The sequence below is a fragment of the Mesoplodon densirostris genome, chromosome 16 (genome assembly GCF_025265405.1).
Source record: "Mesoplodon densirostris isolate mMesDen1 chromosome 16, mMesDen1 primary haplotype, whole genome shotgun sequence".
NCBI lineage: Eukaryota > Metazoa > Chordata > Mammalia > Artiodactyla > Ziphiidae > Mesoplodon > Mesoplodon densirostris.
In genome coordinates this window covers 16,917,068-17,040,968 of record NC_082676.1, presented here as the reverse complement: position 1 = coordinate 17,040,968, position 123,901 = coordinate 16,917,068, and the positions used below count along the sequence as shown (strand labels likewise).

General features: G+C 48.0%; 4 protein-coding genes across 5 annotated transcripts; 3 read left to right on the top strand and 1 right to left on the bottom strand.

Moving 5' to 3' along the window:
* Window positions 1-14,570: 14,570 nt before the first annotated feature.
* SGK2 (serum/glucocorticoid regulated kinase 2) lies at window positions 14,571-27,694 on the top strand. The gene is made up of 12 exons (XM_060120566.1): window positions 14,571-14,618; window positions 15,421-15,470; window positions 15,977-16,034; window positions 16,242-16,325; window positions 17,227-17,358; window positions 18,639-18,751; window positions 19,047-19,083; window positions 20,112-20,198; window positions 22,832-22,927; window positions 23,624-23,779; window positions 25,826-25,915; window positions 27,530-27,694. Exons 1-12 carry the CDS (start codon window positions 14,583-14,585, stop codon window positions 27,692-27,694), a joined length of 1,104 nt encoding a protein of 367 aa, XP_059976549.1. The 5' UTR covers window positions 14,571-14,582.
* Window positions 27,695-31,373: 3,679 nt separating this feature from the next.
* IFT52 (intraflagellar transport 52) lies at window positions 31,374-65,423 on the top strand. The gene is made up of 14 exons (XM_060120474.1): window positions 31,374-31,537; window positions 34,770-34,894; window positions 35,538-35,625; window positions 39,862-39,991; window positions 40,285-40,360; window positions 41,417-41,488; window positions 46,290-46,416; window positions 49,758-49,844; window positions 51,143-51,211; window positions 55,537-55,691; window positions 59,593-59,680; window positions 60,662-60,770; window positions 63,086-63,231; window positions 65,162-65,423. Exons 1-14 carry the CDS (start codon window positions 31,517-31,519, stop codon window positions 65,207-65,209), a joined length of 1,341 nt encoding a protein of 446 aa, XP_059976457.1. The 5' UTR covers window positions 31,374-31,516; the 3' UTR covers window positions 65,210-65,423.
* An 11,402-nt stretch (window positions 65,424-76,825) lies between these two features.
* Window positions 76,826-106,959, top strand: MYBL2 (MYB proto-oncogene like 2). 2 transcript variants are annotated; one of them, XM_060120555.1, is made up of 14 exons: window positions 76,826-77,052; window positions 81,145-81,238; window positions 86,548-86,619; window positions 87,497-87,589; window positions 87,776-87,996; window positions 90,179-90,338; window positions 93,476-93,763; window positions 96,674-97,090; window positions 99,198-99,337; window positions 100,796-100,898; window positions 102,927-103,040; window positions 104,297-104,401; window positions 105,697-105,843; window positions 106,425-106,959. In XM_060120555.1, exons 1-14 carry the CDS (start codon window positions 77,033-77,035, stop codon window positions 106,551-106,553), a joined length of 2,103 nt encoding a protein of 700 aa, XP_059976538.1. In that variant the 5' UTR covers window positions 76,826-77,032; the 3' UTR covers window positions 106,554-106,959. The 2 variants fall into 2 exon arrangements, with proteins under 2 accessions (XP_059976538.1, XP_059976539.1); XM_060120556.1 differs by having other exon boundaries at window positions 76,827-77,052; window positions 100,799-100,898.
* An 8,767-nt stretch (window positions 106,960-115,726) lies between these two features.
* GTSF1L (gametocyte specific factor 1 like) lies at window positions 115,727-116,618 on the bottom strand. Its single transcript, XM_060079172.1, is given in 2 exon segments — window positions 115,727-116,201; window positions 116,569-116,618. Coding segments are annotated over 2 exon segments (525 nt in total).
* Between the last annotated feature and the right edge of the window lie 7,283 nt (window positions 116,619-123,901).

Here is a 123,901-nt window from a genome sequence, read left to right as displayed (position 1 = left end):
ACCAAGTCGATTGGTGCCATGGTTGACTGATGATCTCTGGCTTCAATGTCAACCCTTAGGGCTGCCCAGGAAGCAGCTGGAATTGGGGGGGGGGGCGGGTGGTGGATTAGGTTTGACTTCCCTTTTCATGCTCCTCAAACCTACCCCATCACCTTCCTAGTTGTCTCAATAGATGTCCTCACCATCTATGTCACAGAGAAAATGGGGGTCCTCAGAAGGAATACCCCACCTTCCAGCCACCTCATCGTCCAGCCCCCTCCTACCTACATCCATCCCTACTTCTTTTCTACTATCATAGTGGAATAATTGATCCTTCCATTTGTCCAAAGTTAATCGTCTACCAGCCATGGCTGCTATAAAAGGAAAAGAAACATTGAGTGACAAGTAGGGACCTTTGGAAATTTCAAATGTGATTGCAGAGATACTTCAATACAAGGGTTGAAAGATAAAGTTGATATTGCTGCAAAAGTGGAATAAAAAAAGAGATGAGGGGCTTCCCTGGTGGCACAGTTGTTGAGAGTCTGCCTGCCGATGCAGGGGACACGGGTTTGTGCCCTGGTCTGAGAGGATCCCACATGCCGCAGAGCGGCTGGGCGGGCCCATGAGCCATGGCCGCTGAGCCTGCGCGTCCGGAGCCTGTGCTCCGCAACGGGAGAGGCCACAACAGTGAGAGGCCCGCGTACCGCAAAAAAAAAAAAAAAAAAAAAAAAAAAGGAAATTTCACAGAGAGACAAATTAAAAAACCACACTGAATGCCCAGCACAATGGATGTAAAAGGAATGACACCAATCCTCATTACGGTGAGATGTCAGAATAATGAGAACAAAGAGAAGATCTAAAAGCTTCCAGAGGGAGTAAGACAGGTCACATACAAAGGAACAAGAATTACAGTAGCACTGAACATCTCAATAGCTATGCTGGAAACAAGAGAAAGGAGTAATGTCTTCACAACTCCAAAGGCAAATTATTTCTACCCTAGAATTCTGTACCCAGCCAAGCTATCGGTCAAATATGAAAGCAGAACATTTTCAAACGTACAAGGTTTCAAACTTTTACCTCCTATGCACCTTTCCTCGGGAAGCCACTGGAGGGTGTGTTCCATCAAAATGAGAGAGTATATAAAAAAGGAGGAAGATCCCAGGAATGCAAGGATATGTCTTTTCAACATGAGAAAACCAACCTATATAATATGCCACGTTACTAGAATGAAGGGGGAAAACATATGATCATCTCAATTGATGCAGAAAAGGCATTTGACAAAAACCCAACACCTTTTCACAATAAAAACTGTCAGAAAACTAGGAATAGAAGGGAACTTCCTCAACATGACAAATGGAAAGAATTAATATTCGTGGGTAGGAAGACTTAATATTGTTAAGATGTCAATACTACCCAAAGTGATCTATAGGGTCAGTGCAAACCCTATCAAAATTCCAATGGCCTTTTTTGCAGGAATGTAAAATCTGATTCTCATGTTTGTATGGAATTGCAAGGGGCTCGCAAAAGCCAAAACAATCTTGAAAAGGAACAAAGTTGGAGGACTCAGACTTTGTGATTTCAAAACTGACTGCAAAGATAATGTAATCAAAATGTATGATACTGACATAAGGGCAGACCTAAAGACCAATTGAATAGAACTGTGAGTCCAGAAATAAACCCATACATTTATGGCCAATTGATTTTTTTTTTTTTTTTTTTTTTTGCGGTATGCGGGCCTCTCACTGTCGTGGCCTCCCCCGTTGCGGAGCACAGGCTCCGGACGCGCAGGCTCCGGACGCGCAGGCCCAGCGGCCATGGCTCACGGGCCCAGCCGCTCCGTGGCATATGGGATCCTCCCAGACCGGGGCACGAACCCATATCCCCTGCATCGGCAGGCGGACTCCCAACCACTTGCGCCACCAGGGAGGCCCCAATTGATATTTTTAATAAATTTATTTATTTTTATTTTTGGCTGTGTTGGGTCTTCGTTGCTGCATGTGGGCTTTCTCTAGTTGCAGCGTGCAGGCTTTCTCTACTTGCGGCACGCGGGGGCTACTCTTCGTTGCAGTGCGCGGGCTTCTCATTGCAGTGGCTTCTCTTGTTGCAGAGCATGGGCTCTAGGCGCGCAGGCTCAGTAGTTGTGGCGCACGGGCTTAGTTCCTCCACAGTATGTGGGATCTTCCCGGACCACTGCTCAAACCCATGTCCCCTGCATTGGCAGGCGGATTCTTAACCACAGTGCCACCACGGAAGCCCCAGCCAATTGAGTTTTGATAAGAGTGGCAGGTCCATTCAATAGGGATAAGAACAGGACAATAGGATTTCCACGTGTGAAAAAAGTGAAGTTGGATGCCTACCTTACACTATATAAAAAAATGAACTCAAAATGGATCGATGACCCAAATGTAAGAGCTAAAACCATAAAACCCTTAGAAGAAAACATAGAGGCAAATCTTTATGACCTTGGAATTGACAATGGATTCTAGATGTGACACCAAAAGTACGAGCAACAAAAGAAAAAATATAGATAAGTTGAACTTCATCAAAATTAAAAACTTTGGGGACTTCCCTGGTGGTGCAGTGGTTAAGAATCCTCCTGCCAACGCAGGAGACAGGTTCGAGCCCTGGTCCAGGAAGATCCCACATGCTGCGGAGCAACTAAGCCTGTGTGCCACAACTACTGAGCCTGTGCTCCAGAGCCCACGAGTCACAACTACTGAAGCCCGCGTGCCTAGAGCCCATGCTCCGCAACAAAGTAAGCCACCGCAATAAACCCGCACAGCACAACAAAGAGTAACCCCCGCTCGCCGCAACTAGAGGAAGCCCGTGCACAGTAACGAAGACCCAACACAGCCAAAAATAAATAAATAAACAAATTTATTTTTAAAAATTAAAAACTTTTGTCTATCAAAGGACATTATCAAAAAAGTAAGAAGAAAACCTGTAGGGAGAGAATAGGTGCAAATTTTATATCTGACAATAGTTTAATATCCAGAATATAAAAAGAATTCCTAAAACTAAACAACAAAAGACAAGCAACCCAAATAAAAAGTGGCAGAGGACTTGACTAGACATTTCTCCAAAGAAGATACATTGACACAGATGGCTAATAAACACATGGGAAGATGTTCAACATTATTAGTCATTGGAAAAATGCAAATCAAAACCACAATGAGAGGGCTTCCCTGGTGGCACAGTGGTTGAGAGTCCGCCTGCCGATGCAGGGGATGCGGGTTCGTGCCCAGGAAGATCCCACATGCCGCAGAGCAGCTAGGCCCGTGAGCCATGGCCGCTGAGCCTGCGCGTCCAGAGCCTGTGCTCTGCAATGGGAGAGGCCACAACAGTGAAAGGCCCACGTACCGGGGGAAAAAAGAAAAAAAGAAAAAAAACCCACAATGAGATACCATGTCACATTCACTAGGATGCCTTAATCGAAAAAAAAAAAAAGAAAAATAATAATTGTTGGCAAGGATGTGGAGAAACTGCTGGTTGGAATGTAAAATGGTGCAGCCACCATGAAATCTTTGGCTCTTCAAGGAGAAGTTTGGTTCCTCAAAAAGCTAGATATATAATTACCATATTACCCAGCAATTTCACTCCTAAGTATACACATAAAAGATTTGAAAACGGATTATTTGTATGCCAGTGTTCATTGAAGCATTATTCACAATGGCCAAAAGGTAGAAACAACCCAAGTGTCCACTGATGGATGAATAGGTAGACAAAAAGTGGTATAACCATCCTTACAATGGAATATTATTCAACCATAAAATGGACTAAGCAACGTGGATGAACATTTTACTAAGTGATATAAGCCAGGTACAAAAGGACAAATATTGTATGATTCCACTTATATGAGGTATCTAGAATAGGCAATAGAGACAGAAAGTAGATTAGAGGTTACCAGGGGCTGTGGTGAAGGGGGGAATTGGGAGTTACTGCTTAATAACTACAGAGTTTCTCTTTGGGGTGATGAAAAAGTTTTGGAAATAGATAATGATGGTGGTTGTACAACGCTGTGAAAGGACTTAATGGTACTGAATTGTCCACTTCATAATGGTTAAAATGGCGAATTTTATTTATATAGATTTGACCACAATTTTAAAGATTAAAAAAAAAAGAGGACACAGAGAGAGAAAAATAAATACCATATGTTAACACATATATATGGAATCTAAAAAAAAAAAAAGTGGTTCTGAAGAACCTAGGGGCAGGACAGGAATAAAGACGCAGACGTAGAGAATGGATTTGAGGACACGGAGGGGGGGGAAGGGTAAGCTGGGACAAAGTGAGAGTGTGGCATGGACATATATATACACTACCAAGTGTAAAATAGATAGCTAGTGGGAAGCAGCCGCATAGCACAGGGAGATCAGCTTGGTGCTTTGTGACCACCTAGAGCGGTGGGATAGGGAGGGTGGGAGGGAGACGCAAGAGGGAGGAGATATGGGGATATAGGTATACGTATAGCTGATTCACTTTGTTATAAAGCAGAAACTAACACACCATTGTAAAGCAATTATACTCCAATAAAGATGTTAAAAAAAAAAAAAAAAGAGGACAACATAGGATCCAGGAAATAGGACCTCCAACAAGGATAGGGACAAAAAGGAGACTTCCTTGGTGGTCCAGTGGTTAAGACTCTGTGCTTCCACTGCAGGGGGCGCAGGTTCAATCCCTGGTCAGGAAACTAAGATCTTGCATGTCACGTGGCATGGCCAAAAAAATTTAATTTAATTTAATTTAAAATAAAACGAGAGGGACAAAGGGAATTTCTAGAGTGATGGGAAAGGAAGGGCTAAGTTGACAACTGAGCAGCTGCCCAGATGAGAACAGAAGGATGAAAGTCTCCAGGAAGGATGAGAATAAAACAACCAAACAAACTGAAATCGATATATTATTGTATTAGGAGGCTATTTTCAACTCTATCAGAGTGTTTGAGAGAGAATTTATATACGTGTGTGTATGTATACAGAGGTATATGTTCAATATTTCAAGCCATCAACTGAGGCAATTACTAATTAACTTTAGGAAAAGCAGAAGTGTGTATTTGGATGAGCGAGATCTAAATATTGTAAGAAGGAAGTGAGAGAGTGGCATGGACTTATATACACTACCAAATGTAAAATAGATGGCTAGTGGGAAGCAGCCTCATAGCACAGAGAAATCAGCTCAGTGCTGTGTGACCACCCAGAGGGGTGGGATAGTGAGGGTGGGAGGGAGACGCAAGAGGGAGGAGATCCGGGGATATATGTAAATGTATAGCTGGTTCACTATGTTATAAAGCAGAAACTAACACAGCATTGTAAAGCAATTATACTCCAATAAAGGTGTTTAAAAAAAGAAAAAGAAGGAAGCCACTTGAGAATTTCTAAAAATGACAGATGGAGGAATCGCAGTATAATCATGCTATTTAGACACGTGGAGGTAATTACCAAAGGAAACAGCTAAAGTGCGTTCCTTGTCGATGAGGAATGAGACAAGGAACTGAAGTTTTTCATTATCCACCTCATAGTCCAGCTTGATTTTTAAAATTTTCTACATTTATCACTTTCTAAAAATCTTTCTAAAATCTTTTTTCCTAAGAGAAAACTGGGGGGCTCATCTCTGGCCTGTGTGTGAATGATGTTGGCCCAAGCTTCCTGCGCCCAGCCCACGTGGGTAACAGATTTTTCAGTCCAATGCCTGTTATTCCCTCTGCCTATGGATGAATCTGCAGGTGTGAGAGGGTGTGTGCAAGTGGGGGGTATTGGTGGGAGTAGGAACAGGAGGCCAGATAAAGCACAGAAAAGTGGGCTGAGGAATGTCAAGGTGGAGGGAATATTTACGGAGGTGGGTTCCTATTGGTTCAGGCTCTCGTCCCTGAGAACAAATCTTTGACCTTCGCACCCCAACTACAGAATCCAGCCAGCTGAGAGAGAAGAGACAGGGAGATTGGAAGGGGAAAGAAGAAGGAAGATGAAGATGGAGAGGGATTGCATTACTGCAGTGGCATCAGGGCAGGGGTGGCCTTGGCTATTTTCTGCAGCATTTTGAGGGGAAAGGGCAAGTTTAAGCACTGCCGATAGCCATGTCAGTTGGTACAGCTCGTTACAGTAATTTGGTAGATAGGTCAAAATTAACCCAGCACTCCCACTTGCAGGAGTTTATCAGACAGAAACACTTGCCCAAGGTCACAGGATATTAACACAAAGATATGCTCTGCGGCCTCACTTAGAATTACTGCGATTTTGGTAACAGTTTGAGTGTCCATCAGCAAAGGAACAGTGAATAGGAAATAGGAATGGGAAATTAATCCCACAATATACAATGTGATACAGATGTTTTTTAAAATGTTGTATGTGTTGACATGGAAAGCTGTGTGTGAGGGGAAGAAAGTGAGTTGCTGAACAATATGTATAGTACGGCCCATTTTTCTGGGGGGATAATGGATGCGATATGTAGATGAGGGCGCAGACAAAAGTCTGGAAGGAGAATCACCATTTTGTTAACAGCAGTTACCCCTGGCAATGAGATTGAAGGTGGGCTGGAGGAGAAGCTTTCACTGTTTATTTCAAAGTCTTGGGTATGTTGGAATTCTTCCCTACAGTTTATGCAACACCATTATGTGGGTTGTTTTTTTTTTTAAACTGGCTTTGTGAGTGTGTGGGAGGAGGGATGTAGGGGAGGAGGAGCTTGGCAGCGCAGGGGCAGCTCTGTCCGGAAAGAGGCAGGACCCGGGGCTCCGCCCTGGTTTGCTTGGTGCCCTTGGCCAGCCACCACTTCTCTCGGGGCAGGAGCCAGACACCTGCCGCTGTGTGTTGGCGGAGGCTGGGAATGAGGTGTGCAGGTTTCCTCCAGAGCGCATTAGAGCAGCCAGTTTCTAAGGCACTAGAATGACTGGGAAGTTGTTGACATTTTAATAAAAAGGCAGCGAAGGAGGCAGCATGGCAGTCAGACTCTTGAGCTGCCTGCTAAGAAGGGGGCACTGGGCGGAGCTTTTCTCACCTGTCCAGCAGGCCAGGCCCTACCCCTGCCCTGAGTTAGAACCCTTGGTCTGGGCAGCTTCAGATCAAGCAGGAGAAAACCTGGGGCGAGCTGAGCCCTGGTGCCTGAGCCTCAGTTCTCCAAAAAGCAGAGTCGGGCATGGGTCTCAGCTCAGCCGTGGTTCTCCTCCCAGGACGGTGCCCAGGCAGTGCAAGACAAGGTGAGCTCTGTGCCCTGGCTTTGGCTCAACACAAGAGAGTGCCAGAGGTATCAGGTGATGAGGCTGGCTCCGGAGGGAATGAGCTGCCCCTCCCTGGATGGATCCACGATTGGGCTAATCCCAGAGGCGGGTGGTCCCCATCAGGGAGAGCTGTGCAAGACAAGCCCTCTCCACGATCAGTTCTCCAGGCTCTAAGAGAAAGGGAAAGTGACTCCGCTGTTGGAATCAGGGAAGGCTATATGGGAGAGTCAGCATTTGAGCTGGAATTGGAGGTGGGGAGCGGTGGAGGGGGGCCGAGGGAAGATTTCAGAGAGTGAAATATGACAGTGTTAAAGGGACTTCAGAGCTCCTCCCTGTATGGCAGAACACACACCGAGGCTCAGGGAGCTGGAGTCGTTTGCCCAAGGTCACACAACTTAAGCTGTGCTGTACCTTTTTCAAAAGGGTCCCCAGGGCAGGGCCCCGTGAAGGAGCCAGTATCGTGATTCAGGTCCAGCGGTTAATTAGTAACTGGAAAGCCCTGCAGCCGGTTCCCAGCCAGCAGGGCTGGGAGGTTGAACTTCAGCTGGTTTGGGAGCCTGAGCAGTTGGGTGACAGGTCGCTCCTGACCCGGGAAGGTTGTTCGGCAAGTCAGGGTTGGGTTTCAGGTCAGAGGGACCATGCAGAGAGGCCGGAAGGCAGAGCTGGGCACGGGACTGCTGCCCAGGACCTGAGCTGGGATCCAGCCTTCTCAGGTGAGCAGCTCAGCCGTGAGCAGGGCACCTGCCTGCCGGCCTGTTGGTCTACCAAACTGGGGAACTAGTTACCTAGCTAATTTCCTTTCTAACTACCCTACGGACTTCTTTCCTTCCTAACTCCCTTCCTTCATTTTTTCTATCATTTCCCTCCTCCCTTCCTTCTTCTTCTTCTTTTTTCCTTTCCTTTTTTTTTTTTTTTTTTTTTTTATGGGATCTTTAGTTCCCCGACCAGAGATCGAACCCGCACCCCCTGCAGTGGAAGCGCGGAGTCTTAACCACTGGGCCGCCGGGGAAGTCCCCCTCCAAACCTTCTTCGCTCCTTTCCTTCCTTCCCTCTCAACTAATTCTCTGCCTTCTCAGCTGCCTAATTTTCTTCCTTCCTAACTAACCCATTTAATCCTAACTTCCTTCCCACTAACTTCATTCCTTTCTTTTCTAAATTCCTCACTTCTTCCTGAAATTCCAGGCCATGGGCTTTGGAGTCAGACTGCCTGGGTTCAAAACCCAGTTATATCATTTACTACCTAAATGTCTCAGTCAAGTCACTTGGCCTCTCCATGCCTGTTTCCTCCTCTTTAAAACAGCAATGATGATAGTTCCTAACCCATGGCACTGCAGGAACAAAATAAGACCCAGGTGGTATGCACTGTCATTGGTATGTCATTGCTAGGCAGTGGGCAGGCAGGCTTGTCAAGGAATAAATGACAGTAGAGTGAAGACAGTGTAATAACAGAAGTGGGCCCAAAGAAGGGAGCTAGGGTTCATGGCACTGGGGGTGGTCTGGCGGGGCTTCTGGGGAAGGCGAGCGAGGACAGATGCAAAGGTTATAGCTGAGCAGACCAGATTGGTCAGGGGAGTGTTCCCAGAAGAGGGAGCTGTGTGACACCACCCACACTCCCACCGCATTCAGCAGGTCCAAGGAGATGGGGGCAGGTCAGTGTAGTGATGGGGCAAAGGGGTGCAAGTCTCGGCTGGGGCGAGTTAGGGGAGGAACAGGCTGGAGGGTTCACGGAGGAGCTTGGACTACCCACCCCGCACCCGCCGGGAGTTTGCAGGGGTCTCTGTAGGTCTGAAGAGTCAGGGAAAAAATATGGATGTTCATTCAGCCTCTGGCCAGAAAAATCAGAGGGCAGTGGTACCAGGAGAGAAAGATGCTGAGAGTTTGCTCAGGTGTAGGAGTCACAGTCAAGTGGATGGGAGAGTGTGTTTGGGGGCAGCAAGCATGTCAAAGCTCCCACCAGGACTTAGTACCTAAGTATTAAGCGAACGGCAACACTTTGAGAATTTTTACACAGTGGTACAAAGATAAAAAGGAACCTAACCCACTGTCACCTTGGGTCATGTCCCTCCAGCCGTTTTTTTGATGGTTATGTGCATGTCTTTACTTTCTTTACAAAGATGGTATTCCTGGTCACCTACCATTTGGAAACCTGCTTTTTGCCTTGACATTGTATCACATGTATGTTCCCGTTTTGATTCACATAAGCTTGTATACCATTTTTAAAATAAATTTATTTGTTTTATTTATTTATTTTTGGCTGCGTTGGGTCTTCGTTGCTGCGGGCTTTCTCTAGTTGTAGTGAGCAGGGGCGACTCTTCATTGCAGTGCGCAGGCTTCTCATTGCAGTGGCTTCTCTTGTTGCAGAGCACGGGCTCCAGGCACACAGGCTTCAGTAGTTGTGGCTCGCAGGCTCTAGAGCACAGGCTCAGTAGCTGTGGCGCATAGGCTTAGCTGCTCCACAGCATGTGGGATCTTCCCGGACCACGGCTCGAACCTGTGTCCCCTGCATTGGCAGGAGGATTCTTAACCACTGTACCACCAAGGAAGCCCTTGTATACCATTTTTTAGCTGGGTAATTTTCCATTTTATGTATGTACTATAATTTATCTTATCAGTTCATCCCTTGATTCATTAGTCAAATAGGTACTGAGCACCAACTATATTCCAGGTTCTGATCTAGATGCTGGAGATTCAACGGTGAACAAAAAAAGTCTTTGCCCTTGCAGAGCCGATGTTCTATTTCAAGACAGAAAATAAACAAAGAGTTGCAGGATAAGGCGTCAGAGAGTGATGTGTTACAGAGTAAAATATAAAGCAGAAAATGTGGATGGGGAACCAGTGGGACTTGTATTGTGGTGTGGCCAGCCATCCTGGTTTGCCCAGGACTGTACTGGTTTAAGCACTGAAAGTCTCACATCCCAGGAAACCCCTAGATCTGAGACAAACCGGGACAATCAGTTATGTGCAATCAGAAAAGTCCTCTCTGAGAGATGACATTTGAGCAGAGACCTCTGTGATTTTAGTGGAAGCCAACCATGCAGACATCGGGGGGTGGGGTGGGGGTGGGGGAGAATATTCTAAGCAGAGGGAAACATAAGTGCAAGGGACAGGAGGCTAGAGGGTGCTCTGTGTGTTTGAGGAACAGCAAAAAGACCAGACAGGTTCTAGCGTAGTGAGAGGGAGGGCCTGGAGACCCAGGTGGAGATGGAGATGTGAGCCGGGTCACGTGGAATCTTGTTGACCATGGTAAAGACTTTGGATCTGAATCCTAAGTGTGGTGGGAAGAACAATGGAGTTTTTGAGCAAAAAAGTCACATGATCTGATTTCCAGTTTTAAACAGTCACTCTGGCTTTGGTGAAGAAAGATTGTAGAGGCTCAAGATAGAAATAGGGACGCAGGCATATATACAATGGAATATTACTCAGCCATAAAAAGGAACGATATAGTATCATTTGCAGAGATGTGGATGGACCTAGAGAGTGTCATACAGAGTGAGGTAAGTCAGAAAGAGAAAAACAAACATTGTGTAAGATCGCTTATATGCTGAATCTAGAAAAATAGTACAGATGAACTTATTGGCAAAGCGGAAATAGAATTACGGGTGTAGAGAACAAACTTATGGATACCAAGGAGGGAAGAGAGGGGTGGGATGAACTGGGAGATTGGGATTGACATATATATACTCCTATGTATAAAATAAATAAGTAACGAGAACCTACTGTTTAGCACAGGGAACTTTACTCAATGATCTGTGCTGACCTAAATGGGAAGGAAATCCAAAAAGGAGGGGATATATGTATACATATAACTGATTCACGTTGCTGTAGAGCAGAAATTAACCCAACATTGTAAAGCAGTTCTACTCCAATAAAAATTAATTTAAAAAAAAAGAAATAGGGACACAGTAGGGATGCTAAGGCAATAATCCATGCAAGTGATGATGGTGACTCAGGACAGGGTGATTGCAGTAGTTTCTGGATATATTTTGAAGGTGGAGTCTAATGAAATTTCATGGTGGAACGGAGGAGGAATGAGGATGCAGAGTTTCTAGAATGAATTCCGAGTTGGTGGCTTGGACTTTTGAGTAGGTGGCAGTACCGTGACTGAGATGGATGTCCGAGGGAGGAGTAGTCTGGGGCAGAGTGGAAGGAATAAGGGTCAAGACTTTCCTTTTGGACGTGTTAAGAGTGAAGCGCCTCTGGGCATCTAACTAGTGAAGTGTCGGAGAAACCAGAGTCAGGAGAGAAGCAGAGCTAGAGAGATGAGTTTGGAAATTGTGGCGTTTAGTCGACACTTAAAACCATTAAACGGGTTGTGGTCAACTGGGGAACAAGTATAGATAGAGGCCGGGCCAGCGTTTCAGGGTAAAAAAAGAGGGGAAAACAGTGGAAGATCTGAAGAAAGAACAATCCACGAGGCAGGAGGGAAACTGGGAGATCCTAAAGCCAGCTGCGAAAAGCAGGTTATGCCCTCAGAGACACTGACTTAGGTGAGGACAAAGAATCCATCGCCGGCTCTGGCACAGGAGGTCATTGGTCCAGTCTCTTGGAGGCATGTTGGGATGACAGCCTCTTTGGAATGGGTTCAAGAGAGAAAAGGAGGGGGAGTGGGGACTAAGTCCAGACAACTCTTTCAAGGACTTTAACTGAGAAGGGAACATAGCAGTGGGACAGTCTCTCAAGAGGGATGTAAGTTCCAGAGAGGGAGCTATTACAGCTGGCGGGTATTCTGAAGTGCCCTACAGTGGGACACTGAGGTTATTATTATTTTTATTATTGTTTTCCTGTTCTAAGCAGTGCTCCTAAATGAAGGCTGCATCAGCGTCTTGTCATTGAAAAGAAATGTCCTTGTTCTGGGCATTTGTTTTGCCAACATGATATCCTGTCCATCTGTGTATTGGTTCAACATTTCTGTTCTTAAAAAATGGAGAGCTCTGATACTGGTCTTGGGTTTTCCTTGTATGACACCCCCGCTTCAGAGCCTACAGAGAACTCCCAAGGCCACTGGGCTTAGGTCCCTCCCTGACCAACCCCTCAGCCCCAGCTGCACAGATACCCACCCTGTGGTGAACTACAGAGGTCTGGGTGTGGCATGTGGTAACCACACAGAAAGTTCCAGAAGGGCAGGAGCTGAGTCAGGCCCTGTCAACTCCTTCATTCCCCAGAACACCCCATATAACCTCCGCGAGAGAGAGGAAGGGACCCTGTGAGTACCTGATTATCGCACCAGGCAGCAAGGCCTTCATGCACCAGGGTGCCACCGGGACCCTGCTTCCTGGCTCTTACACAGCCAACCAGCCCTGCCGTGGAGACAGCGGCCAGAGCCCCGGAGCGCTGGCAGGGAAAGGCCCAAAGGGCCAGGTGTTCAGCAAAGACCAAGGCCACGCTGACTGAACCAGACACCCGGGCTCTGAAACACCTGCAGGTTCTTGGGAGGCAAAGGGCTCTTGGCTGCCACGGTGAGGTCTCTAGAACCTCATCTTCAGCCCTAGATGGTCTGCACCAGGCCTTGGTAGGCCCCGGGGAACATGTATCCTCACAGACAGGCCCCCTACACACACACACACACATACAACACACACACAATTTACTGATATACACCAATATGAACACAGACACACAATGACGACTGTCACACACAGGTATCACACAGACTCACACTTACACACATACACACAGCACGTTAACATATATAGAGGTACACACTGCCATGTCCACACACTACACTACACAGAGACTCATTGAAGCACATCTCCACACAGTGAGAACAGAGAGTCACAGATGTACAGACACACCGACAAAATTATACAAACATGGTCACACTGATGCACAAATACCCTGACATACAGGGACACACTGATACACCAGACAGACACACTGACACACATTTCTGCACGAAACACCTGCACACACACTCCTTGCCCCACACTCTCACACGCATTCTAACAAGCCCCAGCGTCGCCCAGGCTCTCCGGCAGCTGTCGCTCACCGCCTTCCACCCACACCCCCCAGGGGGAGGCGATGTCCCCGAGGGAACAGAGGTCTTCGGTCCCTTCTTAAGCCCCGCTGGCATCCGCGTGACATCAACAGCCCCCTTGCTGCGGCCGGGAGTTCCGAGCTGGGTGCCGGGGCCGGGCCGGCGCCAGGCACAGACACTTCGGCCCTTGTTGGGAGAACACAGAGAGGCTCTCTTGTCCACTGCCCATCCTCCGGCTCCAACCACTGGTTCTCCCAGCGGCCTCTCCTCAGGCTGTGCAGGTACGTGGGGCTGGGGAGGCCGGGGCCTGGCAGAGGGGCTGTCAGGGCCAGGCCAGGAGGGGGTGTGAGCTGTCTGCGGGAGCACAGACATGGGGCACTGGCTGAAGCCAGGCCGCACTCCCTATCTGGCCAGTTCTGTGGCTCACTCTCTCAGGGCTCCACAGGGCTGGGCCATTCCCTCGCTTCCCCTGTGGTCACTTTCTCAGCTCCCAAGAAGGCCAGGGGGTGATTGCTCCAGGGATCCCCTTGTAAAGACAGGTGGTCTCTACGGCAGCCCAGGTCCCACATTAGGCCAAAGCTGTGGTCCTGGCATGCACAGTGCCCAGCAGCCCACACGAGCAACTGGGTTCTCAGGTGAGATCTCGGTTCTTGGCCTTGATCTTCCAAGCAGGGATAGGACTATGGGTTACTGGGCATGCTGAGCCAGGGCCTGGACATACCGGCCTCCTCCACCCTGCAGGCTGGGCGCAGGGAAGACATATGCTCCTGGCCACATAGACCGCTGGTCACACTCTCCACTGTTTCATCTCAAATAGACATAGGTCAGTGGGTCTGTCCATGGCTCTGGCCCAAGGTCCCCAGGGCAGCTGCCCTTCCAGGGACATTAGGCGGAAGTCTCTGTGGCAGAGAGATAATAGCCAGCACAGAGCCCAGCCCGGGGCTGTCCCCAGGGATCCAGGGGAGCCCAGGCTGCCCCTCACAAGCTGTGGGACCCTAGGCAAGTCCCTTTCTGGGCCTCAGACTCCCCACCAGTGAAATGGGGGGAAGGGCTCAGACTTCATGCTCTGCAAGACTCCTTCCAGCCTTGGCCACCCCAGATATCCAGAGTTGCCCTGGCTCCCAGGGATCTTGCTGCCCTGGCCGTCCTCAACCCTTGAAAAGACTCAGCCTAGGAGGGGCCACCCCTGACCATCCTCCCTCTCTCCCTCCTGAGACGTTTGATGGGAGAGGCTGGGTCCAGGGGATATCATTTCTTGTCCCATGCGGGGGTTGCTGACCTTGGGCAGGTGTCTGGGTTGGGGAAGGGTGGAGAGGGCAGAGGTGCCTAAGGCCCCAGACAGGTGACACTAATTCCCCAACATCAGCTCTCTCATCCTGTTTCTCCTTGTGTCCCCAGAGCCCACCTGATCACTGTTACAAGATGGACTCTAGCCCGGCTGGGACCCCCAGTCTGCAGGTGAGTGGGTCTTGGTTCTCCCACCCACCAACAGGGGGCTCACTTCCTCCCAAGGCTGAGGAAAGCCCTGGAAGTCCCAGTCGGCCAGGTGGGCGGTCCCAGGACTGGGGGTGCCCACAGGGATCCCTGTGAGCCCCCAGAACAGGGCCGTTTGCAGGGTAAAGAGAGAAGGGACTTGGGCAAGGGCTTCAAGAAGTAAATGGGGGGCTTCCCTGGTGGCGCAGTGGTTGAGAGTCCGCCTGCCGATGCAGGGGACACGGGTTCGTGCCCCAGTCCGGGAAGATCCCACATGTCGCGGAGCGGCTGGGCCCGTGAGCCATGGCCGCAGAGCCTGTGCGTCCGGAGCCTGTGCTCCGCAACGGGAGAGGCCACAACAGTGAGAGGCCCGCGTGCCGCAAAAAAAAAAAAAAAAAAAAAAAAAGAAGTAAATGGGGTGGAAAATCATGGGATTGGCCCTGAGGACACCTGCGTTCTCATGCCAGTGGGGCATCCTGGATGGCTCTTCTCTGGGCTTCAGTTTCTTCACGCTCACATGTGGTACCACGGCCAGCAGCCTCCCAAGGCTGTTGTGTGAAGCAGGTGAGATAGTGGGTGGGGTGGCAGGTGGATGGAAAGAAGGAAGGAAGGGAGGGAGGGAGGAGGGAGAAGGGAGGGAGGAGGGAGGAGGGAGGGAGGAGGGAGGGAGGGAGGAAGCCTAGTAGAGATATTGGAAAAGGAGCAGGGCTTGGACCAGGGGAAAGAGAGGGGGCTAAGGACTAGGGACCCTCTGATTTTAATCACTTATTTCTTTAAATGTCTTTAGCCCCCAAGGGCCAATGGGAATATCAACCTGGGGCCTTCCGCCAACCCAAAGTGAGTTCTCATCTCTCATATAAGTTTCCGCCCCAGCTGCCCTCATACCTGGCTCCCCTCTCACCTTGGGAATATAATCCAATTCTCTGGTCCAGCGTCAAGATCCTCTGCCATCTGGGCCTAGGACCGGCCCCTAGCTTCATCTCCCACTAATTCCCCAGCCTCTGCCCATGCTGAGCCCTGTGGCTGAAGTATCCCCCCAAAGTCTGCATTACTAGCAACTCCCCACCCTCCAGGCCCTTCTCAGTCTTTGGAGGTCAGATTCCTTTGCCTTCTATGCTGTTGCGTCTGGTTTTCTCCGGATCTTGTCTGTTTTTACATGATTGTGAGATCCCCAGGGGCAGGGGCCAGTCTTATAAGACCCTCTTGGCTGGGAGAACATGGCGTTCTTAGAAAGCTCCCTGCCTTCTCCAGCTTCAAAGTTAAAAAGAAGCTCTGATTTGAACTAAAGCATCAAGTTTCCCAAGCTTGCAAATGATGACCCATGTTCCTCCCTCGTCCCGCAGTGCCCGGCCCACCGACTTCGACTTCCTCAAAGTCATTGGCAAAGGAAACTACGGGAAGGTGAGTGACCCGTGAGCATGGAAGGCCTGGGTCTCCCCTTCTCCGGCCTCTTCTGCCCCCTGCTGTTACTTGCACATGCAGAGAGGGAGCTTACAACCTGCAGAATCATGGGCACAGGGCAGGGGCTGGAGGCCTGCACTGCCATCGAGAAATACAAAGCCTGGAGGAGTAGTCACCATGGATTCTGCACTTTGTCTTTCTGCTCAGGTCCTACTGGCCAAGCACAAGTCCGACGGGATGTTCTATGCAGTGAAGGTGCTACAGAAAAAGTCCATCTTAAAGAAGAAAGAGGTACCAGGGCTTGGGCCCAGGCATCTCCTCTCCTGCTTCTTGACGGCCCCCCGCCCCCAGCCTCAGGTGGCTTCCTAAGATGCGTCCCAACTCTGGGCACAGAGGTGGCCCAGTAGGGGGGTCAGGTGGTGCCCGGGATGCTGACCCTTCTCCAGGAAGGCAGGCTAACCGCCTTACCCCAAGGGCCTGCAGGTGACCCGGCCTGGCTCTCTGCTTTCCCCTAAAGATTCAGGGCTCCATGGTGGACCAGTCCTCTGCTCTGTCAGGTGCCGGCCTCCCCATCTGTGCAACGTGGGGGTCACACTTCAGGCTCTCCAAAGGCCCTTCAAGCTACAGCCAATGGGGAGTTCTAGATACTTTGGCTGACTTGAGTCTCTCAACACCAACTCCATGAGAAGGATAGAGCGGGCCCTGAGAGAGAACTGAATGTCAAGTTGGAGGACTCAGGGGAGGGAATTAATGTGAAAAAGGACATCGAAGGGAAGGTGTCCTTCAGAAAGCTGAAGGAGGTGGCCTTGCCGCTGGCCTTGAAGATAGGATTTTGATGGTCTGAAAACGGCATCCAGGCAGGGGAACAGCAACCAAGGCTGAATGTGGATAGTGCTAAGCTTCTTCCCTCTGCAAGATTGTCCTTGGGACTCATTTACGCGGTATTAACATAGCTTTGCTTACTGTCCCAGGGAAGGGGGCGGGGCATTTGGATCCAGGGCTGGAGGTGCACCCACGTGGACTGGTCGGGGATGAGGTGGACCACACAGAGTCCTGGATGCTAAGCAAGGAGGCTGGGCTTGGCTCTGAGGGCAGTGAGGAGTCACGGTGGGTGTTTGAGCAGGGGCACGAGAAGGTCCTGGGTGAGGTGGCTGTGTAGGCGGTGACACGGCCTGTCTGTGTGACTCTGCAGCAGAGCCACATCATGGCGGAGCGCAGCGTCCTCCTGAAGAACATGTGCCACCCCTTCCTCGTGGGCCTGCGTTACTCCTTCCAGACGCCGGAGAAGCTCTACTTTGTGCTGGACTATGTCAATGGGGGAGAGGTGGGTATAGGTCCACCTGGCGCCTTCCCTGCCCGGCTCTCAGCAGGAGCTTTCCATCCCACATGCTCATGGTGCCCCAGGATCTGGAACCATCTCCCCTCATCCTTACAACAGACCCATTCTGCAGCTGAAAAAAACCGAGGCTCGGGCAGGTAACTCACTTGCTCAAGGCCACTCAGCCTGTACCCGGCAGAGCCAGGATTTGAAGGCGGGTCTATCTAACTCCCAGCCAAGCAGAGCTGCCCAGAATCCCTTCAGTGGACCTGGGAAAAGTCACTGTTAGAGGAGCTCTGTGGTCAGTATTTCTAATGCCCCCATCTTACACCAAAGACCACTGCATGGGAGTGACCAGTCCCTGTGGGAATGATCTGAGGCCACCTGGTGACCCAGAAGCACAGCTGGGATAAGCTGGGCTCCCTCTTCTGCCACTCTGAGCAAGATGACAAGATGGCCCTTCTCAGTGACCCCAGATGTAACCTGTGTGACCTCATGCTCTTTAGCCTGATGCCAAGAGGGAAGTTTTTGTCCTGCATCCCTAAATTCCCTGCTGGAGGTAAAGGGCTTTCTTTGCCAGCCAAATAGACCAAAGCAACTGGCCCGGGAGCAGATCTAACCCAGGCTCAGTTTGACCATCATAATCATTTTATCACCTGGGCTGGAGGAAAAGCACATCTTTTTTTTTTTTTTTTGCGGTATGCGGGCATCTCACTGTTGTGGCCTCTCCCGTTGCGGAGCACAGGCTCCAGACGCGCAGGCTCAGCGGCCATGGCTCATGGGCCCAGCTGCTCTGCGGCATGTGAGATCTTCCCAGACCGGGGCACGAACCCATGTCCCCTGCATCAGCAGGCGGACTCTCAACCACTGCACCACCAGGGAAGCCCGAAAAACACATCTTTGACGCACCCGGGTTCACATCACAGCTCTGCCAATTACAGTACGTGACCTTGGGCAAGTCACCTGACTGCTCTGACTCTGCCAGTTTCCTTTTCTGTGAAACTGACCTCCTACTTGATACCTGGAAGGTAGTCAGGAAGATTAAAGGAGATTAGAGACGTGAAAGGGTCTGGCTGGAGACTGAAACTCAATAGGTGCTCCATCCCTGCTAATTCATCTTTCCTGCTGACACTTTGCCCGCTCTGTGGGGCAGGGGCCAGCATGCCCTTCCTTGTATGAGGACATTGCAGCTTAGAGAGTGGGTTACTTGGCCAGCTGCCCCCCACCCCACACTCGAGGAGCTGGAGCCCCCCAGGAACCCGCTCACATGTCTCCTCCCCCTCCAGCTCTTCTTCCACCTGCAGCGGGAGCGCCGGTTCCTGGAGCCCCGGGCCCGGTTTTACGCCGCCGAGGTGGCCAGCGCCATTGGCTACCTGCACTCCCTCAACATCATTTACAGGTGAGGCCTGCCTGTGGCTCAGAGCTAGGCCTGGCCCTTCTGCCCCAACAGCCAGGCGTCGTATGGACCCCCAGATCCTGCTGAAATCCTGGTGAACTTGGTCCTCTGTCTGAGGAGGAGGGCCCGCCAGCAAGTGGGAGCCTCTTCCGTCCTGGGATTGAGTGCCCATCCTCCTCGGGCTCTCCCTGTGCATCTCTGCATCTCCATGAATAGTCCTCTTGCAGGACCCCGGTCCCCAGCTCACGTCACTAAGCAGCTGTGACATCACAGCGCCCTTTTCTCTCGTTTTCTGCAGGGACCTGAAACCAGAGAACATTCTTTTGGACTGCCAGGTTGGTGGGTATGTGTGTGTGCGTGTGCACGTGTGTGCTGTGTGCCCTTGAGTGTGTGTGCACGCATTGTGCATTCGTGCATGTGGCTAAGGACACATTCAAGTATGTGTGCGCATGTGTGCCTATGCCTGTATACACGCATATATGTACACGCATGTGCGTTATGTGTACACGTGGCTACGTATCCATGTGCATGTACGTGTATACGGGGTGGGGGTCAGGGATGGAGCCATGTGGAGGCTCGAGGATTTTGTAGTCCTTCCATGGCATAGACTGTGTTCCCTGGAAAGAGACTCTGAGATGGAGCACTGGGTGCAGAAGCTTCCTGGAGAACACTCTCAAGAGATTCACGTTTAAGGGGGTGAGGAGGCAGGACTGGGCAGAGGAAGCAGCTCGTCTGCCTTGTGGTTGTAAGTGAGGCCTCCTCAGCTGATCTTACAGGGGTGGGGTGGGCCTGAGCTGGGATGGCTTTTTAGAACTGTTCCAAACTGAGGCAAGGAGGCTGGGCATCTGTGCGCCTACACTGACCAGTCACTGGATGGGGATTGCCCCTTGAGAGGGGGCATGACTTTGGATGAGGGCAATGGCCCAGCATGGGGGGATGGGCGGGACGGCTCCTAAAGAGGGATCTGGACAGAGCCCTGCAGCATCCACACTGCTCTACCAACCACCCTCTCTGCCACAAGGCGTGCTTTCTGGGTCCCCAACCCTCTGTTAAGGGGGCTGCTGCCACTAGGCCCCTCCGGCGAGAACCTTCTGGAACTGCTGCTGTTGTAGGTTGTCGATCTGAGTTTGTGATGAGTGGGGGTAGACAGTGCAGTGCCATCTCCCCACCTGGCCCCTGTGCTGCTCTTAGCATCCAGGTTAGAAGCACTGAGTCTCTGAGTGGAGCGGCCAGCCCGTGCCTTTGCCAGGGACATCAGACCCCACAGCTGCTGCCCCAGATGTGGCATCTGGGTTTTGGGGATAGACCTGGGTATACCTTTGGCTCAGACCACCCTCCCACCCCTGCCCTCTCTCCTCGATAGGGACACGTGGTGCTGACGGATTTTGGCCTCTGCAAGGAAGGTATAGAGCCTGAGGAGACCACGTCCACGTTCTGTGGCACCCCTGAGGTGAGCTAAACCTCCTGGGAGGGGCAAGGCTGGGAGTGGACGAGGCCACAGCTCCTGATTAGGGCCACCAGGTTATACCAGAGGGACCCACTTCTTCCACCCAAGCACTTCCCCGAGCTGGCTGTACACTCAGCCTTGGTTCCCTCCTCCGTGTCATGGGGGCACCAGCTCTAGGGGCTGCTGGGACCCGGCTGGAGAAACTCTGCAGTACTGCTGTCCGATAGAAATAGAAACAGAAATGCAAACCATATATGCAATTTAAAAATTTCCAGCAAGCACATTTAAAAAGAAAAAAGAGGGCTTCTCTGGTGGCACAGTGGTTGAGAGTCCGCCTGCCGATGCAGGGGACATGGGTTCGTGCCCCAGTCTGGGAGGATCCCATGTGCCGCGGAGCGGCTAGGCCCGTGAGCCATGGCCGCTGAGCCTGCGCGTCCGGAGCTTGTGCTCTGCAACGAGAGAGGCCACAGCAGTGAGAGGCCCGCATACCGCAAAAAAACAAAACAAAACAAAAAAAAAAAAAAGAAAGAGGAGAAATCAACTTTAGTAATATATTTTATTTAACCCAACACAGGCAAAATAGTATCATGTCAACATACAATCATCATAAAATTGTTGAAATATTTTATTCTTTTTTTTCTAACTAAGTCTTTGATCTGGTGTGCCTTTTATACTTATGGTCCCTCTCAGCTCAGATCAGCCACATTTCAAATGTTCGGCAGTCACGCGTGGCTAGTGGCTACTGTATTGGACAGCACTGCCCTACAGGGTGAAGTCCATGTGCCACAGGAGGCCCTGGCCTGACAGTTAAGATCAAGGTTTGCAAGGGTAAAGACACTGGTCTACCTCCTTCCTCCAGCCACCAAGATCCTGGAGGGTTAAAATTTGCAAGTTTCAGCAGTAATTCACATACATCTCTCTGTCCTGCCAAGGCCTCCCTGCAGCTTTGGAGTTAAAAACCTTTCCTTAAACTCCTTGGACCTTGGGCCCAAAGGGTTTCCCAGCTGCTTGGACAGATGTCTGGATTGGGGGTAGGGGACTGGGGCTGCAGAGCTGGCAAGCCCTCCCGAACTGGCATTGGGACAGGAATTTAGCTTTTGTTTTTCTCCATGTGCTTGAGAATCTGGGTCTCAGATTTCAGCTGTCTCCTCAAGTTGGTTTTAGGGGAGCTGACGGACAGACGGCCTCTCTAAGCAGGAGCTATTGTCTGTGTTTGGGTATGGCAGGGTGTCCACAGACAGAACTGGCCTCCCAAAGCCTAAAAGCCCAGCCGTCCCTTCCTTGGACGCTGCTGAGGCAAGGAGCAGGGGGTATGGCACCTTGGATCGTGTCGGAGACATGTGGCCCTGACAAGTCTCTTCCATGACTCAGCCACTGCCATGGTGCTGGGAGCACAGACAGGAGTAACCACAGTTGCTCCCGTTGGTCAAGGGGTAACACATATGTTAGCATGTGTCCTTAACACAGCCCATAGGGAGGGATTCTGTGGTCCCATTATGTGGATGAGGAAACCAAGGTTCTAGGAGGTTCAATGACCTGCTTGTGACCACACACCCAGTAGAGCTCAGGTCTGCGTAATTCCCTGCCCCTCTCCGCACGCACAGTCTCTCGAAGTGGCTTTGTCTGTTGCTGAGACCCCTTTCCCCAGTGGCAGAGACACCAGGCTAAGAGGCCACTAAGCCCTCGGGTGTGGCAGGAAGCACAGCTCAAAGGCACAGATACAAGGCACGCATTCAGCTGTCAGGAGGAATGCAAGTACCACCTCCTCTTTCCTGACTCCTTTCCATTCATCTGTTACTAAGACTTCCAGAGCGAGTATGTGCCACACTGACTTACACTTCATCCGTTAGTCTTCCCACTGCCCCGTGAGTATTCCCAGGGCTTTCCTAGTCCCAAGACACTGATTGGATGCTTTTGAGCAAATTCGATAAAGGCACCTACTTTGTGCAGACTAATTAGAAAAAGTTTCCCCTTTAAATATATGTCAGTTGGGACTTCCCTGGTGGCACAGTGGTTAAGAATCCACCTGCCATTGCAGGGGACATGGGTTCGAGCCCTGGTCTGGGAAGATCCCACACGCCGCGTAACAACAAAGCCCACGTGCCACAACTACTGAAGCCCGTGCATCTAGAGTCCGTGCTCCACAACAGGAGAAGCCACCACAATGAGAAGCCCGTGCACCACAGCAAAGAGTAGCCCCCACTTACTGCAGCTAGAGAAAGCCTGAGCAGCAACAAAGACCCAACATGGCCATACATAAATAAATAAATAAATATTTAAAATAAGTATATGTCAGTTGTCAGATGCACCCCTATACTAGGGTTATGGCTTGGTAAGTTGATCATAGCCAGGCTTGCAGCCCCCTTTACCCCTTTGGCTGGTACTTTTGTGTGATGCACAACACATACAACTGTACAGGGCAGTCCTGCCTGATCTCCTCTATGTCCCTAGCACACTGGCAAAGAGCCCCATGCAAATCAGGTCTTCGACAAATGGATGCTGAATAAACATAGGCACAGACAAGTAAATATCACAGCAGGATCAACCCCTGTTGAGCTTTTCCTCCAAGTGCCTTGCTTACAAATGGGGAGACGGAGGCTGAGTGTCTTTCAGATAAATGTATTTCCCCTCAACAGTACCTGGCTCCAGAAGTGCTTCGTAAAGAGCCTTATGATCGGGCAGTGGATTGGTGGTCCTTGGGGGCCGTTCTCTACGAGATGCTGCAAGGCCTGGTGAGTGGGGTATAGTGGACTCTGGAAGAGATGGGGGTGGATCTGTCCCTTGTGTGGCCTCCTCAGGCTCCTTGAGGAACTGAATGAGCCATCACTGGTCTCCGAGCTGAAAAGAGATGATGCCAAAGTGAATACAAGGATTAGATATATTTTTTCAATAAAGTCAGTTCCGCACTTTACAATATACCGTCTCACATGTTACTCCTGTGGTGCCTCATGACAAGGAAACTGAGACTCAGAAAGGTCACAGTGCTGGGAGGTTGTGGAACCAGCCCCTGGACCCAATCCTAGGCTGCCTACTCTTCTCATCTGAAAAATTACAACCTGTCTCAAAGGATGCTTGTGAGGCTGGGATGAAATGATGACAGGAAACTGTTAACTTTGCAAAGTGCGAAGTCGTGGCACAAGCTGGATTAAGAGACATGGGATAGAGGAGGCACCTGGGGGATCCACAAGCCTCACACTGGTCGGGAGAGACTTCTCGGCCTTCCCAACAGCCTGTCCACTGTGCTGGATGCCCTTAGGTCTCTGTCTCTCTCCAATCTGCCACGTGAGCCATCGTACAGACACAGGTCTGGCTGAATCCTTCCAGCTGCCCACTTTGCTCCAAGTGTCCCTGAGAACTGTGCCCACTTTAGCGTGGATGATCCTCCCATCTCTCTCTCTCTCTCTCTCTCTCTCTCTCTCTCTCACCAGCCACCCTTCTACAGCCAAGATTTGTCCCAGATGTATGAGAACATTCTGAACCAGCCGCTACGGATCACTGGGGGCCTGACAGTGGCCGCCTGCGACCTCCTGCAAGCCCTTCTTCACAAGGACCAGAGGCAGCGGCTGGGCTCCAAAACAGACTTTGTAAGTGACCTGCTAGCGGAGCACTGGCCCCTCGTGGGGCTCTCAGCTTCCTGCAGAGGCAACCCAGAAGCAGTGACATACATCCAGCTATTTTGTAAAACCAGGCACTGCTAATTCACGCATTTGGAGATTCACAGCTGCTGCTGCCGACTTATTTCCTTCATTCTAACACTTTTATTCAACCAGTATTTATGGAGCACCTACTATGTGCCAGGCATTGAGCTAACTGCTAGGGATTCGTTAGACTGGGTCTCTGCCCTTATTAAGTTTATGAGGGGAAGGCAGACAAACAAACACAAATTATTACAGAGTGTGACAATACAATAAGAGGCCAGACAGGAATTCAGGCGAGGCTTTGCTGGGACTTGTGCTATATAGCACGAGGGGGCAAAAGAAAGTAACAGGTGCCCTTGCTTGCTCTCTGAGGAGGGTGGACTCGTTCTTTAAATGGGGTGAGAGTAGGGGCAGATCTGTGGGTTGGGCAGGAGGGGTGGCTTAGGTTGTCTGCCCAGCTCCTTGGTGGTGCTGTATGCAGGGCTCATGCCCAGTACCCTGCTTTTGTGTGTGTGTGTGTGGTATGTGGGCCTCTCACTGTTGTGGCCTCTCCCGTTGTGGAGCACAGGCTCCGGACGCGCAGGCTCAGTGGCCATGGCTCACGGGCACAGCTGCTCCGCGGCATGTGGGATCTTCCCGGACCGGGGCACGAACCCGTGTCCCCTGCATCGGCAGGCGGACTCTCAACCACTGCGCCACCAGGGAAGCCCTGGTATCCTGCTTTTGCCCCCAGCACCTCAGAAGTGACAGTTGGTCTTTGGCCTTTTTGTATCTTATGGTTCATAATTTGTCCCAACTGTGCATGCTCCCTAGAAGTTTGCTCTTCTAGCGTAGAAGTTGAGATGCATGGATTGTGAGACAAACTACGTGGGCTCAGATCCCTCCTCTACCAATTACTAGGTGCAAGACGCTGGGCACATGGCTAACCTCTCTCTGTGCACCTGTTTTCCCGTCTGTAATAACAGCACCGAGTTCATAGCTCTTATGAAGATTAAATAATATATACAAACACTTAGGCCAGTGTCTGGCACGTAGTGCTTTTTAAGTGTTTGTACAAACTTCCCTATATGCCAGATACTGTGAAGTGTAATAACATTTAGGGCATTTGCCTACCCATCCCTGGACAGCTTAAAGAACAGGGCTTTCATGAAGACAGGTCCCCTCCTTCCCAGAGGAAATTTTCATCTTAAAAAATATGTATGATTTTTAAAATAAGGTATACATTCCCATAGATCAAAATCCAAAGGATATTCAGAAAAAGTCCCTCCAGCCACTGAGTTTTTTAAATTTGGGGGCAATGAGTGTTACCAGTTTCTTGGGTGTGCGTCTGGAAATAGTTTGGATCTGGCTTTTTAGCAACCCCCCAGGGGGGTTTGATATGGAGCCAGAGAATCATTCTTTGAGAAACACAGGTAAAGAGAGGGTCCTGCTGGAACAGGTGGAAGTTCGTGCCAGCACTGGTTTGGATTAGGAAAGAAATGGTGAGTCACGCCCAGGGCTGAATCCTAAATTCTGGATCTTTGGGAAACTGCAGCTTTTCTTGGGGCTTTATTTCCCAAATCTTCCTTAGTGAGTCGATTTGCTCTATTTCTCTGGTTAGAATTCTGGAAGAGTCAGGATGCACTGAAGCAGAATGGGGGACAGGGGGTCCCCAAGATCCCCCGGCACCCGCAAGAGCAGGTTCTGCTGTCTTGTTCACTGACATACCTCTACAGCCTAGTATGGTACAGAGTAGATGCTCACTAAATAGCTGTGGAATAAACAACTGCTACGAGGAGAAGGCTGGAGTTCGAGATAATGGCGAAGGGGAGAAGTCTAACTGCAGACACTCCTTTGTCCCAGGAAACCAGCCAGAATGGCAAGTTGCCTTCCTAGTGAAGAGTTTAGGGCTTGACAACCAGCTGCCAATAGAGCTGGAGCTCCGAGGCATGTGAGGTGGGGTGGGAACGCCAATGGAAAGGGCTACTTCTGATCAGCACCTTCTTCCTGCAGCTTGAGATAAAGAACCATGTATTCTTCAGCCCCATAAACTGGGACGACTTGTACCACAAGAGGCTGACTCCACCCTTCAACCCTAATGTGGTAAGAGGTCTTCACATTCTAGATTCTGGATTCCCAGGGCTAATGAAAGTTTGGAGGGTATCTGGGGAGGGTATCTGAGCCTGCTCTCTTTCTACAGATGGGAGAACCAAGGGTCCAAGAGGCTCAGTGATTTGTCCAAGGCCACCCCATAAGTTAGAGGCAGAATTGGGTCTAGAGCCCAGAAGTCCTGACCGCCAGTTCAGCTCTGTGTGAGGAGCCAGGCTGCACTTCTTTTTGTGTGTGTGTGTGTGGTACGCGGGCCTCTCACTGTTGTGGCCTCTCCCGTTGCGGAGCACAGGCTCCGGACGCGCAGGCTCAGTGGCCACGGCTCACGGGCCCAGCCGCTCCGCGGCATGTGGGATCTTCCCGGGCCGGGGCACGAACCTGCGTCCCCTGCATCGGCAGGCGGACTCTCAACCACTGCGCCACCAGGGAAGCCCCAGGCTGCACTTCTTTACTTTTAGCACCAATAACCCTCATCGCAGAGCTCTTTACAGTTTTTAAAGCGCTGTGTCATGGAGCACACCCAGACAGAGCCAAGCCCTGTAAAGATTTTCTTTCTATGTTTAGCTTTTTTCCTGATAATAAAAATGGCATGTATTCTTTCTAGAAAGTGTGTAAAATAGATGTTTAAAGCATCAAGGAGAAAAAGCTTATTATCTCACTACCCAAGAGAAAGCACCACTGGCATGTTTCCTTCAAGTCTTTTCTATGTTTTTTACATAGGTCACACTTCATACGTATAAATATCATCTCTTCCCTCTTTCTTTTTGCTAAAAACGATGTCATTATTTCCCTGTCATATAAGACATTATAAGTATGATTTTAAGTGGCTGTATAATATTTCAGCCCTATGTGGGCAACATAATTTATTCTACCACATTCCTAATGGTGAACTTTAGGTTATTACCATTTTTTCTTTATCATAATGGACTGATGAATAGCTTTAAGTGTACATCTATGCCCACAGTTGTGATTATTTCCTTAAGATGGATTCCAATTGGGGAATTACCAAGTCAAAGAATGTGAATGTATTTTTAAAATTTATTTATTATTGAGATATAGTTGACTTACAGTATTACATTAGTTTCAGGTGTACGACATAGTAATTTGATATTTTTATACATTATACTCCATATGAAGTTATTATAAAGTATTACTATATTCCCTGTGCTGTCCATTACATCCTTGTAAGTTATTTATTTTATACCTAGTAGTTTGTACCTCTTAATCCCCTTCACCTATTTTGCCCTTCCTCCCATCCCTCTCCCCTCTGGGAACCACTAGTTTGTTCTCTGTACTGTATCTGTTGTGCACATTTTTTATGTCCTTGATTCATACTGCATTCATGTCACAATCTACTTCCTACCGGCAGCGTCTGGAGGGTTGGTGTGGAGCAGGTAGGGTGCTGGGGTGGGGGATGGAGGAATTGATAGATTGTTATTGGACCTCATGGAGTACAATGACCAATGTAAATGCGTGAATAAGTGACAATTAAGTAAGGATACCCCTGGGGCACTCAGAGGGGAGCACTAACATCTCTCTCGTGGCTGTGGGCTCCTTTGGCAGCTCTGACTCCAGTGTTCCCTTCTTATCATTGACTTATATTCACAGGCAGGACCTGCTGACTTGAAACACTTTGACCCAGAGTTCACCCAAGAAGCTGTGTCAAAGTCCATTGGCTGCACTCCCGACACTATGGCCAGCAGTTCTGGGGCCTCAAGTGCCTTCCTGGGATTTTCCTATGCACCGGAGGATGATGCCGTCTTAGATTGCTAGAAGAGAAGCACCTGTGAAACCACTGAAGCCAGCTTGTATCTGTAAGAATTACCTTCAGCTGCTATTCACAGTGACCCAGAGTAACAATGGCTTAAATAAGATTTTTTTTTCCCAGCCCTTAAAAGAAGGGTGATGTTAGGTGGTCCAGGGCTGGTATGACAGGTCATCAGAGGCTTTCTGTATTTCTGCTCTGCCATCCTTGGCAAGTGGCTTCTACTGTTAGGATTATTATATTATCATAAGATGGTGCTGGAGCTCTAACCACTGCTTCTGTGTCCTGGGCAGGGAAAAAGGAGGAAACGGCAAAAGGGCACCTTTATAGAGCTTCCCCAGAAGCCCCACCCAATGACTTCTGCTTGCATCTCAGTGGCCGTCCACCCTACCTGTAATGGAGGTTGGGATATATGTCTGATTAACTGGGCACATTACTCCCTACAATAACACAGGGGTTCCAACACTAAGAGAGAAGGGGGAAATGTTGGGTAGGCAACCAGTGTCTCTTTACCAGAGGGTCTCTTGGTGTTTGGAGTTTGATCTCAATGTGTAAAATGACGGAGATGTAACAAGCCTATAGGGTATCACCCAACACCCCCTTATTTTTCTATGTCGATGATGTCTTTCTTTGGGTGGGTGGATTGCACATTTGTTAGGTTTGTCTGCCTGGCATCTGAACCTCTTGCTGTATTCAGGGAATCTCCTGTTTTATGAGCCATAATGAGAGGCAATAACTACCTCCACTTACAGTAGCTGAAAATACTAGATACTAACTTTCCCAGCCCACCCTGTGACTCGGGCCAGGCATGTGGCCTCAGGATGCACCTGTGCCAGATTTTTGACTCAAGGAAGAACTGGGAGCTCTCTTTCATGTGGTAGCTGCGGTAACAACACCCACAAAACTGAGTTCCTGGTGTAGAAGTGGCAACGATATAGCAATTAGTACTTATGGCAGCATCAGTTTCCTCAACAGATCAGTACTGCAGCATCATTCCTGTCATTCCTGGGAATCCTTTAGTCTTATTCTCTAGTTTTCCCAATGATTTTGAGAGATTCTGATCCTGTTAACCACTCCTTTTTTGCTTAACTGGTCAAAGTCAGCTTGAGAACATCTGCCTATGCTGAACCAGTTTCTGTGCTAGACTTTTTCAAGTCTCAGTTTTCATCAAAACAACCCCAAGGTAGGAACTATCCCCTTTTTACCGATGAAGAAACAGAGTCAGAGAAGTTGTACCTTGCCTGGAGGTCACATAGCTAATAAGGGCCAGAGCTGGGACTTGGAGCCATATAAGCTGACTCTGGGGCTCTCACAGGTAACCTTTGCACTGGTCTGCCTCTCACTCTGTTAGATCCAAGCAGAATGACTTTCAAAATCTCTAAGGAGAGCAAAGCCGGGTTATGGGAAATGGGGTCTTGAGGAGGAGGCATTCAACTGGATGCTCATCGTCTGAGCCTGGCTGCCAAGTTCATGCTATGCTCTACCTCACATACCTCTGTATGTTTGGCAGGTCTAGGGCCATAGGGAGCCCAGGCTGGGGCTGGTACAGTCCTGGTGATTAGCCATTTCTAAAAGCAATTCTGATTGGACAGAATGTGAGCATATAACACCCCATGAGTCCAAGACACCCTGCACTTATCTGATGGATCTTGCTGCCTTACTTCAGTGCAACAAAAGTCTTTTTCACAAGCTTGTGGTTCATCACCTACTTCATGGTGGTCTCATTAGCTTTCTGATTTGTGAACAAGAGAACTTTCTTAACATCAGTGTGTGCTGGTGATTTTACTGCCTTTTCCTCTTAACTCAGTCCCACTCTTTGCCTTACATTTTTGTTTATCCAGCCCCCTGCCCCAGGAATTATGGGGGATGAAGCTGGAAGACCATGGAAAACACACCAATGACACTGACACTGACCTACTGGGGATCAAAGCTGAGTCAAGAAGAGCTACTATTATCCTTTGATATGTGCTGTGAATTCTGAGAGAAACACTATGATTTGATTTCCATCTTAGTAGCGTCTACTAATAGACAAATGTGAACTGTGATGAGGGAGAGGCCAAAATCCCCCCAACTTCCCAAAGCAAAAAGCAACAGAGCGTAGTTGTCAGAAATGTGATAGTATTGTCAAAGTATACAACCTGCTATGGGTTGTGAAACACGTAATGGTTCTATCTGCTCTAAGACTGTAAAATCAAAAAATTTTTACTAGGATAGAAAATAAAAATGAAAAATTATGAATCTTGATCTGCTCAATATTAGAACAGATATGTTCACACCTCGGTTTACTGAGCACATTCTGAGCTGCATATGCATTATCTACAATCCTCACAATAAGCCAGCATTTAGAAATTATTAACCTCACTTTACAGGTAAGAAACTTTCACTCAGAGATAGTAAGCAACTTGCCCAAGGTCACCCAGATGGTACAAGGCACAGCCAGGAGCTGAACTTGGTGGCAGCTGATTCTAAGGCCCTTGCTCTGCCTACAACCTCCAATAGTGGAAGAAGTGCTCTGGGCAGCTACTTTTTTGGTCTTCTGGCAAAGCCTGACTGCAAACTGTATTCACCCAATTTGGTACCAAAAGACAGCATCCTCAGGAAGAGAAATCACAATCACCCTCTTCTTCACTTTTTAACTTTGCAGTCACAGTAGTTGTGAAAAAGCAACAGGAGTAGTGTGTGTGTTTTAAGACCCTAAAACTCCGACTACTCTGTACCCGCTGAAGACTGTAACAAAAATTCTAAAGTCTCTGCTCACATCGGTTTGAGCCAGCGAGACAGCTGCATTGCACACACGTCCACGCTCCCTCAGGGCAGGCACTGAGCCCTCCCCTGGGGAGAAGGGTTGCCTGTTTGTGGTTATCGGCGTCTGGTTTCTCATTTTCACGACGACAGCAGGGCAAACCGTACTTGGTGATGACTCTTCCGCATAAGCACTTCCTTCTGCCCAAATGCCCTTCCCCAACCCTGCCTTAATGAACCATTCTTCTCTCACTTTTCTGCTCAACGGGGACCCCTGTCTGCCCAGCTTCGGCCTCTCACAGCTCCCTTAAAACAGTTTATATTTTTATTTTTTGGTAGAATCTGGTCAGGTCTAACTCGCCGCCAGGGGATGCCCAGAGCCTGGTTCACCGCCACATCCTGGGCGTGGCACTGTTGCGCTCAGAGATGCAGGGCTAATCAAACAGAAAGAACTATCTCATATTCCCATCCTCACTACTAAACCTGCCCTCCCTCCTGCTGGAGGTCCTCCCCGGCCTCCCAGGGCGCTGAAACCCTCCTATAACGCGCGCCGTGCTTCGAGTCCCGCGTTCTTAAAAGGGCGACACGGACCCACAACCGCAGCCGTAGCCTCAGCCGCAAAGCTCCGCCCCGCGTCGGGCCACCGCTCTGCGCCTGCGCCCTTGGGATCAAGGCTGGGCCTTCCGCACTCTCCGCCGGAAGCCTCCACTAGTCTCCTCCCTCAGGGTGGAGCGAAGTTTGGACCCTTTGGGCCTATCATTTTTATCAGGCTTTAATGAGACTGGATATTAAATGAGAAAATGAAATGAGTTTATCTTTGGCCTAAAGTTAATCCACATTCTATTTGGATTTACCCCTCATCTAAAATAATGGTACAGCCCCACATTAGTCCCGCCCCCTGCCCCCACCCATACTTCTCCCTCCTCGCTAGCTAGGTAAATCGGCCTCTTCCGTCCTGTCGTCATCACGTCGCTCCGGAGGTAGTTCCACGCTCGGGTCCACGCCCTTCCAGCGCGCAGCTTTGCCTCCGCAGTTGCTAAGCGGCCTTGGATACCTGCCCGCGGGATGCTGGGCGGCGTCAGGTGAAGATGGTGGTCCCTGGGCCTCAGGTAAGACGGATTCCTACCGTGGTGGGCCGGCCGAGGTGTTGGGAATCGGCGAGGGCCTCGCCGGACTGTCCTCGAGGCCGCTGGGCCCGTCTTAGAGAAAATCGAGGTCCGCTAGGGTAAAGTAAAAGTGGGGGGTGGGGCGCAGATATAGGCCCGGATCCCGGACCTCAGACTGGGCTCGAATCTAACTCGCCTTCGGCTGGGAGATGTTTAGTCATCCTGCTGAGTATGAAAGAGCATTGGAGAAGAAACCATAATGTGACATCCTAGTTCCATCCCCTTTTTCTAGGAATCCTGCTCTTAGGAATCTGTCCTACGGCAAAAATAATTAATGACAGAAGCAGAAATACGTACATTTCAGTAGGGTCTACGATGGCAAAAAATTGAAAAGATGCTCATGAAGATTGAGTTTATTATGGCATAACCACGCAACCACTAACCTAATCAGAAGGCAGAATACAATGTTGTATGTACACACTGTGAAAATAAGCATAGGCATGGATGGAATGGAACATGAAAAGATAGCTGTGGTGGGATCATGGGGGGATTTTCTTTTTTAACCTGACAAAATGATTTTAAAGTTCAACCTAAAAAATAAATATGTGGGACTAACGAGAAAAATTCTAAAACTTAAGAGTAATGAAAGAGATTAGCTCGTATCAGCACCACCAAGTATTATAACATACATATTATAAACCTGTAGTAATTAAAATAGTATGGAACTGGGCAGGAATTTACAGGCAGATAGAATATATAGAATTCATAATAAAATTCAGTTTTTAGGGATTTATTATATAGGCAAGGTGGTATTTTAAATCAGCATAGAAAGGATGGATTGGTGTCAGGCAGCTTGCTAGTAATTAAAACAATAACAAAATTAAAGCACCAAAATAAAGTCCAAATGGACTAAAATTTAAGTCTTAAAAATTTTGACATCATAAAAGTACTAGGAGAAAGCATTGTTGGATCTATTTATTTATTTATTTTGTGTGTGTGTGTGGTACGTGGGCCTCTCACTGCTGTGGCCTCTCCCTTTGCGGAGCACAGGCTCCGGACTCGCAGTCTCAGCGGCCATGGCTCACGGGCCCAGCCGCTCCGCGGCATGTGGGATCCTCCCGGACCGGGGCACGAACCCATGTCCCCTGCATCGGCAGGCGGACTCTCAACCACTGCGCCACCAGGGAAGCCCCTGGATGTATTTATAATCTTAGCATGGTAAAAACTCTTCAAAAGGGTTTCCCTGGTGGTTCAGTGGTTAAGAACCCGCCTGCCGATGCAGGGGACACAGGTTCAAGCCCTGGTCCGGGAAGATCCCACATGCCGTGGAGCAACTAAGCCTGTGCGCCACAACTACTGAGCTCATGTGCTTCAACTACTGAAGCCCACGCGCCTAGAGCCCGTGCTTTGCAACAACAGAAGCCACCGCAATGAGAAGCCGGCACACCACAACGAAGAGTAGCCCCCACTCGCTGCAACTAGAGGAAGCCCGCGTGCAGCAACGAAGGCCCAACACAGCCATAAATAAATAAATAAATAAATAAATACATACATACATACATACATACATACATGCATACTCTTCTAAATATGTCACGCAATCCAGAAGCCAGAAGGGAAAAGATTAATGCTTTTGACTCTATAAAATTTAAAACTTTCTGTGTGGCTTGCAACATTCAAGCAAACTAAACCAAAAAAACTACCAGCAGCTAAGTCTAAAGACAAACTTATGGAAGTCTTTATTTAATGATCAATTAGAAAAATTTTAAACCCAACAGCAGAGTATATGAACAAGAAAATCAGAAGAAATACAAGTGGCCAATATAAACAGTGAAAGATGGCCATCTCACTAATTTCAAAGTGCAAATTAAAATAATAAGGATTTTTTTTGCCTATCTTATTAGCAAAGATTAAAAAAATTAAAAATAAGATTGTGTGGAAACAAATATATTAGTGTTAGTGGAAGTAAAAATTAGTACAATTTTTTGGAGGGCAATTTGGAAATAATTTACTTAGCCATTCAACAGGTAGGAATTTATTCTATAGATATGCAAAGTGAACAAAAACAACATGTTCAAATATGATGTTTGTAGTATTCTTTTTTTTTTTTTTTTTTTTCAGTACGCAGGCCTCTCACTGTTGTGGCCTCTCCCATTGCGGAGCACAGGCTCCGGACACACAGGCTCCGCGGCCATGGCTCACAGGCCCAGCCGCTCCGCGGCATATGGGATCCTCCCAGACCGGGGCACAAACCCATATCCCCTGCATCGGCAGGTGGACTCTCAACCACTGCACCACCAGGGAGGCCCTGTAGTATTCTTTTACTAGCAAAAATTTGGAGAAAAAAACATGTCAATCAGTATATGAGTGGTTACATAAATGTCAGTACATCCATAAAATGGAATGCTGTGCAGCAGTTAAAAAAAAAAGTGGTAGATCCATATATAGTGACATGGAAAGATGTGAAAGATACAGGTTAGGTGAAAAAAGTGTGTTGCAGAATAGTGCATATGGTCCTATTTAGTAAATAAAACTATAAGTTACCATATGTATAAAAAGAATTTAGAAAACTATACCCCACATTTAACAGTAGTTAGCAGTGAGGAATCAGGTTGGAAACATGGTTCCCCACATGGTAGCGTGATGGCAGGGCAGGGCCATGGAAGTGGGCTGATGGGAAACCCAGGGTTTGCCTTGGGTTTCTGCAGCCGTGATTATTCATTTCACTTTCAACCTTTGAATTGTAGTGAAATTGTAGCTAAGTTGCAGCTGTGTACCTTTTTAAAAAATAGATTTAATTAATTAATTAATTTGTTTGTTTAAATTTTGGCTCAGTTGGGTCTTCGTTGCTGTGCGTGTGCTTTCCCTAGTTGCGCTGAGCAGGGGCTACTCTTCACTGAGTTGCGCGGGCTTCTCACTGCGGTGGCTTCTCTTGTTGTGGAGCACGGCCTCTAGGCACACGGGCTTCAGTAGTTGTGGCTCGCAGGCTCTAGAGCACAGGCTCAGTAGTTGTGGTGCACGGGCTTAGTTGCTCCACGGCATGTGGGATCTTCCCAGACCAGGGCTTGAACCTGTGTTCCCTGCATTGGCAGGCGGATTCTTAACCACTGTGCCACCAGGGAAGCCCACCTTTTCTTAATGAATTATAAGAAGTAGACTATTGGTTCCTTTTAGGGTCTTTCTTTTGGAATATTGTTTATTGTTTCCCTTTTTTCTGATCCCTTTTTTCCATAAGGTGACCATGGAGAAAGAGCTTCGGAGCACCATTCTTTTCAATGCATGCAAAAAGGAAGTATTTACCACCAGCAATGGCTATAAATCCATGCAGAAAAGACTTCGGAGTAATTGGAAGATTCAGAGGTGACCGAGTGAATTGTTTTCCCTTCTAAGTGATGATAACAGCCTGCTGATAACACTGAAAAGTCTTTATTTTCTTATGTAAAATAGATTATTTATGCGGGAGGAATTCCATTTAAAGGTCGTTCAGAAGTAAATAAATGATTTTTAAAACATATCTTTCAAAAATTGACAATTAGCATATTATTAAGTGGTCCCCCCAAATCACAAATCAAGTAATTATTCCAGTTATACATATGCAAGTTTTTAAAAGGTTAGAGGCTTAGGGAAAGGAAAAATGAAAATATCCGTGTGTGTGTGTGTGTGTGTGTGTGTGTGTGTGTGTGGTTAATGGGTAAAGGATGTGTAATCATACAAGCTAATGGTAGAGCTGATTGAATTTGTAGTTGGAGGACTTCTTTAAGCTCTAGTGTGGTTTAATTTGGACACCTTGGCTTATAGGTAGTGCTTGAGCACAGGCTGATGACTGGGGCAGACCTATTAGAGGGGATTCTCACTTTGGGAGAGAGGCTGGACCAGGTACCTCTAAATCCCTTCATTTCTGTGCCTCTGTAGCCTCTGATTCCATACAGTCTAGATGCTAAAATAGCTCATAACTTGGTTTAAATAATGGATCTAACACTTGCTTTTAAAATCATATTTCTAGCTTAAAAGATGAAATTACATCTGAGAAGCTAACTGGGGTGAAGCTGTGGATTACAGCGGGGCCAAGGGAAAAATTTACTGCAGCTGAGGTAAGAAATATCCATAAAGAAGAAATGTAGTGAGATAGTTAGGAGCATGGGCTCTGAAATCCCGGGCTTAAATCCCTCTTCACCGCTTGTCTGTGTTGCCTTAAGGTGGTCACTTCATCTGTTTCTTCATCATGGAGTTGTTGTGATGTTTAACTGAGTTAATGCATGTTAAGTGCCAAATACATAGTGCAGGCTAACTCAATATTAACCATACTTCTTTGCCATGTTTTTGCTTTAAAAATAGGAAAATTCCATTTAAAATTAAGCTGTTTTTTATTCTATTTCATGGATAGACAAAGAATCGTTAAGTGTAAAACCCAAATAAAAATAACAAGTGTTGGCAGAGATGTGGAGAAATTGGAACCCTTGTGCACTATTGGTGGAAAGGTAAAATGGTGCAGCCACTATGGAAAACAGTATGGCGGTCCCTCAGAAAATTAAAAATAGAATTATATGATCCAGCAATCCCACTTCTGGATATATATATTCAAAAGAATGGAAAGCAGGGTCTCAAAGAGGTGTTTGTACACCCATGTTCATCGCAGCATTATTCACAGTAGCCAAAAGGTAGAAGCAACGCAGGTGTCCACCAACAGATGATAAATAAAATGGGATCAATACATCAATGAATTATTACTCAGTCTTAAGAAAGAAGGCAGTTCCGGTACTTGCCACGACATGCACGAATCTTGAGGACATTATGCTAAGTGACATAAGCCAGTTACAAAAGGGCAAACGCTGTATGGTACCATTCATGTGGTGTACCTAGAGTAATCAAATTCGTAGAGAGAAGGTTAAAGTGGTAGTTGCCAAATGGGTATGAAGGTTTTGTTTTGCAAGGTGAAGAGTTCTGTAGATTGTTTGTACAACATTGTGAATGTACTTAACTTTACTGAACTGTACACTTAAAAGTAGTTAAGAGGGTAGATTGTGTGTTATGTGTATTTTACCATAGTTAAAAAAGCAAAAAACCCAGAACATAGCAAGAGCCTTTCTCACAGAGACTTGGAAGTGCTTGGTGTTCTGGGAGGGATGTGGGGAGGAGGCAGGGTGGGGCCTGTGTGGTCCTTAGACTTAGGTGTCCAAGGTCTCCTTCTCTTACTTTGGGTGAGGCCACGGGGAGTGGTCCACAGGAGAGCATTCCTGTTGTCCTTTTTTTTTTTTTTTTTTAAAGATGTTGGAGGTAGGAATTTATTAATTAATTTATTTATTTTTGCCGTGTTGGGTCTTCGTTTCTGTGCGAGGGCTTTCTCTAGTTTTGGCAAGTGGGGGCCACTCTTCATCGCGGTGCGCGGGCCTCTCACTGTCATGGCCTCTCTTGTTGCAGAGCACAGGCTCCAGACGCGCAGGCTCAGTAGTTGTGGCTCATGGGCCCAGTTGCTCCGTGGCATGTGGGATCTTCCCAGACCAGGGCTCAAACCCGGGTCCCCTGCATTAGCAGGCAGATTCTCAACCACTGCGCCACCAGGGAAGCCCCTGTCGTCCTTTTTTTTCTCAACCTGACTGCAAGGCCACCCTCTCATCTGGGAGGGGCATGGAGGGAGACATAACTATTTAATCAGCTTAATTGAGAGGAGGAGCAGGAATTATCATTGGGAACGTGGAGGTGACCAGCCACTCCTACCCCATGAGACCCCTCGGAAAGTACACACAGCGGGCAGTGGCCTGCAAAGGAATACTGTTGGGCTTTGGTCCCACGCTCTGATAGTTTCTCTTCCACCTCCCTTCTCCAGCTAGGGAGGAAAGAGAGGTGTCCCCGTCTGGGCCAAGGAGCAAGCAGCCTCAGGAAAGCCAGGGCATCCAGAGAGAGGGCCAGAGACCCATGCCTGGGCCTTTTTCCAAGAGGAGATGAGCGCCAGGCCAAACCTTTTTTCAGGCTTTCAGGGATGGGAAGCAGTGGCTTCCAAAAGACAAGGGTCCCTTGAGAGGCAGATTTTGTTCTTTGGAACTTTAGCCTAATGTTCTCTCACCAGACCAGCCCCTGGCACCATGTTTTCTCTTTATAGAGTTGGAGTGAGGCGGGGAGGAAAGGGAGAAAAGCGTTTAACTTCTTCCTAAGAACCAACATCTTCTTGTGTTTTTATGCTTCCACTGGGCTGATCCTAGTGGTCAGCAGAGGTCTTCATCCAGGGCAGAGATCACCACTTTCCTGGTCATCGTTGCTGGTCTCTGAGGACTCGTAAAGGGTCAGTTCACACCTCCAGGGCTATGTGATCTCTCTTTGATGTTGTCCTCCAGAAACTTCTGTGACAGAACAGACATCATATGTCTGACATTAGATGCAAGAATCAAGCTAGAGGCGAGGCTGAATTCAGAGTCTTCCCCTGTTTCCCACCTCACCTCCACTGGCTCATCACACTCACTTAGCGGTGATATTCAGTTATCTCCAGCAGCCCACGCCATGCTTCCCAACCCCGTCAGATCAAGGGCCACCTTATTACAAATGCCCCTTTATCATACTGAATTGAAAAGCATAGATAATATAACTCATCACCATTTAAAAAGAAAAGTTGATGCTCTAACTATATTAAAGGGAGATGGTTTATTTAAAAAAATACATGAACTTCAAATTGTAAATGTATGGGCATATATACTCTAGAAGAATATGTATGTTTTAGTGTGTTAATCCTTGAACTTACATACACTTAGAACACTTCTTTACATTTGCCATTTTGAAACAAAGGCTAAATGTAAATCTAAGTATATAGAATCACCATGAATGGGACAGCCTATTGTGTGGAGTCCAGAATCCGTGAAGTTTTGTCTCATTTGGGAGCAAGCCATCTTGGCGATGTTAACTGTGGCACTGTATTTTCTATATTTAGGGGATTGGGGGAGAGAAGCAAATCCAGGTTGTGTGCAAGAGCAAGAGGGCCGTGCTGTAGCAGTGCTGCCTTGGAACAGTGGTTTCCCAAGTGAGATGCATGTAATGAACCACTGTGGTGCCAGAAGGAAATTATTCATATCTTTATCATCCTTAAAAATGTTCTTTTGGGGAGTTTTTGTTTTGTTTTGTTTTTGGCCACGCCGCGCGGCTTGCAGGATCTTAGTTCCCCAACCAGGGGTTAAACCCGGGCCCTCGGCAGTGAAAGCGCAGAGTCCTAACCACTGGACTGCCAGGGAATTCCCTGGGGAGTATATTTTGTAATGATATAAATATACGTACTTTCTATACGTATTGGATCGCACATTCAAATTTTTTTCTGAGGGGGTGCTTGAAGAAAGTTGAGAGACTGTTGGTCTAGACCGCCCACCCCAGGTGTTCTTAGGCTAGGTCAACAAAATCAGCACTAGATTTTCTTCTCTCCCCAGCTTTGTGAAAGCAAGAGAGCTTTCCAAGAGATAGGTAGACAGCATGCCTTTCTTATGTGGTTTGATCAGTCAGTGACTTGAACAGAATTCGTCCTTGAGAGATGGTATGAAATGCCTTTATCCTGATATCCTTGGCTGGCAGTGAGGAAAAGGTATGATCTCTATCAATAGTTTTCAAACAGGGATGGTTTTGCTCACTCCACACCCCCTCCCCCAACCCCAGGGGACATTTGGCAACATCTGGAGACATTTTTGATTGTCCAGAGAGGGTGGGTACAGCTAGCATCTAGTAGGTAAAGACCAGGGATGCTGCTGATTGGAGGAGACCTGTGAGCTTCCTTTAGCTAATAGTTTTCCACTTTTGGTTTGCTGTCCAGATAGTCAACTTGGAAAATGTCATTTCAGTTTGAGTATTTTGGAGCTTTATACTAAAGACAAGTGTGGAAATCCTACACAGAGAGTAAATTTTATATTATCTTAATATAGATTTACATTTAAGTGCCTTTGTAGATTTGAAGTTGTTTCTTTTTCATCTAGTTAAGGTCTTTTTTTTTTTTCGGCTGTGTTGGGTCTTCGTTGCTGCGTGCAAGCTTTCTCTAGTTGCAGCAGGTGGGGGCTGCTCTTCATTGCGGTGCACAGGCTTCTCATTGTGGTGGCTTCTTTTGTTGCAGAGCACGGGCTCTAGGGCACATGGGCTTCAGTAGTTGTGGCGCGCGGGCTCAGTAGTTGTGGCACATGGGCTTAGTTGCTCCGTGGCATGTGGGATCTTCTCAGGCCAGGGCTTGAACCCGTGTCCCCTGCATTGGCAGGAGGATTCTTAACCACTGTGCCACCAGGGAAGTCCCTAGTTAAGGTCTTATTCATAGTAGTTTGGATAAAAGTCTTTGAGGTATATTCATAGATTGTTTCTTTTTCTTTGTGTAGTTTGAAGTCCTGAAGAAGTACCTTGATGGCGGTGGAGATATCCTTGTGATGCTAGGAGAGGGTGGGGAATCCAGATTTGACACCAACATTAACTTCCTCCTAGAAGAATATGGAATCATGGTTAATAATGGTAATTATTATTATTGTTTTAATAGAGGCAGTAATTTCCTGTTTATTATTTATGTCGTAGTCCTCTGGGCCTGATAGTACAATGGAAAAAGCCCTGGGCTGTGCGGGTGCATGGTCCAGGATTCTGGCCTCACCAGCAGTCTGAATTTTCTAGTGCTAAGCTTCTTCCATTTATAAATTGAGAGAGATTGGAATATAGTTCCAGGATTCCTTTCAGGTCAAAATTTGTATGTGTCTATAATATCAAACTTACTTCTAATCTAAGAAGCGCCTTCCTCTCTTTTTCCCTTAAAGATGCTGTGGTTAGAAATGTATATTATAAGTATTTCCATCCTAAAGAAGCTCTAGTTTCCAATGGAGTCTTGAATAGGTAAGCATATTGAAAACAGAAATGACTTTGCCAATGACTCTCCTCTTTCCTACGTGACTCTTCCCTTCTCCCTTCTCACATGTTCCTTTCTCTGGCCCTTTTTCCTTTCTTGCCTTTTTAAAAAATTTTATTATACCATAGTTTATTATGTTACTTCTCATCCATCATATTACATTCCTCCCATCTTTTGAAACCTTACTCCACATCACCTTTTTGATGGTTAGAATATAGTCAGTTGCAAGTAAAGAAAACCCTATTCGGATGGGATTAAACAATACAGAGACTTTATTGATTCATGTCATTGAAAAGTCGAGAGCTAGGGCAGGCTTTGGGTGTGGATTGACTGTAATATTCGTCAGGTCATCAGGGCTCCAGTTCCATTTCTCTGCAGTTCTCTTGGCTCTGCTGTCCTGTGGTGGGGAGCTGACCAGTTTTAACAGTTCCCAAATTTGTATCCTCATGCCACACCATTTAGGGCAAGAGCGTATGCCTTGGTCCCAGCATTCCCAGCAATAGTAGACCTGGGGTTTGCTGTGACAGAGGGCATAGAATGCCCTGGTGGCACAGTTATGTCATATTCTCCACCCCTGGAACCTAGGATGAAGTCAGTTTTTTCTCATCCATTGGATCCTAAAACATAAATTAAGAGCTTTGAGAAAGTGAGAAATGAATGCATGAGGGGGCAACAACAGGGGCCTTCTGGGAGCTTTTCCCTGTATTCCAAACGATTCATTCCACACTTGAACTTGCCAGGTACTCTGCTGGGTCTGAAGATAGAGAGTCTAGAACACAGGACTAGAATGCGGGTCTAGTACATATTTGGACCTTTCCCTCAGGACTCAAGAAAGAGGAACTGATTCTTATATTTTCATGTTAACTTTTGCAGGCTTCCCAAAAGAGATGTAGGTGTGTAGGAATACCTTTATTTGATTTTTAAGAATGGTATTTTGAGCAAGTCTGCACAGTACTTGTATCTAATTCATAGTTACTATTAATGAATGGATTGTGAAATTTCTAAATTTTTTTGTTTACTAGATTTTAATTTTTTTCTTCAAGGGAAATTAGCCGAGCTGCAGGGAAGGCAGTGCCTGGGATCATTGAAGAGGAGAGCAGTGGAAACAATGCCCAGTGAGTGTTTTCTGAGGCCACCTGAAGGGGACATATTTGCCATTTGAAGAGTTTTCTTTTTCAAAGCGAAGCATTTTCATTTCTGATTACAAAAGTAATTCTCACCAAAAACCAGATTGATCAGTTCAAAAGGAAGAAAATAGAAGTCCTCCGGTGTAAATCCATGCCCCTCTCCCCAGAGATAATCCTTCTTAACTGTATTTAGATTTTTTTCGGGAATTCCCTGGCGGTCCAGCGGTTAGGACTCCGTGCTTCCACTGCAGGGGGCACGGGTTCAATCCCTGGTCAGGGAACTAAGATCCTGCATGCCACACTGTGTAGCCAAAAAAAAAAAAAAAAGGTATTCAGATTTTTTGATTTTTTTTCATATATAAAAATAGAGTTATGGGCTTCCCTGGTGGCGCAGTGGTTGGGAGTTTGCCTGCCAATGTAGGGGACACGGGTTTGTGCCCCGGTCCGGGAAGATCCCACATGCCGTGGAGCGGCTGGGCCCGTGAGCCATGGCCGCTGAGCCTGCGTGTCTGGAGCCTGTTCTCTGCAATGGGAGAGGCCACAACAGTGAGAGGCCTGCGTACTGCAAAAAAAAAAAAAAAAAAAAATAGAATTAGGTACTTTATCCTTTTTATGACTGGATTAAACTGGATGTATCCTAATCTAATCAATCTCCTATTATTGAACATTTAGGTAGTTGATGATATTTTGCTTTAATAATACCACCTAACATTTATTGAGCACTTACTGTGTCACAGGCATGTATTATTACCTCATTTAATCCTCACAACCACCTATAAGGTTGTTGACAAGATAACAGTTTAATTGCCCAAGCTCACTTGACTGGTAAGTGTCAGAACTGAGTTTCAAACCTAGGCAGTCTGCTCTAGGGCCTGTACTCTTAACTTCTTTTCCTTACTGTTATTATAAACAGTTTTATATTATAAATAACAAAGCACAAAGTGAACGTCTTTGTATGTACAATTTGTGCACTTAATGCTAATATCTTAGTAGGCCAGATTCTTAGCATTCAGATTTCTGGGTCAGAGGTCTTCCAGTCGATGCATTGCCAAATGTGATGCATTGCCAAGTCACCCTCCAGGCTTTTGTAACATTTACAGTCCCTATGAACGTGCCCCCTTTCCCTCTATTGCCAGCATGGAATATTCTGTTGAAAATGATACCACTTTATTTTAACTTGCAATTCTTTTTTCTTTTTTTAAATAAATTTATTTATTTTTATTTATTTTATTTTTGGCTGCGTTGGGTCTTCGTTGCTGTTCGTGGGCTTTCTCTAGTTGTGGAGAGCGGGGCTACTCTCCGTTGCGGTGCGTGGGCTTCTCACTGTTGTGGCCTCTCCTGTTGCGGGGCACAGGCTCCAGACGTGCAGGCTCAGTAGCCATGGCTCACGGGCCCAGCCGCTCCGCGGCATGTGGGATCTTCCCGGACTGGGGCACGAACTCGTGTCCCCTGCATTGGCAGGCGGACTCTCAACCACTGCGCCACCAGGGAAGCCCTGGTATAATTTTGGCTAATCATTTGGAAAAACATTTCCATTTTCATGCCACACCCCAAAATATATTTCAGATGGATTAAATCTTTAAATATTAAAAATGAAACCATAAAAAGCACTAAAAGAAACTCTAGGTGAATGTTGTGTAATCTTAGAGTACAAAAGACCTTTCTTAGTGTGAAACCAAGGTAAAGTCATAAAGGGGAAAATGTATAGCAACATATATCATAAGTTGACATTTTTGACATTCAAGAATCACAGTCTGATTCTTGGTGAATAAATGAAAGAACTATGGACATGGAGTTAGAAGGATTTAGAAGTTCCTGACTTCATGCCTTACTTGCAGGGTGACCCAGGGCAAAGTAACTCTTAGCTTCAGTTGCCATATCTGTGTAATGGGGACAGTATTAATCTTACAAAGTTCTTGGGAAACTCCAGTGTGGCAGTGCTTGTGGAAGTGCTCTGTAAGGTAGAGGGCAGTGTACCTTACCTGTGATGTGACCGTCATTACTTCCTCAGTAGTTGTCGTGAAGGGCAGATGGCAGGTTAATTTCCTGGGTCGTCCCGGAAGCAGCACAGTGTCTTGGGAGGCTTTGAGGTGGGATAAGCAGTCCTGCTCTGTGCTTTGAAATATCTTGACCTAATGGAGTCTCAAGCTCTCATTTAGCCCCATTTTTTATCATGTCCCCTTTTCCTTCTCTTTTTTTTTTTTTTGCTGTACGCGGGCCTCTCACTGCCGTGGCCCCTCCCATTGCGGAGCACAGGCTCCGGACGCGCAAGCCCAGCAGCCGTGGCCCACGGGCCCAGCTGCCTCGCAGCATATGGGATTCTCCCGGACCGGGGCACGAACCCGCATCCCCTGCATCAGCAGGTGGACTCCCAACCACTGCGCCACCAGGGAAGCCCCCGTTTTCCTTCCCTTACTCAGCCGTAGCCGCACTGACTTTGTTCTAATTCCTTAAGTATGCCAAGCTCTCTCTCACCTTAGGGCCTTCACATATCTGCTCTCTCTTCCAGGAATGCACTCTCCCAGCTAATCTTACTCATTCACACTTGGTTAGGAAAAGTCCTGTATTTGTTTTGGGGGTGGGTGTTTAACCTTATGCTTAAAGTCTTATCAAAATGTCAACCTGATTGATTTCTTAGTAATAATAAAAGAAATAGAGGAGTGTAAATAATAGCTTGAGAATTTCCGTCATATAACCATTCTACCTTCCTCCTTAAGAATTATCTCCCTTGAGTGCATTTGGGGAAGGTGTGGGGAAGGATGTGCCCTGACATCCACAGAACTATTTCTCCCACTTACCTTTTCTTCCTCCTTGGCAACTGCTCATTTTTTTCTGTTCTTGTCCTGGAAATCATGGGCTGCACCCCCCTTACTGGGATACTACTGGGGTAGGGGCGGAGGAGGAGAATGGGGAACACGGGGCAGGTACCACTCCTCAACCACGATGAGACACAGAAGTCATAGCGGTAGGTGAGACTTTACTGAAGGGATGCGGAAAACTAACACTGGAAGGAAATAATTTAAAACTTAAGCTAAAAAGAATGGTCTAAGAGAAAGGAAAATTAAAATCTTCATAAGGAACTCTTCATGGGTATTCCCGCTGCCCATTCCCCCTCCCCCCTGCCCCGGTTTCCAGTTGTATGCTTTGGTTTTAAGATTCCCGTTTCTCTCCTTTCTGAGGACACTTCCTTCAAACAGATACCTTTGCAGAGCTCCATTTTTCTTTCACAAAACCCTAGCCCCTCCTGCAGGGGTTGGCCTCCCCTAGGTCTGCACCCCACCCTTATCCCCTCCATCCCACACCCTTTCTAGGAGTACATTGCCCCAGGTACTGATTCACTCAAGACACTCGCAGTCTTTGCTAGGACAGTGGAGAGTAGAGGAGGGACTCCAAAGCAGGTCTGTGTAAAAGTGTCCGATGTGGGATAAATATATGCCTCTATTGATATAAGCGCTCAACAGGTAGCATACCCTTCTGATGACAGACACTCATTCTTAGAGATAACATCAGTCACATTTATAAGGGAGAGGAAAGAATTTACAGCTAAGACATTGTTGCACAGAGCAGGCTCATGTGTAGCTCTGGTGCAGTTCTTAGATGAGGCCCCCTCTTCTTCCTCTTCCTCCGTTGGGGCTGCTTTACTTCTTCCAGTTACAGTCATTTACACGTACGATTGTAAATTGTTAATTTATACTCACATTTCTTTTTTTTTTCCTTTATTATTTATTTATTTATTTATTTTTGCTTTATAACAAATTTAATCAGTTATACATATACATATGTTCCCATATCCCTTCCCTTTTGCGTCTCCCTCCCACCCTCCCTATCCCACCCCTCCAGGCGGTCACAGAGCACCGAGCTGATCTCCCTGTGCTATGCGGCTGCTTCCCACTAGCTATCTACCTTACGTTTGGTAGTGTATATATGTCCATGCCGCTCTTTCACTTTGTCACAGCTTACCCTTCCCCCTCCCCATATCCTCAAGTCCATTCTCTAGTAGGTCTGTGTCTTTATTCCTGTCTTACCCCTATGTTCTTCATGACATTTTTTTTCTTAAATTCCATATATATGTGTCAGCATACAGTATTTGTCTTTCTCTTTCTGACTTACTTCACTCTGTATGACAGACTCTAGGTCCATCCACCTCATTACAAATAGCTCAATTTCATTTCTTTTTATGGCTGAGTAATATTCCATTGTATATATGTGCCACATCTTCTTTACCCATTCATCCGATGATGGACACTTAGGTTGTTTCCATCTCCGGGCTATTGTAAATAGGGCTGCTATGAACATTTTGGTACATGTCTCTTTTTGAATTATGGTTTTCTCAGGGTATATGCCCAGTAGTGGGATTGCTGGGTCATATGGTAGTTCTATTTGTAGTTTTTTAAGGAACCTCCATACCGTTCTCCATAGTGGCTGTACCAATTCACATTCCCACCAGCAGTGCAAGAGTGTTCCCTTTTTTCCACACCCTCTCCAGCATTTATTGTTTGTAGATTTTTTGATGATGGCCATTCTGACTGGTGTGAGATGATATCTCATTGTAGTTTTGATTTGCATTTCTCTAATGAGTAAAGATGTTGAGCATCCTTTCATGTATACTCACATTTCTTAAAATGCTTTATTAAACCTGTAGCTAGAGTGATACTAATTTTAAGTTAACAAACCAAAACTTATAGAATATTTTCTGTTTGATTGTGACTTGCTCAAGAAACACTGAGATTATCTTCAAAAATTTTTTATTCATTAAAAAAAACCTTGAATATTTCTTTATTTCTTTCAGGGCTCTCACCTTTGTCTATCCTTTTGGTGCCACATTGAGTGTCATGAAACCAGCAGTGGCTGTTCTGTCCACAGGCTCTGTCTGTTTCCCACTTAACAGACCCATCCTGGCTTTCTATCACTCGAAGGTACAGCCTTTCTTAGATAAGGGTGGATATGTAATTTTTATTACTGAAATAGTAAGAACTACTTTAGTTTCCATGGGGTTTCATATATTTTCTCTTTTTTTTTTTTTTTTTTTGGCTGCGCCACTATGTGGGATCTTAGTTCTCCGACCAGGGATTGAACTCGTGCCCCCTGCAGTGGAAGCTTGGAGTCCTAACCACTGGACCACCAGGGAACTCCCATATTTTCTCATTGGTCTTCACAATGGTCCTGTGAAGTAGGATTTCAATGAACTACATTTTACTTATGGGGAAACAGTGGATTGTCCAGTCATTGATGGAGTCAAGACTATACCTAGCTCTTATTCTAGATCCAAAGCCTTTCCACTGTAGCATGAGGCTACTGTAGTATAACTGTCTCTGACTACCAGCTCTCACCCTCAGTGTAAGAGAATCCATTCAGAGAAAGGTTGAGTTAGCAACCTATACCACAGTGCACAGAATTGTGCTGCTGGTATTTTAGTGTATCCCAGGAAAACATACCAGAAGACTAGTTGTTCAGTTCTCATCCTGGAAACCCCACAAAATGTGGGAACAGGTGGTCGCAGAGGACACAGCCGTCCTCATTATCACCCCACGTATCCACTGCCTTTTAATTCATGTTTGCTGAATTCACCTTCATCTGTCTACCAAGACTTGGAATTCACCAGCTGACCTCTCAGTTTTTCTCCAGAGACTTGCATGGCTCTAGCTACACATGATTCTATTTTTCTTTGTGGGACCTAAGTATTACTTTTCCATCTCATATTTAAAAGCTCTGACGTCATTTTTATTAGGAAGTAAATAAATGTCTATGCTGTGTTTGAAAGATGATATTTAGACAAAATTGGTATAGTTATTAATGGTAGTTAGTCTCTCCTAAACAGCAGGAAATACTGTTTTAAAATTAAAGTGTTATTGCACTTCCCTGGTGGCCTAGTGATTAAGACTCTGTGCTTCCACTGCAAGGGGCACAGTTTCGATCCCTGGTCTGGGAACTAAGATCCCGCATGCCCCATGGCATGGCCAAAAAAACCCAAATTAACATGTTATTAAATTATTCAAGATGTGGAAATAACTTTACATTAAATGTCTGTTTATAGGCACAAAAGTAATGAGACACCATCTTAAGGGGCCTCTGGTAGTATAATACTAGAACTGTTATAATTATTTGATTTTTTTAACTGTGCACAGAGATTTTACGTGGCTTAATCAGTGGATTTTTATGGAGCATCTGTTGGGTACAGAATTCTGTGCTAAGTGTGGTGATTCTTCTAGAATTCATGAGATTATCATGCGTTCATTGCCTAGCTATTTAAAGCCCATTTCCTCCTCCTGATAGGCTTTCAGTCCTGCCTTATAAACACAATCTTTCAGAGAGGTTGTTGCCTGTCACTCTTGTTGGTGAGGTGAAGCAGTGATCCCAGGGAGAGGCTCCGTCTGGAACCCATAGCAGCGCCAGGCTAGCACCGGGGCGTTCTGCCTTCTTGCCCAGGGCCATTGCCTTCGTTGAGCTTATCATGGTCCTTTCTAGGTCTTTGGTTTACTGGGATAGACTCATTAACATTGAAGGAGCACATTGGTCCTTGAGTAGACATACTCTTGTTTAATTGGAACAAATTATAGACAGATGCTGGAAAAGGAAGCTGAAGAAAATGGTAGAATCAGTCAGGACAGAATAAAAGGATTAAAAGACAATGTATAATCTATTTGAAATAAATGAGGTAGGGAAAAGAAAATACAGTTGACTCTTGAGCAGTGCAGGGGTTTGAGGTGCCAGCCCTCCGCACAGTGGAAAATCGTGTGTTACAGAGTCAGTCCTCTGTATATGCGGTTGTGCATCTGCGAATTCAACCAACCACGGATCGTGTAGTACAGTACTCTTTACTATTGAAAAAAATTCGCTAGTAAGTGGACCCATGCAGTTCAAACCCATGTTGTTCAAGTGTCGACTGTATACTAAGGAAAAGATAATATAAATCTGACTGTGGGAGGTGTAGGTATTTACTCATCTACAGGGATTCAAATCGCAGCCCAGTTCATTCAGTCACGTCCCTGCTATTTCTATAGAATTCCACCCAATTCACTTCCTATTCTCAGTAACCTATCTGTTTGCAGTGGTTATGGTATAGTAATCGTATTATTTTTCCTCTGAAGCATTTGCTTCTAATGTGGGACAGGTCAGAGTTTGTTTTGCAAATTTTGTTTTATTTACAGAATTTGTGCATTTGTAGCTCAACAACTCTGCTTAGGTGTTGTTCTTTCCGGTGTGGTTGCAGTTGTGCCTGTTCTCTGTATGTGATGTTGCTAGAAAATCTGATTTCATTTTGTGTTTTTAATATTGCACTGTTTTTTTTCTCATTACAAAAATAATATATGCTCATTGTAGAAAAATTTTTAAATGCAGAGATGCGCTACTCTGAGGCAGCCCAGGCCGACGTTTTGATCATTTTCTCCCACTTTTGCTTGTGCCTCATTTTTGTTTACTTGCCTCACAGGCTTTAAACTCCAGTAGCTGTACAATTGATGGTACACTTTTTTTGAGCCTAATGTTATGACAGAAGCATTTCCCCATATTATTGAGAAACCTTCCTAATATATAATTTAACAACTGGGGGAGGTTCCATTATTCTTAAGCATATTTCTGTGGGTGAACATTTGGATTTGTTTCTAATCTTTTGTGATTATGACTATAAAGTTGTGCAGAGTTTTTGGTATATTTTATATTCTGCTTTGTTGCATTTGTTGACAGTTTCAGCAACATTGTGTCAAAGAAGTTACTTCACTAAACCTGACCAACACTGTTTATAGTCATTTTTTTCTTATTAATCTGATAGGAAAAAGTACTTTGTTTTGATTTTTTTTTAATTACTAATACTAAAGTTTTTATTATTAACCAGTCGTTTCTTTTGTGAATTTTTCGTGCTTGTGGCTTAGTTTTCTGTTTGGATCTTAAATACTGTTTTTTGGTATTCATAAATGTCCAAATCTTTATAGATTATCTATGGATTTGTCTGTTTTTTCCTTTAAGATTATGATATTCATTTATAATTTCACTAACAATGGGAAATACTGTCGAATGAATTCACACTGCTTTCTATTAAAGTCAAATTGAAGGGTATAGAAGTGTCTAAATTGAGAAGCAGGTTGGAATATAGTTGTTATCATAATTGACATTTCTAGACCATTAAAATACCCATGTGAATTGGCACTTCTTAGTATATAAGACATTTGCTCACATGGTTGTAATGATAAGTATTTGGGGACTGAAATGCACGTGGTACCTTTGGGGATCTGAATATCTGACACTGCTTTGTCATCAACAGAACCAAGGTGGGAAACTGGCAGTGCTTGGCTCATGTCACATGTTCAGTGACCAATATTTGGATAAAGAAGAAAACAGCAAAATCATGGTAAGCTCTTCTGTTTTATCTAATGAACAGTATGTATGATTTTCCTATCATTAAAAAAAAAAGTACTGCTGAGTTCATCTAGTCATTTAAAACCAGCTATTCAGAACCCATTCTACACCAGACACTAAGGATACAAAGACAAGTCAGGCATAGTCTCTGCTCTAAAAAAGTATACAGGACCCTGAGAGAGGATGTGAGAGACAGAGAAGTAAATCCAGAAGGACGTAGCGAGCGTTTCTAAGCACAGCACCCCGGGCTGGGAGCCACCCTGGAGAAGCGAGGAGGAGCAGACCCAAGCAGGGCCTCCCGTATCAAGCCTAGGAACTCAAACTTTCTTCGAAAAGCCACGGGGAGCCCTTGTAGAGTGTCCAGCAGCCTTGGGCATAGTCAGATCTGTGAGTGCAGAAGATGGAAGGGAGAGGGCAATCTGGACCCAGTTAGGAGACTGGCGGAGAAGGAACAAGGACCTGAATGAAGGCAGGGAAGGTGTGAGTGGGGGGAGGGGCTGGCCAGCATGAGTGGGATTTAGGAGGGGTTATGATAGGACTGTCCCTGATTGAGGCGGGGAAGGAGGGAAAGGCACGGCAAGTGCAAAGGAAACATGTCCCGTGAAGGGTGACAGGGTGCCGGCCAGAGCTGGATGTTGGTGTGATGCCAGTGACTCCCTCAACCAGAGGGAGGAGGTCCCACTGAGCTTTCTCATTAATGAAATAAGTTCCTTCAGCCTTAAGGATTATTGTCTTATTGAGAGATTGACTTAAGATCTCGTTTCTGGGAACTCCCTGGCGGTCCGATGGTTAGGACTCTGCACTTTCACTGCCGAGGGCTTGGTTTCAGTCCCTGGTTGGGGAACTAAGATCCCACAAGCTGTGAGCTGCAGCCAAAAAAAAAAAGGATCTTGTTTCTGTAGAATCTACAGGAAGTTCCAACGTCTTTATCACATTCTGGGGGCATCTTGTTATATTGTACTTTTTAAGTCCAGACTGTCATCAGCACATTACACAGGGATTGTTTCAGAACAGTGGACAAATTTTAATAAATTCTGGCTGGTGATTAAAGGTTAGAGTGCCCTAAGATAAATGATAAATTTCCAATAATAAAAATGGCACTAGGGTAAGGAAAACTTTGCAGTTTTCATATGATTTCACCAAGATAAGGGTGGCTACCCTTTTTCAAATCACTGGTGTGTATTCTCTTTCCCTTTATCATTTTTCTTGATTGGTTTAATTCTCTAGTCCTGCCCTCAGCTTTCTCAGATAACCAAATGGGTAATTCTGTGTTTATTTTTTTTAATTTAGGATGTTGTTTTCCAGTGGCTCACAACAGGAGACATCCACCTAAACCAGATTGATGCTGAGGACCCAGAGGTAGGAGGTTGTGAATCATTAAAAAAAAAAACTTTGAAATGAAAAATGGGTCCAGCTTCTCAGCACCACTTCTAACAGTTCCAAAGGAATATCTGTCTCTTCCTTTATCTGTTAGACAGAAGGCAGGAAGTGATGCTTTAAAATTTTATTTATTTATTTATTTATTTTTGGCTGTGTTGGGTCTTCGTTTCTGTGCAAGGGCTTTCTCTAGTTGTGGCAAGCGGGGGCCACTCACTATTGCGGCCTCTCTTGTTGTGGAGCACAGGCTCCAGACGCGCAGGCTCAGTAGTTGTGGCTCACGGGCCCAGTTGCTCCGCGGCATGTGGTATCTTCCCAGACCAGGGCTCGAACCCGTGTCCCCTGCATTAGCAGGCAGATTCTCAACCACTGCGCCACCAGGGAAGCCCAAGAAGTGATGCTTTTTGGTGAGATGAAGGCCATGTTGTAAAAAACTAATAAATCAATGAATTATATAATTCATTGTAGAGTTCAGTGGGGTGGGAGCCTCTCTCTGTATATGTAATAATTGGAATTTAATTTAATGTATGCTCTCTGGCCCAAACTTTCAGAGTCAGTATCTGTAGAGAAATACTTCTTTCAAAAATATGAAGGATATAAAAACAATTTTTTCATGAAGAAACAAAGATCATCAGAATTTAAGTTTTAAACTCTCATTTTGTTGCCTTTAGGAATAACAATCCTAAGGGCATTATGATAATACTTATCAGACAAATCAGAGTGGTGAGACCAGCACTGGACTAGGAACCAGTAACTACATTCTAGGTCCCAATCCACCATGAGCCCTGGGACCTTAAGCAGGTTATTTCAGACCTTTTTCATCTTAGTTTTCTCATTAGTTTTGGGGACACTAATACCTGTGTTCTTTGTCTCACAGGATAATTGTGAGGCCTAAATGAATAGATGTAAATTTACTTGTTAAACTAAAGGCTGTAAAAAGGGCTATATATCTATCAAGACTTAAAAAAAAACTCTTGTATTTATTATCTACCAAGCACTGTATATCACGTACTTCCACATAAATCATCCTGTTTAAACCTCACCACAGCCCTGGGAGGTAGATGGTCTTATTCTCATTTTACAGATGAGGAAACTGAAATTCTGCAGGATTGTAATATGCCCAAAGAGCAAGCAATTTCAGAGCTGGGACTCAAACCCAGGTCTCCTAATTCAAAGTCTACTCGTTCTTCCTTTAGTTCTGTGTTTCTTAAACTCTGAAATGTCAGGAAAGTGATTTCTTGGCGATGGGTAGCAGGAGGTGGGCAGAGGCCAGCAGAAATGGCTGCCCGCTGACTGCTTCTGCCCTCGGCTGAGGACTGACTTCTCTGGGAAACCCAGGGGCTGACTAGGGTTAGCAAATGCGAGAGCCCTATGTCTAAAATACTCCCTTACATGGAAACATTAAGTGTGGAGCTATTTTGCTTAAATTTCTCCTGAAAAGTGATGTTCGCCCCTAAAACAGAATAATTGGGGTACAGCCAGGAATTCGCTTTTCAGGTCTCACAGGACCCAACTCTGAGTGGACGGCATCTTTGACAGCCGCCAATCCTACTTAGAGTGTCGTGGGTCGAGGGAAGCAGCGCTAAGAGGTGCTGCATCTGCTCCTGTCCTGTGTGGCCCCTTTGCTCCTGCTAAGTTTCTGTCATTCCTGTTTTCTAGCTGAGGAAACTGAAGTAAGTAAATTCTTCAAGGTTCCCACTTCGATTAATACCTGCTCAAGCCATTCTTAACGCCCACTTCAGGCTGATTCCGGAGCCTGAGCCTTTTCTGCTGCTCTGTTGTTCACACTCCACCACGTGTGACACTGGGCTGGTTCCAAAGGGAAGCATCAGTAGAAACCAGAGGAGGGGAGTGTTGTTAAGGTCTTTCTCTAAAACCGTGCAGTTTCATATATCTTCCAGTTGTGAGACCTGGTGAAAAACATTCTTGGTATTGTAAGGCTTTGGAAAGTAAAACACTGGACAGTACATTGTACAGTAAGAAACATTGTACAGTAAGAAATTCTGAAAATCTAAACTTCCTGTGATTTCAGATCAAATCTTATTATGTTGGAATGGGTTTCAAACCCAGACAATAGCTCAGTTTCAAATGATATTTAATAAAATAATAGTTTGATAAAGAGCTGAAGGAATTTACATAACAAGTTTTAACCTCAAAATCTGCCAGGAAGTCATGAAAACCAGTGATCTTGGGAGCACTCTTTTTATTTTTATTTATTTATTTATTTATTTTAACATCTTTATTGGAGTATAATTGCTTTACAATGGTGTGTTAGTTTCTGCTTTATAACAAAGTGAATCGGCTATACATATACATATATCCCCATATCTCCTCCCTCTTATGTCTCCCTCCCACCCTCCCTATCCCACCCCTCTAGGTAGTCACAAAGCACCAAGCTGATCTCCCTCGGGAGCACTCTTTTTATGTTTCTGTCTGGACATCTAAGGCCTTGCTACTTGCCTGAACTAGGATCTTGTAGCAGTCTTCTGTGCAGAGCTAAGAATCAGCCACGGGACTCTTGGGATTGCTGGGCCCATACTTATCTCTGCCGTGACCCGGGTGTATGTTCTTCCATGGTCAGCGCCCTTGTTACTGCTCTCACCTTCATCCCTGTCCTATTAGAGGGTTGAAGCCTCTACAACAGCCAAATAGTGCTAGGAAGGGCATTTATTTGTTGATGCTTCTCCCTTGTTTCTTGTCTAAAAAAAAGTTTGAGAATTGGGGGAGTTTTCAACGCTTGGGATATAGGGAAAAGTGAGCCTGTTCGTCTTGACGTCTCATTTCCGTCACGCTCAGGCACGTTTCCCCAAGTGCTGGCTCTGGAGAATGTGGAAGATTATGTTGTGGGTGACTTCAGAGACCAGTTTTTAAAACTATCACCAAGTTGGCCTTGTTAGAAGTCAAGGCTAAATGCAGTTCAAAGGGAAATTAGGAATACACAAACTCCTGGTTGCCAGCATGCATTTATTTAAATTTATTGCTCGACCAGGTAATGCCTTCACATAGTTTGGAATTCAGAAGCATACACAATGAACAGTCTTCCTTCTGTCTTTGCCCAGCCACTTGGTTCCCCTCCCCAGTGACAGCAGTCTTAGCAGTTTCTTGTATGTTCTTCCAGAGAGATTTTATATAGAGATAAGCAAATATGCATATGTGTATGCTCTCCTTCCCCCTTGTTTTACCCAAATGGTGCTAGGTACGCTTTGTATATACACTGTCTAGCACCTTGCTTTTTACAATTACCAGTATGTCTTGGAGGTTTTTCCATACTCATTCATAAAGAGTTTTCTTTTGATTTTTTTTTTTTTTTTTGGTGGCACGCGGGCCTCTCACTGTTGTGGCCTCTCCCGTTGTGGAGCACAGGCTCCGGACGCGCAGGCTCAGCGACCGTGGCTCACGGGCCCAGCCGCTCCGTGGCATGTGGGATCTTCACGGACCGGGGCACGAACCCACGTCCCCTGCATCGGCAGGTGGACTCTCAACCACTGCGCCACCAGGGAAGCCCATTGTTTTGTTTTTTGAAAACTGAGTTTTCCATTATTTGTACTGTGGTATATTTAACCAGTCTCCTATTGATGGTCATTTAGGTCTTCCCGGTCTTTTACTGTTACCAACAGACAGCACATGTCATCATTAAGGGTTCTCAGCAGTGCTGCAGGCATGTCCTCGGCTAGGTGAGAAGGGCTGGGGTCTAGTGTCCAAGGAGGGGTTGTCTGTGCTGGGATCACAGGTGGTTCGTACACAGGACAGGAGAGAAAGCAGAGTGTACGGCCCAGGTGCTAGTGGGTGGAGAGAGGATAGATGTTGAAATGGTAGCTTGAAGACTTTCTTTTATGATTGTGTGTGTTTTCTCACTGATGTAGAAAATAAGGTCATCAGCTAAAATTAAGAGATAGAAAATCATATTAGATGGTTGAAGTGACCGAAGGAAAGTGTTGCCTACGAGAATGGGAAAAGGGAATGAACTTGAGAATTTAATTGATGGCTGAGCACTCAAGATCAGTGTGTAACGAAAAGGAGACCAGTCAGCAGGGTTGTGCGTTTCTCCAGCCATGTTCAGCTGTGTGCGGACCAGCATGAATCATCGCAGAGCTGGGTTTTGTCAGCGCTGGGGATTACCCAGGTGACCTTTGTCCCTCTTTCCACCGAGAGTGGCTTATTTAAGCTTAGTTGTCAGTGATCATGAACAGTGAGATGTCTTAGCAAGAGAGTAGAAATATTGCAGATTTAGACCTGAGGCGCTGGAGACCAGACAGAGTAAATTCTTGCCCCTGCTATGCTGAAAGGAACCCTCTTGTGGCTTTCAGATTTCCGACTACATGATGCTGCCCGACACGGCCACCCTGTCTGAGCGGCTGCGAGTGTGTCTCCAGGAGGGCGATGAGAACCCTCGGGACTTCACCACCCTCTTCGACCTGTCCATTTACCAGCTGGATACCACTTCCCTCCCCAAGGTCATCAAGTCAGTACCTCGGCTCTCTCAGCTGCTCTGCACTCCATTGGGTGTTCGGTTTGAAAACACTAGCCTGGGGGCGGGAGTTAGGGGCACGGGCGAGTGCGGTGTGCAAAACGTGTTCTCAGACCTGTGATGAGGTTGGCCGAGACAGCTGGGAGTTTGGGGCGGGGCTCGATACAGAGGAAACTGCCAGCAGTTGTCAGTTCCTGCTGTGTTCCAGGCTCTGTATTGGACATTTAGAGAAACCAACTTGTTCCGGTTTGCCCAGGACATTCCTGGTCTGAGCACAGAGAGTCCCACGTCCCAGAGACCCCCCTCAGTAAACCAAGGTGGGCAGTCACCCTGTAAGCACTCCACACTGTGCCTTCATTTAATACTTTCAGTGGTCCTCTGAGTTACCTGCCTCACTTCCAGCTGAGGAAACTGAGGTTTAGAGAGGGAAAGGATTCTCCCACGGTGGGAGCAGGGATCTCAGGCCAGGCCTGAGTGTCTTTCAGGCCAGTCCTTGACTCTGTTTCATGCCGGCTTTGTTGGTGTTGTTCTGCATCCCTAACAACAGGGGCAGGGACTAACATTTTTGAGCATCTCTGGCCTGGCACAGGATCTACATCTGGATAAAAGAAAGGCTGAAGGCACAGCTACAGATGATTGTCTCACATCCTGGCCCTGTACTTATGTTCAAGGTCATCAAGCACTCATAGAGCTCTGACTGTGCTGAGCACCATACCTAAAGTGTATGGTTTTATGGAGGAGACAGACAAAAGCTGTGATGCAAGGTTAATCTAACGCTAAATGTGAAATGTAAAACTGGAGGCCATGGCATAATGAGGAAAGAGAATTCGATCCTGACTGGGGTGAGCAGGGAAGGCTTTAAGAAAGAGGGGCCGTTTTAGCCAGGCATTGAGGATTTCAAAAAACATTTCTGGGTGACTTGTGTCTGCTTGGCCCTCTGATGGATGGCGCACTTTAAGGGGTGAGAGGATTTCAGGAGATGGTTTGGGGTGTTGGGAGAGAACATTCTGCAGGGAGGTTGCTTTCTGAGCAAAGGCAGGTATTCCAGGCAAGGAAGTTCATTCCTAGTTGCCATTTGAACTGCATTTAGCCTTGACTCCTAACAAGTACCATGTTTATTTTTTTTATGTATGTTGCTTTATCATGTAATAATCATAATACAGTTATTACCCCTGTTTTACATATGAGGACACTGAGGCACAGAAAACATAAGTGAGTTGCTTAAGGTCACACGGCTAGTTTTTGGTGGCACCTGAATTTGAATCCAGCCATCTTAACCCTGAACCTGGGAAGAAATTATCTGGAGATTTATTACTGTAGGAAGTTAGAGAGTCTCTAAAAAAGAGAACAACACTGACACCCCCAGAGCTGCCAGGGCATCTCTGTCACCCCCTCACCACCTGCAGCCTGCAGGTAACAGCCAGGTTGTAAATCCTGGCTGCACATATGGCTCTTCATTTGCTTGGTTTTGAGCTCTGATGTTCTCCTTCTAACTCAGGGCTTTTCTTAGAATAACAAAAGTTCCGTCAGGCTGCTCCGCTGGCTGCTTCCAGTCCAACCGGCTCCTGCCGTTTTGACTTGCTTCTCTCCTGATGCAGGTGGACCAGGCCATCACGATCATTCTTCAGTGTTGAATGAGAGATTGATTGGAACTGTCTGCTGTTTTAGTGTCGGCAGAGTCAGGTAGTGGATGTTTCAGAGGCTTGGACGGCTCCTTTAATTGTATTTGTCTTTCATACCACAGCAAAGAGCAGGAGTTACTGGTTTACAGTTTCTGTATGGAGCTCTTAGGTATTTTTATTCACATGTAACAACTTTTGAATGCAGTTTCTCTTTTTGAGTAAAAATTGCATTCGTCATTAAATATTTATGTCAACTGTAGGGTATTGCTCTGAAGTGACTTCATTTGTCCAGCCGGTCTTTATTGATGCCTGTGGGGTGTGAGGTAGAGACAAACAGTGTGGCGTCCCTGCCCTCAGAGTTCATGGTGGGATGGAGAGTGAGACATGGGCGGTGAAAATGCACCACCAAAGGTCAGGCCAGAGTATTCTGGAATATAGAGCAGCCCCATTTCACAGATTTGTGTATAGCAATGGCATTTATTCTTCCCCTTTTCCCATATTGATCATCTTTCTGAATTAGGTTTTGCTTGCTTTTAAGATTAGCTTCTTCACCCATTCCCCACCCCCATCAAGTACATGTTGGCTACTAGTAGGAGGAAGATTTGGGCAGGTGGTGAGCTGAGTGGAGAAAGGGAAGACTTAATGGAATTTATTTTATTACTTACACAGGGCTTCAGCACAGTCAGCTCTACCTAGGGACAGAAAACAGAATGTCATGGCTAGAATGACCAAGGCCAGGACTTGGCATCAGGGCTCTTTGTCTGTGGGTACTAGGACCTTTAGCTGAGAACTGCCTCTAATTCTGCCATCTGGGTAGACTGAGTCGCGGGGCTTCTGGTTGGCAGGGATTAGGCAGGTCTGAGTTCTGACCTTGCCTTTGTTGCTTCCTAAGCACATGACCTTGGGGAGCTACTTCAACTCTATACCTCAGTTTCCTCTTCTGTAAGAGATTACACCCACTGTCCAGGGCTGTTTTGAGGATTACATTAAATAAGTGCCTCGCACAGGGTCAGGCACAGCACGTGGCATGTGGTAGATGCTCAAGTAAAGTTATTTCTCTTCTCTCCGTGGGGATCATCTGCTCATCGCTAGGAAAGACGCTCCCCAAGCATCTGGGACTAGTGGAGGTGGCGACGGCATAAGCTCAGCTAGCCATCTTTCTGCGGTCATAGACCTGTCTCCTTTCTGAAAGCACCCCTACAGAGAAACGGTCATGAGCTTTGTCCACACCCCTTGGCATTTGCTTGCTTAGATGAATTTTGAAAGGCCACAACTGAGCACACAATTTAAGTTGGGTGGGTGAGTATATTTTAATTTGCCTCATTCCCAGAGGAGGTCACAGAGCTTGTACAATCTATATACCCCGATGCAAAAGGTCAAATTAAGGTTTGGGAGAACGGAGGCAAAGGGGAAGAGGCAATAAAAAAACTACCGTGGGGGAAGGTCAGCCCTTGACTCCATTAACTCCTTCGTGCCGTTCTCACTCCACCACAGCTGCTCTGGCTGCCCTGCTGTTCCGTGAAAATGTCTCGCTCCCCTTTCCCTCTTCTCCTTGCTCTGGCCTCTGCCTGGGACGCCTCTGAGGGAGACTGCCTGACCTGCCCCTCCCCTCACTCAGGGCTGCTCTGGCAAAGCCCCACTCCCTGCCCCTTCCCTGTCTCTGTCCCTCTCTCCTGATTTGCTTTTCTTCCTAATGCTTATTAATCCCTGGCATCCTGGCTTTTGTTTATTGTGTGTCTCTCTTCCGCTAGAATGTCAGTCCCACGAGGGCCTGCCTTGGTCTCTTTTTTCCCCTGCTGCTGTACTCCTGGCAGATAAAACTGCCTGGTACACAATGGGTGTTCAGTAGATGTTTGTGGAGTGAATGAGCACATAGAAGTGCATATCCTGTGGATCTGTTCAGTCGCCAGAAGCAGACTTCAGATTTGACTCCTGTCTCTTGATGGTGAAAACAAGTAAGGAAACACAGTGAGTTACAAGATTCACGGTGTCCAGTGGGTAAAAATGAAAAGCCTATTTAGAAGCCCGATAGGAAACTTGAATGAACTTTCCCTTTCAGTTCTCAATAAAGTCACGCTGTCTGTTGCAGTAGAGAAGATTCCTGAGAGGATCATTACATTACATGTAACAATACATTTTGTGTGATTTTTATTTTTTTTGCCAAAGTGCTGAGCCTCCTGATCGTTGGAGACTAGCACCGTGAGATCAGTTAGACGTGCTCTGCATCAGCGTCTCATCTTGATTCCTGCTTCTTTATCTTCTTCTTAACTCAGGGCTCACGAACAGCTAAACGTGAAACATGAACCTCTCCAGCTCATCCAACCTCAGTTTGAGACGCCGCTGCCAACCCTTCAGCCAGCGGTGAGTGGGTGTGTGGGGGGCATCCTGCCGCAGAGCCCCGCTGTTTGCCTCTCCCTCACCAGCTGTCCTCGTGTGGGGCTGGCCTCCTCATGGGGTCATGTTTCTCTGGCTCGAAACACGCATAGAGACCAAACCTGTTAGTGTCCTACAGGGACTTTCATTTGGTGTCGTTCCCAACCGAAGAATCATGGGTGTGGACCTCTCTGGCTGTTAAACGTTTCCTGTCTTGTGGCGTTGAAGGGCATATATGAGAATACCTGGCTGAAAAGGAGGAAGAGCTTTGTGCTAGAAAGCTTTGAGCTCTCCAGGCAACAGGCACTCAGATTCACAGCACAGTTCTAAGAGCCCAGGGGACAGTCATGTGTCTCTAGGTTATTTTTCAACATTCCAGTCCAGCGTGAGCTCCACTTGCCTTCAGAATTGTCTTATCCCACCACATTCTGGAATGTTATGAGCCAGTTGGCTTCACCTTGGTAACCTGAAAATCGGCCACAGTGGAAGTGTTTACAAAACAGGAAATGACAAATGCTACAGGTCAGGCCTCTTGATTTGAGTCATAGCTCAACATTTATCAGCACACCACTGCTTCATACCTGCGAATTCTGGCTATAAGTTCAGCACTTTCTACATTGATCTACATCTGTTTCCCCAATTTCTGTCCCTGAAGAACTCATCATCAGATGAGAAACGACTCGTGCAATCAAATGTTCAACACAAATTTGCACAAAATGCAAATAAGCCGGAGAAGCCCCAAGCCGTGTGTCCTTGCATGAGTTAACGGGCGCTGGTTCATCAGCTTGGCGAGTTTGGCGGCGTGCTTGGAGCTGGTTCTGCTGGGTTGCTTGCACTGGGCCGCCGTCTTGCTGTGGTCTCATGGGTTAGGGTGGAAGGAGGTGATGGGCGCTGGGCGGTTCGTCGTCTCATCACCGTCAGTTATGGCTTTGGATGCGCTCTCTCATGAAAGACCTTATTGCCTTTTAGGTTTTCCCTCCTAGTTTCAGGGAATTATCACCCCCTCCGCTGGAGCTGTTTGACTTAGATGAGACGTTCTCCTCTGAGAAGGCCCGGCTTGCTCAGATTACCAATAAGTGTGAGTGTGGTCAAATTCTTGCTTGTTTTCTTTTGTGAGTTTTATTAAATTGTGAATTTCTGAGATTTGCCGTGAAAGAAAGCTTAAGAGTTTGTTTAGGGAGAACAGAATATGAATGGAAGTATAAAAGCACAGTCTTTGTTTACTTCATGTGAATGATGTGGCTTGTTTCCCTAGGGGTCAGTTAGCTCAGTGAGCTAGAGCATGGTGCCAGGCAGAGGCCAGGGTCTCAGCTTTAATTCCTGTGTGTCTTTAGTTCTGACCTGTTGGGTGACCCCAGGATGAATTCTGACTCCGGCTGCCTCTTAGCAAATCTAGGCCATTGATCACAGGAGCCGTTGAATAAAAAAATTCAGTCAGGGCTAAGAGAATTACAGAGACTTCAAATTGGAAGGGATTCTAGAGAGTCAAGTGTGCCCACACTGACCCATGGGTGAGGAAATGAGGCTCCGGGCCGCACAGCTGCAGGGTGAGTGGTGCTCCCGACTCTCGGCCCCGTGCTCCTCCTGACATGCCCTTCCTCCAGCACAGCAGGTGGGCCTGCACACATGGACTCAAGAGACAGAAAATTGAGGCAGTGACCCCACTCCTGGGAATCTAACCTAGGGAGATAAATGAAGGTACACAGATGACTACGACATTACTTATTAAAAAATAAAATACAATTGGGAATAGCCTTAGTGTTCACTCACAGGGAAATGGTAGTAAATTGCACCACATTCAATCAGTGGGACAATATGCAGTCATTATAAAAGAGGTTTACAAAGGCCAGGGGGTGACACTGAGATTCCTAAATGAAGAAAACAAGATATAAAACTGTACTTAGAGTAGGATCCCAACTATGTGAACAACTATATGTGCTCGAAGACCAGAAAGGAATGTGCAAAAATGAAAATAGTTCAATGTCAGACACCTTTACTGCATCTCTGTTCCATGCCAGGCATTCTGGTAGGTGCTAGGCAATCAGAAATTAGCAAGACCTAGTAATTAGTCCAGTGGGAATAATAGACCTGTGAAGGATCAGACCCTTTGACCCTGCGTTTCTGTTTCTAGCGGTTTATCCTGCAGAAATCCTAGTAGAAATACATAACAGAAAAGATACAGAGATATTAATTGTAGCATTCAAAAAATAGACAACAGTCTAACAGTCCATCAGTAGGAGAATTGGTTAAAAAAAATATGAGACAAAGTGGAATATTATACATCTGTTAAAAGAAGGATGTGGGGCTTCCCTGGTGGCGCGGTGGTTGGTCTGCCTGCCGATGCAGGGGATACGGGTTCGTGCCCCAGTCCGGGAGGATCCCACATGCTGCGGAGCGGCTGGGCCCGTGAGCCATGCCCGCTGGGCCTGCGCGTCCGGATCCTGTGCTCCGCAGCAGGAGAGGCCGCATCAGTGAGAGGCCCGCATACCGCAAAAAAAAAAAAAAAAAGAAGGATGTGGAGCATAAGCTTTGACATGGAATGTCCATGTTACATCGTTAAATGATGACGGCAACTTACAGAACTATTATAGTTTGATCCCGTTTTTTTACACATATGTAGACATGTAGGCATACGTGGCAGTAATTACCCTAGGAAGTATTGGTGGGGGTAGAGCTAGAGTGAGAGATCATTTCTATCATAACTTTAAAAATGCAAATCAGAGGGGAAGAAAAGAAATTACAGTATAGTGTAAGTAGGGCAGTAATGGCTGTCCATCCTTGATACAGGGCTGGGGATAGTTACACAGAGAATTATGGATAATTTTTTGTTTCTTTTATTTCCTTTCCTATAATATTGCTATAGTAAATGCTATTTAAAATACCCCTGAGACTTCCCTGGCAATACAGTGGTTAAGACTCCATGCTTCCACTGCTGGGGGCATGGGTTCGATCCCTGGTCAGGGAACTGAGATCCTGCAAGCTGCATGGTGCGGCCAAAAAATTTTTTTAAATAAATACTATAAATAAAATAAGATACCCATATGTCCTTCACATAATGATCCTTGTGGCAATCAGAGAATGGTAATTTGATTCCCCGCTGGTTGCTCCTGTTCTTTGTAATGTAGGAATGCCAGATCTGGTAATAGCGAGCCAGAACCTGGCTAGCTTTATTCTAATTAGGAGTGTCACACTTTTGTCCTGATTTACAAAAACCGCACATCAGAGATCTCTACAGTTTGTCACTGTTTTAAGTCCTTTGGTCACATTACCCAAGGGAGAGGTGAGTGACCTTGAGAGATGTAGGAACCTGACAGGGATACCCAAACCACAGTAAGTCTGTACTTGGGGAAGGGCAGAGTCAAGGGTGAATCTGACTGCCCCAACTGTGCTTAGGTACTGAAGAAGACCTGGAATTCTACATCAGGAAGTGTGGCGACATCCTCGGAGTCACCAATAAACTACCAAAGGACCAGCAAGGTGCCAAACATATCCTCGAGCACATCTTCTTCCAAGTGGTGGAATTCAAGAAATTGAACCAGGTACAGAACCCAGAAGGCCCACTCAAGTGGGAGCCCTTCCAGTGGTGATATCATCCATAAACTGGACTTCTCATGTTCCAGGCCATTCATTCATTCATTCTGCAGGCATTTCACTATCTACTAGGTGAACAAAACAGACGATGTTCCCTGCACTTACGGGATGTATATCTAGCTGGAGGAGACAGTAAACAATAAACATATAAGTAAATCACATAGGATGCTAGGAGATGATAAGCGCTATTAAAAAGTAGAGCAGGGTCAGAGGGATCAGTGTGCTGAATGTGGTGATGTTAAATAGGGTGGTCAGGAGAGGCCACACTACAAAGCTGACATGGGAGCAAAGACTTGAAGGTGTCGAGGGAGTTGGCCATGGAGATAGCTGGGGGACAAGTGTCCCAGGCAGAGAGAAGACCTGTGCAGAGTCCCTAAGGCTGGGCTCTTCCTGGCTTGTTTGAGGGACAGCAGTAATGCCTGTGTGGCTGGAGGTAACTGAACCAAGGATGGAGCAGCAGGACGTGAGGTCAGCGCCTTATGTTAGAAATCATCATGCCCAGGGCTGAGGACCAAGAACTTAAAAATTATGCCTGGCCTTCATCTTGCGTATCCCTGGACAGGATTTCTAAAGTTAAATGTCCAACCAAGGTTGGTAAATGGGCATTCATTTATATACTACTGATGAGAGAATAAGCTGGTTCCATTTTTATGGAGATACTTTTTATAATATCGTTCAGAAGCCCTAAATATATATATGTATACCTTTGACCCAGCAATTCTAATGCTTAGAATTTGTCTTAATAATATAATCCTGGGATTTCCCTGGTGGTCCAGTGGTTAAGACTCCACACTTCCACTGCAGGGGGCACAGATTCAATCCCTGGGCAGGGAACTAAGATCCTGCATGCCATGTGGCATGGCCAAAATATATATATATATATTCCTGAATGTGTGTAGATTTACCAGTCAGGATGCTCAGTGAAGCATTGTTTTAATTGAAGAAAAACTTTCATCAGTAGGGAACAAGTACCTAGGGTGCATCCATAAGATTAAGAATGTTTAGAAGGATGTTTAAGGACTTAGGAAGACATTCATGATACAGGGAAAGGACTATAAAACAGTATGAAGAGAAAGTCCATTTTTCACTCTCTCTCTCTCTCTCACACACACACACACACACACACACACACACACACACACACACACACACACACACACACACACACACACACACACACACACACACACACACACACACACACACACACACACACACACACACACACACACACACACACACACACACACACACACACACGATTTTAGATGCTGAACAGAAAGACTGATCAGGATCCGAGCCACCACTGGCGGGGGCTGGCTCTGCTGTGTACTCATACTATAATATACGCCTCGTATGTGCCGGCCTGGCGCTAGATGTCAGGGCTGTGGCGGTGAATGCAGTCGTTGCTGTCTGCCTGAGCTACGTGCAGTGAGCGAGACAGGAACATCTGGGCAATTAGAGTGCTCTGAGATCAGTACCAGGAAAGCAACTCAGAGGCAAGGTATTGGTATACTTGCTCAGCACTGAAATGTGGGATGGGGGCCAGGTAGATTCCCAACAGTACTTACCTTGGTGGCAAGGCAGGGTCAGGCCCCTAAGGCCAAGGTAAGAAGTCTGGTGTGGTGTCTGCATCAGTACCTTCAAATGTATCTGCTTCCCATTCATCATGGTGGGTGGTGGGCTGTGGTCAAAGCCCTGTCCTGGTCATGAAACCTTAATCCTCGGGCTGGATTTAGCCTTAAAGCCCAGAGATTAGCTATGTGTCCCAATTAATGATGATTTAGAATCTCTAATCAAAGTCCAAAACAACAAAGAGTTCACATTTCAGGTTTTGAACTGAAATTCTAAAATTCTATGTCTTATTCCCTCATCCAGGAACATGATATTGATACAAGTGAAACGGCATTCCAGAACAATTTCTGAGGACCAAGCCTCTTCAAGCATTTTCTGCCTCCTGATTCTCTTTATAAACTCTTTTTGAATTGTCCCTCAATTCTTTATCAAAATTGTCTATACAGTCTTTCTTCTAATAGCTGTGGAAGGTCTGTGCATCTTCTATAGTGCCCAGAGAGGGATAACATTTCTAACTTCTGTAAGGTATGTTCCATTTTTAAAATTAAATCTGTTTGAATCTGTACTTTTATAATTTATGCATCAGTCTTTCATTGAAGTCTTTTCTTTTGACTCCAGTTCTAGATTTGAGTCTCTTTTATCAGAAGCATAAATAACTCTCAAGCTTATGAATGCTGTACAGCTTTTGGACTAGCTCAAAAGGATAGAAAACAAACTTAACCCACAGTCTGTTTGCCCCACTGTACCTAATGAAAAAGGTAAAATAGTTGATAGGTATCTTCTTTACATAGCTCACTCACTCCATCTCCCAGGTGCACACAGGCACAACCATTTGGAGGCTGTTGCCTTCACCCACACTTTGTCCCTCTCCTCTGAGCTCCTGAACCACTCAGTTTTGTCATCGTTTTAGGTTATAATGCAGGGCAAAATGTGATCATCAGTCCCAAGGACAATGGGAGAGACTGTGCCTGCTTGAATGGAGCAGTTGATGTGGAAATGCACAGCATTTGTGCATTGTGCAAATGTACTGGATACACTGGGAACCAGCTTTGGGGAAAGCCTGAAAGCCAGATAGAAGATTGCAGAACCACTGCCAGTGTGTAAGGGATATGGTGCAATGGGAATAGCTTAGCTGGTGGGTTCTGTAAAGATAGAACTTTGGAAGGAAGGCCCTTAGGGGGAGTGTCGTATAACTCCAAGAGGAAGTAATGAGAGCACGGATTTAAGATGCTGTTGTAGGAAAGGTGGCATTCTGAAATAGATTTGGTCCGGGCGTTAGAGGTCAGGTTGGCAAGATTTTGAGCCTGATTGCCTGGGACTGTGGTGGAGTTTTTGGAAGACGGGGATTCTGAAGGGTGAGCTGTTTCAGAGCATAAGACCCAGTTGAGACAATGGCAATTCGTGCAAGTGGTAATAACCAGTAAATAGTTAGAAATACCTAACTAAGGCTTAGGAAAGGTGTCCAGTCTCAAGATCTGAGTTGTTCACATGGAGTTGATAATTGAAGCCAGGAAAATAGTCTGTCGAGGAATTAACATTTTTGGAAGTTCATTTTTAAAAATTTGTATTGGAGTATAGTTGCTTTACAGTGTTGTGTTAGTTTCTGCTGTACAGCCAAGTGAATAGTTATACATATACATATAGCTCCTCTTTTTTAGATTTCCTTCCCATTTAGGTCACCACAGAGCATTCAGTAGAGTTCCCTGTGCTACATAGTAGGTTCTCATTAGTTATCTATTTTATACATTTTTGGAAATTTAAAACCTTGGGGAGAAAGGCTCAAGTCACATCCTGAATTTCAAATGATTTATTCATGTTAAGGCTCTGTAGGCTTCCATTCTCTCTCACTGAAGCCCTAGTGCAGGGCTTATTCAGAGTAGCCAAGCTGGAACACAGTGTTAGGGATGGGGGAGCCCACTTTGCTCAAAGGGCAGAACCTAGGGGCCAGCTGAGAACAAGCAGCTGTGGAACAGCAGGGAGTGTCATGGAAATGTATTTGGAATACATTCCAAAAATGTGCTCAACAATTACCTCCCATCCCATGTGCTCTTTTTTTTTTTTTGCGGTACGCGGGCCTCTCACCGTTGTGGCCTCTCCCGTTGCGGAGCGCAGGCTCAGTGGCCATGGCTCATGGGCCCAGCCGCTCCGCGGCATGTGGGATCTTCCCGGACGGGGGCACGAACCCGTGTCCCCTGCATCGGCAGGCGGACTGTCAACCACTGCGCCACCAGGGAAGCCCCCATGTGCTCTTCTCTTACACTGTGGTTTTGGTTCTCCTGCCATTGAGGTGAGATCTCTGTTCCCTCCCTCTCAATCTGGCACTATGTTACTGACACTGTGACTTCTGAGGCTAGGTCATAAAAGGCTATACAGCTTCTGCCTGGTTCACTTGGGGCACTTGGAGCCTCCATACAAGTCTGTGGCCACCTGGATAGGCTACGTGGATATGCCATGTATAGATGGTCTGGCCAACAGCCAGAGGTCCCAACCTGTACGAGCATCACCTGCTAAACACATGAATGAAGAGGACTCCAAACATGAAGTCACCCCTAGTCTTCTGAGTTGTCCTAGTTGAGTTCCCAGACATCATAGAGCAGAGACAAGCTGTCCCTGCTCTGACCTTCCTGAATTCCTGACCCACAGAATCTATGAACATAATAAAATGGCAGTTTTAAGCCATTAATTTGGAGTAAACTGTTACGCAGCAATAGATAACTACTATTTTATTTTTTATTGAGGTAACATTGGTGTATAACATTCTGTGTTTCATGTGTACATTACATTTCTACTCCTCTATTTCCTACAGTGTGCTCACCACCATAAATTTAGTTTCCATCTGTCACCACACAGTTGATCCCTTTTATCCATTTTGCCCTCCCCCCTGCCTCTTCCCCTCTGGTAACCACTACTCTGTTCTTTGTATCTACGTGTTCATACCTACAATTTTATTTTTTATCTTTTTATAAATTTACTTATTTATTTTTGGCTGCGTTGGGTCTTCATTGCTGTGCGTGGGCTTTTAGTTGCGGTGAGCGGGGTCTGCTCTTTGTTGTGGTGCGCGGGCTTCTCATTGCAGTGGTTTCTCTTGTTGCAAAGCACGGGCTCCAGGTGCGTGGGCTTCAGTAGTTGTGGTGCGCAGGCTCAGTAGTTGTGGCTCGCAGGCTCAGTTGCTCTGCAGCATGTAGCATCTTCCCGGACCAGGGCTAGAATCCGTGTCCGCTTCATTGGCAGGCGGATTCTTAACCGCTGCGCCACCAGAGAAGTCCCATACCTACAATTTTAGAGCAACTTTTTGGATCTGAATCTAATCCAACTTCACTTTCCAGCTGGGACACAGAGGACTAGGGAAACCTAGGTCCAGAGGAGCACTGCCTGCCTGCTAACCTGGAGCTTCTCCCCCCACACTCCTGACTCGAGAAGGTTCCTCGGAGGAAGCAAGGCCTGTCCTGCCATGCGTCAGCTGCCTTTTCCCCTTCGTCTGTGGGTGACCTGTGGCAAGGATGTATGTTTTTCCCCAACTTCTTACGAAAAACTTGAAACATACAGAAAAGTGGTAAGAATAGTACAGTAAACACCAGTACCCACCACCTACTTTCAAAAGTTAACATATTGCCATATATACTTGTTGTGTATGTAATTTTTCTTACTGAACATCTGAAATTAAATTTCAGACATTATAATACTTTACCCCTTAATATACATCATTGTATAACTACAATACACCATTATCATATCTAATATTTAATATTTATTCAGATGTCTCCCAACTGTCCCCAAAATGTTTTATAGATGTTTTTTCAAGCCAGGAGCCAGTCAAGTTTCACATATTGGATTTGTCTCTTTAGTTTCTTTAAATCCAATACAGTCTCCCTACCTCTTTCTTTTGTTCCTTTTTCTTTCCTTTTTTTTTTTTTAAATGACATTGACTTTTTGAAGAGACTAAATTAGGTGTCCCACATTCTAGATTTATCTGATGTCTATTAACTTGTCCCTTTATTTCCTTTATTTCCTGCATACTGGAAGTTAGACATAAAAGGCTAGCTTTGAATTAAACATTTTTGGCAAGAATATTTCATAGGTGATGCTATGTATAATGTCAGATTGGTCCACTATTAGTGAAGTTAAGTCTAAACAATTGGTTAAGATAACGAGCAGGGCTGTTTTTAAATTCAAACATGAGCCCTTTATCCCAGATGCTGTCCACCTGTGTGCACATACTTTTTCTGGCACATAAGCCACTTGAGATGAAAAAGTTAACTGACTCGAACAGGTGTTTCAACTTTACTCTTTAAAAAAACACACACACATATACACACAAAACAATAAAGTGGTAGTACCAGTCCTAGCAGGTAGCAGCGGAAAAAAAAATTGTTGGAGACTTTGTTGAACTCAAAAAATCTCTCATCAGAGAAATGTTGTTATCAAAACGAAAAGGAGGGGGCTTCCCTGGTGGCACAGTGGTTAAGAATCCTCCTGCCAATGCAAGGGACACGGGTTCAATCCCTGGCCCGGGAAGATCCCACATGTCGCGAAGCAACTAAACCCGTGCACCACAACTACTGAGCCCACGTGCCACAACTACTGAAGCCTGCGCGCCTAGAGCCCGTGCTCTGCAACAAGAGAAGCCACGACAATGAGAAGCCTCCACTCGCCACAACTAGAGAAAGCCCGCGCTCAGCAATGAAGACCCAACACAGCCATAAATAAATAAATATATTTATTTATTTATTAAAAAAAAAAAAACCCCGAAGAGGAGGGACTTCCCTGGTGGCCCAGTGGTAGAGAATCCACCTTGCAATGCAGGGGACGCCAGTTCGAGCCCTGTCCTGGGGAACTAAGATCCCACATGCCGCAGGGCAACTAAGCCCACGGGCCACAACTACTGAGCTCTCACACCTCAACTAGAGAGCCCGCATGCCACAAACTACAGAGCCCATGCTCTCTGGAGCCTGCGTGCCACAACTAGAGAGAGAAAACCCGCACTTCCCAACTAGAGAGAAGCCTGCGGGCCGCCACGAAGAGCCGGTGTGCCACAACTAAGACCCTATGCAGCCAAAAATAAATAATAAGTAAATAAATCTTAAAAAAAAAAAACAACGAAGAGGTGATAACATAATGAGAGAGATGTATGGGTGACAAAAGGTCTCTCTCCTCCCCCAAGAGCACGGAGGAAAACTTGAACTATCTTATGATAGATCATAGATCCATTGTGTGGCTTTTGCTAAGTTACTTCTTATTCATAAAATCATATATGAGAGGTTTTCAAACTCTCCTGTAAAAGGTCCTAGAGCGCTACGTATGCCTTAAGGAAATTTAAATTTTTTTAATTTAAAAAATGTTAGGTGATACGTAAGCACGGCGCTGAAGGATGTTGAAAGAGAATTTCACCCTCTTTAGCCATTTAGTTCCTCTTTCTGCAACCAATGTTATTAATTTCTTCCGCTGCCTTGAAGAGACAGGAAGAAATATATACTTTAAAAAGAGTAATAAATCTTGCTTATACCAAATTTTAACACGAAGCCCACTATTGTTTCATCCTAGGGTTGCGCTCCTGCAGCTCACAATGCGAGAGAGAAATTAACCTCGTAAGAGTTGCTGACGGTGACAAATAGCGTGAAGGAAACTTGCAGTGTCGGGGGCTTGTGCAGGGCTTGCTGAGCCACACGGCGAGTCAGGGACGGCTCGAGGTAGAAGGGGGTCAACCGGGCTCCGGGCCGTGACCGCCATAGTGTCAGAGGCCGGCGACGTACCTGCCCTGCTCCCTCTCCTCCCCTGGGCCTTTCACCCATCCTCTCACGATCAGGCTCCCAGGGAGTATGGCTCAGAGGGCGCGGGGCCGGCGGGGTCACCGGGCAAGACCGCGTCGCGGGAGAAAGTCTGCGGGAGCTCCGCAGCCCAGCAGCCGGGCTCCAACCTAACCCCAAGCCCGCGCCCTATACTGACGTCAGGCGGTGCGACTCCCGCGATGCCTCGCGCGGAGCCTGAGCCGGAGCGCGGGCTTGCAAGTGGATCCGCTCTGGGCGGAGGCGCGGGCTCCGCGGTCAGAGGGCTTGGGATCTTCGGCCTTTATTCACTAGTTGGACCCCTCGAAACAGGTCACGTCTCTTGTCCCTGGTCACTGTGGGCGGCGAGAGACTGCCAGGTGGACTCCAAGGCCTGATTTTCCCTCTCCATCTTCACAGAGGTGGGTGATGTTACCTTCAAGTGCGGCCTCGGGGCCTGGCCGGGCTGGGCCGTGCAGGTGGTTTCCACTCGCCTCTGGACTAGACCTTGGTGTCCGTCGCTCGTTCCCTCCCTGAATTTGTGCCTTAACTCCTTAATCCGCGACTCCTTCCAGCTTGATTGCTGAACTGCAAGTGGCCATGTTACAAAAGGAAGAACTAAATGTTTGTGAAAGCTGATGCCCCAGAAGGCCCAGGATAAGAAGTCAGAGGTGTGGGCTGGACGTGGTGTGTGTATTAAAGCAGTCCAGGATCCTGGCTCTTCTCTTGGAGTCTCATCCCCCTCATCAGGAATGCAAGAGATTTGCATTAGTTCCCCGATTGACCAGGGATGGAACCCGTGCCCGGTGAAGTGGAAGTGCGAAGTCCTAACCACTGGACCGCCAGGGAATTCCCAGGAGGTTTCTAAGAGACCAAACTCACCCTTTGCGATTGCATAAATGAGGACACAGCTGGGGCAGGCATGAGTCTGGACAAGCCCACGCAGGGTTGATTGCCCTGTTTTGTGGTCAGTGACCCCACACTTCTCCCAGTGATTGAAGAGGGACCCCTAGAGTCAGGCAAATGGAACATATCCATCACTCCCCCAGAACTTCCTCGTGTCCCTTTGTCATCCCTTCTCTACAACCACTGTCACTTTAGATTGGTTCTGTCACTGTTGATTGGTTTGCAATTTCTGGAGTCGTGTTTAAATGGAATCACACAGTGTGTACTCTTTGTCTTCTTTCAGCATAATTATTTTGAGATTCACATTGTATAAGTAATTCCTTTTTATTGTCAGAGTGGATATATTTGTTTTATATCTATAATTTGTTTATCCACTTACCTGTTGATGGACATTTGGGGTGTTTCCAGTTAGGGGCTATTACAAATAAAAGTATGTAAAAGGCTCTGTGTGGGGCCTCCCTGGTGGCGCAGTGGTTAAGAGTCCGCCTGCCGATGCAGGGGATACGGGTTCGTGCCCCGGTCTGGGAGGATCCCATATGCCGCGGAGCGGCTGGGCCCGTGAGCCATGGCCGCTGGGCCTGCGCATCCGGAGCCTGTGCTCCGCAACGGGAGAGGCCACAACAGTGAGAGGCCCACATACCGCAAAAAGAAAAAAAAAAAAAAAAAAAAAAGGCTCTGTGTGAACATGTGCATTCATTTTTCTTGGCTCCATATGGCTGGGTCATATGGTAGGTGTATATGTTTTTAAGAAACTGCTAAGCTGTTTCCAAAGTGGTTGTACAGTTTTACATTCCACCAGCAGTATTTGAGAAGTCTGATTACTCCCCATCTTCAACATTTGACGTGATTAGTCTTTTTAGTCAGCGATTGTAATAGGTGTGTAAATCTCATTGTGGTTTTAAATTTGCATTTCCCAAATGAAATAGTATTGAGCATCTTTTCGTGTGCTTTGCCACCAGATATATTTTGAAGGTAGAGTTTGAGGGTAGTAGAGCCAATAGGATTTGCAGATGGGTCAGATTAAATGATGGGAGAGAAGAATCAAAAATGACTTCAACTCAACTCTACTCAGTGCTCTGTGGTGACCTAAATGGGAAGGAAATCTAAAAAGAGTGGATATATGCATAACTAATTCACTTTGCTGTACAGCAGAAACTATACTCCAATAAAATTTTTTTTAAAAATCAAAAGAAAAAGTGACTTCAACTCTGGGCAGTCTGAGTACTTCCTAATATTTCTCTCCTTGATAGGCACTGGCTTTTCCCTCTGGCCACCTTGCAAATTCCTAAATCACCCAGCTTTGAAGAGCCTTCAGTGACCCCTTTGGTTGATACCCACAGCCCCTGCTTTTATCTTCACCCTGATAGATCTAATTTTCTGTCTACTCACTGTCTTTCCTATCAGCTGGTGAGGTTCTAGAGAGTATGGATGTTGGATTGTCTCCTGATGACTAGCTCCTGGTGCAGCCCAGCCTCAATCATTTCGACATATTTTCACAAACTGTACTCTCAATTTACATTTCAAAGTATGGGTGCTTTGCTTCAAGCCACCAGCCCACTAGCTGTGTGATCATGGCAACTTAACACCTGTGTACCTCAGTTTCCTTATCTTTAGAATGGGGAGCTTATTGATTGATACCTGCCTCACATAGTGATGAGCATTAAATGGAAAATGAAGGCAAAGCTCTTGGTATGGTGCCTGGCCCATGGTGTCTTCCGCAGTAAAATCCAGCTATTATTTTCTGACGTGAATATTTTGCAGGTCCTTTGCTGGAACTCAAATATAGGTGCTTTGCAAATAGTTATTCATAAAATCTCAATCTTTTGAGAAGTGGGCGAGGAAATTTCTCTGTTGAGGTCTGATTTCTTGAATCAGTTAATTGAATTGCTTCCCTGCATTGGGATCCACCCTGTTGTTGAAAGTTTCCCATTTCCACTGCTAGTCCTGGACCTCTCATGCCTCCGGCCACTTACCTGCTGCCATGACGCTGTCCTCTACACTGATGCCCTTGGGGATGAAGCAGACGTTATCTTTTTTTTTAAAACGTTTTTCTTTTTTTCCAGCCGCATGGTGTGTCTCATAGGATCTCAGTTCCCTTCAGGGATTGAACCTGAGCCCTCGGCATTGAGAGTGCAGAGTCTTAACCACTGGACCGCCAGGGAATTCCTTGGGCAGAAGTATCTGAAAAACATTCCTTTGTTTCAAAATCTCTTTTGATGGTCCTTATAAGGCACAGTCGAAACTCTAGCATTCCAAGTTCCCCCAGTTCTGTGCCTTCCTAACAACTCTCCAGCCCAAATGTTATCTTTAACATTTCATTCATTCAATTAAAAATGTGTAAAACCCCTTCTGTGAGTACCTGCCTGGAGCCAAACATTATGGTCAACATCTGAAGCTGAAATGTGAATGTGGGGCTGTCTGCTCTTGAGTGAGCAGTAAAATTATGGGCAGAGGAAGTAGGTGGTGGGAGGACAAGGGTGAAAAGGGAGGTGCTCAGTAAGTAGAGGGGAAGACGCCAGGCAGAGAGACATGTGATCCTACTTATCATTTATTTGTCATCAATCCGTGTTTGTTTTGTGTCCAGGCTGTTGCTGCATCCCGAGCATTTAATAGATTTGATGCTGCCTTCCCAAGACGGGGGCAGGCCCTGGGTCTGGAACCTGGGGTGGGGCAAACTGTGGAATGACCAAATGACTGAAGCCTCCCTGTCCAAGGTGGGCATGTGCAGGACAAGGTTCCTGGTAGAGTGCAGTCTGTATGTTATCAGTCCTGAGCCCAGGGACCACTCCTGGCTGCACCCAGGACACTTGGAGTCTTCACTCCAGGGGTATCTGTTGGCATGATGTTAACTGGAGAAGACACACTTGTGCAGATAACCAGATTCCATCTGGTGCCAGGGTGACGTCCCTGCTCTCTGACTCGCAGCAGACTCCAGGCTTCTTAGACTCTGATATGGACAAAGAACATCACCTGCCACTTCAGTAAACAAAGGATGTTGTGGCCATCAAGCCAGCAGCCACTGCAGCCACCCCTGATGGTGCGCCCTGAGAGGATTCAGGATGGAGAAAAATAGGATACTGGCCCTAGGTAGTTAAGGTGTGTATCAAACAAGTAATTTCAATAAGCTCAGACTTCTGCATCTTCCCACACATAGAAGAGTGCTAAATTCATTAACTTAAGATGTCTGGTTTTCTTTAATTAGCAGTAATCTTTTGATGTTCCGACTACTTGGGGTTTTTTTGTTTCGTTATTGCAAAAACTACTATAGATCCTGGCTCCACCCTCACCTCTTCGGAACAGTCCCTCAGCTATCTGAGATGCTATATCCCAGGCTTAAGTCCTCAGTAGTACTGCTGAAGAAAACAAAATTCTCAACTTCTAGGTTGTGCACTCTTTTTCAGTCGATAAGTGTATTGGTCAACTGGCTAGCAACTGGAGACAGCTGCTCCCTGTCTCTTGCCTTGGGCAAATACCTTGCCTGAGCTAGCAGGTCCTGTCTCTCTCCTGAAATGGGACTAATAATCCATGTGAGAATGTGTGCTGTGTGCAGAGCAGCTTCCTAGACCTCAAAGGACAAGCATGAGAGCAGCTGAAGAGTTATAATAATAACAACAAAAAGTAATATAGTGCTTATTATGTACCAGAGATTGTTCTCAGTGGTTTACATATATGTTTATTTAATCCTAAAACCACCCCACAAAGTAGGTACCAGTGTAGTGATTAATAGCATATACTCTGGAACTAGACAACCCAGGCTTAAATCCCTTCTTTGCCATTTACTAGCAGTGTGACCTGGGGGGAGGCCTGTGTCTCAGTGTCCCCATCTGCCCAAAGAAGAGAATACTAATACTACCTCATAGGGTTGCTATGAGGATTAAATGAATTAAAATGTATAAAGCGTACAGAACAGTGGCTGGCACATAGTAAAAGCTATCTAAGTCTTTGATAAATCTCATTTTTATAGATGAGAAAACTGAGGCACAGAGAAGTGATTTGCCTATGATCACATAACTAGTAAATGATGGAGCTGGGAACCAAACCCTAGGAAGTCTGGCTTCAGAGCCTACACTCTTAAATATTATGCCCTAGCAATGAAAAGGGGATGTCCACATGAATTACTTTATGAGGGAAGTGGGTGGGGGCAGCCCTGAATTAATTGATGTGGAAGCTTCTAGCAAGTATAATAAGATGTCAGTGTTCCTTCTGTTGTGGTAAGTGAAGTTTACAGCAGTGGGCTGGACTGTCCCCAGGTGGCCAGAAGTTTCTGGAAGTGGGGTCCGAGGCATAAGTAGGGGCTAAGAGGTTGAGGTTTAAGCCCATCTCCCCAGGCTCCTGTCTCATAATTCAGTTACCCCTCTTTCATCACCCTGTCTTGGATGTGGGGTGACACTCAGGAGGTACTTGGTAAATGGCAACTTAAAATGGAAAATCCTTGCTAAGCCTCTAGGAGTTTAAGCATGTAGTAAACTGAATTCAGTGCAACAGTTGAATTCTGGGCCCTGGGGATACTGCTGTGAATTGAGGGGCCACTTGGACCTTAGCAAGCCCATAGTTCAAATGGGGAGACGCACAAGTCAACAAGCAGGTTGTGGGCCAGGGACTCTAAGGATAAACAGGAACTAGTCGGGTGGGAGGGGTAGGAAGTGTACTGGGCCCGAGTAAAGGCCAGGACGCTAGCGAGTTTTCTTTGGCTGGGGGCGGGGGGTTGCGGGGTGGGGCGGTGATCTGGCAGAATCCTATAAATACCTGATTACAGAGTACTTTACCCTGAGGGAGAGGACCTAGATTTTAAGTTCTGAAGAGTCAAGATCACTTTTGCATTCTAGGAGGCTCGCTTTTGGCCGCCAGCAGTCAAGCTCAGGAGCTGGAGCCATTGAATTCGAGGCTGGAAAGGAAGCAGGGAGATGGTTTCAACGCACAGACCCGGTCTAGGTGGGGGTCAGGGGGCCGCTTTGGGGTGGGGCTGTAGGGACGCAGGAGCGGCTTGGACTAGAGCTGGCCCTGTTGCACAGGTGGTTTCCCCGGCCTGGCTCTCCCATCCTTGCGGCTCACTCCCTTTCCTCAGTCTTTCCTCCAGGGCCGCCCCGATCACTCTTGGCTCGAGCCAGGCCTCAGTCACCTGGCTGCCGGTTCTGAGCCACACCCACGCCCTCTCCCTGCCCTGGGGCTTCAGGGCTCTGCGCAGGTGCGGTGTTCTTCGGCTCTCCGGCCCCGCCCCCCAAGCACGCCCCTCCCGCTGGCCCCGCCCCGCGCACGCCAGCCCGCCCGCGCGCCAGGCCCGGGCGGCGCCGACGCGCTTGGCGGGAGATAGAAAAGTGCTTCTGTGCGCGCCGGCGGCTCTCACAGCCCCTGCGAGCAGCGGCGGGACCTACGGCCACGCTGACGCTTCGCAGCGCGGCCCCGGGGCCCGGAGCGGCCGAAGCAGCCCACACCCTGACCCCGGCCCGGCTCCCGCTCCGGGCTCAGCCGGCGGGCGGGCGAGCGCGGCGCGGCCCGGGCCGGGGGGATGTCTCGGCGGACACGCGGGTGAGAGGAGCCGGGAAGCTAAGGACCCCTCCCCCCTCCCCGACCTCTCCCCAACCCCGACCTCTGCCCCCACCCTCGCCGTGGCCCTTCTGAGCCGGGCGGGGGTGGGGTCCTCAGGAAACGCAGTGTCCTGTGTCGCCCGACGCGGGGAGACGCGGGGGGTGCGCGCGTAGCCGGGGTCTCTCGGGGGCCCCTCGCTCGGCTCTCTGGGCCCCGGAGCTGGGGCGGGCGGGTCTTCTGGGACCCGGGCCAAGCCCTGCATGATGTCATTTTGTCTCCCGCCTAATTGCGGGGTGGGGGTGGGACGGCGGTGTCAGCTGGAAGGGGCTTTACCGGGGAGGGAGGCGACCCCTGGAGAAGGAAAGTGATTTTCCAAGTCACGGCGAGCGGGCGGCCAAAGCCGGGGAGACTCTTGTCGTTCAAGCCTTTTGGGGTTCAGATTTGCCGGTGAGCATTTCTTAACATTCGGGGAAACACAACCCCAAGCTCCCTCCCCCGACCTAGGAAGGATGCAGGGGCGGGGGGTGACTTTTTGGTCCCCCACCACCTGGGTTGCGGACCCCACCTTGTTTTCGTTTCGGAGACCTGTCTTCCTGTTCCACATGAGGGGTTTGGGGCAGCTGAGGTTGAAGGCGAGGGGAAGAGAGACTGATGTGTATCGAGACTGCTCTGTACCAGCAGCCCCTGGGGTGGAGGCAGGAACTGCGGTCTCCATCTTACTTAACTCGCCAGAGAATGAGTAGCAGAGTCAAGCCAGGAACCAGGTCTGTGGGCTCCAGGTCCGTGTCTTAGACCCGTGCACCCGGTGCCTGAGCTCTGGGCTTTTCAACCAGCCTGGGAGTCACGGAGAACAATGGGATTCTGCCCTGTTCCCTCCCTGGATTCATGCAGCCCAGATAACTTCAAACCCCACTTCAGATGGTGGTTGCCTTCTCAGGCCCAGCATATAGACCTGAGAAGCCATCGTTGCTGGCTTTCCCTAGAATTCTTTTCAGCAAGGAAGCATCTGATCCCTGGGCCGTGGTAAGGCTCAGGGTGTGTCTTCCTCAGGCGACAATTTCTCAGGGCAGCTCCAATTCCCAAGGGTTGTTCTGGGCAGGCACTTGTCAGGCCCTGAATTTCTGGTTCAGGAAGTGTTAACTCCAGGCAACAACCAAGGCCCCAGACAACCCCCAGGTCCTCTGCTACTTCTCCCCTGGGGCTCAGTGGAGGACCCCCCCCCCAGGTGAGGGATGAGTTCTGTACCCTGGAACAGCATTCAGTTTGATTCCTGGCCACTCGCTGTAACTCTCCTCGGCACCAGTGTTCCACTTCCTGCTCAGCTTCTGACTCACCCTATCTGGAGCAGGGCCCAGCACATGAAAGGGCATAGAAAGGGTGTGTTGGACCTCCATGTGGTTGCCACTACTGACTTAGCCTCTGCTTTTCCAGCTGGGATTACGAGATGAGGACTGGAAGGTGCCGGTTGGAGCCTGGCTTAGTGGAATTGGCAGGTGGCATAACCCCTGTGAGCCTCAATGTTCACATCTATTAAATGGGGATAATGAGAATGCACGTGAAGTAGACAGTCATCGTCGTGTTGGTGATAGAAGTATATTACCTCACAGAATTCTCCCAGCCGTCTGAGCTGCTCTCCCCATTAAATAGAGTATTTTCGAGCACCAGAGAGTGTTCACACAGAAACAGTCTCTTCCTCGAAGGAACATTTGCTGAGCTTCTCTCAGAAGCTGGGTGCTGGAGAACCAAAGGTAGTTTCTGTCAAAACGGAGTCTGGGGGCAGTTAATGTTAAAGCCAGCTTCCTTCTGTTATTAGCATCTTGTAGAGCTTTTTTTGCCTCCTACTTTGCGATAGTGGAGGACCCCATGAATAGGGTTGGGAATGACAAGACAAGGCTGAATTCCAGCTCCTCCTATGACTGGTGTATTGCTGGGTTTAGGAATCCATCTGTCCCTTTCCTAATTCTAAAAAGTTTACTTATATTAGCATTTCTTATCGACTAACAGGCAGCAGTTTTGCATGTTTATTCATTCCTATATCCAGCCATTCCCAGAGCAAACATTTCTTAAGGCATTTTGTTGCTACCCCCCAAAGGCCCTACAGATATGAGGTGGAGCGGACCTCTGTCCAGGTTGTCAAGGAGACAGGCAGTTGCAGCCTAAGGGCTTATGTTATGAGACGGGAGGATTTCCAATGTGCTCTGGGGAGTGTGGGTGTGATTAGGAAGATGCTGAGAAGGGGAAAGGAGCGTGGCCACAGAAGGAAGTCCTCTTCCTCTTTTGGAGAGGCCTGTGCTTGCCTTGCTTGTTTGGAGACGTATAGGCTTTTTTCCCATTTAAAAATGCCTGACTTCGGAATGTCCCTGACAGAGGTGACTTAATGGAGTTGGGAGGGTGCTCTTTTGAGCCCTGGACATGCCTGGGGGTGGATAGCATGATCTCCATTTTTGTAACTATTAAACCTGATAAATAGGAAGATTTTGGAGTAACTTGGAAAATTACCTGTTAGAAAATAAAAGCATCCAGAATTCAAAGCTGCTTGTACTCTGATTTTTCGCTCCATAAACTAGACCTGTGTGTAGGCAAGGATTGAGAAGGGGTATGCAAAAATGGACATAGTTACTGAGATAATGTATTTTAAACGGTTTTCTCAAACAATATTTCTTAAAATCCTGGTGCTTGATGATTACATACATCATCAGCTTTTTTTTTTGGCTGTGTTGGGTCTTTGTTGCTGCATATGGCTTCCTCTAATTGCAACGAGCAGGGGCTCCTCTTGGTTGTGTTGTGCGGCCTTCTCATTGTGGTGGCTTCTCTTGTTGAGGAGCATGGGCTCTAGGCACGCCGGCTTCAGTAGTTGTAGCACGCAGGCTCAGTAGTTGTGGCTCGTGGGCTCTAGAGCGCAGGCTCAGTAGTTGTGGCGCGGGGGCTTAGTTGCTCTGTGGCATGTGGGATCTTCCCGGACCAGGGCTCACACCCGTGTCCTCTCCATTGGCAGGCGGATCCTCAGCCACTGCACCACCAGGGAAGCCCACATACATCATCAGCTTTAATCCTTAAAATACCCATGCAAGTTGAAAAAGTTTTGTTATTTAAAAGAAAATTTGAAATAGGTGTCTGGTGTTGAATATAATATTCTTGGTGAAATCTTTTCTCTTTTATAAATTTATTTATTTATTTTTGGCTGTGATGGGTCTTCATTGCTGCACACGGGCTTTCTCTACTTGCGGCAAGTGGCGGATACTCTTTGTTGCTGTGCACGGGCTTCTCCTTGCGGTGGCTTCTCTTGTTGTGGAGCTCCGGCTCTAGGCGCACAGCCTTAAACATTTGTGGCATGCAGGCTCAGTAGTTGTGGCTTGTCAGCTCTAGAGCACAGGCTCCAGTAGTTGTGGCACATGGGCTTAGTTGCTCCGTGGCATGTGGGATCTTCCTGGACCAGGGCTCGAACCCGTGTCCCCTGCATTGGCAGGTGGATTCTTATCCACTGCACCACCAGGGAAGTCCTTGGTGAAATCTTAACTTCTTTTTTCTTGTAGCTTTTGAAATCATTAGAGTGTTAACTGAAAATGCAAGAGTAAAGAGGACTTCCCTGGTGGTGCAGTGGTAAAGAATCCGCCTGCCAACGCAGGGGACACGGGTTCGAGCCCTGGTCCACGAAGATCCCACATGCCACGGAGCAACTAAGCCGGTGCGCCACAACTACTGGAGCCTGTGCGCCTAGAGCCCACGCTCTGCAACAAAGACAAGTCACCGCAATGAGAAAGCCTGTGCACCATAACGAAGAGTAGCCCCTGTTCACTGCAACTAGATGAAGCCTGCGTGCAGCAACAAAGACCCAATGCAGACAAAAATAAATAAATAAATAAATAATTTTGGAAAAAGAGAGAGTAAAGAAAAAAGTAGCCCATAATCCCATTTCATTAAAAAGTTTTTAAAAAGAGGAGAATGGAAGTACCTACATTTTAACTACAGTAAAAGCCTGCGTCCCCAAAACCTTTCCCTAGAGGTCATGGCCACAGTCCACAGTGTCCGTCCATCATGTAGCAGCAGGTAGAGAGACGCATGTCCTTGACCTTTGGCTTGCTTTCCCTGCAGTGAGGAGCTGGATGAGCTGCACTACCAGGACACAGATTCAGATGTGCCGGAGCAGCGAGACAGCAAGTGCAAGGTCAAGTGGACCCACGAGGAGGTGAGTGACACCGAGGGGCAACTGCGGGGGTGGAGGTGATGGCAGCTGGGAGGCTGGACCAGGAACAGAGCCTGGGTTGTGTCTGCCTGATGCCCCGACCAGTATGATGAAGAGGAGGAGCTGATGAAAGAAGCAGATGGGGGAATTCCCTAGCGGTCCAGCTTTAGGACTCGGTGCTTCCAGTGCTGGGGGCCCAGGTTCAATCACTGGTCAGGGGAACTAAGATCCCACAAGCTGCGTGGTGCAGCCAAAAAACAAACAAAGAAGCAGATAGGCACTCTGGTTCTGCCTGATGATTCTTCTCAGAGCATTCCTGGGCACTCTCAGTATTGAGGACCCTTAGGGGGATGCACCTCTCAGACCTTGGGACCAGCAATTGCTGTTGTGTCTCTTGAAAGCTGGTGTGTTCTGCATCGTGGACTTTAATTGTGCTTCTTGTCCTTTAACTGCTGGGAGGTTTAGCCAAATCTGCAAACCCCCTCTTTACTATCATTTTTAAAAATTCATTGTATTTTGTCTGCGATACCAAGCTCTGAATTGATTTTATTCTTTAATCAAGTTTATGAAGTATAATTTAGATACAGTCAAATGCACCTTTTTAAAGTGAGCAGTTCCAACAGTTTTGATAAGTGTCTATTACTCACATAAGCACCACCTTGACTGTCCCCGGAAGTTCCCTTTGTGGTCCATCGTTCCCGGCTCCAGGCAATCGCCCATCCATGTCTCTCTGTTTGATTGTTCTGCCTGTTCTCGAATGTCCTACACATGAAATCATACAGCCCTACTCTTTTCTATCTGGCTTCTTTTGTTCAGCATAACGTTGCATGATTCAGTAATTTGTTCATTTTTTCTTCCTGAGTAGTATTCCATTGTATGGATAGACCATACTATGTTTCCCTTGTTGATGGGTATTTGGGCTATTTCTAGTTTTTGGCTATTGTGGATAGAGCGGCTGTGAAAATTCTTGCCTAAGTGTTTTTTGTTTTTTTGTTTTTGTTTTTTTTTGTTTTTTATTATTAGTTTCTGCTTTATAACAATGTGAATCAGTCATATATATACATCTGTTCCCATATCCCTTCCCTCTTGCGTCTCCCTCCCTCCCACCCTCCCTATCCCACCCCTCCAGGCGGTCACAAAGCACCGATCTGATCTCCCTGTGCTATGCGGCTGCTTCCCACTAGCTATCTAACTTACGTTTGGTAGTGTATATATGTCCATGCCTCTCTCTCACTTTGTCCCAGCTTACCCTTCCCCCTCCCCGTATCCTCAAGTCCATTCTCAAGTAGGTCTGTGTCTTTATTCCTGTTTTACCCCTAGGTTCTTCATGACATTTTTTTTTTCTTAAATTCCATATATATGTGTTAGCATACGGTATTTGTCTTTCTCTTTCTGACTTACTTCACTCTGTATGACAGACTCTAGGTCTATCCACCTCATTACAAATAGCTCAGTTTCGTTTCTTTTTATGGCTGAGTAATATTCCATTGTATATATGTGCCACATCTTCTTTACTGCCTAAGTGTTTTTGAGGATTATGTTTTCATTCATCTAGAGAGGATACTTAGGTACACTAATGGTGTATGTATGTTTAGTTTAGAAACTGTCAGGTTTTTTTCTGACTTGGTTGTACCAATTTAGACTCCTACTGGCCTTATCTTTTTATTCTACCTCTATTTTCCTGTATGTGTTTAGTTTTAAGTCTTTTTTTTCCCCCCCTTACTGTTTGAGTTGTGAAACACTCTTAAATCATAAAAGATGTTTCTTCAGAGGAGTGCTAAGCCAGCCTTTTCTGTTCATCCCACTGTGGACCAGGGACTATATTCCACTCTTGCAGGCTTAGAAGAACAAGCAAGATGGGGTCCCTACCCCAGAGCATCTCTCTGCCTGGACCATGCCCAGGCCCGTGGACATGCTATGGCCATCATGGTGCTGGCAAGACCGGTGTCTTTTTTTTTTTTTTTTTTTTTAATTTAATTTTGGCTGCATTGGGTCTTCATTGCTGCACACGGGCTTTCTCTAGTTGCTGTGAGCGGGGCCTACACTTTGTTGTGGTGTGCAGGCTTCTCATTGCAGTGGCTTCTTTTGTTGTGGAGCACAGGCTCTAGGCGCATGGGCTTCAGTACCTGTGGCATGTGGGCTCAGTAGTTGTGGCTCGTGGAGTGTAGAGCACAGGCTCAGTAGTTGTGGTGCACGGGCTTAGTTGCTCCACGGCATGTGGGATCCTCCCGGACCAGGGCTCAAACCCATGTCCCCTGCTTTGGCAGGCGGACTCCAAACCACTATCCACCAGGGAAGTCCCAAGACTAGTGTCTTTTGTGCTCACTCTGGTGTCTCTCCTGTCTTATACTAAGCCTCCTAGACGTAGGAGCCACCTGTAATCGTCGAAATGCCTTTTTTTTGTTTTGTTTTGTTTTGTTTTTTTTGCGGTACGCAGGCCTCCCACTGCTGTGGCCTCTCCCGTTGTGGAGCACAGGCTCCGGACGCGCAGGCCCAGCAGCCATGGCCCACGGGCCCAGCCGCTCCGCGGCATGTGGGATCTTCCCAGACCGGGGCACGAACCCGTGTCCCCCACATCGGCAGGCGGACTCTCAACCACTGCGCCACCAGGGAAGCCCCGAAATGCCTTTTTTTTAATTTCCTTCTCTTTCTCTCTCTCTCTCTCTTTTTTTTTTTTTTTTTTTTTGGCCTAGAGGCTTGTGGGATCTTAGTTCCGCGACCAGGGATTATAATTCGCACCCTCAGCAGTGAAAACTCAGAGTCCTAACCACTGGACCACCTGGGAATTCCCCAAAATGCTTTTAGAAGTTGAGTTTACTGTTGTCTGAGAAATTAAGAACAGTTTCATGGGGTAAGGATTTGGAAATTCAGCAGTCAGGTGTGCAAAATGGTGGGTAAGTCAATAGGAAACGGGTTATAGGTGGAGAAAAGCAAGAGGAGCCCCCGTTTGGCTGGAGCGAAGGGTCCTTAAAGAGGAAGCGTGGTTGATTAAGATGGAAAGATCGAATGGGGTCCAATCCCGGAAGGCCTTGGACTTCGGACTCAGAGATGTAGGCTTGTTCAGCTGGCAAGGTGAAGCCATTGAAGGTTTTTGAAGCAGATGCGGGACATGACCACAGCTGGGCTCCGGGGAGCTAGTCTGCTGTGTGTAGCGTGGGCAAGGGATTTGGGGGCAGCCTGAGGCTGAGGGAGTTGGAGAGGGTGCTGTGCCGGGCAGGTGGGAGAAGATGGCTGCAGAGGGACGAGGATAGTGCAGGCGGGAGTGGACGGGTGGAGGGAGCCCATGGGGTCTGGCAGGAGCTGGAGACGAAAGTGTCCCCCCCAGTCGTCGGGGAGGATGGTGGTGCTGGAGATGGACACAGGGGACATGGGCAGAAGGCAGGGGTTGGCCTGGCCAGGTCGGGCAGGCAGCAGGGGAGGGCCGGGTGTCCGGGGCTGGCTCTGTGCGCGTGGGCTGGCTCAGCTACAGGATTTATGGGGACTTTGTCCAACCGATGCTGGGCTGTGGCCAAGCTGCAGTTGAGGGTCTGGATTTCTCTGGTGGCCTTTTTTTCTGTCCAGGAGAGAGAGAAAAAAAGAGACAGAGAGAGAGGGGGAGAGAGAGAGAGAGAGAGAGAGAGAGAATGTGTAAAAACACCTAACGTTAAATGTGTACAGTTCAGTACGTGAAGTATATTCTCACCGTGCAGCAGGTCTCTAGAACTTTGTCATCGTGCAAAACGGAATCATTAAACACTTAATTCCCACCCCCCACCTCCTAGCCCTTGGCAACCACCTTTGTCTACTTTCTGTTTCTATGATTTTGACTGCTTTAGATTCTTCACAAGAGTGGACTCATACACTGTCCTTTTGTGTCTGGCTTACTTCGCTTAGCATAATGTCTTCAAGGGTCATCCACGTTGTATCTTGTAACAGAATTTCCTTCTGTTTTAAGGCTGAATAATATTCTACTGTATGGATATACTACATTTTCTTCTTTTTCTTTTTTCTTTTGATTGAACCCAGGCCCTGGGCAGTGAAAGCACGGAATTCTAACCACTGGACCGCCAGGGAATTTCCTACATTTCCTTTATATATATAAGATATTAAAAAATTGATTCGATGGAAGAATACTTTACATACAATCAATGACAACCATTAAAGTACAATTCAGCGAGTTTCAATGGACGTGCTACCATGAAACTCCCAGCACCGTCATTGTAGAGCGTTTCCATCACCCCAGGCATTTCTTGCTCCCTTTGCTGTCCATTTCTCCCTACCACCACCCCTGACCTCAGACACCACTGACTATCTTTTTGTCCCTATAGCTTAGTTTACATTTTCTAGAAGTTCTTAAGCACAGAATCATGCATTGTATCCTCTTTTTTTTTTTTTTTGCGGAACGCGGGCCTTTCACTGCCACGGCCTCTCCCGCTGCGGAGCACAGGCTCCAGACGCGCAGGCTCAGCGGCCATGGCTCACGGGCCCAGCCGCTCCGAGGCATGTGGGATCTTCCCGGACCGGGGCATGAGCCCGTGTCCCCTGCATCGGCAGGCGGACTCTCAACAACTGCGCCACCAGGGAAGCCCGCCATGTATACTCTTTATGTCTGGCTTCTTTCCCTCATCACAGTGGTGCTGTGATTTCGTGTTGTGGCGTAAATCAGTAGTTTATATTCAGGAGCACGTTTTAGCAGGTACTGGTTTCCTTCCCCTCTGAGTGCTCTTGATTCTGCCCACGTCCCCCATCTCCAGTGCTGGGTCACTGTCGTCTCTGGCCCAGGTGCCTGTAATGGCCTCCCCTCGTTCATTCTGCCCACCTGTAGCCCCTTTTCCTGCAGCTGCCAAAGTGAAGTTCATAACAAGCACATTGAACCGTGACCACCCACTGCTTCAGTGCATCAGTGGCTTTGCATGACGCAGAGGCCCGAATCAACCCTGCATGTGGTCTGGCCCCTGCCGGCCCCTCCAGAACCCCCTTGCATCCCTCTTGCTTGCTTCCTGCATTCTAGCCTCACTGGACTTCCCTGGAGCCTGTCCCTTGGATCCCCCCAAATAGGCCTCACCATCGACCTCTCCGTACCCCCCCAGCACCTTTCCTTTTGTTTGCAGGAGCCTTTGATTAACATCTGCTTCCCTCTAGACTTTAACTCCCGTAAGGTTGGGCAGCTCCGATGCTGCCCGCTGCCATGCCTGGCGTGCCTGGTGTGCAGTAGGTGGTCACTTCATGACTGAGTGGATGAGGGAGGCTGTTTCCTTTGGGGAGGGCTCCGTCAAGAGCAGCTGTTTTCTGCACACGTGTAGCTGAGCCCTCTGTCTTTCCGGCTTTGGCAGGATGAGCAGCTGAGGGCCCTGGTGAGGCAGTTTGGACAGCAAGACTGGAAGTTCCTGGCCAGCCACTTTCCCGTGAGTGCAGCCCCTCTGCGGCCCCCTCCCCCAGGACAGTGGGCCCGGGACAGACTTTCTGTCAAGGAGAAAAAAGGGGGGTTCCTTACCAAGTCCCCCCCAGCTCTCCCAACAAAACAACCTTCCAGGCTTCCTAGGCCCTTTCTTCCCAAACCGGAATCCAAGGCACCCTGGTGTAAGCGTCTCCACGCAGCAGCCTCCGTGTGCCTGGGGGTCTTGGGCTCCGTGATCATGAAATCAGATCAGTGACATATTTGCATTTCTTCCTGCAAGTCAGGAGCGAGTTGGTGCTCGGTTTCTCAACTGTGAGACTGAAACTGAGGGGAAACAATACTTGAGCAGGCTCCATGGTGAGGCCTCTGCGGAGCTGACTGGTGCCACCATGTCCAGCATCTAGAGGCTGCTGGTGATGTGGGTCCCCCTCAGGTCCCCCATCCCCAGCACTGCAGGCGTCTGGCAGGGAGGGGATGTGGCAGGAGCTGCTGTCAGCTTATTTCCTGGCTCATCGGGCAGTTCAGGGACCAAGTCACCAGACCCTCCTCACCTCTCCCTCCTCCATGTGATCTGAAACCTTCAGGGAGATACTACCCTCCCAGAAGCAAGCAAGGATCCCTGATACAGCCTACAGGCTGGGACAGGGCGGCCCCCTTGTGTTAGGGCAGCTGGCGGTGGCTTCCCACATGGTTCTAAGTTTGCCTGGTTCCATCCGGGCCCTCTGGTAGCACAGGGAAGCCATGCGTGTTCCCGTGGGTAGGCAGTGTGTGGTGGTCCAGGGAACAAGACAGAACCCCGCTGAGGTGTCCCCTGAGACCAGTGTGTGTCCGGGGTCCAGGGCCACCATACCAGGAGTTCTCACGGGTGCCTGTCCTCTTCCCAGAACCGCACTGACCAGCAGTGCCAGTACCGGTGGCTGAGGGTCTTGAATCCAGACCTCGTCAAGGGGCCATGGACCAAAGAGGAGGACCAGAAGGTAACGCCCAGGACAGTGCCTGCCACATGGCGGGCCTTCATCCACCCCCGGGAGTCAAGGGACTGAGGCTGCCCTGGGTGTTGGCTGGGCTGTCCAGCTGGACCTTGGGTGTGTGACATCCCACTGGTCGGTGCTGGGGTGGGAAAAGGGCCGGTCCCGCTGGCCTCACAGCAGCTTTCCCCCAAGGTCATCGAGCTGGTCAAGAAGTACGGCACGAAGCAGTGGACGCTGATCGCCAAGCACCTGAAGGGCCGGCTGGGGAAGCAGTGCCGCGAGCGCTGGCACAATCACCTCAACCCCGAAGTGAAGAAGTCCTGCTGGACGGAGGAAGAGGACCGCATCATCTGCGAGGCCCACAAGGTGCTGGGCAACCGCTGGGCCGAGATCGCCAAGATGCTGCCGGGGAGGTGAGCCGCCTGCCGGGGCCTTTGCGGGGATGTTCCAAGGCCCAGTCCGATTTCTCTGGAGTTGCTCACTTTTCCCAGAAGTGAAAGAGTCCTTCAGATTCTTGCCGGGCTGGGAGGGGATGGGGTGGGGGGGAGGGGGGCCTGGGGGCCTCCCGTTCACTGTGCAGCCTCTAGACTCTCATCTGGTCCCGCTTTCGGCTCTGTGCCACCCCTGCCCTCTGCTGTGGCCGGGGTGGCCTGGTTATTCTTTTAGAGAATAAACCTCTTTCCTCCTGCCTGTGAGGTCAGGGCCAGGATCTGGACGTCCGAACCACTGCCCGTTTTCACCCTACTCTTCACGCTGGGCCTGGCCCCTCCAAGCCCTGGGCCTCTTGGTGTTCTGCAGGGAGCATTAGGACGACTTGGCTCCATTCTTGCTAGAATCCTGCTCCAGGGTCAACTCCCAGTCTCCTAAGTTGCTCACTGCTCCCCTAACTGCTTTCCATCTTCTGGAAAAAAATCACTTACTCACCACTGTCTTCTACCCTGCTCTTTTCGTTTGTGTGCATTTTTTTTTTTTTTTTTTTTGCCGTACGTGGGCCTCTCACTGTTGTGGCCTCTCCTGTCACGGAGCACAGGCTCCAGACGCGCAGGCTCAGTGGCCATGGCTCACGGGCCCAGCCGCTGTGCGGAATGTGAGATCTTCCCGGACCGGGGCACGAACCCGTGTCCCCTGCATCAGCAGGCGGACTCTCAACCACTGTGCCGCCAGGGAAGCCCGTCTGTGTGCCTTTTTACCTTATTTTGTTTCCTTTCTTTGCCATGGCATTGCGGTCCTGGGAAGGAGAGGAAATAAAATGCCCGATGGTCTCTTTCCCCTGGAGTCTGGAATCATCTGTTTCCAAAACTCAAACCCCGGAGTGTGTTTTCCTTTTGGCACTTCTTATAACACTTGGGTTGAGGACTCGAGCCTCTTTCCCGTGTGGCCAGCCTGGCCTGGCTGATGCCACCAGCCTCGCCTTGATCTCCCGTCACCCTTGCTCATCTGTGGGGACTTAGCTGCTCCGACCTCCTCTCTCCCTTAGGCACGGGAGAGCTCTTTGCTGAGAACGAACGCCCTGTGCTCCTGGCAGCTTGGATGCCCTCTAACTTGTGCCCATCATGTAGCCAACACGCTCTCATCCTTTGGTCCTCAGTGGGGACGTTATTTCCTCGGGGAAGGTTTCTCTGTCCTTTCCAACTGTGGTCAGTCCCTGGCCACCTCCGCACCGTGCCCCGACCCCTGCCCAGTCAGCACTGTGTCCTGACAGCCTGCAGTGGGAATGAACAGAGATCCAGAGCCTCCTCTTAGACTGGTGGCTCCATCAAGCTGCTATTCTCTGTTCACGGTTCGAGGGAAAAGCGCTCTGCTCGGAAACCCAAAGAAGGCAGCGCCTCTGTGTGTCTGCACTTCTGAACTGCTGTAGGTCTGTGGGCTCTGACGCTGCTGAGCCCCCGTGCTACTCACTGTGATGCTGCTGTGTGCTTCTGTAGTTTCGTACTTTGTGCTTCGTCCTGCTGTCTGCTCCTACTACTCTGTTACTCTGTCCTACGGTACCTGTCTGCTTCTCTCCCTCCACGCTTCCCTGGCTCCTGTACCACTGTGCTACTTTCTGCTTCTGTAGTGTGGTGTACTACTCTGACTTATACCATATATGTTTCCTCTTTAATCTTCAGCAAGTGATGGCGAGTGAAGTAGTCTTTTGATTCTCCAGATAAAAAAGCCAAGGCTCAGAGTGGTCAGTAGTGGATCCTCTGTGCCCCCTTTGGCCATTTTCTGTCTGTGGGACGTGATCAGGGCTTGTGTTCCAGGTCACTGAGCCTCAGGACAGGGGCCAGCAGCCAGCAGCTTGCTTACGGTTTCTACAAATGCAGAGTGAGTGGGAAAGGGAATGAGAGTTCCCAGAATGTTTCAGTGTGAGGATTTTGCCCTGTAGGCTGAATAAGACCTTTGCTTATTTCTCAGAGGTGTGTGGAAATATTCCGTAAATGGTTACAGGGTGCAAGCATGTCAGACTTCATCTTAGAGCTAAGAGCCCTTAGAACTCCTCAGATTGAACCCTCATTTACAGAAGCAGGAGCTCAGCTCAGGGAGGCTAGTGACGCGCCTGGTGGCGCACGGGCCCCAGTGCTGGGGTCAAAGATCCCCGGTTGGCCCCTGTAGGACAGACAATGCTGTGAAGAATCACTGGAACTCCACGATCAAGAGGAAGGTGGACACGGGAGGCTTCCTGAGTGAGTCCAGAGACAGCAAGCCCATGTACTTGCTGCTGGAGGTGGAGGACAAGGACGGCTGCCAGAGCGCCCCGGCCTCAGAAGGCCAGGTGAGTGGGGCGGGGACGTCAGGCACCTCTGCCACTGGGCTTGGGTTAGTTGGTTTGTTTTCATGTGTATCCGATGCCGTCTCACCAACACCTGTTCCTCCTTTTTCGCCTGTTCCATGGCTGTTCCTTAATCCTACAAGAGGTTCTCACTGTGGCCTCACATCTCTCACGAGGCCCTTTCCCTGTGTCACCTGTGCCAATGCTTGGTGCTCATCTGTCCACAGATGCAGGATGCCAGAGCCGACACCAGGTGAAGAAGGGTCAGGTGGGGAGGTCCTCAGCCTCCTCCTGTCCTCAACAGCTTCCTTCCTACCCGTTGCTGTTTCCAGCCTTTTCATACTAAAAGCACATATGCAATTCTAAAAAAAAATCAGATTTGTTGAGGTACAGGCACATACAGTAAAATTCACTGTGTTTCGTGTGCAGGTCTGAGTCATGACAGCTTTAAATAGTCCTGTGACCACCACCATAGTCAACACACAACATCTCCATCACCCCCCATATTCTTTCAGCCCTTCTCCCATCCCTAGTCCCTGGCACCCTTCATCTGTTTTCTGTCTCTATAATTTTCTAGGAAGTCATATAAATGAAGTCATATGGTGTTACATTTACAATTGTTAACATCTCCCATCCTACACTCCAGAGCATACTTTTTTAAAAATTGAAGTATAGTTGATTTACAATATTATAGTAGTTTTGGGTGTTTATGGTTATTTTTGAACTATCTCATATGATTTATTCTTAAAAAACAAAGATTTGAAGCACATGTGTCAGAGTATGAAGATGGGACGTTGCTGGGTACATGGCAGGTGACACGCTTCCTCTACACTGTTTTCCAATCTTTTCTGTAATCGTGAACTATTGAATAGTTCTTTTTAATACTCCACCTTTCCTTTTCCTGCTGGCCAGATTATAACTGTTCACTGATCCAGTGCTTCTGCAACACCCTGCTGGAGCGTTATATCATGTTTTTGCCTCTTTCTGGATTTTTCAGCTTCAGAGACTATTCCTTGCTTCCCAGATATGAGAGCATCTATGCGGTAACAGTTGAAAAAGCCGTAAAGTGAAACGTAAAAGGACTTCTCCCTCCTGTCTGGATTCCCCATGGGTCCCCTAACCAGAGGAATTCACTTCTCAGTTTCTTGTATGCCTAAGTAATATGTTTTCCAGGCTTTTACTTCTGATTAAATAAAAAGCATCCGTGCCCCAGAGAGAAACAATGTGCGTCAGCAAACATGGAGAAGTCATCTTTCAGGATAGGGCAGAGTGGACAGTAGTCTCTGAAAATCCTCCTTGGCTGAAAGTCATTTCCTTGACTCTGTTTTCACCCCCGTGAAGGTTTGGGTCTGGGAGGCTGGCCCTGCTGGGCCTGGGGGAGCTCCAGACCTTGATCCTGAGCACACAGGTCAGGTTACAGTGTGGGTTTCAGCCTCACCCACTCCTCTCCACTGTCATTTTAATGGTTCTATTGTGCTGGTAATTTATTTAATTAAGGTTACACCTGACTTTTTGTGGTTGTCCTTGTAGCTAAATCACTGCTTATGTGCTCAGTTGTCTCTTGGGAAATTCCTAGAGGTAGATAGATACATTCTTTAAAAACTATAAGGGACTCTCCTGGTGGGCCAGTTGTTAAGACTCCCACTTCCAGTGCAGGGTGCTTGGGTTTGATTCCCTGATCAGGGCACTAAGATCCCGCATGCCGTGTGGCATCACCCCCCGCCCCCAAAAAACCAAAACAAAATAGACGTTAATACATTTTGCTAGATTGCCTGCCAGAAAATGTTTGCCTGTTCTGTGTGTATGGGCCTACCTCACTAGTCAGTGCTTGCAATTATAAATGATAAGTACTGAGCTTTATTAGCAATTGCCAGACTTTTTTCAAAGTGGCTGTTTTCTGAAGTGGGAATCACATGTTGGTAGCTTTTAAATAGTAGTCATAGCATTCTTCCCCTCCAATTATAGCAGTTATAAGCTTTTAATCCAATCTGCTCTTACCTCCTTTTCTTCCTTTGCTTATATCACAAACCATTTCCATTCTGTTCACTTGACTGCAGTGGCAATAATAGCTACTAATTAGGTTGAAAGGTTTCACACAGTTGCTGATCTGGGTACCCTCCCTGCTCAGTAAGCCTCAGTGTCCTCATTTTATAGGCAAGGAAACTGACCCTCCTCACAAGCTTGCCCGAGCTGGGAAATGGCAAAGCTCTGTCTGCATCCAGAGCCCATGTTCTCCCCCCATTAACACGGGACCCCGCTTCTCGCTCTCCACCAGGCCTGTGTTAATCACCTGTGCTGTTTTCAAGGCTCCTCGGGGGCTGTCAGGTCAACGAGTCAAGCTTGTTTCCGAGGTTCTGCCAAGAGAGCGATTGCCATAACGATCTACCTCTTTTTCTTTATTTCTTTTCTGTCACAAAATTAGTCTCCACTCCTTTTTCAAACTTTCATTTTGAAATAATATTAAGTATACAGAAAAGTTGCAAGAAGACTGCTCGCCTATATCCTTTACTGGGTTCATTAATTTTTAACATTTGTCAGATTTGCTTTATCTTTCTCTATGTACATTTATTTTTTTTTAAAAAGACCCTGTAGTTAGTTATTTACTTAATGGCTGTGGCATGCGGATCCAGGCCCCCTGCAGCGAAAGCGTGGAGTCTTAGCCATTGGACCAGGGAAGTTCCAATATGCATATTTTTTAACCTGAGTTATTTGAGAGTTGGTTCCATACATTGTGCCTTTTATTTCTTAATACTTGAGTGTGTGTTTCCTCAAAATAAGGACATTCACCTGTGTGACGACAGTACGCACTTGGAATTTAACATTGGTGCGGGACTTTTGACTAATCTACCATCTAGATTCTACTTTTTCCTGCCCATGATCCAGCCCAGGATTAGACACTGTTTCGTTGTCATATGTCTTTCGTCTAATTTTATCTGGAATAGTTCATCAGCCTTTCCTAGTCTTTCACGATACTGATGTTTTTGAAGCGTAAGGTAGGGCTAGTTACGTTATAGACTCTCTCTCAATCTGGTTTCACTTGAGTTTCCTTATTAGATTCGGGTTGTGCACTGTTAGCTGGAATACGGCATAGTTTATCTCTCATAATGAAAAATCCAAACCGCGTGCCCTGTGCCCACCAGGGAAGTCTCGTGACCAGCTGGCCCCCGGCCTTCCCTGCCCTGAAGGAAGAGGAGAGCAGTGAGGAGGAGGCCACGGCGGCTGCCCCCTCCCAGGAGCAGGAGCCTGTCCCCACAGAGCTGGACGGAGTGCGGACGCCAGAGCCCCTGGAGGACTTCCCCAAGCGTGAGGACCAGGAGGGCTCCTCGCCGGAAACCAGCCTGCCCTACAAGTGGGTGGTGGAGGCCGCAAACCTCCTCATCCCTGCCGTGGGCTCCAGCCTCTCTGAAGCCCTGGACTTGATCGAGTCGGTAATGTTGGTCACGGCACTTCACAGTGGGCCCCGAGCCACCCCCAGCAGGGAGCGCTTTCTCTCTGTAGGCGTCCGTCCTTCCGTCCGTTCGTTGTCTCGCTGATGTGGCTCAGGTGGTGCCGAGTGCCCAGCCCAGCACCGGGGCCTGGTGATGCCAAGATAGTGGCTGTGCAGCGCCTGCCCTCGGGGAGCTCCTGCCTCACCTGTACAGCGCAGGGTGGGCTGGGAGGGCTCGCGGTGGAAGCCAGAGTCCTCAGGGCTGACGGGGGAGGGTGTTTGAAGCGGTAACACAGCCCGGGTGGGCATTGGTGTTTGTAGCAGCACAGGTGGTCGGGTGTCCCTGGAGAGGACCCTGGGAAGGGCCAGGGTTTGGGGCTGCAGTGGTGAGTGGGTCCTGACTACTCAGGTACAGCCACCCCTGGGGCCGCGCTGGCTGTGGATTGTGCCCCTTTGGGGAAGGCACCCCGGTGGGGGGTGTACTTCTTGGTGTGACCTCCCAGGTCCACCAGCCAGGCCTGTGGTGTGAAGTGGGTTTTAGGAGGTGGTGGGCAAGAGGCTGGCGACCAGGGGTAGAGGGGTTCAGTGGGCAGCACCCACACTCACCTTCCCACTTGGGCTTCCTCCTATTGGCTGAGAACACTGACGCTGTTTATTGAGCATTTGCTAAATACCAGGCTGTGGGCTTAACATATAGTCCACACGGTATCCTGTGAGGGGTGTCCTTTCTGTGTTTTGCAGATGAGACTGAGGCTCAGAGAGATCAAGTAAGTGTACCCAAAGGTCACACAGCAAGTAAGGTGCCTAGGTCTTAACCATCATGCTGTGCTCCACTGTCCTGCCCAATGAGCGTTTGGATGGTGGGGTGGGTCTCGGGTGGGCTGTCTGCTCAGACCCTCTGGCTCTGGGTCTCACCTCTTGCCCCTAGTGGCTGGGACTGTGGTGTCCCCTTCACTACAAGGGATTTCAGAGTAGCGATGCGTGTGTCAGTCTGTTCAGCAAATAGCCCCGGGGCCACCGTGGGCTGTCCCTCCTTTGGGCTCTGAGGAAGGGTTGAGGTGAGAGTGGGCCCACTCTGCACTGCTGGTGCTTCACGGTGTTGCCTCCGTCCATCCTCAGACTGCTCTCTTGAGCCCCGCTGTATGCCAGGCCCGGTGCTTCTTTTGTAATGATAGTTTCTAACATTTGAGTGCCTGCCATGTGCCAGGCTTGTTACTTGCTACCTCTCTATATGCTCTTAGTTCTTTAACAGCCGGTGAAGTGGGTGGTGGACTCAGCTCAAGCTCAGAGAGGTTAGGAGGCTTGTCCAGTGTCACACAGCTGGTGAGTGCCGAGCTCGAGCTCTCCACGATGACCTTCGGCGACTGATGGGGAGTGATAGTAGTTGCAGAAACACTGCCGTCTGTCTCTCCGGGCAGTCCTTGTAGCATGTGCTCCGGTCTGTTAGATGCCATCCACTCCGGGGCCTCTCCGAGGTTGGGGTTGGCTGCTGGGAGGAGTGCCTGGAGACAGCACAGCTCTGAGCCGGCCTCCCCCCTTAGCAATGAGCTTGCCAGGCTTCTGTGAGCTCCAAGGACCAGAAATCACCACTAGGGTCTCGGTCCATTCAGGGCCAGACCTCCAGGGACCAGTGGAAACTTCTGTATCCAGAAGCCCTTGGGCTGGGTTGTAATTTACTGGGCAAAGGCAGAAAGACCTGGGCATGCCTCTTAGAATTGCTCTTGGAAACTTAGTGACTTCAGGCCGATCACACCCTCTCTGACCTGGCTTCCTCAGTATGAGAGGGGAAAGTAATGCTTCTATAGCAGAGTGGCTGTGGGGTTGGAAACAGTGTAGGTGAAGCACCCAAGGAGGCTCTGTGATTCACAGGGTCATGGAGCCCAGTGGTGCTCTCTGGGTACGTGGCTGGCAAATCAAGACCCTTCAACCTGCTCACGGCCTTGGGCCCAAAGCCTCACTTCCAGTAATCTGTTAAGGAAATAGCTACAAACGCAGGAGAAGATTTACATCCAAGATGTTCATAAAGATGCTATTTTTAATTTTTAAGAATTAGGGGGGAAAACCTAATGTCCTATAGAAAGGGGATAATCATGTAACATGTTCAAATGATGGTATATTTTACAGCTCTTAAAATTGTTAAAAATTGACCTTTTTTCACTATAATAACAACTAATATTGATAGTAAATATTAAACTCATAGGTAATAGAATGAGGTGCAATCATTATTCCAGCTTCACCGAAACTTTAAATGGAAAAAAGAAGTTAAATAGAAATGATTTGTACTAAAGTTAGAAACATTGAAAGTACTAAATATTTAGGGACACATGTAAGTGGTAATTGATAAACAAATGCATAAAGATGGTAAATACTAAATTCAGGCAGTGATTTCCTGCATGCAGGCAGAGGATGTGCCAGGTGGACCTGGAGTTTTAGTGATAAGGTTTTATTTCTTAGGCTTATTGATGGGTATGTGAATTTTCTTTGTATTTTTCTTTGTGCTTTTTGTATATCTTAAAAACGCATAGAACATTTTTGTAAATAACAGGAAGCAGCCATAGGCACGATATGACTTCAGTTATGTTTCCAAATACAAATACAAAGACTTAGAAGAATCTGAGGAAAGGCAAGACAATGTTAAAGGTGATCGTTTCTGGGCTGTGGGATCATCCTTTTTTTTTTTTTTTTTTGGCTGGGCCACGCGGCTTGTGGGATCTTAGTTCCCTGACCAGGGAACGAACCCATGCCCCATGCAGTGGAAGCGTGTAGTCTTAACCACTGGACCCCCAGGGAAGTCCCTGTAGGATCATGCTTGATGCTTGTGTATTTTCCTTTAACGAATGAGCCCTGTGGTATATCAACCGGTAGAAAAGCAGAGCCGTTGCAGTTATTCCTAAACCCCCTCTCTGGGCAGGACCCCGATGCTTGGTGTGACCTGAGTAAGTTTGACCTCCCCGAGGAGCCATCCGCAGAGGGCAGCATTGGCGGCAGTCCGGTGCAGCCCCATCCATCGCAGCAGCAGCAGCAGGCCCCGCCAACCCGCCAGCCTGCCGCCGCTGTGCCCAGCGTGACCGAGTACCGCCTGGATGGCCACACCATCTCTGACCTGAGCCGGAGCAGCCGGGGCGAGCTGATCCCCATCTCCCCCAGCACTGACGTGGGGGGCTCGGGCATCAGCACACCGCCCTCGGTGCTCAAGCGGCAGAAGAAGAGGCGAGTCGCCCTGTCACCTGTCACGGAGAACAGCGCCAGCCTGTCCTTCCTGGACTCCTGCAACAGCCTCACCCCGAAGAGCACGCCCGTCAAGACCCTTCCCTTCTCGCCCTCCCAGGTGCGTGGACCCCACCCCGACTGTTCTCTGGGCGCGGTGACAGCCCCCCTGTGCCCAGTGCTGGGGACCCTGGAGGGCAGAAACAGGCCTGGCCCTGCCCTCATGAAGCAGCCGTGCTGATGGGAAGACCAGTTAATAAAAAAGGACCCAAATAAACGTGATGAATGGAGTGAAAAAGGCAGCTTATGGTACTTAGGGTGCATCTAGTCGGGAAAGGGTGTCAGCCAGGCAGGCTTCTATGAGCAGGGGGATTGCTGGAGCTGGGGGCAGAGGGTGATAAACGGACCAAGAAGGGAAGAGGACTCAGTGTGTGTTAAAAGAGTGAGTTTACTGAGCACCGATTTTATAGCAGATTTGCCAGCCCTGGGGAGGGAAGGGGCTGATGACAGCCCTGCCCATGGAGAGGATGGCTGGGGTGGGGGACTTGGTGGTCAGCATGTCCTGAGGAAAGGGCTGTGGGAGGAGCAGTTACTGAGTCGCTGAGAGCTTGTTGTGTTGAGTACTGCTTCCCAGGCTCTGTTTGTAATAGACAGTGTTGGGGGGAGCCTGAAGGGCCCTGTCTTTCCTAGAGGTGAGGGAGGCCCTCAGAGAGTGGTGTCTCAGGTGGGGTTTGTTGATCGATTGGTCGGCTTGAATAAAGGCTTGGAGTCAAGGGGAGAGCAGAGTATGGTGTGAAGTCCAGAGCTAGGACTCATGGATGGGGGGCAGGAGGACTGACGGGGACAGGAGGAGGGTTGAGGGATGGGGGCTGGGGCCTCGGAGGGTCCTGGGTACAGCTAGGGGTTATGCACTGCGCTGGGGGCTGTGGGGTGGGGGGTAGGCTGGAGGGGTGGGCAAGAGGCAGGCCCAAGGCAGGAGGCGGGGGGGCAGAGGCTTTGGGTCTCAAGGGTCTCCTCCCTCCTGTGGGGACGTGAGAGAATGAGGCCCAGTCGTGGCATGTTTCCAGAGGCCACCCTCTCTGCTGTAGAGGGCCTGAGGCCAGGCCTATGTGTCGGGATGTCTGGTGGTGTTTCTGCAAGGTGCCCTGTGTTAGTTCACTCAGGCTGCCATGACAAAGAACTGCACACAGGGGGACCGGAACAACGTACTCATTTTCTTAGTTCTGGAGTCTAGAAGTCCGAGATCAGGGTGTGAGCAGGACTGGTTTCCTCTGAGGTCTCTGGCTTCTAGGTGGTAATCTCCTCTCTGTGTCTTCAGGTGGTCTTCCTTCAGTGTCTGTGTCCTAACCTCTTTTCTCTTATAATCTCTTCTTCTTTTTAAACTTCTTCTAAGGACACCAGTCTTATTGGATCAGGGCCCACCCATGTGGCCTCATTTTACCGTAATCACCTCTTTAAAGGCCCATCTCCAAATACAATCACAGTCTGAGGTACTGGGAGTTACGGTGTAAACATGTGAACTTGGGGAGAGCACAGTTTAGCCCATAGCAGGCCTCCCGTGAGGGCTGCTGGCTGGAGAAGGAAGACAGCAGGGCTGGAGCTGCCCAGAGAGCAGCCCAGTGTGACGGAGTGCAGCTGCCCTGCCCAGAGACCCTGCAGAGGGCAGTGGGCCTGAGGGCTGCAGGTGGCCCTGAGCTGCCAAGGGCACCTTCAGGGCAGAGGGGAGAGGGTGGTGCTTCACATCTGGGTTTGAGACCCGCCTCTAGCACTCAGCGCAAGAATCCAAACCTCTCTTATCTGTAAAGGGGGATCGGAATCTTTACATTTCAGAGGATCTGTGAAAACTATGTGAAATTCTCAGTGTGCAGTGCTCAGCTCTGGTGTGAGAAGGTGTGTCTAAGTGTTGATGTCACCATCTCTCTCTATCATCACAGACCCCTGTCTGTCGTCTGTTGCAGTTCATTTAAGAGCTACTTTCTTTTTTCTTCTGAAAAGGAGCTGCTCTCGGTCAGCTTCCTTTGCCTTAAGTACACTGTCAGCAGCACGTGGGGGTGGGAGATGGGCCTCCCATCCTCCTGGCAAAACGAGGATTGGGTGATGCCCAGCCTGGGGTCTACATGGACCTGCTCGATGGGTCCCTGCCCATCTGTCCTGGCCTTTGCTTTCTGGCGCCTGCCGGTGGGCTCCTAGGTCATCACCTTGTCTTGTTTCCTTTGTCTTCCTGGCAGTTTCTGAACTTCTGGAACAAACAGGACACACTAGAGCTGGAGAGCCCCTCGCTGACGTCCACCCCCGTGTGCAGCCAGAAGGTGGTGGTCACCACGCCGCTGCACCGGGATAAGACACCCCTGCACCAGAAACACGCTGCGTGAGTGCTGGGCCTGCCCTCCCCAAGCAGTGGCCGGCCTGGCGGAGAAGGTTCTCTGAGGGAGGGACCCCTTGGAAAACCACCTGAGACTCTGTTACAGGAAGGCAGCCTCCTCCTGGTCACCACACCTCTTCACTTCCGTCAGGATAGTCTGCCGCTTCACCTCTGTTCTAATTCTTTCTTTTTTGTTTTTCTTTTTTTTTGGCCGTGCCGCATGGCTTGAGGAATCTTAGTTCCCTGACCAGGGATTGAACCTGCGCCCTCGGCAGTGAAAGCACGCGGAATTCTAACCACTGGACCGCTAGGGAATTCCCCGTTTTTATTTTTTAACTTGATGGTTTTCTACTCTCAGAAATGGAGAGAGTCCACACTGCCACGAAAAATTTAATCTCTGCATCCTTTATAAATTTCAAGGGCAGATCCACTGTGTTTGAGTAGCCCTACGTGAAGGACGGAAGAGCCCCTGGTTCTCTCCGTCTCTCTGGTGCTTAGTCAGGAGGGACGGCCGTGCCCCACCTCCCGTGCGTATGAAGCACAGCGTTTCACCTTCAGCCTGTACAGGTTGCTTACCTGCTTCTGTGGAGGTGCTTTCACAATAAGTTTCCTTCCTTGTGTCATCGTGACTCTTGAATTCCAGGTAGAGAGAGTTACTTAACTGGTCTTCTGCTTGTTACATGTGCCGGGGGAGAAGAATTGCTATTTATGTTTCAGCAGTTAAGTTGTAATTCAGGAATCAGTTCAGGAGTTTTAGTTCTTGTAATGATATGTAATTTCAGAAAAGATGTATGAATCGCTTGGTCAGAAGTCAGTCTCAAGAGTTGGTCTAACATTTAACATAAGTAGGCTTCTTGAGAAATGATTCTCCTTTCAAGCCAAAATCTTGGACTTCAAATCTAAGCTCTTAAACATATGCTGGAACCAAGAAAAAGAATTGATACTTAGATACGTTTCATGAGAAATGATTCTCTATTCAAGCCAAAATCCTGGACTTGAAGTTCTTAAACAGACAGCTGGAACCACAAAAGGAGTCGCTGCTTCTCCGGAGAGAGGTTGGAGAGGGATGCGGTCTTCCTGGATTCCCACCTTCCTCGCCTCCCCCTTCTCTCGCTGGTTCTGCAGTGTGGCCACAGGCCGGCCTTGTTTTATGGCGAATCCTCGTGACAGCAGCCTTCTCAGTCGTTCTTCCAGCCTTTCGGGTGTGCTGGACCCTCTCGGACTCTTCCCCGTTCTTTCCCGTTTCTGAGAATAGCCCTTCCTCTCAGCCCCCGTAACTCCCTTCGGGGGTGTGGAGGTGGGTGTGTGGGCAAGTGTGATGGGAAGAGACTGTGTCCGGGGGTGGCCTCCCTGCTGCCGAGGCAGAGGTCCGGTGGAGGGCGGTGTGGGACTCACGGGCGCCTGCAGCAGAGCAGCTGGTGTCTGCCCCCAGCCCCGTCGTGACGCCTCCTCCTCTGTCCCCAGCAGGTTTGTAACCCCAGATCAGAAGTACTCCAGGGACAGCACTCCTCACACGCCGACCCCGTTCAAGAATGCCCTGGAGAAGTACGGACCACTAAAGCCCCTGGTACGTGGTACAGCCGGGCTGGTCCTCCAGCCATTTACGGTTCACAGCGCCCCGTCCCTCTGAGATCTCATTAGACTCTTCCAATAGCCTTGAGAAGTTGCAGATACCCTAGTTTTACAAATGGGGCCCCTGGGGTGGAGTTACCAGTTCATCAGACCTCTCCTGAGCAGCTGCCACGTGCCAGGCGGTGCTGGGTGCTGGAGCCACGGTGGCGTCCCGGTGAAGCTGGGAGTTTGGGGTGGTGGAAGCTGGCATTCAGCATGTAAGTGCATAAATGACTGAATACTCGGCACATGGACATGCCAAGCAGAACATGGGCAGGAGTTGGGACGGAGAAGGACTCGCTCGGGCGCTGGGGCTGGTTCAGGAAAGTGGCGAATTGCTCCTCAAACCGAAGCCTTTTGACCAACTGCCCGTCGTTTGCAAAACACGGGAAAGCACTCAGCGGGGGCTGGAGATGGCTCGCCAGTGAGGAGACACCTCCTGGCGTGCTTCCCCAGCCATGTGAGAACGGCCCTTCCCCCCTGACTCTTCCCGGTTCGTGGGACGGTCCTGCTTTCCCCAAGGGTGAAAGAGAGAGCTGGCACCCCGGGTTTTCCCAAATAGGCTGGGGCTTAGAAACCAGCTGAAGGTGGGAGAAAGGCAGGTTGTGGAGAAGCATTTCCTGTGGACAAAGCCTGCAGCGAGCTCCCCTCCGTGCTCACCACGTGGGGTCTGGGTGGTGGGGCCGTGGTCTCCCCATCCTGGGATGCAGCTGGTGGAGTTGCACAGGCCCCAGGCCAGGCCCCAGTCAGCACTGCCCTTTCCTGTCTGAGTGGGGTTCGGCTCCCGGATACTAAGAGGTCTGCGTGCTCTCCAGGCACGGCTGGAGGGTGAATCTGCCCTTGGCAGTGATAATTCAAGTACATAGGGGCTTTTATTTTATTTTATTTTATTTATTTATTTTTTATTTTTTATTTTTTTTCTTTTTGCGGTATGCGGGCCTCTCACTGTTGTGGCCTCTCCCGTTGCGGAGCACAGGCTCCGGATGCACAGGCCCAGCGGCCATGGCTCACGGGCCCAGCCGCTCCGCGGCATATGGGATCCTCCCAGACCGGGGCACGAACCCGTATCCCCTGCATCGGCAGGCGGACTCTTAACCACTGCGCCACCAGGGAGGCCCTATTTTATTTTTTTAAATAAATAAATTAATTTATTTATTTTTGGCTGCGTTGGCTCTTCGTTACTGTGCACGGGCTTTCTCTAGTTACAGCGAGTGGGGGCTACTCTTCGTTGCTGTGCACGGGCTTCTCATTGCGGTGGCTTCTCTTGTGGAGCGCGGGTTCTAGGCACATGGACTTCAGTAGTTGGCGGCACACAGGCTCAGTAGTTGTGGCTCGCATGCTCAGTAGTTGTGGCGCCTGGGCTTAGTTGCTCCGCGGCATGTGGGATCTTCCCGGACCAGGGCTCGAACCTGTGTCCCCTGCGTTGGCAGGCAGATTCTTAACCACTGCGCCACCAGGGAAGCCCACATGGGGGCTTTTAGAGTGACTTCTCGGGTGTTACTGTACCCGACCCCTGCTGCTCAGTAGCTCTCTCCCTCCCCTGGTCTCTGCCGCCTGAACCCCCAGGCCCGAGAAAGGGAAATGGAATCAATGTTCCTGTTACTGTGGGACCGAGGGGTAAAGGAGTTAGGGTTTCGAGCGCATCCAGGTTCTAACCTCACAGCTGTGTGGCCTTGGGCTGGGGTCTCACCCTCTCTGAGCCTCCGTTTCTACCTCGTGGAAGAGGTAGACAGCTATTTTCCCGGGTTGTGTGAGGTTGGCTGTGGTCAAGTGGGGACACTCCGGGCCTGTGCGGCTCTCAGTGAGCAGAGGCCAGTGTCCCAGGCAGGACAGTTAGCGGCCATGGATACTGTGTGTGAGGCCAGTGTCCCGGCACTGGGCCGCCTCCCTGCATTGCCCGCGTCTGCCCCGCTGCTCCCGTGAGCAGGCTCTGCCTGTGTCCTACGGCCTGGGTGCAGGGCCTCACTCACATCCCTGCCTGTAGCCCCAGACCCCGCACCTGGAGGAGGACTTGAAGGAGGTGCTGCGCTCCGAGGCCGGCATCGAGCTCATCATTGAGGACGAAGTGAGGCCCGAGAAGCAGAAGAGGAAGGCTGGGGTGAGTGGCTGGCAGAGCGGGGAGCGGGTTTGGTAGACATAAGGCACCGGGGCAAGTGGAACTGTGGCCCCGGCCCTTTGTTCCTGCGGAGTGGTTGTCCGTGAAACCAACCAAGGTAAGGCCTTGGTGCCTGGGACCCTTCCCTCTTCCCCTTTGAACTGGTGCCTTAGTTACTCAGCACTGTTTGGACCCCGGCTCTGGGCTGGGTCGGGCGTCAGAACAGTGAGCAAGACCCAGAGCGGTCGCTCCCTCCCGGAGTGCAGTGGGTGGAAACGGCAAACACCCTAGTGACTCAGTCCATACGGCGTTAAGGGGGTAGAAAGGGCACAAAGAGGATCTCAAGGGAAATCCTTGGTATGGAGCCAGCCAGGTGTCCTGGCTGCACGAGCAGGTTGGGGACAGTGGGCTCCGGTGAGGTGGGGAGCTGCTCTGGGCAGGGCCGGGCCATACTGGACAAGCTCTCCTGCCGCCTGGCGTGTGGGGTTTCCCAACAGCAGGTGGCTCCATGTCCCCTCTGTCTTTGTGCCCCTTTCTTCCCAGGTGCTCTCCTGGGGAGCAGGGAAGATGGGAGTGTGCCGGGGTGGAGGGTGGCTGGGAAGGTGGGTGGCCAGGCTGGGAGGGACCCACTGGGCTGGGCCCCTGGGCGTGTACGTAGAGCATGGCTGGGACCCTCCGTGGCCTCTCTTGTGTCCGAAGGTGGTTCTGAGCCGTGGTGGCACCTGTTTGGGGCACAGTGCTGGGTTGGGGGGTGAGTACTAGTCTCAGAGCCCCTCCCTGGCATTGGAGCTGACCCCTGGCCTGCTTATAGGAAGTGCGGGGGTGGGGCTGAGCATTCCTGTAATGCCTGTGTCCTGTGGGGCCCCACATCTCCATGTCGCTCACTGGCAGGTAGGTGTTTTAGCTGTAACTTGGCTGTTTAGGGGAGCGTTTCATGCAGTAGAGGCTTGGAGGCTGTGCTTGGTCCCTTTGGGGATGAGGTTGGGTGGAGGGTGGCGTTGGTGTCCTCAGTACCAACACTGAGCGTCTTGCAGGACAGTCTGCTCTATGGGCAGAGTCTGCAGCAGGGCCAAAGTGTCCCAGTCCCCCATGCCCCCCCACCCCGCCACCGAAAATCCTCGCCAGCCGGACATGCTCAAGGACTCCCCTGCACCAGGGCCTGGTTCTGTGACCAGGGCAGCTGGGGCAGGCGTCATTAGGCACTGGTAGTGACCCAGGGGAATCCAAACGCCTGCCCTGAGCACCTCATCCTCCCCCAGCTGCGGCGAAGCCCCATCAAGAAAGTCCGCAAGTCCCTGGCCCTTGACATCGTGGATGAGGACGTGAAGCTGATGATGTCCACGCTGCCCAAGGCTCTGCCTTTGGTAAGTGGTCTGGGAGAGAAGCCATCCTGTGAGGCCACCTGCTACTCCCCACCCGAGCTGCAGGAGGCTAGGGGGATGGAGTCTCCCTGGGGCCCTTCGCCTCTTGAGCCCTTTAGCCTGGAGAGGACCCTGGAGGTGGAGTCTGGTGATTCTCGGGCTGGGCTTCCACGTGCCGGGCTCAGCAGGGAGGGGGCAGCTGGGCACCACCCCCTGGCTTCAGTCCAGACAGCCCTGCTTGTGTCTTTCACAGAAAGGTTTCTTTGGCAAGAGTTGCTTTGCTAGAACCCGTTTGACAGCAGTGGTTTCTGAGTCCCCAGCGCCTTCCCTTGCGTTCTGCCCCTGAGGGTGACCCAGGAGAGGGTTGGTGACGTGCCTCAGGGCATAGCCAGGGGATTGGGGCACCTCAGCTCTGGCATGGGTGCTTCCCAATTCCCAGGCCAACCTCCAGCAAGAGGGCTGCTGCCTACACAGAGCCTGGGCCCCAGAAACCATGCCATGCTCTTGATCCCTTGCAGCAGACAGTGGGGTGAGCCCGTCTTCCACTGGTAGCAGACAGTGAGGGCTGTGGCAGAGCTCATGAGACAGGATTGCCTGACCAGATCCTGCAGGTGGCCTGCTGCTCTCATAGCTCGTGCAGACAAACCTCCCTTTGGCCAGGCATCCCTGCCAGGCTGGGGACTTAGTGCCCGCCAGCCAGACCTGCAGCCAACATCGCCTTGGGCAAGTAAAAATAATTAGCAGAAAAAGTTAGGGCAAGTGGTTAAGAGCAGAGGAGGTGGAGTGGGGGGCCTAGGGTGAGTCCTGACACCAGGCCCTGGTCTGTGGCATCTCTTAGGTCCCTGAGCCTCAGGTTCTTGCCTGTAATGAGGGCACTGAGCCCAGTAGGCTGTTAGGAGGGTAAAGGCCTGTCCGGGAGTCCTGGGGTGCTTTGTCCAGCTCCCAGTGAGTTCTAGTCAACGCAGGCACCTCTGTGGGTGTTTCTGGTCCCAGGAGAAGCTGGAGCATCTTCGTCTCCACCTGGGATGGGGAGGAACCAGATTCATGTAAAAAGGCACCAGCATTATTGGGCGTTTACTAGGTGCCAGGCTCTGAAACAGGCACTTTAAAGCTGTTTTCCTACTGAATCTTTAAATGAATTCCCATCTGGAAGAGGAAACTGAGGCTTAGCGAAGGGATATCCTGCCCAAGATCCCAACAGAGGTGGTGGTGCTGGGATGTTCCTGCTGTTTTGTTTTCTCCTTCCCACAAAGAGCTCATGGCAAAATGTTGAGCCTTCGATTTGGTTTTGGTTTCAGCCAACCAACATCCCACCAAGCTCCTCCGGCCTCACCCCGTCGGGCAGCAGACAGGACAGCAGCCTGCTCAACGAGGGCTTCCTGCAGGCCAAGCCCGAGAAGCCGGCGGCCCAGAAGCCTCGAGGCCACTTTGCAACTCCTGCCCCCGTGAGTGCATCCTCCTCGGACCCTTGCTGTGTGCGCTTCACACCTCAGGGCCTTTGCACAGGCTTTGCCTCTTCCTGATTAACTTAGGCTTCACATCTCTGTCTGGACGTCACTCCCTCAGGGAATCTGTGTACTAGAGACCACCCCCTCCACTAAGCCCCTCCTTCCTGACGTGGTCTCATTCGTAATTAAGACGTTGTCTCTGTGACTTCTGTCCTTGAAGGCAGGGGGGCCCTGCCTGCTGCTCTCACCCTCTGCACAGGTCAACCCCTCTTTGCTCCTCACCAGCCTGTGTGGCTGTAGCTTTTCCTCATGCGGAGGCTGGTGCCGCGTAGTAGGGGTGGGGGTGGGGGGGGCTTGTGTCCTGGTCCAGCCTCCTTGCTCTACATCTGGGGACTCCCAGAGATGGGAGTGACTTCCCCAGGTCCACCAGGAAGGTGCAGTGAGCACAGAAAGACTTGTGGCTTCTAGAGGGAGGGAGCGTCATAGAAATGTCCCCACCCCTCCCCGACCAGGGTCGCCAGGCTTCCCTGGGAGCACACTGCCCCTGCCTGGATGGTAACCCTTTTGCCTCCTCCCAGATGACCAGTGCCTGGAAGATGGTGGCCTGCGGGGGGACCAGGGACCAGCTCTTCATGCAGGAGAAAGCCCGGCAGCTCCTGGGCCGCCTGAAGCCCAGCCACACATCTCGGACCCTCATCTTGTCTTAGGGGCTTGGCAGTCACGAGCCCATTCTCATGTTTACAGGGGGCTGGGGGGCCAAGTCTAGGCTGTGAATTTGAGAATCACACAAAGATGACCGCCTGCAGGGAGCCTTCTGCTGCCGGCCCCTCCCCAGACTGCTCAGGTGGAGACAGAGCGGGGCCACCCACTGTCCTGTCTCCGAGTCCGGCTGCAGCTGTGGGCGGTTCCTGGTGCTAACAGAACAAAGTCCCACCTCTGAGCTGGCCCAGCCCTCCCCTCAGTGCCACAGGGAGCCCCGTTAGCTTCTCCCAAGCCCTGGTCAGGCCTGGCCTCATCTCAGACCCCTGCTTAGGACAGGGGATGTGGCCAGCGTTCTTCCTTCAACCCTTTGGTACATTTTCTTGAAAGAATAAAAGTTGTCTTTCTCCTGTGCTCTGGACCCCACCTTCCTCCTGGATCCTGCTCGAGGTTCCCTGGTGACAGTGCTTTCCTGGTGACTGTCCTTAGGGCCCTGAGGGATGCGGGGACCGGGACCCTCATCCTCAGAGTGCAACCTTGTCTGCACAGCCCAGGCCTGGGTCTCTGGACTCTGTTGGCCCCAGGGACCCAATGTGCTGGAGGCAGTTTTCTCTGTACCCAGTGGGTGTTTCTCAAAGCTCTGAGGACTTGGGGAAGGGGTGGGGCAGGGGTTGGCCCGCCGTGTGTGGTGGTTGGCCGAACTGGCCTGTGATGAGCCCCACCCCCAGATCAGGCTGGTAAACAAGGCGTGACCGGCAGCTGGGCAGAACCTTCTGGCCACAGTGGCCCTAACTTCCCAAGACCAAGGCAGCAGTTCCAGCCTGGACTCTGGACCCTGGTCATGGCCCAGTGCACAGACTGTGCCACTTGACTGGTGGCCGGGAAGAGTCCCTGGGGATTGAAGAGGGGCAGGTGCCTGATTTAGAGGGGTCTAAATCAGGGAATGATGTTTTCAGCAGTGGGGTCCGTCGGACAGGGCATGTGACCATCCCTGGGGGCTGTGGTCTCAGTTCACCGCAGGACGGCATCTGTCTGGGCAGCCCGGTATCCACACCCTGCTTCAGTGCCTCTGGTTCCCAAGGGAGACGGGGGCAGATCCTCTTGCCTGAGGTCCCCAGCCTCTAAAGAGAGGACTGGGAGTTAGGACGCCAAGGTTCAAGTCTGCCTGTTTCCGACACAGCCCTCTCCTGTTGGCTGCACACAGAGTTCTGTGACTCAGCATTGACAGCCCTCCCCAGGCAGCCCCCATCGGTCATACATAGCCAAGCCTGGTCTGGGCCTGGCTGCGTCCTGGTGTCCGTTTGAGACCCGGGACGGGCCTCTACCCTTCCCACCTGCCTCCTGCCCACGTGGCTGAGCTGGACACTCCAGCTAATCCCATGGCTGGGCCATGCCAGCTTCATGCCCCTGTGCATTTGCTGATTTCTTGGCCCGGACACCCCTCTGCCCACCTCCAAATCCCTTCCCCTGGTGACCCAGGTGCTGTCACTGACTGCTCCCCACAGGGCTGTTGGCATTGATGGGCGACCTGCCCTGCAGTGAGGGTGGGGGCAGGGGTACCTTTGTCTCTAGGGGGTCATACTGTGTGGAACACCCACGTCAGACCCAGACGCAGTGTGCCTGGGAACCACTTGGGATTCCCCGTACCCCGGGGTCATCATAAGCTCCTGGGGGTGATGCACAGCGGACTGGCCTGCAACGCCCTCCCCACCGTCCTCTCCACCCACTGGGGCTTTACCCTGAGGCTCTTCCCTGTCCCCCAGGGGAGGTGGCTGCAGTCACTGCAGACCGGTTAGCTTGCCCTGGGGCTATTCTCTGCTTTGTGCCTGGAATAAACACGCATCCAGTGTCCCTCCAACCACTGCCTCCCTCCCCCGCTTCGGGTGAGGCATGGTTCTTTCTGGTGCTGAGGATACGAGAGCAAAAAAAAAAAACCACCCCACCCGACTCCACCCCAAACAACCTTACTCTTCTGGAGCTTAGACTCTAGAGAGGGCAGACAGATCTATATATAACCTGCCAGAGGCAACAGGGTCTCCGGAAAACAGCAGAGGAGCAATAGCACAGGGGCTGGGCTGTCTGCTAAGAGGTAGGTTTGAGAGAAGGTCTGTCCACCGTGTGGACAGGGAGGGAAGAACCCACGTGGGAAGGGTGGATTAGGTGCCACTGCAAGGGTGCTGAGGGCCCTGCTTGTGGTTTGACCATGAGATTGGGGGCCACAGTGCTCCAGCGGGGCCTGCAGCCTGGGGAACTTGACTATCCCGGCTCATCCGGAGCCCGGTGTTTTCCAGACCAGAGTGACAAGCAAGAGGGAAATAGCCAGCAAGGAGCCGAGGTGCCAATCTAAATGCCCAGCAATGAGAGTGATGGATCGTATGGAATTCCTATTTTTTTCCTATTTTGAGTTTATGTTTTGTTTCAATTAGGTTTTGGGTACTTGCCGAAAAACTCGGCTGTTGAAGCCTTTGCAAGGATGGTGCAACTCTATCGCCACCTGGTGGCCATTGGTGTGCTTGCAGCAGCAGGTAAAGTGAGCCATAGAAGTTTCTTGAAGTTCTTGGTAGGTCTTTGAAGCGTTTTTCTGATTTTTAGGCCCCTTCTTCAGCATCCACATCAAGCAGTTTTCTGGCCTTTGCTTGAACTCCTCCACTGAAGGGGAGAGGTGGCTCTTACTTGGCAGCCAGCTCCGTTGTTGGACAGCAATTGCGAAGACAATGATTCTTTACCCAGAGAAAAAAATTTCCCCCTTGTATTATCAAAAGCAATAGGAAAGCTGGTTGGTGGGGAAATCAGGCTCTCAGGAAAGGTAGCTGATAGGCCAGGATAAGCTTGGGAGTGTGATTGCTTGAATGAGCCACTTTCTCAGCAGACCCCAGTGAGAATCTTTTCTATGTTCCAACTATTTCCAGAGATCACCAAGGCTCTCATGCAATAATGACAGTGATTTAACCCCCTCTAAGATAGATTTTATGTTTCCACCCTTGGCTGGATGTGTTTGAGAGCAACTCAAGCTGAGTTTAGATATGAGTTGAAAATCGAACTTTTCACTGATACAGACCAGTGGTCTCAAGCTGGTCAGGATGCTGTTTTACTTGTATATTAACTAGGACTGACCTATAGGTATTTAGGTTATAGTACATAATGAACGGGACAGTCTGACAAGGACAGGTACAGAGCCTGAGTCTCACATGCTCTTCAGAAAGGCATGGGGGATGTCCTCCCTGAGTAGCAGGCCTGGTACCCAGTAGGTGCTAATTGATACCTCATCCTGCCATGATGGGATGTGGCCAAGAGGGAAGCCTGGGGCAGCTAGGACTAGACGGGTAGGGAAGCCTTCATGGTTTTTTAGTGTTGATTCCTAGCTTAATTCTTCTGTGTTCAGGGAGCGTAGTCTCTGTGGCTTCAAATCTTTGAAATGTGTTGAAATGTGCCTTTTCTGGTCAAGCATATCATCAATTCTGTCAGTGTTATGCATCGGGAAAAAACGTGAGGTCTGCAGCACTGGTGGCGGTGTCCCTTTTTTCTTTTTTCTGCTTTTTCTTGTGGACCTAGATTAGCCACCCCCCAAATGACACATGATAAGAATGTTGTTTGAAGCCACTGAATGTTGGAGTGGTTTGTTACACAACATTAATGTGACAATAACTAGCCGATAGGAAGGTAGCTTGTGTCAGCTAAAGAACCGTGAGGAAATGAACAGTGCTCGGTGGGCTCAACAGCATGGAGGAGGAACTTAGGAGACTAGGAACTTTGTTGGAAATAAGTGGGAGGAAGGATTCCGGAATCCAGAGCCATTGTGACAATGCCTGTGTCTTGATTGTTATCCAGGACATCTGGCAAGCTTTCCAGGGGTTTTCTGGCAGCCATGGATAAAGCTCTGACTTTGGATCAGACAGACCTGGATGTGAATCCCAGCCTGGCTCTTTCCTGCTCTGAGCCTTGGAGTTCTTGGCTATAAAATGGGAGAATCCTTAACCTTCCGGAGTTGTTGAAGGGGTTGGATAGAACACTGGCACACACTCGGGGCTCAGAAAACATGGGCTCTTATGATATTATTACAAAATGCTTTCTCATTTCTTTCTGTCCACAAGAACCCTGCAAAGGAGAAGTTAGTGTCCATGTTTCAGTTGACTTTTCTGAGCAGAAGTTACTAGAACGTGGTCAAGTCAGGACTTGAGCCCAGTTAAGGCCAGCACTTTAGTGCCCTGTTTCGTGTAACCATCTGTTTCTTAGCCAGGGAATCAGAAACAGTAGAGAAAGCATCTACATTAGGTATAGGTTCAATTTCTCAAGACTTTCCATAGAATTTCAACATACAGGACAATACACAGATTCCAAGTGATTAGCTGGATGAATTTTCACAAAGTGAACACTTTCAGGTAACCAGTATCGTTATTGAGAAATAGACCATGACCAGCACCCCAGAACCCCCCTCCCTACCCCTCCAAGGGTAACCACCATCCTGAATTTAAACACCATCGATTTATCTTGCTTTTTCCAAAAAAACATTGTGTAAACTGAATTTCACTTTATGTGAAACTACCCATGCTGACTGGGTAGTTATAGTTGGTTCATTCTCATGACTGTATTGTGTTTCATCGTGGGACATTTCCATACTACACCCATTTCTCCTGAAGGACAGGTGGAGTGTTTTCAGGTTGGCATTATAAATAGTGCTGCTGTGAACAGCTGTCCTCATCTTTTGGCAAACTCACGTACATATTTCTGGTTTCTACAAATTTAGGAGTACAGCTGCTGCGGATCGGTTCAATTTCATTAGGCCACTTGCCACTTACTAACTTGGTGAACCAAGGCAAGTTAATTAGCTTCTTTGAGACACTTTTCACATCTGTATATTGGAAATAAAAGTACTCCCCCCTCAGGATTGTGCCTGGGACCAGGCACCTGCCCCAGGGTCACCCCCCGTTCTTTCCTCCTTCCTCTGCTGTGCCGGAGCCCCCTCTGCCTGAGCACATGGCTTTTCTGCCAGGCTCCTCCTTTGCCAGGAATCTTCAAACATGAGATTGGAAAGTTTGCCCACTACCCAGGGCTGTGGGGCCTACCTTTCCCCAGCCCATTCAGCTGTGATTCAATCACTGGCACCCAGCCCAGCACTGGCTTGCTGTGGTCACTGTCACCGCTCGCTAACAAGTGTTTTTTTGTTTTTGTTTTGGCTGCCCTGGGTCTTTGTTGCCACATGCCAGTTTTTCTCTTGTTGCGGCGAGCAGGGTCTACTCTTCGTTGCGGTGCGTGGGCTTCTCATTGCGGTGGCTTCTCTTGTTGTGGAGCACCGCCTCTACGCGCGCGGGCTTCAGTAGTTGTGGCTCGCGGGCTCTAGAGCGCAGGCTCAGTAGTTGTGGCTCATGGGCTTCGTTGTTCCGCGACATGTGGGATCTTCCCGGACCAGGGATCGAACCCGTGTCGCCTGCATTGGCAAGCGGATTCTCAACGACCGCGCCACCAGGGAAGCCCCTAACAAGTGTTTTTATGATCGTCGCTGCTAGAGTCTGGCTTGCTGCAGATGTTCTCCCGCAGACAGGGCCAGCAGACACAAGGAATGAGGGGGAGAGGGAACAGCTGGCTGAGATCCAGCTTAGGAATTTGGAACAGGCGTTCCTCTCTTGCCTGGTCTTTCCTCTAGATCTCCAGGTAGGACTTTTTCTTAAGTCCCTGTATTTCTTTACTGTTCCTGCAAGACGTTGAGTCGGGACATGAGGGTAAGAGAGGGCCAAGTGGGGAACCTGCTTAGGGGTGGGCTCCGTCAAGACAGAGCTGATTTCTCTCTCTCTGTAATAGCAGCCTGGAGCCTTGTGTTGAGAAGAATTCTGGGGGTACTGTCCAGGCTCAGGAAAGAATGTTGTGATTGATTGGTTATGTCTGTTATGTGCGTGGGTGGTGGTGCTGGTGGCACACAGGTCATGTATTTCCCATCATTCTCTATTGGTTAGTGTTGGTCAAAATGGACATGTATTTGATTTAGAAATATAAATAGAATTTTTAATAGGTAAGTTAAATCCCTTTACATTTATATGAATATTTGGATTGATTTCTACCATTTCATCTTGTGTTTTCTTTTTACTATTCCTTTTTTTCCTTTTCTTTGTTGCATTTATAAAGTTTTCTGTCATCTCCTGGTCTCTTCTCTCCTCTTGGCTGGTTTGTAATATATTAAAACTATTTCTTTTATTTTAGGGACTCTTTAAACCTTTTTAATATACATATTTGTTTTTCAACGTTTTTTCCCTCCTGAACAATCCCCTCCCCTAGGCTATCTTTATCTAGAAGTTTTGTTTTATCATTTTAAATGCAATATTGTTGATTTTTCTCAGTTGATTAAGTTTGTTTATATATTTTATAAATTTACTTGCTCATCATTTTTTCCCTTACCACATTACATTTCCTTTTTGCTGAATACAACCACCATTACTACTACTAGTAGTTAGCATTAACCGAGGGCTCCCTTTGTAACATACGCTGTCCTAATAATCCTACAAGTGTTAAATCCTGTAATCCTCCACATCATCCTATGAGCTTGTCATCCCTGCTCTGCCCAAGGTCAGTAGGAGGTAGTTGAGAGTCCATCCTTATGCCCATCATGTTGCTCTTTGCTCTGTGTTTAAATTTTTTATTTTGAAGTCATTTTAGATTTACAGAAAACTTGCACAGATGGTACAAAGAGTTCCCCTATACCCTCAACCCGGCTTTCCCTAATGTCAACATCTTAAAAGACCATGGAGCACTCAGCAAAACTAAGAAATTCACATCAGTAGAATGCTATTAACTAAACTACAGGCTTTATTTGTATTTCACCAAGTTTTCCACTAATATCTTTTTCTGGTCCAGAATCCAACCCAGGATACTACATTGCATTCAGTATATATATATATATATATATACACACACACACACACACACACTATACATGCATATATAGTTTATCTTATTATCTCTCTTATTTTTATATAAATTTGAAATCTTCTATAATATATATTTGAAATATATATTGCATATAAATATATATTTAAACCTTTTAATTAAAAATATAATATATAATATACATTTGTACATAATATATAATATAATATATATATGCTTAAATTTTTAAAAATTGAAGTATAGTTGATTTACAATATTGGTTTACCTCTATTTTATGTATAATAATTTGTATCTGCCAATCCCGAACTCCAAATTTATCCCTCCCCTAATACATATTTTTATAATATATCTAATATATTTTATATATTATATATAATATTAAATATATTATTAAAATATATTTTAAAACTATTTTTATTATGGAAGATTTCAAATTTATATAATATGTATTTTTAAAACTTTTTATTAAAATATATAATATATGTAATTTATATAAAATATATAATATTGTATGATATAATATATCTTTATATTAAAATATATTGTAAATATATTAAAATATATTTTAAACTATTTTTATTATGTAAGATTTCAAATTTATATAAAAATAGAGAATAGTAAAATAAACACATTTATATAAAAGTAGAGAGAATGTAAAATTTATTCTTTACTCAGCTTCAACAATAACTAACTCATGACCAATTTGTTTTATTCATACCCCAAACCAAATTACTCTTTTTTTCCTGGTCTTGTTTTTTTTTTTTTTTTTTTTTGCGGTACGGGGGCCTCTCACTGTTGTAGCCTCTCCTGTTGCGGAGCATAGGCTCCGGGCATGCAGGCTCAGTGGCCACGGCTCACGGGCCCAGCCGCTATGCCGCATGAAGGATCTTCCCGGACCGGGGCATGAACATGTGTCCCCTGCATCGGCAGGCGGACTCTCAATCACTGCGCCAGGGAAGCCCTCCTGGTCTTGTTGACCTATAGTTTGCAGCTATATGCCCTACACACCACTTTCTTATTTCATCTACTTCCTATGTGGCAGTTCTCTAGTCCAAGCATTTTATTAATCATGGAATTTCAAGGGCCAATACCCAGAACTTCTCTTTTTTTCCAAGAAGAAATCTTTATGTAACACTTTGTAGAAACAGTCGAAGGGGCCAGGGGTAACAAAGTTATGAGTACTTTAAAAAAACTTAGCAGTTAAGACTTCCTTCTGAAAAACTTTCAAAAGATTTAAGTCTTTTGCTGTTGTAGAAAAAATATGTATTTTAATTTTTTGACCAGATGATGCATTCAAGTGTGTTCATGTATAAAAGGTACTATAGGTAAAAACTCTCTCTTCCCTGTCCTGCAATCACCTAGTTGTCTTCCCTGGGGCAGCTGATGTTAGGGAAGAGGGCAGCACATATTTTCTGTAAGGGATCAGACAGTGAACATTTCAGTCTTTGTGGGCAGACCCCTGTACTAATGTACCCTTGAAGAGAAATTCTATGCAAGTACAAGCACTTCCCTACACAGTCCTCTTCCACAAATCTACAAAAACAGTGGCATGGACTTGGCTTTGATCAGTTGCAGTAGGGCTTGGCATACAATAGACCACAGGCCAAATCCAGCCCATCACCCATTTCTGTAAACAGTTCTGTTGGAACCTATGTTCATGGTCTACGTATTTCCTGTGGCTGCTGTCATGTTACCAAGGCAGAGCCGAATAGTTGTGACAAAGACCATATGGCTCTCAAAGCCTGAAATATTTACTCTCTGGCCTTTTATAGAAAAAGTGTGCTCGTCTCTGAGTTAAACAACATGTCTTAGCGTTTTCACGTCTTACGGAAAGAGTGTCCTCGCTCTTTTTCACGGCAGCATACTATTTCATCACATGGCGGCACCATAATTTATTTAATCAAATACTCCCAATGGATATTTAGATCAATTCTGATCTTTTGCTGCTACACATAATGCTGCCATGAATACCCTTGTACTTACCTCATTGTCCACATGTGTGAATATATTACAGGATGAATACCCAGAAGTAGAATTATTCCATCACGTTGATAATTTTTATAGCTATTGTCAAATTGCCCTCCAGGGAAGTTTACCAACTTACATTCTCTTACCAATGTTATGAAAGTGCCCATTTTGTCCCATTTTTGTCAACAGAGTGTTACTAAACCTATCTGTTAGGTAAAAAAAAAAGCAAAAAAAAAAAAATCCCACTGTAGTTTACTTTGTATGCCTTTTATTCTGGTGAGTTGCATCTCCTTTCATGCATTTAAGAGGCCTGCATCTCCTTTCTGCAGCTGGTGGTTTACTCTCCTGATCTGATGATCTTCTGGGGGGTGGTCAGGTATGGGGTGTGGTCCTCTCTCTCTGACTCTCTTGTGTCGCTTTCACAAGTAAGCTTTTGGGGAACAAAAGTCTTAAGGACAAACATGGGGTGGCAATTCGTGCTATCTACATTCCAGACATCCGAGTTGAGGAGCCAGGGGGACACTGGAGGGGTGTTTCCGTTCTGCTCTGAACTCGGAAGGCTGAACTTCAGAGGGCTCAAGCTGTCCTATTCCTCCACTGTGTCTCTGTTGACACAGGCAGCCTCATGCTCCTCCAGCTTTTTGATGGGGAACACGTGGCAGGCGTTGTATTTGCAGCTGGCCATCTTTTTGGCTTTTGGGGGGTTCTTTCTCCTGCGTGATGCCAGGTGGTACTGAAATCTTCTGAGTGGGATTCGGTGTTGAGGGTTGTAAGGGCAAATTTCTAAGGCTCTGGCTCCATGGGAAATAGTTCTTGAAGCAGAGTAGTCCGATGCCCGGAGTCAGAATGAAACGTCCTTCGTGGAAAAGCCCTTTGGTTAGAAGGATGGAGCAGTCCTCTGCCAGCGTTAGCCCTTGGAACTCTGTTGGCACATGTCTGAACAACTGTGCTCCCTTTTCTTTGGGACCACGAGCGGTGGCTTGAAGAAGGACAAGGGGCTGTTAGGAGCAGCTGCACAGAGAGCAGACAGTCATCAAACGGCACACGAGACAGAAGGACCACACAAAGCAGATGCAAGAGCCCAAACCACGGCAGCCTCTCAGGGAGGTGAAGAAGGTATGTGGCAGCTCGCCCTTGCCTCTGACTCAAACCATGTGATGTCTCGGGGAGGTCACGGACAGTCTCAATGGGCAGCGTGTGTCATCAGAATAAGGCTGCTTGTTGTCCATCGCTTTCAAGGGACAAGGTGGGCTTGGGGAAAGCTGACATTCAAAACTGTTGTCTTTTTTTTTAATTGAAGTATAGTTGATTTATAATATTGTGTTAGTTTCTGGTATACAGCAAAGTGATTCAGATATATATATATATATATGTATATATATGTGTGTATTCATATATATATACACATATATATATTCTTTTCCATTATGGTTTATTACAGGGTATTGAATATAGTTCCCTGTGCTATACAGTGAGACCTTGTTGTTTATCTATTTTATATATAATAGGTTGTATCTGCTAATCCCAAACTCCTAATTTATTATTTACCTGCCTTTAAACCTACACGTTTAATATAATTTCTGATATATTTGGGTTTAAATCTACCATCTTATTTTGTGCTTCCTAGCCTACTCTTTCATTCATTTTTTCCCTCCTTTCTTCCCTTATTTTAAATAGACATTAAAAAAAACTTTCCATTTCTTTCACTGTTTTGTAAGTTACACATTGTAGAACTAATCGTTTCGTGGTTCCTCTACAATGAAAACATTTATAGATAACTTATCAAGGCTTAAAGTTAATAAGTATTACCTTCTTCCTGAATAATACAGGGCTTTTTCTTCATTTACTTCCCTCCTGACTTATTATGTTATTGTTCCCCGCATTTAAGACTAATTTTAAAGGAAACTTCACAAGATAGTATTGCTAGTTTGTTTACACTTGTGCTCACATTTACTTCTATCTGCTTTTGCATCTCAGACTCACCATGTGGGATCATTTTGTTTCTGCTCAAAGTTTTCTTTTTTTAGAATTTCCTCTTGACAAACGCTTTTGATGTCGTTAGTCTGAAAGTGTCTTTATTTCACCCTCCTTCTCGGAAGTTATTTTTGCTGAGAGTAGTTGTGCTATTTTCTTTCTTCATGTTGAAGCAGAGCCCAGTTTCTTTCTAACTTCTATCCTGTGGTTGAGAATTCAGAATCCCACAGTTACCTCACTTTTTTTTGAAGTGAATCTATGTCTTTTCATAGGTCTGTTTCAAAGAACTTTTCTTTATCTTTGTTTTTCCTACAGTTTCACTATGATGTCGACCTGTGTATTTCTTTTTATTTATTCTTTCCTTTTATTTGTTGGTTGGACCTCAGGAATCTATGGATTAGTGTCTTTCATTAGTTTTGGAAAATGGTCAGGCATTGTCTCTTCAATTATCGCTTCTACCTTATTCTTTTACTTCCACTGAAATGATAAATGCTCATTCTACTGACATTTCATTGTCCAAAGTGAGTTTCATGGCCACACCTTTCTTCAGGGGTTGAGGAACTACAGGCCTGTCATGCACAAAAGGAGGAAAATAGGAACTTTGACAAGAGTCCTAAGAATGTCCCCATTATGTTCTTTTTGTCACCAGTACTTATTTCACTTTTCTCCACACATACAGAGCATGCCTTCTCTCCAAGAGAGAAAACCCAAAGTCCTAGCTCAGGCTTGGTGAAAAACGCTCGACCAGTGCTCATTGGGGGCTTCCTGCGTTCTGGCCAGGACCTTACTCTGCACTGATGGGAATCCTAGTGTCTCCAACGAAGCTAAGCTGTCCCCTGTGAGGAATGAGAGACCTTCAGAGTCATGCTTGCTGTATCCCACCACCAACTTGAATGTCCTATACACAAGGATGGCTCCTGCTGAGAAGGAGTCCTTGGTAAATTGTTACTTCCACACCATTTACGTGACAGAGAGCCCATTTCCTGTAAGCCTGAAACCCAGTATTGAAGGAACTGTTGGCCCTACTGGGAGCTAACAAGTGGTTCAGCATCTGCTCTGATGGGTCCCCAAAGCCCAGGATGGTGTTTGTTGATGATGTCGACAATGTTTTTTTGTTCCCAGTCCCATAGCCTCTTTCATGCTCGTGACCAGTGGTGGCCCAGGCTCAAATGATTCGAGCATCTGTAAGTCTGCTAATGGAGATGATAATGAAAGCATTTCTTCTGTCACTGAAATCCACATAATAAGGAACAGGGCATTAGCTGTTGTAGGTTTCTTTGTGGCCAAGCACCCATTAGCGGGGCAGGCTAACATTTAATCCATTACGGAGAGAGGGAAGGCCTGGCTTGTTAATGTTTCTAACAGATGTCTTGAATGGTCCTCCAGCCTGCAGCCTTTTCCAAGCATCTACTTCATGCCTGGGACCTGACAGGTCACTCACCATGGCAACAAGAGGGGAGAGAGGGACGCAGACACACCTGTCTGGGCAGCAGTTCGCAGGCCAGTGCACGTCAGAGACCAATAATGCAAGCGAGGTCAGATCTGCTTTCTCTCCCTCCCTTCCCACCCTGATCATCTTGAGAGATGCTGCCAACAGTTGGAAAAGCAGGCATGGAGAAGAGGTCATAGAACGTGCAGAAACAATGTTTCCTGAAGATGAAAAATCGTGTGTCTTGGCCAGCCAAGTCAGCAATTATCATCGTGGGGTGGGATGGAGAATCAGAGTCACTATGGATCCGAATCCTTCAGGCTTGGAGAGAATTCTTTTTTTGTTTGTTTGTTTATTTATTTTGGCTGTGCTATGCAGCATGCAGCATCTTATTTCCCTGACCAGGGATTGAACACCTGCCCCCTGCAGTGGAAGCACAGAGTCCTCCATTCCCTGCCTGGAGGGACCTCCAGGGAATTCCCTCAGACAGACTTCTGCTGACAGTCAGGCCAACATCCCCTTCTAAGCATCCCTGGAGGATGATCATATAGTGATGGGGTGCTTCCTACCCACCCCCCCGCCCCGAACTTTCCCTTGTTAGGTTTACACTATAGTGTGCAATAGTCACACAATTATGTCTAAAGCAACAATCTACATACTTTAATTTAAAAGTATGTTATGGCTAAAAAATTCTAACCGTCACCTCAACCTTCAGGGAGTCATAATATTTTTACAATAGTAACATCAAAGATCACTGGTAACACAGATCACCATAACCCATATAATAATAATTTAAAAGTTTGAAATATGGCAAAAATTGCCAAAACGTGACACAGAGACATGAAGTAAGCAAGTGCTATTGGAAAAATAATGCCAATAGACTTGCTCGATGCAGGGTTGTCACAAACTTTCAATTGGTAAAAAACGCAATAAAGCAAAGTGCCATAAAAACGAGGTATGCCTGTCCCATGACCCTTCATAAATAGCTGATCCTCAAGAAATAAGAGAAAACCTTAAAACGGGATTTTCTGAAATACGCTCCATGGAAAACTAGCTGCTCGAGGTGGTATGAGGTGTTGGGAGAAAAGGCTGCACTCAGGAGACACTGAGTGGGGCAAGGTCCATGGTGGTTCTGCCTGAGGACTTCTGGGTCCATGCTGGTGGCACCGGGATCCCCAGAGCTACTTGCAGGACTCATGCTCCAAGAAATGTCAGCTTGGAAAAAATAAGTTCAGTGTCATAAATAAATACAAACAGAAAAGACATTTCATTCAAGCATCTGTAAAGAACTGACAAACAGATGCCATTCTAGGCCACAAAGACAACCTCCGAGGTACTAACAAGCAGTCTTTTTCCAGCCACATTATCTGACCACAAAGCAATAAAAAAAACAGAAATTGAAAACAAAAGCATAAACAGAAAGAAAATTAAACCAGTTGGAAATTTATTCCTAAATAACTCAAATCAAAAAGGGAACAAAACTGCAATTATAGGCCATTCAGAACATAATGACAATTGGAACTCCACATAGCAAAACCCATGAAATGTAAACAAGTACTCCCATGGCTCTAAATGTTTGTGTTGTTAAATGGGGAAGACTGAAACTTAATGAAGCATCCAACTCAAGAAGCTAGAAAATAAGCAACAAGATAAACCTAGAGAGAGAATTAAAAGTAAAGGTAAAAATTAATGAGACGGAAAACATAAAAATCAGTAGAACTGGTAAATCTAAGACTCAGCTACTAGTAAATCGCTATAAGACACCTAGACTTGTAAAAGCCCACTAAAGGGAGGGGCTGGGAAACAAGTGAGAGAGAGGATACAAAAAAAGAGAGAGAAAGAAAGAAAAAGGAAGAAAGAAAAGAAGGAAGAAAGAAAGAAGGAAAGGAAGGAAGGAAGGAAGGAAGGAGGGAGGAAAGAAAGAAAAGCAAAGGAAATTTAGCCAAAGCTGCAGAGAAGAGCTTTCACATTAAAAGGGAATACTGGAGCTTCCCTGGCAGCCCAGTGGTTGGGACTCCATGCTTCCACTGCAGGGGGCATGGGTTCGATCGCTGGTTCTGGAACTAAGATCCTACGTGCCCTGTGGTGTGGCCAAAAAAAAAAATAAAACAAAGAGAATAATAAATACATATGGTACACTAGTTAATTTGGAAGGTTCAATGGAGAATGCATGTCAACTCAGGCTGCCATAATAAAATACCACAGACTGGGTGGCTGAAACAACAGAAGTTCATTTTCTCATAATTCTGGAGACTGGATGTCCAAGATCAAGGATCTGTGCCTAAGGGTCTCTCTGCTCTAGCAGCCTGAAGTCAGCCAGACCCCCTTTCCACACTTGGCTCCAAGAGAAACTCAGACCTCATTCCAACATCAGCGATGGGGGTGTCACGTGGGGCCATGGCCCTGGGTGCCACAAGCCAGCCCTCCTGCACCTCCCCAGGGGTCACTTCGACACTGAGCATTAGTCCCCGACAGGTGCCCTGTGGATTTGCTTCCGTGTGCCCTGCTGCTTGGAGCTCTCCAGTTTCATGGTGTTCTACCAGGGATGTGACTGTCTTCACCTGGGTTCTCCCAGAAGCAGAGCCTGAGACAAGGATTCAAGTGCAAGTAGTTTATTCAGGAAGTGCAGGTAAGGTTGGGGAAGTGAGATACATTTGTATGTACACTCACATGCAGATGGTAAAAAAGAATGAGACAAAAATTGTAGCGGTGTAGTTTCTATACTTTCTAAAACTTCCTTGAACATATCTTTCCATACCAAGAAGAATCAAGCAAAGATCATATTTAGAAAAACATTTATGGAAACGAGTAAAGATTTACGAAGTTTAAAAGATTGTAATAGGGGTGGGGTGGGGGGCTTGCAGCCATTAGCATGAGACTGTTATCTCAAGACCCTGAGGGAGGCAGTCGGAGTCCCACTTTGCCAACAGTCAGCTCGCAGGGGTCCTCCCCGCAGAGGTGTGGATCGCGGCCTTCTCCCTGGGGCTCTCCAGGCCCTTGGGCCTTAGGGCTGGTGGGTGATCTGGGGGGCCCGGGGACTGGCTGGGGCTGTGTCTTGCAGAGCTCCAGAGCCCTTGCCATGGCCACCCACTGCCAGGCCCAGGCCTTGAAGCAGCGGTGAACCCCTCCCCCATCCCCACCTCCTCGACCTCATGGCGGTGGTGGTCCCCATGGGTCTCGCGAGGTCCATGGAGCTCTCAGCAACTGGAGTATATGGACACTGCCATTAAGGTAACAGCTTCAACCAGCTTCAGTCTCTCCGTTCAAGTTTCAAAAATTGGTACAGCGTAGATCAGCTGTCTACCCCTAGGGTTAAGTTGCAAGGACACTGCACATCATTACTTCAGGTCCACCACTGTATTGGGGCTTTCCTCAAAGAAGGGCAATTGCTGTGAGCTGGGAATTCACCTGACGGGTATCTGCTACTGCCCGAATTCCTATTGATCGTATACAAATGATTCGCTCCAGTTTAAATGAAAAGCCCGAGGGCCGGCCGGGTCCTGGGCACCTGGCTTCCTCAGTGATGATGGGTGGGCGGGGTCTGGGGACCTGTCCCTGAGGGTGCCACCAGCTGAGATCTGCCTCCTCACCCAGGCCTGGGCACTGGCGGGAGGACCCAGACTGGGTGCTGGACGAACTCTCCCTGGCAGGGTAACCCAGCCCGTGCAGGAACCCCCTCCTCTTAGCCAGGGCCTGGACCTCGGAGGGTGAAAGTTGAGCCTTGGGACCTCGCCCTTTCTTGTCAGCACAGAGAATAACATTTGTTTTGGTGGAGGTTTACAGGAACATCCGTGACCCGACCGTGACCTGACCTTAAGAACAAAAGATCTGACACCAAGAGGTTTGCAGCAACTAACCACGCCCCTCCTTCACTTGCTGAAAGCTTCTGGGGAGTTCAGGGTTTTTAAGGCATGAGCCACCCGTCTCCTTGCACGGCCCTGCAATAACCTTTCTCTGCTCCAAACTCCGACATGTGGTATTGTTTTGCCTCACTGTGTGTCGGGCACATGGACTTGCGTTCGGTAACAGTATGAGTGATCAAGCCATCTCCCTCCTTCTGAAGGCCTTTGGGGAAACTATGGGAAATGGTGTAAAGCACACAACTCAGAATTACCCCAGCCAAAGGGGGAGGGGCCTGGGGCGTGTATACACCAACTTCCAAGAGACTCATTTGTTGAGGGCTATCGTGGGAGGGTTTGTAACTTCCTTGGCATTTCCAACCTGCCAAGCGTGGGCAGTTCTGGGAACAACAGCCCGTCCACCCGAATCCCCCAAGTGCAGAGACTGGAGGTGGATTGGCCAGAACGCTGAAAGGTCCCACGGATAAGGGTGAGGCACTGACCACTTCCGACACTCTTATTTGGTGACTTATGGTGTCGTCAATCCAACAAATGTTTAACCAACAGCTCAAATTGTTCTTTTCTTGCTTTGTAGCATCTGCCAGTTTCCGTGGTGTAGACATTCCTGCTAAGGCCAAGTTCAAGCTACTGATGGTTTAATAACCAGCTCTCAAAGTTCAGCTCTTGTGAGGCAGGATGAGCTCCACCCAGCTCACCAACAGTCAGGCCTTCCCTCCCTTGTTACATTTCACCACGAGGCTGTGAACATGTGGTTTGGGTTCCTTTCTGGTTTACATGCTCATATAGATTTTCCTGTGTTTTTCCTTTGACCATTTCAGCAAGCGTCTGTATACCACTGCCAGTCATCTGGAAATCTCTTCACTTTTAACCTTTATGTGGCATTTCCCTGGACGTGGGCTTTTCGTACACATCATTGATTTGAGGACAGGGAGGGAAAGCTGCTGCCCTTGGCTCACTCTGACTTCTTCCCAGGAGGAGTTGCCGACCTCATTGGCCAGATTGCAGATTGGGGAGTCTGCTTTTACTAGTGGGTAGGTCACCTGCTAGTCTACGTTTCCCTTTATGTGGCTGGGTGGGTGCCATCTCCCTCTTTCCTGGATCTCATTTTCTAATACACCTGCTATGGCATGATGGGTGGCTACATAAAATACAGGACACCCAGTTAAACTTGAATTTCAAATAATGATCCCCTTTTAGCTCAAGTATGTCCCAAATATTGCATGGGACCTACTTATGCTGAAAATATACT

Coding starts and splice junctions, on each gene's coding strand:
- IFT52 (XM_060120474.1), top strand. CDS start 31,517: ATGGTGGTCCCTGGGCCTCAG. Junction 31,538..34,769: donor TGGTGGTCCCTGGGCCTCAG/GTAAGACGGATT, acceptor TTTTTCCATAAG/GTGACCATGGAGAAAGAGCT. Junction 55,692..59,592: donor TCCCTCCCCAAGGTCATCAA/GTCAGTACCTCG, acceptor TTCTTAACTCAG/GGCTCACGAACAGCTAAACG.
- SGK2 (XM_060120566.1), top strand. CDS start 14,583: ATGGACTCTAGCCCGGCTGGGACCCCCAGTCTGCAG. Junction 15,471..15,976: donor GGGCCTTCCGCCAACCCAAA/GTGAGTTCTCAT, acceptor CTCGTCCCGCAG/TGCCCGGCCCACCGACTTCG. Junction 18,752..19,046: donor TCCCTCAACATCATTTACAG/GTGAGGCCTGCC, acceptor CGTTTTCTGCAG/GGACCTGAAACCAGAGAACA.
- MYBL2 (XM_060120555.1), top strand. CDS start 77,033: ATGTCTCGGCGGACACGCGG. Junction 86,620..87,496: donor TCCTGGCCAGCCACTTTCCC/GTGAGTGCAGCC, acceptor TCCTCTTCCCAG/AACCGCACTGACCAGCAGTG. Junction 105,844..106,424: donor ACTTTGCAACTCCTGCCCCC/GTGAGTGCATCC, acceptor GCCTCCTCCCAG/ATGACCAGTGCCTGGAAGAT.